The sequence below is a fragment of the Gopherus flavomarginatus genome, chromosome 14 (assembly GCF_025201925.1).
Source record: "Gopherus flavomarginatus isolate rGopFla2 chromosome 14, rGopFla2.mat.asm, whole genome shotgun sequence".
Taxonomy (NCBI): Eukaryota; Metazoa; Chordata; order Testudines; family Testudinidae; genus Gopherus; species Gopherus flavomarginatus.
This window is the reverse complement of record NC_066630.1, coordinates 6,536,515-6,639,236: the sequence shown is the minus strand read 5'-3', so window position 1 is coordinate 6,639,236 and position 102,722 is coordinate 6,536,515. Positions and strand designations below refer to the sequence as shown.

General features: G+C 47.7%; 3 protein-coding genes across 10 annotated transcripts; all 3 read right to left on the bottom strand.

Moving 5' to 3' along the window:
- Positions 1-2,833: 2,833 nt before the first annotated feature.
- On the bottom strand, positions 2,834-3,223 carry LOC127034418 (60S ribosomal protein L36a). Its single transcript, XM_050923244.1, has one exon. The coding sequence runs from the start codon at positions 3,214-3,216 to the stop codon at positions 2,896-2,898; it is 321 nt and encodes a 106-aa protein (XP_050779201.1). The 5' UTR covers positions 3,217-3,223; the 3' UTR covers positions 2,834-2,895.
- Positions 3,224-6,674: 3,451 nt separating this feature from the next.
- KIAA0513 (KIAA0513 ortholog) lies at positions 6,675-93,308 on the bottom strand. Of its 8 annotated transcripts, XM_050923231.1 has the most exons (14): positions 93,241-93,308; positions 63,411-63,486; positions 40,097-40,629; positions 32,372-32,471; positions 31,851-31,924; positions 31,180-31,250; positions 28,560-28,767; positions 27,281-27,321; positions 26,605-26,734; positions 25,989-26,066; positions 18,170-18,199; positions 14,045-14,125; positions 12,948-13,042; positions 6,675-12,130 (listed from the first exon to the last, which is right to left on the bottom strand). In XM_050923231.1, the coding sequence occupies exons 3-14, from the start codon at positions 40,447-40,449 to the stop codon at positions 12,081-12,083; spliced, it is 1,311 nt and encodes a 436-aa protein (XP_050779188.1). In that variant the 5' UTR covers positions 40,450-40,629; positions 63,411-63,486; positions 93,241-93,308; the 3' UTR covers positions 6,675-12,080. The 8 variants fall into 8 exon arrangements, with proteins under 8 accessions (XP_050779188.1, XP_050779189.1, XP_050779191.1 ...); XM_050923232.1 differs by lacking the exon at positions 63,411-63,486 and having other exon boundaries at positions 93,241-93,300; XM_050923234.1 differs by lacking the exons at positions 63,411-63,486; positions 93,241-93,308 and adding an exon at positions 93,183-93,204.
- On the bottom strand, positions 88,090-93,501 carry LOC127034475 (60S ribosomal protein L12-like). The gene is made up of 2 exons (XM_050923359.1): positions 93,183-93,501; positions 88,090-88,684 (listed from the first exon to the last, which is right to left on the bottom strand). Exons 1-2 carry the CDS (start codon positions 93,499-93,501, stop codon positions 88,170-88,172), a joined length of 834 nt encoding a protein of 277 aa, XP_050779316.1. The 3' UTR covers positions 88,090-88,169.
- Positions 93,502-102,722: the final 9,221 nt, after the last annotated feature.

Genomic DNA, 102,722 nt, shown 5'->3' with positions numbered 1-102,722 from the left:
CCCACAGGTGCCGGGGCTATGAACCACCAAGCCCACAGGTGCCGGGGCTATGAACTGCCAAGCCCTGGCACAAATTAAGCCCTCCCACCATCAAACTTTCCACTTCTTCTCTTGAATTTACCAGTGCTGCCCTGGAGCAGCTGAGGGCAGGCAGAGCATGCTGGGTACCACCTTGCAGACAACATCTCTTAGAGAGGGAAGAAGTCTCTCTGGCTTAAAGGCATGGGACTACAGAAATTGTTAGCTGGTTGATAATGGAAACTGCCTCTCGTTCTCAGCAGAGTGGAAAAAGTTATGGTGATGGGACTTGATCAGTGTGAAGTTATGGTGATTAATGGATAGAGAGAGTGACAGAGCAGAGCAGGGCTGATCTAACAGCCATAAATCTGACAAGGTTTTTAAAGACAAAGCCATCTAGAATCACTTTCATTATTAATACTCAGGACCCCCAGACACAGAAGCATTGGGAAGTTCCTAATAGCTGTACTAGAGATGCGGTATAACTCCCCACAGCCTGGAGACAGGGCATTCATTTTATCCCACAGGAGAGGAAAGCTGGGGCAAGCCACTGTTCCCTGCTCTCAGACTGTAAGTAATAGAGTTGGCGTGTGCTCTGTAATTAACCTCTGGTTTTTAGTGGCTGAACGTTAGAACCTGAGAACTTTATTAGCGCTCTTAAGCTAATTACAGTAAATCAGAATTAACCCTACATAAGAGAGAAGCAGCAGTGGGTGGAAGGGGCTGTAGTAAGGTATGGTGACCAGATAGCAAGTGTGAAAAATCAGGATGGGGGTGGGAGGTAATAGGCACCTATATAAGACCCAAAAAAATCAGGACTGCCCCTATAAAATCAGGACATCTGGTCACCCTACACTAAGGTTATGGGGGGGGATGGGAAGAGGGAGGGTATCCTCCCTCCCAGCACCCGCTTGGGATGCTTTCCTTCCTCTGCCTGCCGTTAATTGGCAGAGGCCATCACTCACCTGCAGCACGTTAACGAAGAGCGAGCATGCTGGCTCCATGCCTGCTTAGAAGATAGTCACAATGGTTTGTGCTCTTACCCTGTGAGCCCTGTCCATTCCATTGAGGATCTTCTCAGAGCAGCCCGGGGGCTGCTCGCAGTACGTAACCAGCTTATACCCCAAGGAGCCAGCCCCATCTTGGCTGGCATGAGGCACGGCAAACCTGAATGCCTGGGCAAGGACGTACAGCTGGAGACTGGGAATCAAAGCAAAACAGGCTGCTGTGTAAGGCTGCGTAAAATCCATGCGGCGAACGACCTGGCAGATCTCATGGGGTGTGATCTCCACTGGTAAATAGAGGCTTCCTAACACAGGACTCCTACTGATCTCTCCTTTAGAATCTTTGCTTTTTCTTTCACACAGCTGGTATCTCCAGGTCTCGCCATCCAAGGTAGCAAATAACTTGCTTAGAGAGGAACGCTGATTCTGTACCAATCTCCCCCACAAGGAAATTTGACATACAATACTAGAGACACTACAGGGCCATGTCCCTGGGATGCCTTACCCTGAGTGACTGCTGTGTGTACACTGTTCATAGCAAAACCAGTGTGGCAAAAACAGCCAGCATGATGCCTCCAATAAGGCCACCAGAGTCAGGCAAACAGGAGAGTAATGATATTTTTAGATGCAACTTTAATGTAAATGGAGCCTATACACACAAGGGAATGACGTCATACACCTCTGAAATGCAGCTGCTTCTCGAGTGGAAAGCGATAAAGCAGCAGCCTGCTGGTACACATCACATTAGGTAACAGGATGGGCTGGTGGCAATTTTGGCCAAGGACAGCGGGGGAATTCCTGTGTCTATGGAAAATCTTCACAGGTTCATTGCTATCCATGGACTAGGTAGGATTTGGGTTTGTAAGGTCTCCTCTGAAATACTCAGCATGTCCGCTTCAGCAGAACAAAGAGCCAGGTTGTCTCCCAATGAGATTTGGACCTGCAGCTTCAGGGCACCTAGGGGTGGCAAACCAGATGATTGAGCCACTCCCTGGTGGCCATGGATCACTCTGTAGTCAAGGCTTAAAAGTCACCAGCAGTTGTTCATTAACAGCTTCACTGAGAGGAGGAAAGAAATCAGGGAAGTGGGCACTTGACTTTTCATCCCCTGCTGAACGGTCTTTCCCCAGAACAGCTGGACAATCAGAGTTAGCCCATAGCAGCGATTCCCGCACAACCCAGCCATGCACCTTCCCCTGCCTGGAAAACCCCAGCTGGCCCATCTATCTTAGCCCAGTTACCTGGCTTACTGTCCTCATATTGCTTACTTCCCACTACCCCACCACACATTCCCAGCAAAGACAGGGCTGGTTAGGGAGCTCGGAGACTTCCCATCGTCTTACTCAAAACTGTGCAGCCTGGTGTCGCAGACTCGGAATAGCCCCAGCATGTACAGGTCTCCTTCCCTTGCCAAGGGGGGGTCTCACTGCTCTGCAGTAGCTCGGGTGGGGGCCAGTGGCAACTGCATGCCCCCCAGGGCCAGCATGGCCATCAGCTTGCAAAGCCCTAGGAGCGGCATGTTCAGCTTCTTGCTTTCAGCTGGTACTCAAGGGTGGTGTGCAGGGAAAAGTCATTTATGGGAAAGAAACCACAGTATTTCAATAGAGGGCAGAGCACAGTGAGAGACTGAACTCAACAGGCAGGCTCTTCCCTCTCCCCGCTAGGCTTTTGTACTGAACACATCCAATCTTCTCCAAAGGGCTGAAAGGTCACAGGTCGCATGGGCGAGGGAAGCAGGCCAAGTTCTCACCAAAAGGGGGTAGAGTTAGGAACTACCTGTAGAAAGTCTATAACTGGATTTTACAATACCATTCTCTTTTTTTTTTTCTTTTACAAACTTTAATGGATTCCATAACAATGAACAGGATGGAGTTTAGAACTGGATCACCTGGCCCTTTCTCTTCTTGTCTCCTCCCAGCTCAAAGTGCTCGCACCTCTTAATGGCAAGCATTCTCTTGGACCTGCAGTTGGGCTCCACACACTCAAGCCTCAGCACAATCTTCTTTGTGGTTTTGGCCTTCTTACGGAAGATAGGCTTTGTCTGACCACCATAACCACTCTGCTTCCGATCATATCTCCTCTTTCCCTGAGCATAGAGAGAGTCCTTGCCCTTCTTGTACTGGGTCACTTTGTGGGGCTGGTGCTTTCCACATTTTTTGCAGTAAGTCCTGCGGGTTTTGGGGACGTTCACCATCCTGCCCATTCTCAAGGGGGAAGACTCCTTACCCCAGCTGGTCAGAGCCACTGTACTGTGAACAACTGTGTTGTGCAAAGCCAGTTTCTAGTCATGTCCTGCCAATGATACAAATACAACTACCTGAGGGGATAGCATAGCTAGGTTGCAGTGCCGATGGGACCTACGCGTAATTACCTGGTCCTGGGACCAAGCTAAAGTCAGACAGATCAGGGGGCTATTGTACTGTGAGGGAACTGAGCCTCCTTGACAGTTCTACTGAGCACACTCGCCTGTTTTCCCCCTGGGAGAACTAGGGTGACCAGACAGCAAATGTGAAAAATTGAGACGGAGGGGGGGGTAATAGGAGCCTATATAAGAAAGAGACCCAAAAATTGGGACTGTCCCTATGAAATCAGGACATCTGGTCACCCTAGAACAAACATCCCCTCCTGTCTTTGTTGTACAAGAGTTCGCTCTAGTGCAAAAAGCATCTTCAATTTCTGATATCTCTTATTACTGTTGATTTGAATGAGCGGAACAGGAAAATGGACCCAGAACTTTGAAAGTTACCAAATATTTAGCTTCCCTTCTCAATTTGTGCCCCTCCCAGTATGTGCCATGGACAAAACAGAGCCAACACTAGTCTCACTTTAGAAAGTAGGGGCCCTCTATCAAATGTGTGGCTATGCACCCTCGCGCAAGTCAATTGCATGGAAAAGAAGCTGGTGTCAAGTGGAAACTCTGCTGGTGTTCAGCTGAAGTCCAACCGTCTGGCCCCCTGGTCAAAGGGAGAAGCAGACTTTTAGGCAGTCAATGTGTTTACACATGGCTTCAGCCCTTAGCAGCATGGCCCAGGGAAAGATCTAGGGCCACATTAATTGAAATCAGTGGAAAGACTCCCATCCACTTCAATGGGTTTTGAATCTTGCTTCCTGTGCCCGGGAAAGTGATACTAGGGCAGCTGCTGTCTGGACGAATCAGAGCATTTCCTATACGAAATACAATAGCCAACAAATATTGGACTGCGCCTCCTTAAATAAACACTGATGTGTATCCAGACAGGCTTCCAAACAACTTACCAGCTCCTGTAGGAAGCCGATTGCCCGGGACTGCCCCCAAAGCAGAACCAAGCTCTTGGTTACAGACACCCTGTGCTGTAGAAATGGGATCAATGTGTCCGTGGCACTGCCATGCCATGCCTCATGTGACTCGGGGGAGTGTGTTAGGCGCTGAAAGTCACATGAGCGTTGGAGTGGATTGGCTAACAGTGCAGGTATATTGGAAGATAGAGCCTGCCTCTCAGACTGATCCATTTTTTTTTACATTGGCCATACGCATTGTGGAAAACCAAGCTGCTCTCCACACTCATGCTGGATTACAGAGGTTTTAAGAAGATACACGGACTTTCTTATATAACATAGATGGGTTTCTGCTGTGAAGTGGTGAGTAAACAATCAGTGATCAGCAATAAAAGGCATTATCTGTCACACTGTGAGCTCACATCTGCATTTGCCCATTTTTGAACAGTAATTGGACCATGACCAAATTTCTCCATGTAGAAAAAGTCCTATAAAATGTTTAAGCAAAGGCTGCAAGTCGATCCATTTCCCCACTCCCCCAACTGTGAAATATGTCTAGTGCCCTAAGGATGGTCATAAAACTGTGGCAGCTGTTTGTTATTCTCCTTATAATTAGTCCATCTTCCTTAATGTGAGAGCACACAAATCAGTCCTAGAAATGCCACAGAACACTAGCGACTCCGATTTGAAAGCAGTCTGGTCTTTAGCAGCAAGGCACTCATGACATTGTGCATACAGTTTTGAGGCCCTCATACTGCTAAGACGTGGTCTTGTCTACGCGATGGGTACAACTACACAAGGTGAAGGCGTGGCTGCGGCAAGAACAAGGGTACCCACACTAGCTGCAATCTAGGTCCTAGAGAGGGTTAGCTGCTCCCATACAAGCCTGCCCGGGACCCTGGCTAAATACTCGAGTTGCTAGGCCATGCTGGGTCTGCACTGCTGCACCTGCACTGCTATTGTTACTCGTTGCGAGTTAATGTGGGTGTACTGCCTGCACAGCAACCAGACCTCCATATGCAGCGTGGACGTACCCTAGAAAGGGTTTGGCAGCGTGGCTAGTCCAGTAAAACCTCACTGTGGAGGCACAGCTTACACTAGCAAAAGTTATTTTGCTTTTATGGCTTATGACTAGTTCCCTGAACAAAACAATCTATAAGGAGGCAGGCTTGTTTAGTGGGTAGAGCACTGGACTGAAATGCAGGAGATCTGGGATCTATACCAATTTGTTTCACACTAGTCACTGAACAGCTGACAAAAAGGGAGGAGACCTGGCCACTACCCACCAGTCAGGCTAGATTTGAACCAGAGATCTAGAAGTGCAGCACTCCTGTTCTCATTGGAAACTGTTTTCCTCCCACCCTCTCCCCCAGGAAATATTTTATAGCCCCACCATTGAGAGAAGAGGACAAGTTGCATCAGGTGTCTGGGCCCATGTGCACACATGGTGGTAGCTGGGGACGGAGATGTCTTGCAAAGGAAATCTTACACTCGGTTTTGTTCTATTGTATATGCAAAGCATCATCTGGGAACTGATTTTACTGGCGAGGATAATTACCATTTTTACAGGCGGGGGGAAAGGTGGTTGTTGTATGGAAATAGGTTTGCAAGGCTAGTTTTGCAGATTAATCCCCACGTGGATACAGAGTTTTAAATAAGCTTCCTGGGTTAGATTTGCTAAACAGCAGGGGGAGTATGAAAGCCAAAGCCCATTATTCAAAGGAAATTCCTTTTATATCTTAACATTGAATAATTGCTTTTTAAAATACAGCAAAGTGAAATGCCCTGGGGCTTCTACAGAATCCCATCTCCACTATGGGATCTTCAGGCCATTCTCAAAAAGATTCAGTGTAGGGAAAAAATAAATCAGGCTTTGTTGGCTCCTCATCTCCAGGGCAAATGCTCATGCTTTAAAAAGGTGCAACAACGTTATCGTTTGTAAAAAGTAGGTTAGTACAGGGAGAAGTGTGAAGGGGGACTGAATGGAATGAGACATGGGGAAATACTGCAAATAATCAGATGGGGAAAGGGGGGGAGAATGGGAACATTGCTTCTTCATGCACTGATATTGCTACAAAAACCAAAACACTCCTCACGCTTAATATACAGTGATGTGCTAAATGTAAGGAAGTTGATTGGGAGTGGGGAGAAAGGAGGGGTTTAAAGACAATTTATTCCAATCCCTCACCACAGTCCAAAACAAGAATGCATTATTTAGCCCTCTCAGTCTTCAGGCTTAAAATATTCTCAAACAAAATCCTTAAACCAAGATCTCTTGGGAAATCAAGTCACATAATCCCAGTACAACACATCAGTTGTCTAACAATCACCCTCTGCACATGATATGGCAAAGTGTGTTAAATACAGTGTCAAAGTCAAACTCAGACCAAATATATATATATATATAATTATATTTATACAAAGAGTAAAATACAGCATTTGGAACCCCAATGGAAGCAAACATTCTGTAACGTGGGGCAACACATTTAAACATTTTCTTTGCATTTGCGTTAGGTTTTTTTAAATTTTTATATTTTTTAGAAAAAATACACGTGCAAATAACATGTTTTCACTGCTAAACTTTTCTAGTGGTGGAAGAAAACAGCAGAATTCAGGAAAGAAAAATGATGAGAGATTGAGATCAGACATATTGTATGCCACACTTTGACGATCATCGGCTACCAGCCAAGAGTGGAGAGTTCACTGCTGCAGCTGCCCCTACGTCCATCAACCCACCAAGCAGCAGAATAAAATTCTAAGTGCAGGCTACATTCCTAGAGCAGCGATTTCTCCCCAAACAATACAATTCTAGGCAAATACATCCCATACCAGCAATTCTTAGGAAAGCGACAACCACTGAATTTTAGTTAGGTGATGCAACATTCAAATTCATCCCCCCTTTGGGAATCAGGATGGAACAGAGTGTGTGCTCCCAGTTCTCCTTGGCCTGGCTTTCCCCCAAGTTCAGTACCACATTTGCACAATTACGGACAAGCACGTCCCACAGGAGTCCGCCTGGGGGTTAGGTACCAAAAGTAATGTGTACAATTGAGATTCTTGGCAATTCTGCACACTTTAGAGCGAAGGGCTCAACTCTCATGTATTTGCACAGATTGGAACCCTTCGCATTCCACCTTGCAATCATTCCTTGTGTGTCTCAAGAGATCTCAAAGGGGAAAAACAGGCCAATGTGTCAAACTCTCTCTCCCAGGCAGAGTGCTGTCTTGGGGTGCTGGTCATCTCGGCTGGGGGTTACTTTTCCTGACAGGCTAGTGAAGAGGGCCTTCATCACTTCTACTACATCTCCAAGGTGAAATCTAAAACCAGCCTCCACAGCTTGAAGAGCACAAACCTGAAACTGACTTTGCCAAAGCCCTTTCTCCATGCGGCACAGAGGGGATTTTAGAATGGGTCTCACCGTTGCCCCACCCCCTGACTCATCACTGTATTTACTCTGGCTCAGAAATGCAAGGCTCAGCCTATGCCAGAGACACTGACACACACCAAAGTCAATGCATTTCTACTTGGATCTGGAGGGTGGCGCTGGGGTGCCTGGGGAAGGAAAAGCTAGGTAGCAAAGCTCATTTCTGAAGCCTTAAGGCTGTCACAGTTTGTTTTTTTAAACAGGTGCTGCAGCTCCCAAGGCCGGTAATTACAGGGAGGGTTTGACTCAGCAGCTCCTTGCTACGGAGATGAATCTCGTGACATTAAAATCCTCATTGCACCAACATGACCTTGCATGGTGTTGAGGGACAGGAGGTTACCCCCGAAGACACAGCTTGGAAGAAGAAAAGGGGTAAAGTTCATAAACTAAAACAATTGATGGGAAAGGTCATCAGGGCTGGGGGCCCTGAGCCAGCCTAGTGCTTACATACCTATGTGTGTGCAACTTGAATCATGTGATGTCAGTAGGTCTAGTCACATGCTTAAAGTTTTGCATATGGCTTGAGTGCTTTGCTGGCCCTGGCTAGTGCAGTCAAGATCTCCCTCCAATCCAGCTGGCTGCTCCACAGACAGTGGTCTCCTAACTTAACTTCTGCAGGGAACCTAGCTTTTCTCCCAGCAGAGCACTCTGGGGATCTGAGCAGGGTGCGTGTGTGTCTCTGTGGCTGCTCCCAATCCAAGAGCAAACAAGGAGTTGACCTCTGCGTCCCTATGCTGGACAGGCCCAGGAGAGAAGATACAGCCCTATGAGTCAGGCTGGCCACCTGTCATGGATGGCCACTGGATCCCGGATGTCTGCCTCTTTTCCAAGTGGGGATAAGGACCCTGAAAGGCTGGCACAGCTCCCCTCATACTCCCTCCTTGGGTGTCTCAGGGGCAGGGGGGGGAAGAGGTTATTGGGAAGCATCTGCCATCTGTCAAGCTTTCTGGGATCCTGAGTGCCTCAGCTCTCCCACATTCCACAGGGGAAGGGAGTCTCGGGAGCCTCGCAAGAGAGCAGTGACCAGAGTATTCCCCAGAGGTGTACTTGGCACAAAGCAGCTCTGACATGAAAGGGCTGAGGCAGAGGATTGTGACAGTGAGCGACACTTGGCAACTGGGCTGTTTGCTAGATACCATGGGCAAAGAGAGGCAACTCTGGGAGGTGTGGGAAACACAGAGGGCTTTACTGCCTTGTGCTACTCAGCTGCTCCCACTTAATAATATTGAAAAAAAACAAAACCCTAAAGCACGTTCTCCTTAGACTGCTCTGGGATCTCTCCCATTTGCACTTAGTCGTGGCTTCTGCCTTTTAACCCAGGACCAAAGCACGGACTTTTCCTATTAACGCATGCTGAACAACAAGTCTTAGTAGTAACTGACGACAACATGGACACATTAAAACTTGCATGGATCAGAAGCAGCAGATCTACTGCATTTGCAATCTGCAGGAAAAGGATCATTCGCCCCAGAGCTCATGAACACCACAATATTTGGTTGCATACCCAACAGCAAATGCCGCAGCTTCCGACACTCCAAGGAGACTTTAGCACTTTTACAAACAACTATGTAGGATGTTTCTTCATTTCCTGAGCATCAGTCTACAGTTACTGGCTTGCTTCGGGGGCTGGGAAGAATCACACAGCACTTCAAAATCTCAACGTGACTGGGAATATTCACAGGAGGTTACTCACGATTTTAAATACCATTCTATAGATTTAGGAAGTTACACTGCAGGGCCAACAAGTCAAGAGGCTGCATTAAAACAAACCTGCAACACTATGAATCTTACAAGACGTAACCAAGAGCAGAGCAGCCCCGGACAAACATCCCTTGAAACGCAAGCTCACGTAAACACAGAGTTCAGCGATGGTAATACTTTTGGAGACAAAGCATTGAACACACAGCAAAATGGTCACCTGAACATCACAACACAAGAAGCATTTCATTTTCTGAAGTAGACAACTGCACGATTTCTATTGTAAATTAGAGTGTGCTAGGCTGTAAATCCTTGTTTGACAGCCGAGCATGTGAAGAGGCTCAAAGCTTGCCTGCCTTTTGCATGTCTCTGTGCGCCACAGCCTTTAACGTGGTCTTCCGACACACCTTATGTTCCCACGGGAGAAGCAATCCCATTTCCCTTGCATAAGGCTTTTCTAGAAGAAATTCCAGCACTGATCTCTAAGGTCCCTGAGTTTTGCTACAAAGTTCCCATTTTTATCTAGCCATCTGCTCCTACCAAAAAAAAAAAGTTTATATAGTAAAGCCTACGGCCTCTTTTAAAGTCACTGGTATTATACCTGGATAATTCTAATCACTCCATCCCTTTCTAAACACTTGACACCCAAGATTCACTGATGCACGCTGCATGCCACACTGGTAACAAGGGACCCAGAAAGAAATGAAAGTCTGTGTACTCTGCTCTACTGATTACAATATACCCAGGAGGTTGGAAACACTCAAGGCCAGGAATAAAATGAGTATTTACAAAAGGCCATTTCAAGATGGCTCATGAGGCTGATTGGTATAGGAGGGGTCAGGAAGGAGAACGGAGGATGATTAAATTTGTGGGAAAATAATAAGATTGATATTTCGTTTCCACTTGGAACAAGAACAGCACGATCTGTAGCCTGGCACGGAGAAAGCCAGAGGCTGAGTGACTCACTAGCACCCCGGAGGTGTGCAGGTTGCACCTGCACTGGAAGTACAAACAGACACGCATCAGTTTGGTCTGGTACATCTGAAAAACTGGTGACTGGAAGCGGTGGTTAACAGGAAAATTAATCTGGGTTTATTATGTACTGGGGCAAGTCACAAGGACACGCCATGCTCCAATCATTTTTGGGGTGCCTCCTGCCCTAGAGTTCCTCCCCCACCTGGGGGCCAGACTCTCATCCCATATAATTCCACATCCAAGCCTTGAACTCCACTCCATTGCTCCACGGAGCGAACTGAAATGGGGTGAAACTCTCGTGGAGTGGGCAGCTGCCTCTGCCGAGCATCTCACAGTGGGAAGGCGCCACCTGAGGATTTTCAGAGCAATTTAGAATCTGCAAGAGAAAATGCAGAAGGGAGAAGAAGGTCGTCCTGCTGCTGCTTTACCATCTCTACCAACAGAACCCAAGCAAAGCAACCCCTCTCCTCCTCTCTCCAGCTGACGGCTGTGGACCACTACAGATTCCCCCCAATAGGGCTGCCACCAGTCTATCGCGCGTACTAAGGAAGTTCCTTTATTTGCCCTCACACTGAGATGTACAAACTTCACCCGCTTTCCCTTGAAGCAAATACAGTCATGTTCTCAAAGGGTCACCGTGGAAGAATCTTCGTATTGAAGGAGGGGGCTGGTTAGCCAGTTACTACGTTTCTCTGACTGCAGTAGAAAGATCTGCATGAGTTTCTCTATGCCTGCCTATCACCCAGACCAAGAGCGACGTTTTCAGATAGATAACGAAATGCATTTTGACACAAAATCAGACTACCTGCAGCTCCACGAACAGTCTCCTACCCTTTCCCAGAGCGGTCCCATCTGTCCAGATTGTGTCACTAAAGAATTCTCTCCCTCTCTAGCCCCAATAATGGAAGTAATCATTTCCTTTCTGTGCAAACTGCAAGGGCACCATCCCACCTGACTGCAGAACAGCAGGTCAAACCAGATGATGGGACAGATCGCTCTGATCTCAAAGCTGGTTCTTATCACAGCAGCTGCTAATCTGTCAGAGCAAAACGCAGGGTGCAACTGTTGTGGATAAGCTTTCAATGCACGATGCACTACAAGGAGGGTACAGCTCTTGATCTCTGAGCTGGGGGGCTTAAAGTCCTGTTTTCACCTGGATTAGCTGCTGGGTACCAACCTTCTAAAGTAACAAGCACCTAGTGCTACCATTTAATTCCCACCCTTTACATCCAACCCCCCACCCTGCCTACAGTACCTCTTGATCTCATCAGCCGTTGGCTACTGAAGCAGTCACATCAGGAAACAAAGTTTTCAGCAGCATGGCCAGTGCAAGGCACCTCCTTGGTGCCTGGGATACAGCAATCCTGCCCCTCCCCCGAGCCACATAAACACACAGGGATCTTGAGCAGTTACTCCATTTTACAGACAAAAACACCTCTTGGAATATTCGACTCGGACAATGTGACGGGGCTCAGGGATGAAGGAGCATCTGAAAAGAGTTGGTTTTGTTTGAGCTCCTATTTCTACGGGCTGCACGGCGCAGCTCTAAGGTTTGCTGACAATCATGCAGGTTTATTGCGGTGGTTTTACGTAGCCCATCTTCAGTTGTGGGTGGTCTCGGAGGAGGAGAAGTCCTCCCACTCCGCACCCACACCCACTGCCGCGCCTCTCCGCCTCTCTCCAAACGCTGGACACAGGCTAGACGGCTATTCGGCAGCCATTTGCTCAATGTGATCACTAAGCAGCTTGTTTTGCTCTGCAATGCAAAGAGAAAATGAGATTGTGAGGCCACGGTTTATCATTCTGAAAAGATGAAAGGAGAAGGAGGGTGGTACCCTGTCCGAAGGGTTCTGGGGGCTTTTTAAATAAATCAAGGCAGTGACACAACTACCAAGGTACCAGCATTTTTGTTTTTTTATTTGGTTTAGAAACTACTGGATGGTGAGTTTCCCCAAGTGAGTCTTGAACTGTAAACAAACCAACGACACACACGGCTAGATTGGGAGCTGGGGTGAAGTGGCATCTCTCCACTGTAATCGCCCTGAGCTACATTAACTGACACCTGCTGGGGATCTAACCCCATTGAAAGCAATGGCACGGTGCCCATTTGCACCAGCTGTGGATCTGGCCCTAGTTACTCCAATGAAGCTGCAGCAGTTCACACCAGCAGGAAATCTGGGACCATTAACTTCACTGGCACTTTAGCAATTGACCCCATCTGGGGATCTGGCCCCATTGACTCCAGCAGCGCTGCACTCCGAATCTGACCCATCCTGTACGTTAAGAAACATGCCAAGCATTTCAGACAGTGGCAGTGAGAATACAGTGAAATATTCTGATCTTGCCATAGATTAGGAGGAGCCAGTGCTCTTTGCCCAGGATACCCACAGTATCTGACAGATATGCCCTCTCTTCCACCATTGCAATTGGATTCTCCTGGCATGCGCCTGCTGCTGGGAATGGAAGCCATCTTGGAAATCAATTACTTCCTCACCTCCTCCCCACCAGCCACATTCCCCTCCCTCTGGGAGACGGTGCTGGGTTCCAGTGCACAGCCCCCGCGCCTGCCCTACCTTCATCCAGGTTGCCGATCACGGCCTGCTTCTTCAGGAAGTCGTTGCAGAGCTTCTTGCTCAGGCCGAACGCCAACATGTTGTGAGTGAAGGTGCTGGGGAAGAGGAGACACACTTGGCACAGGCACTGCCGAGAGTCACCACGGAGCCCCCGGCCCCTCTCTCACCCAAAACCCAGGCTGGACTGCACCACTCCCTCCTCCCACTTCACTAACTAGCCAGTAGGGCCGGGCCTAACTGCAGAGCTGAGCTCTGGGACGCCCTAAAATGTGGCGGTGTTGGGATTGGGCGTCCCTTACAGTCCGGGGGTTGGAACAGGCGTCAGGGGTGTGAGTGTTGGGCGTACCCCGCCCGTCCTGTATTGCTACATGGGGCAGGAGTCCTGGTCTGGAACAGGTGAAGCCCCCTGCTCTAGAGTTCAGCGTACACCCCCTGACGGCTGCAAACAGCCTCTCACCTTCCCCACCAATCTGGGGGTGTCTGTTGAACTCTCCTCTTTTCCCCCACCTGCTGCAGCCATCAAGGTAACCCCATTTCAGCCCCCACCTGACAAGAGTGACAAGGGCAAAGGGGAGGGGTCTTCCAATCCCAGTCCGAGCCATGGCGAGAGGAACTAAGTGGATTTCTTCCTATCAAGGCGGGAGAATCCTTGAGTTTGCTCTTAGGAGGGGACAGGCATGAGGAAGAGGGGCTGGAAAACCCTGGACACTAGGATGCTGGTTCTGAGAATCTTTATACAGTTTTTAGAAACCACTAGTGTTTTCCAATACAGTCTCAATACAGGAGTGACAGCATTTCCATGACAGCATTTGGCTCCACCACCGAAGCTGTTTAATCAAGGAAGGAAACGCCAACAACCCAACAACCCCTTCGCTTTGGCCTCAGTCTGTTCATCCCTTCAGACAGACAATTCCTGTTCTTCTTTATCAGAGAGAGACCCGACCCAAAGCCCTAAATCTGAACGCTTGGGCCCCGCTCCAAGCTTCACAGCTCTGTCCTCATCTCTTTTTATTGAGATTTTGTCCATGATGACAACGGACAGGCTCCTTCTGGCCACCCAGAGGCAGGTGTTATCAGTCAATTAGCGTGTGCCTTACCCAAGCTGCCCAAAAGTGATGTTCTCGTTAAACCGTAGGCTGTCATCACGCTCCTCCTGGGTCATGTGACACCACTTCTCCCTGCAACCACAAAACAGATCTTGTAGCAGGAAGTCCCTGTGCAGCCTCCCCTCCCTACCCTCACATCCATCCAAACCCTGCTGGCTGCCGAGACCCAGCAGCAGGCTTGTAGGAACTGTGGAGCTGATGAAGAATATATCAAGGCAGCCTGGAGGAGATCACAGGTGCAGAACACCTGCCTCCGTGCCCTGCTCTCTCTCTTCTGGGCAAATGGCTGAGGCCTCCCTAGGCTGGAGCTGGCAGACATTGTAGGTATTTACTGCAGTTGTGAGGGAAATCTGCAGTGCCTTGCTTTATTGTTCACGAAAATGAGTTCCTACGCTGATGACAAAAGAGTGAGCTTGAGAGCAGGGACACATCAGCACGTGCCTTCCACACGCAGCTCTGAAATCTGTCTTTAATGCCACTGTTACTGGGGGTGGATGTTGGGGGTTCACTGCCTGGGAGCAGCAGTCCCTGAAAGCAGTAGCATGAAGGTAAAGTATTCACCCATGTCTCAGGCCCAGTCTACATACCAACGTGTGCTAGTTTAACTGAAGGGGATGGGGAGCTTAATGGATTTATTTAAATGGGTGTAACGTCTGTGTTTAGGCCCGGTCGGCTTCTAAAAATTAGATCCACCCAGCTACATCACTCGGGGCTGTGAAAAATTTCACACCCTGTGCATCAAAGCTAGTTTGCCTTAACCCCCACTGCTGATGCAGCTGGGTTGATGTAGCTACCACCTCTCGCGGACGGGAAAAACTCCTTCTGCGGACGTAGGAAGTGTCTACACCCTAGTGGCACAGCTCCAGTGCCAGGGCTGTGCTGCTGTGGCTTAGACCAGGCCTCAGTCAAGGTTCACCCCACCCCCCAAAAAATAAGATGCAGAGAGATCTGGACTCCTGGATAACAAGGGAAAAGGCGTCAGTTATGCCTCCTTTTCCATGGGCTTCAGTCACACGACTCAGGCAACTACCTTAATTACTATGCTGAGTTCCAGATTAGACTGCATGGCACGTCAGACTGGGCCATTGTGAGCCAGGTCCGACAGGCTTTGTGGGCTGACAATCATCAAATAGAAGGGAGCTGACGAATCAATGGAGTCTGATTCAAGGAAGTTTGAAATGGGACATAACAGTCCTCCCTGTGAGGATTACTGAGGGCTCAGTACGCAGTGCTAGCCATGTAGCCTGCATTCTCCAAGGAATATTTTGAGCTAGATATGGTCTCAACTTGCCTCCGGAGGTCTAGCAAGATCAATGAAGTTTATTGCCACGGCAACTTCACTTTTAAAATAGTAAACCTTGAAAACAGGATCTAGGTTTGTTGAATTCCCATTTGGGGGAACTGACAAAGCCTTGAAATAATCAATACTTTGCAGCATAAGAGCCATGGCAGATGATACCCAACAGCACCGGTGAATCAGCACCTTTTGGACTGTATTTTGAGCTCTTTACCCAACAAATCTGCATCCACTCCCTCCTCTCATTAGTGAGGAGCACTGAGATAAAACCGAGCGGATTGCCAGATGCAATCACCTAGAATACACACAGCATTTGTGTTCTTGCCGAGCATTTCGTTATCAGTGAACATTACATTGTTTCCAGGAGCTAGATGCAAGTACATCGAGACATGTTTGACCATGAAACTGAATCACCCTGTTGTATTTCGGTCATAGCCAGCACCTTTTTTGTATGCTCCCTCTCACGTATTGCGCATGAAAGGTTACTGTGTGCATTCAAAACTAAACAGGAGGAGATTGCGGGGCTCCCCATACAGATGTTTTACTAGGGAGCCTTTCACAAAGCCATTATCATGCCAGGACACAAGTCATTCTAAGTATGTTTATTACACTCATTTAATACATGCACATGGGGAAGACTGGAGGTCAGGGTTTCACACAGCCCTCTACTGAACAGAAATCCGGTGGGGGATTATGTACAAGGTTCAGAAGAGGATAAAGAAAAGGGAAGGAAAAAGAAACAGGAAGAAGAAATAACAGAGGAATGGCAAAAGGAGAATAAAAGGAACAGCACACAAACTTCCACTGCATGTTTAACTCGCCTGCACCCTACCTGGCGTTGGAGGTGCTGCTTCAACTGGAAATAGATGGTGGCACTAGGGTATCTTTTCAGCAAATTCCAGAGTGTAGCCCTAACTAGAACAAGTGTCAATTCCTGCTGGGACTGGTGACTAGCCATAGTTATCTCAGACTGCTCCCACGTAGGGCCTAATCCAGCAAGCCCTTCCTCATGTGTTCAGTTCTTGTTAGACAGCTTTGCAAGATTGGGCCTAGAAACTGCAAGGGATTTAGCTGCTTCAGTGGAGTTTGTGGGGCCAAATTCTGTGCCATACTAGAAAGTTTAGGCGTAGGTTTAAAAACACAAAGTCTGTCAGGATCAGGTTCACTATAGCAACCAATATATGCACTAAATCTGAAGGCTGCCAAGGCAGGGAAAAAAAAATCAGCAAGGTGCTTTGAATGCTGGAAGCAAAACTATACAGATCTCACTGTCCCAGTTATAGAGGAAGCGTATTTAGGTTTTTCTGCCCTCTTTGTATATTCTTGCTGAGAGAAAACAAGAGCAAAGTGACTAAGGGAGATTTATGATGCTTCTAGGTGTGTTATTCAGAAATCGTGTTTGCAAAGGAAAAAAAATATGTCTCTAAAATACTTGGATTTTTATATTGGCACAAAGGGCAACTGTAGAGATTGATTTGTTTCTTCACTTAATCCCTGTTAGAGGGCATGTGGATTAAAACTTTGACTATTACTTACAATGTACTACGGAAAGAATATTGCTGCAAAATGAGCTTCTAAAATTCTAGCTCCTCAGCAGGGCAATGCACCAGCAAGCTCAGGATATTGGACTACAGAGAACTCCAGCTTTGAGCAGGTGCACGTCCAATTCTGGTCAGCAGTGTGATTTGTGATGCATGAGGGTTGACATTCATCCCCCTCTGCATGCAGAGGAGATGTACAAGACCTTGCATAAATTAAATCCCATTTAGTCTAGGCCCCATGCATGGGTAAGTTTCACACCAGGCAACTAATCTGAGCAGTGCTCTGCTTACACAAATTGAGTCGATTTCCTTCCTCAACACACATTAGCTGCGCTTTCAAGAACTTATCTGTGAGCTCCAAACAGTCTTTTTTTCAGGGAGGCTTTTTTTTTGTTGTCACTTGAAATGATTTATTCCAGGATCAGACATCAAGATCTAAACAATTTTTTTAAATCAAAGAATCTTTCCCCAGCCCCGAATTCCAGTCTGTTCTCGACTCTGATCCCCAGTACATCACTTCCTGAACTTGTAAAGCTCAACATAACTCTCAATGCAACTTGCTAGCTTCCCCCCATGGGCACTTTTTTTTTTAAAAAAACATAAGCCACAATTTAAAGACAAATAAATAAATAAAAAGGCACGATTTCAAACCAGCAAAACATCTTCACAACCTCAAAGCAACAGCAGCGTTGGAAACGCACTAAGGCAGAGGATTGAATATACCTTGATTCAGCACCGCTCAGGCGTCAGGAACTGAACACGAGAAAAGCAATGCTCACCAGACCACACCATTTCACAGTAGCAAAGGAAAAAATAAAATAAGGAAGAGAGGATAGAATGACATTCCCCCCGTATGCCAGGAGACTCAGTTTGTGTCCAAAAACTGCCCATGAAACTGGAGCCTCCCCCAGCTGCCAGTGTGTGAAGTGGCAGAAGAGAACAGAAGTACAAACCATCAACTGCTCTATCCACCATGGAGCTAGTTCATTACCGAGAGACCTCAATGCAGCGGCCTGTGATTACGTTTTGTTTTAAAATCCAGCAGATCTCAGGATTACTGATATAATTGCTTCCAGTTTTCTTCTAGTCTCACTGATAGCACTGTCCCTATTTCCTACAGTGGAGCCAGATTTGAATTTGTGCCCATTTCTCATTTGAGCAGATGGCATTTCTGAGCCCAACCTGCATCCGAGACATTTTACCATGGTGGCAAAGTTTGGACCTGAAGTGAGTCAATGCAACTGTAAAAATGCAACAAAGTAATGCGGACAGACACACCTCTTTTCCTCTTCCTCTCCAGCGTTCCCTCTGGAGTGGCAGCAGAAACAGGGTCAACAAAGGTTACATGTTAAAGATCATGCAAGATATATGAATGGAGAAAAAGAGAAGAACAGATGAAAGAAGGAAAGTCATTATAGGCAGAGAGAAGAAAAAAGGATTTTTGTTATTTTTCTTTCCCCCTTGCAGGAAAATCGCCTTCCCAGTGATCTCAACTCTGCTCCTGTTCTTCCAAAGTAATTACCAAGTATGAAACCAAACATTTCTACTACACACCCCCAGCCACCCTGGGAAGGATTTTAGACAGCTGTTGCTTTATGGATTTTCCTCCCTCAGAGGGCTGCGAAGTGAGAGATACAAACCCAGCTCAGTGAGGAAAAACATTCACAAAAGCAGACTCTCTCCTGGAGACCTTTAAGAAAAGGAAGGACGGGGAAGGGGTCTCACTGCAGGGACCTAGTGTGCCTTTCTAGCCAGGTCAGAGGGGGTCAGTGACTGCTGGGCACGCTCAATGATCTCCCACCTCCAAGACGTCTCAGGAGCAGGTGAACAGTTCCATGGGAAGCTCCTATCTATAAAGCAGGGTTGGAGTCGAACACCGAAAGGAACCAGTCTCTGGACAGAAGATGAGTTTCTCTTCCCCTTTAATCTCCGAGGGCCAAATGCCAAGGCCCTTAACTCAGACAAACTCCCATTCAGCGTCTGCCGCGCGGTACGTCTACACTTGGAGCTGGAGGCGTGATTCCCAGCTCGAGGAGACATGCTCATGCTACCTGGATGAGGGAAGCTGCAGGAGCACGAGTTGTGGGATGAGCTAGCCGGCTTGAGTATGTACCCAGGGTCTCTGACGGGCACGCACTTGCGGTGGTTAACCCGTCCCACTGCTCACACTGCCATGCCTACCTTCTATTTTTAGCATGGTAGCTTGGTGAGAGCTAGCCTGTGTTTATCTCCTCAAGGTGAGAATTGCAACCCCAGCCCTCAGTCAGGGCTTCAGTGTAGACCAAACCCTAGCGAGTAACCAGGAGACCAGAACCCACTCTAAACCAATGCTGAGAAAATGAACCACATCAGGATAGCGGCTTTTCTTTGCCGAGCCAAACCCTAACCGAGGCACTGAAACTGTTACTACCAAGGAATGCAATGGACTAGTTTAACCCCCTTTTCATGCTATGCACCGGAGACCATACAAGGAGCTACACAATGTGGTGAGAGACTTGGTCTGAGCACTGGACTGGGAGCCAGGGGCTTGCAGGTTCTAACCCCCGTCCCCGACACACTCACTTCCCTCCACCTCAGTCTCCCCATCTGTACCACAGGGATGAGAATGCTTGCCTGCCTCCCAGGGAGCTGCAAAGATGAATGTTTGTAAAATGCTTTGAGAATGAAGAGACCAAGGTGTTATAAAATGAACCTTGTGGTGCCTACAGAAATGCAGCTATGATCTTTAAAGCACAGAGATCTTTAGAAATAGACCCCCACACAACAGGCCAGGCCAGAAGGGCTGTAAATCAGGAAGGGGTTTTACATCTGCATGTGACTTTTGCATGAAGCCCCTCTGTAGCTCTGGGGAAAAAGGATAGAAGGCCAGCTTTGATTGCTCAGATTCAATACTCCAGCACCATTATATGAAAGGAAGCTGCAGCATCAGTGTCACAATCCCCTTTGCAATCCATTGCACATGAGAGATGCTGGAGGCATTCAATCCCGTAGGAGAAACTCTTAAACAGGTACATGCTCCTGCATTAATGATCACGGCTGGAAGACACTGCAGGTTCCTAGAACTGGTATTCAGATGGTATCAATCACTGGTTGCTATGATAAGAAGCTGCTGGTGAATCTCTTCTTGTGCCGTTTGCAGGTATTTTCATCTCATTCCTCTCTATGAAGCAGTGAGCGCCATGTCTGCATGCCACCTTACCTTGCACCCACATGGAGCAGGCAGAGCTGGAACCAAGCCTGTTGCTTTGTCCCCTGATTTCTAACTTTAAAGGACTTGCAGTGGTTTTATTTTATTTGCAGAGACTGTGCCATTCCTGTCTGAAGGGCTGCGATCAGCAGATCTGGCTGTCTCAGAGCTCTGCCAGGACCAAGGTGTCTCAGCAGTTTGCATGCTAAATCTTGGAAACTGTGTCCATGTGCAATGTGATCCTGGCAACCACTTGTTTTTGCAATGCGTTTATCAGCCAACTGCACGTCTGCAGCATGTTCACGGTCAATTACAGAAGTGCCTGGATAGAGAATGGGATCCAATTTAGGAACACACAATATTCTTTTCCAAGACAAGAAACTCATGTGCAATGCTCAGACTGCTGCATGTCTGCAGAGTTCACTTGTTGGGGGCGGGGGGGGGGGGTGTTTGGCTATAAAATGGATTCTTTTCTTTTCGAAAAGAAGAAAACCCAGCTTGTTGGCTTTTATATTTTAACTATATTCACTGATTCATAGATTTTAAGGCCAGATAGGACCACCCGATCTGTTCATATTGCAGACTATTCAATTTCACCCAGTTATACTGATGTTCAGCCAAACAACTTGCATTTGGCTAAAGTTTACCCTCTGGAAAGGTATCCACTTTCACTGGAAGACACCCAGAGATGCAGTAATCGTCACTTCCCTTGGTAGTTTTTTCCCCTGATAAATCGCCCTCACCGTTAAAAATTTGTGCCTAATTTCCATTTTGAATTAGTCAGGCTGCAGCATCCAGCCATTAGGCTTTTCTCTACTGGATTAAAGAGCCCTTTGGCACCCAGGAAGGCATTTATACACTGTAATCAAGTCATCTCTCAATCTTCTTTGTGATCAGCTAGACAGACTGATCTTCAAGTCTCTTACTGCAAGGCATTTTCTTCAGACGTTGATTCTTTTTGATACTAGTTTCTGCACCGTCTCCAATGTTTTCAACGTCCATTTAAAATGCAATCATAATTGTGTGCAGCACTGCAGTATCGGTCTCCTCAGTGCCAGATACAGAGAGAATAATCACATCCTCACAGCTACTCTCTACTCCCGTTTATACACCCATGGATCGCAGCAGCCCTTTTTGCCAGAGCACTTGGAACTCACGTTCAGTTGCTTAGCCACTCTGACCCAGAAATCCCCTTCTGAGTCACTGCTTTCCGGGATACGTTTTCCCATTCCGCAGGTCTGGCTTGTATCCCTTGTTCCTAGACTTTGCATTTGGCTGTATTAACACACATTTTGTTTGAATCGGCCCAGTTTACTGACTGATCCAGATCTCTCTATGTAACTGCCCTCTCCTCATCCGTATTTATCACTCTGCCAATCTTTCTGTCATCTGCAAATTTTGCCAACAGTGATTTGATATTTACTGCTAGATCACTGATAAAAATATTGAACAGTGTCAAGCCTAGTACCGCTGCCTGAGGAACCCCACTAGAAACACACCTCTATAATTCCTCACTGACAACTGATTTATGAGATCTGTCAGGCAGTTCTTAATCTATTTAATATGTGCTCCATTGATATTGCATAGTGCTAATTTATGAATCAGAATATCACGTAGTACTACATCAAATGCCTTACAAAAGCCAAAATGTATTATTATCTATGCAGTTATCTTTATCAGCCAAACTTGTAATCTCATCAAAGAATGAAATCAGGTGTGTTTGACAAGATCTATTTCCCATGAAATCATGCTGACTGGCATTAATTCTATTCCTGTCTTTTAATTCAATTCCATATCAACTTTTACATTATTTTGTCCGGGACTGATACCAGGTTTATTGGCCTGACCTGGATCTTCATGCTTGCCCTTTTTGAATACTGACACAACATTAGCATTCTCTCCATCTTTTGCAATTTCCCTGATATTACAGTGTTTATTAAAAATCTAACATCATCAACAGGCCAGAAATCTCCTCAGCCAACTCTTTTAGGACTCTTGGGTGAAGTTATCTGGACATGCCCATTGAAATATGTTTATGCCTAGTAGATGACGTTTAGCATCCTCCTCAGTCACTAATGGAGCAGAAATAACTTTATCCTGCTGTCTGATTCGGGGATTTTCTTTTGATTACTGTCATCTGCCCAGGACTTATCTTGAAGTTTTCAGCGACAAAACTACTGCTCATAACTATAACCATGGGGTATGTTTCCAGCACACCAAAGCTACTTATGTCAGACATCACATTCACCAGGGGAATCTCAGCCCTCAGGAGATGTGTGTAACACTAGAAGGTTCCTTACAGCAAAGTTTTGGTAGCAGAGTTCAGCAGAGCATTTGCAGAGCAGTGAGAATGAAGAGCTAGGTCTCCCAAATGGTGACTAAGTTAATTCCAATAGGGGGATGATCTCTCTACTGGGGGCTACTTAACAAGGACTGCTGAGAAGCGACCGCTTTTGAAAAAAACTATGGGGACAAATTAGGACGACCAAGCACAGCAGAGAAGAGTTTCCAAGGAGATTTAGACTCAAGATTAAATCCATTACCTCTGGATTCCTGTCTACAAACAGGAACGAGTGTCAAATGCATCTCTGGTGTAAGCAGGTGTGATGCATTCTCATCAAGTACCACACTTGCACACTTCAGGGCTCAATTTTGGCTTGAGTACTTGAAAAAGGGCCTTCACATTACCACGTATGTCTTGAACAGTCTTTAACCGATACCACAGACCAGGCTAAGTCATTCTTGCCTTACCCCGAGTTGGCACTTTACCCTGCTTTCATATACTCCGGAGGAGTCTCTGAATGACGCCCTAGCCCGTGCTAGAGAGCACCCATCCCTGCATAGCTGCTGAAACCCTGCAGACTCTTTGCCAGAGCTGCGTGCATGGGGAGGGAGATGGAAGTGTTAACAGACGCTACAAAGCTGTAGCAGGAATTGGCCCCGTTTGAGGTTTAATGATGCCACAAAAGGCCTTGGTGCAATACATACCAAGAGTGCAACTTACATCCCTCCCCATAACAGCCAAACCAGAAGGGAGGCCAGGGCAGACACGTGTGTGTGTGCGCATGTGCACGCGTCTGTCTGTCTGTCTCTCTCTCTCTGTACCAGTGACAGCACACATGGAAACACCCCACAGTACTCAGGCACTGACTGACTGGGAGCAGAGTTTATGGACCACCTCCCAGTTGCCTTCTGACTAAGGCCAGTCACTAAAATACTGCGTCCACTTTTTAACATTTGACTTCTACAGCAGACTGAGCCCTTCACCCCTCAGGAAGGGGAAACACTTCGCAAACTACACGCGTGCACCAGAGCAACGCACGCAGCTGTGGGGTGGGCACAGCATGCTGCATAATAGGGCAAGGAGATGTGCCAGTAGGGGCCATTCGGGTTAAGACAGTATGACAAACTACTCCTCTCCCATGAATTAGCGTCCTGCCTGTGGGGCGTGGACACAGGGGGTTAATGTTTCACCTCCAGTGAGCATAGCACTCACTGGACACATGCCATGGAAGGATGAGGAGCTGAAACAAGATTTGAAACTGAAGTTCCAGGGGGAATCTTGGAATTTCCAGCCTGAGGCTTAGATTCCCGAGAGCCTCCTCCCGCCCCCAACCAGCACGAACCTGACTCTACCATGGCCAATCACCTGCTGGGGACCAGGTTTGAACGAAGGGATATTGATACAGAAGGGTTCAAACCAGTGCAGAATGTTACTCTGAGTCTAGAGGGCTTCCCCTTGGCCTTCCTTGGAGCTGCTAAAACAAACCACAGAGACACTTTCTGTGGATTTAGGACTGTCCTTTAATTAAAGCTAAAAGGTGAGCCTCTGAACCTGGTATTTTTACAGTGTCCCAAAGCGAGTTGCAGGATGCTACTCGTTTTAAATCTGCTCTCCCAGCTATGACTTAGATTTTCATTCAACAAGCTGTGCCCAGGCTCACATTGTGCAGCTGGCCTTTCCTACCTTCCCAAAGGTGCCAAATGAGGTGTTGCAGCTTTTCAGAACCTCGGCAATATTTGCAGTATCCTGGCTACAGCTCAGAGAACGTATTTATTACAAATACGCTTTGTTTTTGCAGACAAGGAAAATCAGCCATCCGGTTAGCTCAGAAAGGCATTCTCATCACAGAGTAGCTGCCAAAGGCACATGACCTTGCGAGACATTTGCTCCTGCTAATTTCATGCTTCATAAATGCAAGTTGTATTGATGTTCAGTAGGATCTTTCATTGGTTTGCGTTTAAAAAATACGGAAAACGTGCCAGTCTTTACGGTGCATCAGGGCACTTCATATCTGGTAAGCAGCTGAGTCCTAGATTGCAACACTTGGCATTTTTCAACCACAGATCTCAAAGCACTCCACAAAGGTAAGGAAGCATTGTCCCCGTTTCACAGGTATGGAAACTGTGGCAAAGAGAGCTGATTTGCCCAAGGTCACACACACTGGGTCAGTGGAACAGCAGGAACAGAAGACAGGTCTCCTGACTCCCAATCCAGTGCCTTATGCACATCACCATGCTATCCTTCTTAAAGGGACACTGTCAAGTTAAAAAATTATTTTAAATAAGTGACCCACCCTCTGTTATAAGCAACATTTCAGAATACTAAGTCAGAGAGAATTTTAAAAAACAAATTGATTCCTCACCACTTCTGAAGCTTATTTCAACATTTAATTCAGTAACTTGAAAGGTCATTTCACTTCTCTTTTGAGTCAATTTAATTTCTACTTCTCCTCTGCCTGTACCATGCTGCTGCTGCCCTTTCACAACACTACAGAGGATTTTGCAATCCTAGCAATGAAACCTCCCATATAAATTTTATCATTTCCCTGAAAGGTCTCTAGTAACACAGCTCTCGTAAGACTTGCATTTAAAAAAAATAAAATAAAAATAAAAACAGACAAAAAACGCCTACTGGATTTTGGACTCAAGCTCTGCAACTGTGTCCCTTTAAAAGCAGCTAAAAACAAGAAAACCTTTGAGATCCCAAATCCTCAACAGAATAAATGTCTAGACTTAAATTACATGAGTATCTATATTCAAAAAGAACACTGGAAAATGTATTCTTTCCTTAGCTGCCTAAACACAAGCTCAAGGTTCTACTTCCATAGCAACCTTTTAATCAAACACACAAAACAGAGCATTTCCCTATAATCTGCTTTTGTTTCGGAAGATCAGGTCCATAGTGGAAGAGCGAAAGCAGAACCTGGGGTCCAGGTCTTGGCAGGACTGATCATCATCTATTTGCTATGCAAAAGCAGCTATTTTTGAGAGATGATTTCAATGGATTTCTCCTGTCCCAAAGGCACATGGACTCTATAACATCCATGGGAACTGCACAGCTGAACTCCTCTAAGCCTATGGTAACCAAGCCCCTCAGTGTTATCTGATCACAACTTTCTGTGATCGAATAGAAGCTGGCTTAGATGCTCTCCTATGAAACTGCATCCTCTGAGAAGTGCTGATCCTCACCTGCATGGCCGGGGCTGCACAGCAATGACCAGCCCTTGCAGAAAGAGACTCAGCACTTTCCAACAGCTACTATGCAATATAGGCAGCCTCACTATGCGCTGTACCCAGTGCAGAGAAAAGGCCTTCAGAAAGAACGCCTGGAGGAGGGGGCAGGCTCCTTTCACCATACTCTTCCCCCATAATGCTCCACCCAGGATTCCAAGCACCTCCATGCAGTTAGTTCCAGCATTAGCCATGGCAATTGCCTTCACAGTGCAGCAGGATTTAAACAGCTGTCAGCTGGGTGGGCTTCTCAGCAAACAGCTGCAGCAGGGAGGGCCTAACCTGTCATCACTGTTGGTGGGGCTGGGGAGTTTGAGAGTGAAGCATGGCCGTTTTCCCCCTGCCTTCCAGCCCTCCCTTGCCAAGGGCAGCCAGAATTTAATGTTCACGCCCTACCTGGTGGTGGGAGATCTCTTCCTCCTCTCGCAATGGACAGCATCGAAAAAGGCTGCATTCCAAAACCTCAGGGTGTGCCTGCAAAACAGGGAGAAAGCTTTGGAGACGGCGCATTGCACGGGAGAGCACGGCCACCACTCCAGCAGCACCTCCGAGCGACTGCGGGCACTTGTGCACATATACGGGGTCCTGCCAAAGTGCCTCCCCACAGATCCAGCCTTTGGCTTCTATGCACGCAGCATGCAGCAAAGAGAAGTCAGCTTTACTGAGCTGTTAACTCCTGGTTTGGGGGCTTTTGATCAGCGGCTGCATTGACAGATCTCACCATTTGGAGGGAGGTGGGGGGTGGGCAGGGGGAAGGCAGAGTCAACTCTGCATATGCAAAGAGAAGAGTACTTGGATTAGGCACATGGCTGAGTTGTGGGGAACGGCAGCATGTCACTCGGCCTGCATGGCAGCACCGGCTCTGGGCACTGTTCTCTGAGTAGCACAGGGCCTGGGTTCCCCCTCATACTGCCGGTGCTGTGCAAGTGGATACTCATGCCAGCTGACTCAGAGGTACCAGGCACAGCTGGTCCCCGGGGGCTGCAGCTCAAGGTGGATAACCAGACTTTACCAGATAGGCTGCTGCTTCAGGTGCATATATAAATAGATCTTCTCTCCCTTCTTCTCCTCTTCCTCCTCGGGGCTGTACAAGGAAACTGTCGGGAGGCAGAGTTGCACATCAAGGCTGTGAGGAGGCTGATCTGTACGAACACAAACTTAGCACTACTCAGCTACTTACCCCACCACCCAAGCAGTCACCCTGAGGTATCGAGGAAAAAAAATCAACTCAAACCATCCCTAACAGGGGCAGAGAAAAGCAGCCCTGCTTTGTTCTTCTTCCTCATGGCTGCTGCTTGAGCTCAAGGAGCTGGTCCATTAGCTCAGAGGCAGTAGCCAACACAAACCTCTATACGGGGAAGGGGAACGACAACAACACAAAGCACCACATTGCGTGTGTGCAGGTTACATTCAGCACCCAAGGGATGCTGCTATGGAATGAGAGATGCTACTGCTCTGAACAATGGATTGGAAAAACGTCCTCTGGTTTCACTGCAGCTTCCGTAAGTGCCCCTGCAAACCGCACTAAGAAGTTATCAGTCATCCTCAAGGCAATTTCACTCTGCCGGTTACTATACATGACGCTGGCTATGCCGGGGAATTTCACACCGAGTCTGCCCCCTGAGCCCCATTCTCAGGTCCTGGGGATCCCTTTGCTAAAGCCATTGATTTTCAGCCGCACTGCTTACCTGTCTTCTGCAGCTTCTCCTTCGGTTTGTCTTCCCCTTCCCTACAGCAAAGAAACCATGCCAGTCAGCTCCTCCCTCTCAGAAACCAATGCCTTACAGCAGCCAGCTCCCCCTCCTATCAGCCCACGTGACTAACCCATTCAGCCTGCTGGCATCCACCTCCCCCATCACAGCCACTGGGGCGAGACACAAGAGGCTGACTGAGGTGCTAGCCATGGCCAAAGTACATTGGAGCCCTTCGAAGAGTTTCACCCAATAACTTCATGCCCATGCAGGCTATTTCCCCAGAATGACTCCCAGTGCTTTGCAGCCACTCCTCTCAGAAGTAGGTAAGCATATTATCCCCATTCTGCAGATGGGGAAACGAGGCATGGGGAGGCTGGCTGATTTCCTATCGTCACCCAGGGAGTCAGTGGCAGAGCCAGGAATGCAGTCCAGCTCTCCTGACTTCTGGACCCATGACTAACCATTAGAGAACACTCCAGCTCTGGTATCCCCACCACTGCAGAGTTGGGGCAATCAGTTGGAAAGCCCCTGGAAGGTTGTTGCCCTTCTCTCTGCATTGGCCCTCTCAATTTCTCACCGAGGGAGCTACATCTAAATGGAGAGGGTGTCTCGGGGACACCTGCATGCCCATTTGTGATCGCACGGGTCACCTTCCCTCAGGCTCCCATTGGTGGTCAAACACCACCTCCCTGGGATTTAATGCATTTGTAATTTAACGAGCTTTACAGGCTGAAAATGAGGTGCAGCAGCCAGCAGCACATGGCCTGCCAAATCTCTTCCACACACCAGCACATTCTCTCTGGGCTGTTGATGGTCCACAGAGCAGTTTGGGAACCACGGCTCTACGCCCAAAGAAATCCATCTCTGGAGACTACCTGTCTCAGCACAGATAAGGACAGACATGTAGGCCTCGCTAGGAAGCCCACATAACGCTAAGAGCTGCAACTGGAGAGCCTGAATTAGAAGCTCTCACAGATCTAGGGGCCTTGTGCTGCATGGAATCATACCTATCCATGGGTCTATCTCACGCTCTAGTGACTGCAGAGCTGGACAAACGTGCTGTAGGGGAGATAAAGCCCTGACAGGAGGTCCCCCTTTAGCCACCTGAGTAGAGGCATCTGCTTTCAGAGCAGGAGGGGGGTCGCCTGTTCTATCCCAGACAACACACGCATGTGTCTGGTTGACAGCCATGACGTCTGCACGGCCCGTTTGTCCAGCCCACAGCACACGTCCCCTACACAGGGCGTCAGAGAACTGCTGGAGCAATACTCACTCGCTCTTCTTGCCCGTCGGTCCCTTAAGCTTGGTTTCCAGCCCCCCGAAGAAGCCCTTCACATTCTCAGTCTTCGCTGACGTGTTCTTCAAGAGTCGCTCGGCAATGTCTTTCTTCTCAGCCAGCCAGCTGTTCGCTGACTTCAGGTACGAGTCGATGCTCCCCATGGGCTTCTCCTTAGCCTCTGAGGGCAGCGCCTGGTTTTTACCTACAAGAGAAACAGGCGGTTCCTAGAAATGGCTCTTTTAAGTGATCCCAGGATAACTAAATCGAGGCGTCTCCCTACTGCAAAGGCGGCTGCACGGCTTTAGCTACAAGCGCCTCAAGTCCTTACTCCTAGAAAGGTTACAAAGACACCCGGTTTTAGCTACATGGAGACTAAACCAACACCACAAGGCTTCACAAGGCAAATCCCCTCTGTCAGCATCTCCGCCTCGCCGGGGTGCAACCTTCGCTTTAAAGCCAACAGCGTGTGCATGATGGCGAGCGTCTCCTGAACCAAGAGGTGGTGCAAGACAGACTGCTGAGGGGTTTGGCATCCTCATAGCTAGAGAGCAGAGAGATTCTCCTGGCTGCTGCACGAACATTCAGAAGGGGAACAGCCACTCGATTTGCAGCGGAGGCTGTGGGGGTGCTGGGACGTCACTGGTCTGAGATCTAGAGCAGTGGTTCTCAACCATTCTAGACGACTGTGCCCCTTTCAGGAGTCTGATTTGTCTTGCATAACTCAAGTTCCACCTCACTTAAAAACTTGGGCTTCAGCCCTGAGTGGTGGGGCTTGGGCTTTGTGTCCTGGGCCCCAGCGAGTGTAACATTGGCCCTGGCGACCCCATTAAAACCAACTCACCCACAGATTGAGAACTGCTGACATAGTACATAGAGCAGTATAAACAAGTCATTGAATGAAATTTCAGTTTGTGTTGACTTCACTAGTGCTTTTTAGGTAGTCTGCTATAAAACTAGGCAAATATCTAGATGGGTTGATGTGCCCCCTGGAAGACCTCTGCGTACCCCTGGTTGAGAACCACTGTTCTAGAGGAACACTCTTTCCAGCAACCCACTGGATATTTTATGAATGCCATTTCCCCTCTCCTCTGCATTCACCACTCAGAGGTAAGTCCCTCACTCTCCAGCCCCCACACTGCTCAGGGTCTCCCATTAGGCTCCCCATCTATTTCCTTTAGTCTTTTGGGACTAACTAATCCACCACTTCACTGTGCTATGAGGCTGCATCAGCCCAGCTCCACACTCTAACTCTCCAAGACAGTTTAATAGTATTCTCTAGCTGACAGTGGGACAGGAATGGCAATTCAGAGAAACTCAGCAATTAAAAAAAGCTGGCCCCAGTCATGAAAAAAAAGCTGTCACTGGACATTGATTTCTTATTTGAAAAGCTCCAAGCTCAGCAGAATCAGAGGAGCCTGGGTTCCTAACGGGGAATCTTTAAGCCTCACGAGTCCGTTTTAACCTGAGCTCACAAACTCTGAAATGAAGTAAACTCAATCACGCAGCACTGCCATGACTTCATCACGCTGTGCTGAGCTGATAACACTGGCCTTAGAATAGGTGCGTTCCCTGGCAGAGAACACAGGACCCTCTAATAATAAAGGAGAGATGTTTCGAACAGCCGGATTCCCCTTCTGCTGCAGCTGGAGAAAGCATGTGCCGCATCCCTGAGTTTCAATATTTATCTACCATGGCTCCCATCGTCTCAATAGCCAAGCACTACTGTAATAGCCAGATGACATCTCTTCTGTTGAATGGACAAGGACACACCAGAGCTTGTCCCCCTTGGGCATTTGTGGTAAGACATTGAGCACCAAGGGGTTCAAAGCAGCTGTGAGCTGCCGGACAACGACATCTGGAGCACACATGATACACTGAAAAACACGCTCCCCACTCTCTGCATATACATAACTCACAGTAGCATTAATGACAATCATGCCATAACAACGCCGGGCTCCCGAACATAGCTCAGCTCATGCCTGATCTTAGTTCCAATGACTGCGATACCGATTCCACCTCTGTGCTGGGCATTTGGTGCAGGAGCAGAACCCTCAGCCAGAGGAACACAGACAAGGAGAGAGAGAAGCGAGGAAGCTCCTGTTTTTTAAAATGGACACAATTTTCTGTTGAAAATGGCTCCTAAGGCTGAAGATTTCCCTGTTTAAAAGTGCGTTGGATTTAGAACAAGATTTTCAGAAGTGACTAGTGATTGTGGGTGCCTCAGTTTCTGGGCATCCAGAGACCCAGCAGGGAGCCTGATTTTAAGGAGGTCCTGAGCCCTTTCCCACTCAGAAAAATCAAGCCGCTGAAGTATCTCAAGTTCGCGCCCCACAAATCACTAGTTAGTTCTGAAAACTTTGACCTTTAGTTTTTTAAACTTTGGTTAGAAAATTGGGCCCTCCGCAGATACCATTCTCAGTGACTGCCTCCCAATCTCAAATCAAGCGGATGTTTCCATGTGGGATTAGGGATGTCATCCTATAGCCAGCAGTGCCCCTCCGAGTGAACACACATCTGTTCTAACAACCCACCCTCACACTTATTCTAAGTCGTTTCAATGCCCCTACTCTTTCAGCCAACACGAGAAAGGCACTTGTGCGCACAAGCCGCTTACCGATGTGATAGTAAGTGAAACACATGGTCATTAGATTTTTGGCAGGACCAAAGTCATCCATCTGGTGACACCTGAAATGGGTCAGGGAGAGAGAGAGACGCAAGGAATTAGCAGCCATACCTACAGCAGCATAGCAGAACTGGCAGATACCCAAAAGTACCAGATGTTTTGGTACCAGGCCACTTCCTCCATAGTGTCAGCTTAACCAGACTCATCCTCTGGTTACTGTAAATCCCATTTGGGAAATGTCAGACTTCCCGCATCCCAACTGCTCAGAGCCCCACCCCACCCCAGCATTACTGTCTCTAAACCCACCTATCTACCCAGGACCCGCTCCACTGCTTTACACAAAACCAGACACTCCGCTTCCAAGCAGCCATGGGCATTCACACTGGAGATGCTGCTAATTGACACGTGGCCCTCAAAGCAATTTCGGTGCAATGCAGCTGGCTCAAAAGGTGCTTCCAGAGTCATTGCTCTGCGGTTCAACTGGGAACAGGCAGCTGTTCAGTTAGCACCGGTTGCTGACTTTCTACTTAGCTGAGGCTGGGCTCCTGGAATTAGGTGGCATGGAAGCAAAGCATCCCTCTGATGGCTCGGTGAGTAGATTACAAGAGGGCTCAGTTGTGAAAAAGGAAATCAATCCTGCTTTGATATCTGCCATTACTTACTCAAACAGCACCACCGCGAAGGACTGCACCAGCCGATAGAAAGTCTGCTCCGAGACGCACTTGGAGTTACAGCGCTGCAAAGACAAACGAAGCCAACACACGTCAGCGTTAGCACCGCTTCCTCTCCATTGCTACTGACAGTGCAAGCTCCGAAGACCTGATGTGAGTGCTCCCAGAGAATTTGAAAATGGGGCTGGGACACTGGATGCTGGTTTGACTGTGTGGAATTTGACTTGGGAGCTGGGAGGAGTTTTGATGAGTTATTTTGATTTTTTTTAAATGAAACTGACGGCTTCTCTCTAACATTCTGCTGCCCAGTGACTGATACCGTCGCATTTTTAATACAATTCAATACATGCATCCCTTTGCCCCCAGCTCTCCCCACTGAGACGAGGGATGGTCTCCAAACACATCACTCTGCTGTTCTAACAGACGTCCAGGAGACCCACTCTCCTGCCAGCCACCCTCAACTGCTTTGACACAGAGTAGTTAGCATCAGGCAGCTGTTATCCCCTGCTCACCTGAGCACTGACGTATCTTGCAAACCACTCCCTGCCTTTTCCGTTCTCTCCGCTGCACAGCTCCCCAAACTTGGCCTTCTCTTCTTGGTCCAGGTCCTCCCTGGAACGGACAAGAAATCAAACACTTTAAATTCCCTTCCAGCACTGAGCTGCTCAGAAAATCCCTGCAGCCTGTGAAACAAGTGGAGGTATTCAGAGAGCCAGGAGCAGACCCTGGGGGGAAAGAATCCACAAGTTCTATCGAGGACACAATCAATCAGGGACGCAGCCGTATCAGCAGGGCTACATGTACAGGACACGTCTGTATTGTCACGCACAGACCTGCTGCTCAGGCTGCTTCTTGGCCTTTCCATTCTGCTCCTGGTCTTCACTAAAAGATGCAGCACGTCTTGGGGGGAGCAGTTTTTTTGTTCAGTGCATCACAAACCCCAAGGTATGTCTACATAGCAACATGAGCCCAAGCCTACATCTAATCCCCCTTGAGTCTATGCTGCAATTGTGCTAACTCAGGGCTCCAACACAGAGTCCCAGGACCCTGCAGGGCTGGAGGGTCTGAGGTCAAGTTAAGCTGGGACCCAGGATCCGAGCTCTATTGCTTTGCAGTGTAGATGCAGCCCTAGTTGACTTGGGGGCTACGGAGTCAGCTGGAAGTATCCCATAATTCCATGGGACAGACTGCTTAGTCCTCTCTATCCCAACAATCTGCAATGCACTCTACTGAAAACGGAAGCCATCCCCGCTTTGCGAAGGGCAGCAGCTCAGGTCGGCATTGACTCGTATTCTTCTGATCACCAATCTGCAAGCATGCCAGAGAGCCGCCTGGGTTTGCAATGGAGAGCGAATCGATCAAGCCTTCTGCAAAGAGAGCTGCTTCCTGGAAACATGCAGCATGGACAGTAAAGTTTTCCCACAGTGCACCACATTCGGGGGCAAGGGGTGGCTAGGGACTCAAACATGGTTATTTTGACTCAGGTCTGCGCACGTCAGTGTGGACATCAGAGCCCTAGGTTCGAGCATGAGTTAGAAAAAAATCTTAATGTAGGGTTAAAATACGTTGACATTCAAGCCCAGGGATCCCTAACACAGGTCAGCGGACTTGAGTCCCACTAACCATGGCCTTACATTGCACTGTAGACATACTCGGAGTCACACATTCATCTTACAGTAACCCTAAGAGGTCCCAATTATTGACTTTTGCTAAACACTGTACAAATACATGGTAAAGACAGTCCCTGCTCCAAAGAGATTACATTGGCAATACGGATTAATGACAAGACATGATCGGGGGATGAATATTTCTCGCCACCGCAGGGAAGGGAGGGATTGTGAGAGTATTACACTTATTGGTCTACCTGCTGAAAGACACCATGACTATTAATATAGCATCACAGGCGGTACGTGGCATTTTACAGGAGTAGCAAGACAAGCTTATGATCCAATAGTCTTGGACAACTCCTAAACCATGTCAAATGGGCATATCACCTTCCTTAGCCAGGGAAGGGCTGAGAGAGGTACCAGAATTTCTTTACACACCGTAAGCAGAGCATAAAGTGCTCTGTGGTGGAAGTAAGAGGCGAGACACCAACACAGCAGCTGAAGCACAGGGGAAGAAGCTGTTGATGAAAATCAGGCAGGGGCCAACCAACACCAGCCACGCACGACAGATTCTCTGTTTGGAGCCGAGATGGCTGCCTGGAAGTGGGGAGTGGGCAAAGCCGCACTGCTTAGTGGGAGTGTGATGCATTTTAATTGGGGCCTTTTTGGCGCACGGTTTTAATTTAGTTTTTAAAAACCCCAAAGCAAACCAAGTCATGGTGACTGAAGAGCTGAGGTTTCTGCTCTGGGCTGGGATGATGCAGCGTTGCAGTCCTCGGGCAATAGCACTTGTAAACGAGATAGAAACATTACACATCTCAGGGGCTTCTCCAGTGCCAAGAAAGTGTGTTTCTTAGTGAAAAGAACTGCCAGCACGGAGGCAGCCAAGCGGGTTTTCTCCTCTGTCGAGTGCTCAGACTTGCCAGGAATTTTTTGAAAGTGAAACGAGAGCACTACTCAAGAGCTATTCACTCAGGGCTTGTCTACATCAGAAAGTTGCAGCGCTGGTGAGGGGGTTACAGCGCTGCAACTTAGGAGGTGTACACATCTGCAGGGCACCACCAGCGCTGCAACTCCCTGTTTGCAGCGCTGGCCGTACTCCCGTTTTGTCTCGGGTGTAGAGGATCCAGCGCTGGTGATCCAGCGCTGGTAATCAAGTATAGACACTTACCAGCGCTTTTCTTGACCTCCGTGGAATAAGCAGGTATCCCAGCATACCTGAGGAAGCCTCTGGTAATCAAGCTGGTCTCCTTCCCCGGCTTGCTCTCGCGTTCCCCGAACCCCGAGCAAGCAGGTCTCCTTCCCTGCGGTTTGCAGGGTGGTTCCGGGAACGCGAGAGCAAACCGGGGAAGGAGACCAGCTTCGCCGCGGTTTGCTCTCGCGTTCCGCGAACCACCCTGCAAACCGCAGGGAAGGAGACCTGCTTGCTCGGCGGTTCGGGGAACGCGAGAGCAAACCGGGGAAGGAGACCAGCTTCGCCGCGGTTTGCTCTCGCGTTCCCCGAACAAGCAGGTCTCCTTCCCTGCGGTTTGCAGGGTGGTTCGCGGAACGCGAGAGCAAACCCCGGCGAAGCTGGTCTCCTTTACCGGTTTGCTCTCGCGTTCCCCGAACCCGAGCAAGCAGGTCTCCTTCCCTGCGGTTTGCAGGGTGGTTCGCGGAACGCGAGAGCAAACCGCGGCGAAGCTGGTCTCCTTTCCCGGTTTGCTCTCGCGTTCCCCGAACCCGAGCAAGCAGGTCTCCTTCCCTGCGGTTTGCAGGGTGGTTCGCGGAACGCGAGAGCAAACCGCGGCGAAGCTGGTCTCCTTTCCCGGTTTGCTCTCGCGTTCCCCGAAACCCCTTGAAGCCGCCCAACAGCGCTGCAGTGTGGCCACATCTAACACCACTTGCAGCGCTGGTTGCTGTAAGTGTGGCCACTCTGCAGCGCTGGCCCTATACAGCTGTACTAATACAGCTGTAACAACCAGCGCTGCAAAATTTTAGATGTAGACATGGCCTCAGCAACTCAACGAGTGCAAAACCTCATTGGAAATAGAAAGAGAGTTCTCCCTGCATGGCAGGGCCAAGGAACATCTGCTCTCCTGGCTGCGCTCTTCACACACACAGTGCCTGGCACTGCAGGAGTCGACTGGTTTGTAAGATGAAAGTGGGACAGAAACTCAAGGTAGCGTGGATGTGAGAGTGCAAGGTGTGAACTGACCCCCAAGCTAGCCGGACACAGACCGACCGCACATTTAGAGTTCCTCCCCTCAGGAAGGGCAATGTGCCCAACCATCATTGCCAAGTGCTACCTACCTAGAGAGTTTTAGCAGGACTGCAGTAGGGCCCCCTTGGCTTCTGCCTCTGCTAGGTTCACAAAGTCACTCAGAGACCCTGGGTTTAGTAACCGCTGGTGCACTTTATTCTCAGGCTTGTTCCCACCACCGTACAAGTAACCCTTCACCAGCTGCAGGCAGGCGGGAGGGAGGGGAGAGCTACCTCCCAGCTTCCATTCCCTGCCCTTTCCTCTTTCCTCCTGCTCTCCCCTGGCTTCCTTCCCTTCAGACTTTTATGCAGCTCCAGGCTAATTAGGTAGCAGATGTCTCTGCCTCCCCAGTTAGGGCCAGGTTATCTCCAGCCCACTTTAATTTGTTCGCCTAACGAGGAGCGGGTGTGACCAAGGGCTGAATCTGCAACCCTTTGCCCAACACCTGGTCACAAGGACTCAAACCTTCCCTAGTTCCCATCACTCTTAAATTTTGTCTACACTACAGAAGTGAGCTGGGTGTGCCAGACACAGGCTCAAGCTTTGGCTAAACAGGCAAGGAGGTCAATGTCCCTCGTCGCTAGACGGCTCCTAGGGCACAGTTACGGCACTGCTTGCTGCAATGGGCTTGAGTCCCTCAACATCAGCAAGACAATTACATTCAGCCTGGCCCGAATTAGAGTTTATATTCCCCAGACATATGCACTCCCAGGAGCTCCTGGGTATAGGGGAAATAGAACAAAGATTTCATGACAGCAATACTAAAAATTCTGGTCAGTTTCCATTTGAGAGAGAGAGAGAGAGAGAGAGACAGAGACAGACAGACACACACACAGTTCTCAGCTTGGATCTAGGATGTCTCTGCAAGGAGAGTGAGGTCATGTCTTTTATTTGACCAATTTCTGTTGGTGAAAGACACAAGCTTCCGAGCTCCACAGAGCTCTTCTTCAGGTCTGGGAAAGGTAATCCTGGCATCACAGTTAATACAAGGTGGAACAGATTGGTTAGGATAAGCAGTTCACACATTGTCAGAGACCATTCAAAGTGCAGTGGCTCTGTAGTCAAAGGACTGAAAAAAAGGGGGTATGGTGGGAGGGGGGTAAGTGGATTACAGATTGTTGTAATAAGCCATAAAACCAATGTCTTTTTAGGACCATGATTTTTAGTGTCCAGCAAAGCAGGTTTCCTTTGAGGACAAGGATTGAGAGGTCAGACATGGAGTGATCGCTTTCTGGAAAGTGCTCACCCACAGGTGATAGAGTGTTTTTGTCTTATTTTCTGTTGTTGTGAGAGGTCATGCAAGTGTGTAATGATTGTTGTTGGGGCATTTAGACCACTGGATGAGGTCCCCTACACGTGACAGGCATGCGCAGGACCCAGGGATCTCGAAAGGTGTTTTGTGGGCGGGCACGCGCTCCGTGTCTGACCTCACTGTCCTCGTCCCCAAAGGAAACCTGCACAACATCTTCAAAGGACGAGCCTGGGAGCTTAAGTAACTTTGCTAGAACCTAAAATTGGAAAACAGGCAGAAAGTTTTCCCTTTTTGGATAGTTCAGCTCTGGAATGGGCTTACAAGGGAGGTTGCAGAATCCGTCATTGGAGGTTTTTAAGAACAGGTGGACAAACCCGTCAGTGATGGTCGAGGTCCTGCCTCAGGGTAGGGGGCTGGATGAGGCCTCTCAAAATCCCTTCCAGCCCCACGTTTCTATTATGAGAGTCTGGCTGGCATCTCCTGCACCCGAGGGCCTGACAAAAGCTCTAATCCCCACTAACTCAGATCACTCCGGGACATTTGGCTGTTGAAGTGCTCCAACCACTGCTTCTAATGCTGACCAGTATTGTCCTCCTGCCATCTTGAGTCTGTCTGTTGCATCCATCTGCTGTCTCTTGTCATAAGCTACGTCTACACTAGCCCTTGTCAGTACAATGTATGTCGAGTGTGAAAAAACACCCCCCGACCGACAGAAGCACGTGGACAGGGCTATGTTGGGGGGTGGTTTAATGATGCCAACGGGAGAGCTCTTCCCTGTTGGCAAAGAGCAGCTACACGGGAGACCTTACGGGGCACAGGCACATCGGGACAGCTGTGCCGCTGTAAGGTCTCTAGCGTAGACAGTGCCTTTTTGTCCTGTGTTTGTACAGCACCTAACATAATGGGGCCTGGTCCAGGATTGGGGCTGCTAGACACTACAGTAATGCAAACAAATAATAAAACTGTTCCCTAGAACCACTTCATCACCTTCACCTTGTGGCAGCATCAGGTAGAAGGGACAGGCCTCTGTGACCCCCTACAGTCTGGACCCCCACGTTCCCTGTCCCATCTACCTTTCAGATTTATCTGCACTGAACATGGCCGCCCCAACCCAGACGGACTCAGGAAGCAGGCCAGTTTCTCCTGCACAATTGACACGATGATGGAGGCTCCATCTGCCACCCCTCTGACCCCTCCTGGCAGCTCCAATCCCCGATCCAAGGAGCACTTGGTCCCACAGCCCCCTAGCTGTGCTCTGAATCCTTCCAGCTCTACTGCAACTTGTCGCTCTCCCTATGGTGACCAGACAGCAAGTGTGAAAAATTGGGATGGGGGTGGAGGTGTAGTAGGAGCCTATATAAGAAAAAGACCCAAAAATCGGGACCGTCTCTATAAAATCGGGACATCTGGTCACCTTGGCTCTCCCTTCCAGCCTGCATCCAGCTCCGTGGTTCAGCAAAGCAGCTTTGGCAGTCTCATGTTACCGCGTACCCCCCATCCAGCACAATCCCCAGGTACAGTAACTCCCAGTTGGGCTGCTTTATGGCTATGCTGACAGGCGGCCCTGTTCCCTTTCCTTGCTTCGTGCTGCTCTTTTGCTCTCAAGACGAAGGAAGGAGCCACCGATTTCCAGTGCAGAAATTCCCCAGCAACAACTGAAATCACTCCGAGCAAAACTATCAGCTCTGCCTATTGCTTCCCACCAGACGATCTGCTCAATCACACTGGATGCACTGAATTGGAATATTTCACAGACTGAAACAAGTAAGCCTTGCTGTCGGGATCAAAGGGCCCGAGGTATCCATCGCTGACAAACAGCAAACAGACCCCCGTGTGCATTGGATCCCCTGACATTAAGATTAGTGAGGAGGTCTGCATCAAAGCCTGGGCAACGCAGAGATGTGTCGCAGGACGAGAATGGAGCGGGGGACACAGTCCCTCCGCCTCCAGACACAGCTCCATTGTGACTAGATGCAGAAAGCTCTCCCTGCTCCTCTCTGCCAACCTCCCTCACTCCTGGATCCTACACCAGGCTAAGCAGAGTAATCGAATCTGGCAGCCGGGCCTGAGCAGGCAATCAGAAGGGGACATGCTGTTCCAGGCATCACAGTCTGAGGAAGAGCCGCACGCCAGGGGACATGCTTGATGCCTCAGCAGCTCCAGTGTATGGCAAGACACGATGTCAAAGGCCATTTCCCTGCAGCTACCCAAATCCAGGTACTTAGCAAGGCTCCAATGGCCAAGAGCTTTCCTCTGATAGACGGCTCTGTGCTACAGTGGCAGGTATAGGGGCGGCCTAGACAGCGGTTATACCAGACAGGTCAATTCCTCCCCTCCTTTCCTGGGTACATGCAACACAGCCACATGCAAATAAGGCTGTAGCAGGATCACATGCACAGGCAGTACCCAAATTCAGACATGCTCCTAGAGCGGATGCCCCATACCACTCCCCCGCTGTCATCCCCCAACTCAATCATTATCTCACTTCATGACCCATTCTCTGCTTGGCATGGGAGGAATGGAGCACTGGGAAGCATGCATGAGGGCATGCACCCCTAGGCTACCCAGCACAGAAAAAGGCCAGCCGCCAAGCCCCTGAGCAGCCCAGCACATGAAGGCAAGGAGGGGAAACAATAAGTCTGGTTAATTTCAGTCCTGTTGGAAGGAGGAGGGGAACTTGCAGAACCTGGTCTCCCTCTGTGTGACTACCACCCTTTCCATGGGAGGATCTCCAGGCACTTTACAAGCATTAGTGAATTTAGCCTTAACCTCTCATCCCCACTCACGAGATAAGGAAATATCCCATTTTACAGAATGACAAAACTCAGGTACAGAGAAGAAAAGGGACTTGCCCAAGGTCACAGAGCCAGTCAGTTGCAGAAGCAAGAGTTTATCCTGACCTCTTGAATCCCAGTCTCTAGTTCCTCTAACACTGTGTGGAGGGGGAAATCTACATTTGCCAAATGCAGAAGGGGGGAAAAATTTAAGCTTAGAAAAAGGGCAAACAGAGAAAAGTCATGCCAGTGGAAGTTACTCAGCAGCGTGCTCTGGAGGAGGGGGCAGCTTCACTATTCCCCACTCCTTCCCAGCATGCACCTCTGCACAGAGCAACCCCCACTGTGCCTGGCTCACTCACCCCCCACTGAAGATCTTCTCCACATACTGCCTCATGAACTCCCGGCGCTCCACCATCACCTCGTCCTTGGCTGACTCTGTGCTCTGGTTGGACGAGAAGGACTCACTGGATGAGGAGCGGCGGTAGTTGTTCCAGCTGTGATGGCTGGGCGAATCCCCCATGTCGTTCTCACTGTCGGCCGACTCCGTGGTGTCACTCTCCTCTCCTACAGACGCCGGGTCCCCCAGGTCTGCCAGTAACCCATTGCCGCTGGAGGGTTGAGGGAGTGAGGGAGGGGATTCAGCGGGGACGGAGGCAGGGGGCTCGGAATCAAAGTCAATGAGGTTCCCCACCGGCACGTCAGTGGCCTCCATGGCTCGTAGAGCGAGCGTGCAGGGGCAGGTACCAGGGCAGGAGGCCGCTTTGGTGTGACTTGATTTCCCCCGTCAGTGAGATTTCAAGGCCATCTGCAGCTCAGTGTGTCAAAGATGCTCCTAGGATAAGTCGGCTAGAGCTGGCAAGTCCCCCCGAGGCTCCAGACTATCGGACAGCATCTGAAAGGCAAGACACAATCACCACTGAAAGGACAGCCCAGGGAACTGGCAACATGGAGCCATTCAGTGGGGTCATGACAGCCCCAACCAGAGCAGCAGCAGGCCCAGAATCTTCCATCCCTCTTTATCCTCCCAGTGACTGACCCTTATTCAGCCAATCCCCACTCCTTCGCCACCAACAGTGGTTGCTAGCAGGACAGGGAGACAGTGACTAGCCGGTGCTGGCTTTGCAGCATTTATTAATGCCATCTAAACAAACCAACCAACCCACCCATCGGGTAGCTGCAGCTTTTCCCCTAATTCACCCATTTCGCCTGTTAATTTAATTAGCTCAAGCTCTGCTGGCTTGTTGCTGTACACGGCACTGAATCATAGAATATTAGGGTTGGAAGAGACCTCAGGAGGTATCTAGTCCAACCCCCTGCTCAAAGCAGGACCAACACCAACTAAATCATCCCAGCCAGGGCTTTGTCAAGCCAGACCTTAAAAACCTCTTCGGACGGAGATTCCACCACCTCCCTAGGTAACCCATTCCAGTGCTTCACCACCCTCTAAGTGAAAAAGTTTTTCCTAATATCCAACCTAAACCTCCCCCACTGCAACTTGAGACCATTGCTCTTTGCTCTGTCATCTGCCACCACTGAGAACAGCCTAGCTCCATCCTCTCTGGAACCCCCCTTCAGGTAGTTGAAGGCTGCTATCAAACCCCCCTCACTCTTCTCTTCTGCAGACTAAATAACCCCAGTTCCCTCAGCCTCTCCTCGTAAGTCATGTGCCCCAGCCCCCTGATCATTTTCGTTGCTGTCTGCTGCACTCTCTCCAATTTGTCCACATCTTTTCTGTAGTGGAGGGACCAAAACTGGCTGCAATATTCCAGGTGTGGTCTCACCAGAGTCTCCATCCCTAGACTATTTACTGGGTCGTGACAGGCCATAAACATTTACAAAGAGGTCCTGAGCACAAAAGGGTTGAGAACCACTGCAATAAAACATATTACCCCTCCCACCTTGTGTCTCTAATATTCTGGGACCGACAAAGGATAGCTCAGTGGTTTGAACATTGGCCTGCTAAACCCAGGGTTGTGAGTTCAGTCTTTGAAAGGGCCATTTAGGGAACTGGGGTAAGAATCTGTGTGGGGATTGGACCTGCTCCGAGCAGGGGGTTGGACTAGATGACCTCCTGAGGTCCCTTCCAACCGTGATAACCTAGGATAATAACTACACTGCATAATAGCAAAGTAGGCAGATTTTACTCTCAATTAGCTTTCTCAGAACTGTATTTGGGGCAGGGTGGGGTCTGATTCTGGGAGGTGCTCAGAACCAATGGTTCCCATTGACTCGTCTGAGAGCCAGGATAGCTCAGCACCATACAAGACCAGACCCTTTTTTTGAAACAAGTCAGTAACTTTGATTTGCAGTGCAGCTGAGCGAAACGGTGCATGGCACAAGTGCCAGAAGGGAGCCAGGGAAGGACACACTGACCTCTGTGCCGGTACACGGGGATCAGGAAGGAATAATGAGTAACTCATGTCCCAGGGGGCAGCACAGATACACAGTGCTGGGAAAAGGAAAACAAGTCCTTGACTGGGACACAGGCTTTTACTGGTGAATTCAGGTCAACAACAGAATCTGTGCTTGTTTCAGACACACAGGAACAGGGTCTGAATGATCAACTTCACATACAAATTTAGCAACGTAAAGTTAATTTTTAGCATTGACTGATATACGCCGGGTTGCCTTTGATCTTCATGGTGTTTTGCAGACATTTAACCAGTCCTCAGCTCTGCAGCAGGTATTCTAATCCCTGTCTTCCAGCCAGTAAAACCAAAGTACAGAGAGGTGGTGTGACATGCCCGAGGCTGGACAGTGAGTCACTGTCAGAGCTGAATTCAGTAGGTGCCCATTCCCAGTCCTGCGTGTGGCCTGCACACCTGTCCGTCTGCCATCGATTTCTGTCACAGGACCCGGGGGGACAGACAGGCTTCTAATTACCATCCTTGCTGACATACTCGCCTGTCCTCTCTTCTTAATTCTTAGACCCTTAATTCTTAGGCTTTGGGGAGACAGTTCAGGCAGTTCCACTCTCTACCAGCAGGTGTCACTGCGGGGGGAAGGGAGAAGGAATAATCCTAAACTAAACTACACAAGCTTTACCAGTGAACCAAATCGAGACTGAGGTCTTGTCTACACAGCAATGTGGCACTGGTTCAACTTAAATCAGTTTTTAAACCAATTTAGTTAAACTGGTGCAGTCTGGTATGGGCATTCCTGTTTTGGTTTAAGAGTGGCTTATTTCAGTTTAGCTTCACCTGTTTCGAATTGATTTACGCTGAACTGGAAAAAAATCACTTTCAAACCCAAATGAGAGTGCATCTACACAGGGGTTTGAACCCGTTTAACCGAATCAGTGTAAATTCACACTTTAGGTTAAACTGGTGCAACCTTCTTATGTAGACAAGGCCTGAACCTCCTGGAGCATTTGTTTTGGGATATGGGTGCGTGGCACCTCTCTACATTTCTCCCTGAAACTCCTTGTCAATCCAACTCTTGCGGGTGTCTTTCCACTGACTGCAACAGGCATTGGAGCAGACCCTTAAGGAGCAGTAAGGAGTAACGGCCCCTTAGAAAGATGACAGGGTGAGGCAAGAATCCCTCCTGATGGCAGAAGTGACGCAGAAGCCTCAGCCCTTCCCCAGAGAGGTGAGGAGAAAGGGCTACATTATGCTTTCCTAGAGATGGATGAATCACACAGCCAATCTGCCATCACCCCTCGATTGCAGAGATGCAAGGAATCCCCCCTGCAAAATGAGGGAGATGAAGCTTTACTAGGGACTGAGATCTGAAAAGCTCTACATCTCCCCTCTTCAAAAGCGTTGGTCTCAGGCTCTCGCTCCCCTCCTAAACAGGGCATGCAATGCACATACGCTCTCTAAAACCCCATCACAGACAGCGGATGCTGAATGAACTAAGCAGAGCTTGTTCCCAGCAACGCACCGAACGAAGGATTGCCCTGCAGAAAGACCCGCCACATCAGAGACGAAGCAGCAGCTTCATTCCCAAGGAGCTAGTTTGACCCAAATGGAGCAACAGACAGCAGCAAATGCATTCTGACAAGCAAACCAAGTACGAACAGAAAAGCTGCAGCAGCGAGAGAGACAGGCCCCACAACCCAGATCAACAGGAGCAAGTACGCACCCATCCCATGCGACATACAGCATGTGCAAAGCCACGTGCAGAGCTAGAAAGGGCAATCACAGAAATCCCTGCATTCAGGCCCTGAGTCCACCCCCACCTCCCCAATGCCTGCAAACCCTGAGATAGTAAAACCATTTATTTTTCAAAATATTGTTAATAATCCTGTGTATTATGGGTAGCATCTAAGGACCAACCAAGAATGGGTCCTCATTGTGCTAGGTGCTGTACAGACACAAAATACGAGACAATCCCAATCCCTGCTCCAAACAGTTTACAACTGAAATAGACAAGACAGAAGCAGCTAGGGGACTGGGGTATAACACACAAGCAGAGTGAACGTGATGGCAAATGGCATGTTGTGGTCACAATTGTTCTCCTTGGGGTAGGAATTAGTGAACCCAGGAGCACAAATCATGCTCTTTCACCTTTTTAACCCTTGCTTTACCACACTTGTTAAGATAAGTTCCTGTCTGCATCCTAAAAGACTTGCCCATACCGGTATTGCCCTGGCCTCTTCCTTTGTCATTCAGAGTTAAACGCATTCTGAACTATATGCATTTCCTCACCTTTTGGGGGCGAAGCCAGACTTTCAGGCACCTGCTCCCCTACTTGGTGGCAATCTACAACACTGTGCTTTTCCCCACCTGTGTGTACCAGTATTACTTGCTGCATCAATATCTAATTTAGATTAGTAAACCTAGAGTTGGACTGGGCTGGTTGAACAAGCCGATACTTTACCCAGGGAGATGAGTTTTATATGCCAGAATTTCAGCTTTCATCATAATTATAATATATATCACATTGAGAGATTTTTCCAATAGTAACTAGAGGATTTAGCCACACAACCCCTGTTAAAATAAATGGTTGTCTGAAAATCTCAACCTAAGTCTCCAGCACGGATCGGTAACGCGATGCTCTTGGATAGGTCACTGGCAATGAGGATCAAACCTTGGATCTCAGGATCTAAACACCAGTTCCACTACTGCCAGAGCTAAAGAACCAGGCTCCTCAGTTCAACGGCTGGAGCAGATGTGAACAGCTGGTCCCGCACTGGCCCAGGTATGTCTGCACAGCAGCTGGGAGTGTGCTGCCCAGCCCAGCCAGACATGTCCTAGCTCTGCTTGCTCTGAAAATCATGGTGTGGCCATGGCAACGTGGGCAGCAATCCCACCCAACCCTCTGGATACGTCCTCGGGCGGCTAGCCCAAACCACTGCGGACACGCTGCTATTTTTTAAGCATGCTTGCTCAAGCAGAGCTAGCGTGTCTGTCTTCCCGTGCTGTGAAGCACCCTCTCAAGTCAGGCGTAGAGGGACCCTAAGGAGATGAAGGGAGCATGCTGCACTATGGTAGCCTAGGTTACACGTGGCTGGCAATAAAACATGCAAGAATGAATTGATACAGCAATGTCTGCCGGAGCCTGCAGCAAGCCTGAAATAAGGGGACGGGGGAGGTATCAGCTCAGAAACCTGATTTCAAATAAACACGCACAGTCTCTTAAGGACCATTGCTCCAGCCAGCGGGACCACACTGGTGTCATCTCCCCAGGTATCATGTACTGAAGGCCCCAGCTCTAGCTCAAACCTGTGAGAAACCTAATAGTCGCCACGTAAATGCCAACATGTAACTACGGGAGAGACAAGGTGGGTGAGTAACATCTTTTACTGGACCAACATCAGCTGCTGAAAGATCCCAGACCTGAAGAAGAGTTCTGTGGAGCTTGAATGCTTTCATGGAATTGACTAATATCCTGGGACCAACACAGCAAACAACATGTAACTATTTCACTGCTTAAAGCATGGAAGAAAAGAAAAGGAGGATCATATTATGGGGACATGTGATGTCTATTGCAAGCAGCATCTCATGAATGGGTGGAGCTTGGAGGAGTATACCTGCACCATTCCCCTCCCACATCGGGCCCCATGGGCAGGGATCTACCCTTTTAACTGTCTCTAAAGGTGGGTCTAGCCCATCTAAATAAAACAAATTACAATAAGCAGCTTTAGCATCTGTGATTAGTTTCCAGCCATTGCATACGGCCAGGTCTGCCCACTTGGTCACCCAGAGTTACACAGGAAAAACGGCACCATTAAATGTTGTTGCCTCCCGACCGGCAGAGCAATTTTTTACTGAACTGCTGTGATTTGTTTTAGCTGATTGCTGGCAGGAGTGTGGAATGCGGACTCCTGCCTATTGGCTGGGCTTGGGTCCTTCTCTGATCTGCCTTCTGCTGCAGAGGAAAGGGAAAACGGTTTGCTGGTGTCCCATCCCCAGAGTGTGTCAGTCTCCAGGTCCAGGGAGCGATGACCTTTAGCTGAATCCCTTTTGCTGCTGATTGGCCCCTGGCCCATCCCATTCCTTCACCGGGAAGAACAGGGACTTGCTCCGGGGGGTGGGGGAAAGATTCTCACACCTCTTTGTGAGTAACATCAAGCTGATCATTGTGATCAATTCCTGGCTCAAAGATGGCTGCCTCTTCCTCTCTGTCATTAACCCAATGCAGCAGGCCACCGCCTCGGCCACTCGTCTCATCCCCCGCAGAGAAAGCTTCCAGACGTAGGGCTCTCCTGCGGGGTGCAGGACGTCGCCACCAGCGAGAGCAGTACCAAGGGCAGATGGCACCATCTCCTGCCCTCCATTCTTAATAGGCTCTCGTCAGCGAACCCCCCAACTAACTCCAATCACCTCCAGCGCGGACAGACATTCCTGTCCACATTGGTTAGGTTCCTCCAAAAGACTCCCCACACAGAAGGGGATTCCTCTCTGCCCCTCCACCATGTTGCATTCTCTCCTCCTGCCTGCCCCATTCTACAAACCCAAACACTTCCCTGATCCAATCCCCAACCCTGCCCTCAACATACCTGGCACGTCTACACTGCAAAGCGGGGGCGTTCTTAACTCGAGATAACATAGAAGCAGTGCAGACACAGCGGGTTAGCAGCTCGAGCTCAACCCAATAGACTAGCCTGGGGCTGAATTTGAGTTGCTAATCTGAGTTAAAAACCGAGTTGCCACGTCTTCACTGTTATTTTAATCCATGCCAGCTAAGCCTAGTGAAGAAACGCACCTCCTTCACAGTGTGGACATAGCCTTGGAGTCCTCCATCCCTTTTGGTTTAAGTTTTCAATTTGACACCCCGCCCCTGCAGGGAACCATCTGCATACACACTGCAGCTATTCAATCAGGAGCAACGAATAACCACTGGAGAGGAGAGAATTTCTGTTTCTTGGGAGCACAGACCCATCCAAGAAGCTCCAGCCGAAAGCACAAGCGACGAGGTATGGGGGAGAGACAGGCTACCTGCTCATTACGAACAGCATTCTGTACACAGAGAGCCTTTAGTCCCACCCACGCAGCTTCGCCAGCTGCTCAGCAGCTACACCCAGTAATCTGCTAATTGTATGGCCAGCTGCAATCACCAATAATAAGCACCTTCAGAGTGCGGCTGTTTCAGGGGGCTTCAGACAGCAGCTGCAGGAGACACCAAGATGGTCCCCCCTCCACCCCATCCCTCTGCTTTAACAGCCTGCCCCAAACCCAGGACAGCTCCCCACCTGCTTCGCTGAAGGCAGTAACAGCAGACTCTCATCTGAGCGAGAACAGCGCTGCTTCACCAGGCGGATTTGAAAGTGAAATGAATTATATTAAAGAAATAGAATGAATTAAAGAATGCTGTATGTGCCTTTCAGTAGAAATGAAAAGAATGCTGCAATCCAGGTGTTAGGAAAGCAGACATTAAGGTAGAACAATTGATCCACTTAAGGGTGCCAGGTGAAGTATTAGCCTTAGCTCGATAAGAGTTAGTAAGGAAGTAGGATATGCATGCTGTGCCAGAGGTAAATTTTACAATTCTGCTCTCTTTGTTTAGTTCGCGCCCTTTTATCTGTATAAGTAAGACTGTTTGGGTCTTGCATGGGGGCTCACATTATCTGGGTGTTATTAGCAGAGTGGTCTGACAAACTGTGAGTCCTGAGTCTAACTTCGACACGGATCACCATCCGACACACACAAAGTCTCTCCACCAGCCTCAGAGATGCCGAGAGTGAGCTGCGGACTCAGACCTGGCCTTTCTGCATAGCAGTGCAGAGCCTGAGTTCTAGTGGTGCCACTAGCTCTTTGTTTACCACAGGCTATTCCACACAATCCCACACTGTATTTTAACAGCTTCGGACCATGTAACACATTAACTAGAGACAGGCCAGGATACAAACTCTCAACAGCTAGTTCTGTGACTTATGCCCGTCTCTCCCCATGGAGATGTGCCATATTTTTACATGCTCAGGACATATTATCAAAACTAGCTGTTTTTCATTGCCCCCCCCCCTCAAGTCACATGCAAACGTTCCCACCGAAAAAGACACAGGAGGCAGCCCAGTGTAACACAAAGGACAATCTAAAGGCTGCGATTTGCTTTGCTTTATTGGATTTCTGTTCCCCAGAATGGCATGCTAGGAATTAAACTGACACGGCAAACCTGCCACAAATAAAGCCAGGCTTCTTTCCCTCCAACATGCACAGCATCTCATACCACAAGCAAGAGTCACCTTCAGTTGAGAGACATCCCACAACCCACAAAAGGTTGTTTTACTTTGGAGAACCACCTTCCTATACTGGGAGAACCAAATTTACCCTAGTCACAGGTTAACTCCGCTCACAGGTCACATATTCCACAGGCTTTCTAGACCTCGTCTGCCAATTTTCAAAGACACCGAGCCAAAAGTTTCAGAAGCAATACTGACTTTGGATACCCAGCTTGAGACCCCTGATAGGGGCCTGACATTCAGTGAGCAGGAGCACAGTCAAAATTCCTAGATACCCACCAAAAGCAGAGTTCAAGGGTCAGTTCCCCCCCTCCCTCCTTCAAGAGCTAATGACTGAAAAGACCTGCAATCAAATGCAGAACCCAGGTAGAAGTTCTGCAGTAGGATGTTAGCAGCATCAACTGCTCTGGCGAAAGACTGAATTCTTAAAACAAGACTTGGAAACAGTTCTGCAAGTGTGTGCCCCCAGAGTAACCATATTCAGCCACTGAGCCAGGATACTTGGCTCTTTTTACAATAATGCTTTTTATTTCAATCTTTAATGAAATAAAATCTCTTGAGAGCAACAGGATCTCTCCCCCAGTAAAAACAGATGGGCATCTGGCCACTCCATGAAAGCCAGTAACGCACTAATTCAATTTAATATGTAGGAAACCTCCATGAAAAGGATCAACAAAAATGCATTGCAGAACGCAGAGCCAAATATGGAACCAAGTTTTATACAGTATACCTGCAAGACTGAGGCCATGTCTACATCTAAAGTTTTGCAGCGCTGGTTGTTACAGCTGTATTAGTACAGCTGTATAGGGCCAGCGCTGCAGAGTGGCCACACTTACAGCAACCAGCGCTGCAAGTGGTGTTAGATGTGGCCACACTGCAGCGCTGTTGGGCGGCTTCAAGGGGGGTTCCGGGAACGCGAGAGCAAACCGGGAAAGGAGACCCGCTTCGCCGCGGTTTGCTCTCTCGTTCCCGGAGCCACCCAGCAAACCGCAGGGAAGGAGACCTGCTTGCTCTGGGCTCTGGGAACGAGAGAGCAAACCGGGAAAGGAGACCCGCTTCGCCGCGGTTTGCTCTCGCGTTCCCGGAGCCACCCAGCAAACCGCAGGGAAGGAGACCTGCTTGCTCGGGGCTCCGGGAACGAGAGAGCAAACCGGGAAAGGAGACCCGCTTGATTACCAGAGGCTTCCTCCTTCCACGGAGGTCAAGAAAAGCGCTGGTAAGTGTCTACATTGGATTACCAGCGCTGGATCACCAGCGCTGGATCCTCTACACCCGAGACAAAACGGGAGTACGGCCAGCGCTGCAAACAGGGAGTTGCAGCGCTGGTGGTGCCCTGCAGATGTGTACACCTTCAAAGTTGCAGCGCTGTAACTCCCTCACCAGCGCTGCAACTTTCTGATGTAGACAAGCCCTGAGACTCGGCCTCTTAGAAGGGCAGCTGCTTAATAAGGATAAGGTTAGAAAAGGAAGATCACGGGTATTTATTTAGGTTTTGTCAAAGTTAGACTCAGGACTCACAGTTTGTCAGACCACTCTGTTTTATTAGCACAGGGCTCTGCTAATAACATCCAGATAATGTGAGCACCATGCAATACACAAACTATTTTATTTATACAGATAAAAAAGCGGGAATTAGACAAAGGGACAAAGAAAGCAAAACAGTAAAATTGACCTGGGGTACAGCATGCATATCCTACTTCCTTACTAACTCTTATCGATCTAAGGTTAATACTTTACTTCACCAATTGCCCTTAAACGGTGCAACTGTTCTATGTTAATGTCTGTATTCCTGACACCTGGATTGCAGCATTCCAACCATTTTTCTTAAAGGTACAGACAGCATTTCTTTAATCCTTTCTACTTTCACAATATAATTCATTCTACTTTCACAGTTTTTAAAACACATCCTACCCACTCTGTTTTGCTCCCATTTAGCTGCACTTCCTGGAACATGACAGTTACACATTAAGAGCACTTTTCAATCTCACCACAATTATTCACAGACAGCCTGATCAATAGGGTCTCCTGTACCAGCCTGCACTCGGAGTCCTGTCAACCCTGTACGAGGCAGATCAGAAGGGCAAGCAAAGATTCCTAGCATTGAGCAAGTACAGTTTAGGGACAAAAGATAAATCAAGGTTTCAGAAGCTGAGCATTAAGAAATAAAGAGCAAAGATCCCTCATTTTGACACTGTTCCGCTTTAAACTACTGAAAAGGTTCATACTACATGGCTGGAAATGCACAGCCAGCAGCCTAGCATGGTCCGTGTGCCATTCATCACACACACACACACACACACACACACACACACACACACACACACACAAAGCAGGAATCTCCTCTCAAACATCTCCCTGTAACCAACAACTAGAAAGAACACTTTCCTCAGAACTGGCTAATACAAATCTCACCATATTAGACATCATCATCTACTTCTCAGCAGGATAAAGATCCTAGGACAGTACCCAGGGCAGTGCCAGGCTTCTGCCTGGGAGAAGTCAGGCCTGTAAAGAATCTGCTGGATAATCTAGCACAACACAGTACATTTAATTCAAGTTTTCCTGCAAAGCACTGTAACAGGCTAACAAACGTTTGTCTAGAACAAGGGTGGACAAAATACAGTCCGCAGGCCGGATCCTGCCCGTTTAACATTTCTGGCTGGCCCGCCAGGCTCTTTGGGTGCCCCCTCACGATCTCCAGGTCACTAAATGTCCTGCAGCGCAATGGGGCGTTCAGGCAGGCTGCCTGCCTACTGTGGCTCCATGCCACTCCCAGAAGTTGTCAGCTGCTGCTGGCATGTCTCGGCGTGCACCTGGGGGGGGAGGGTTCCCCACACTCTGCCATCGCCCATCTCCATCCTCACAGCTGTGAGGGTGGTGCCTGCGGGCACCAGCAGCGCACAGAGACCCACCGCCCTTCTTCCCTCCAAGGGGTACACAGATGTGCCAGCAGCAACCGACCGCAGCCACTTTCAGTAGCGATGTGGGGCCACGGCGCGCAGGCAGCCTGCCTGAGCCCTGCTGCACCACTGGCAGGGAGCAGCATGTGGTAAGTGCCTCCTGGACAGATCCTGCACCTCGCACCCTCTCCTGTACCCCAATCTCCTGCCCCAGGTAAGAAACCCCCTCCTGCACTCAGACCTCACACCCCGTCCTGCACCCCTGCCCCAGCCCGGAGCCCCCTCCTGCACCAAACTCCTTCCCAGATCCCACACTCCCTCCATTAATATAATAGAAATGTGTGGCCAGTGACGACTTACCAAAATTCGTGGAGTGGCCTCCCTGCAAAAATTATTGCCCACCCCTGGTCTAGAACATACTTCTACACACCTATGGTCAGATGGCGTTGATGCTATCTCTATTGAATAAGCTATGTTGGAATCTGCTGATTCACTCAGGCAGGTGGCTTGTTCCCCTGTCTGGACATAGAAGTGTGTGGGCTGAGCACTCAAGCCAGGAAAGAAGGTTTGAGATGAACATTGTTAAAACTGTGCATTAAGAAAAACAAACTTTTGGAAGACGGGGTGAATTTCTATTCTAATCGGCTTGCAGTCTCTGCGAGCAGGCTCAGAAAGGGACCTCAGAAAGCCAATAAAGATTTTTAATCGGTCGCTGGGTATCTAACTACACTGTTCTTTAATAAAATGTCATTAAGCAACAAAAGGAGTTTTTCTACATTTCTAGCTGCTCTGAGTTTGAATCTAGATCATGTTTTGAAAAAACAGACCATCCCAAACACTTGGGAAAGGTCCCTTCCTAGCACTGCTCAGCACTTTTGTTGTAGGATCCTGAAGGACTTTACAAACATGAATTAAAGCTTAGCACCCACATAAAGCGGAAAAGCACACCAGCTCCACAAATGAAAACAGAGGGAAAGAGAAGTGAAGGAACTTGCTTCTATGAAGCACAGAAAGTCAGTGGCAGAGTCAGGAATCAAAGTCAAGAATCTCGTCTTCCATTTCCCTGATCCTAACTTTAGGGTATATTTCCCTCCCTCCCTCCTCAATAATTCCATGGGCAAATTTAGATCAAATCAGACATGTTCCACAACTTCCAAAATACAGCTGGGAACAGCAAAGCCTGTGGATACAGAGGCACACGGTTCTTTTCAACTGGATTATGATTCCCATTCTGAGTTCAGTAGTGAACTGAAATAGAAAGGGACTTCCCAATTGATTCATTTACAGGATTATGAACTAGATTCCGGTTGTTTATCACATCTGTTAGGTTCTGCAATTTCAGGGCCGCTTTGTAAACAAAAAAATGACATCGTTCAACTAGCCGAACAAGGTCAGCGGTACACAGAGCTGGCTGCGAACCTGCTTGGGTAGTAAGTGAAGATCCAGGAGTACATCTGCCTCCTCAGAGATGGAGAAAAGTTGGAATACATATGCTAACCAGTTTCTTCCCACTGAAAACTCAAGAGTGAAATAGCAGCAGAGAAATAGCTGGCTGGAGCCAACTGTAAATTCAGCTGCCTTGGGCCTGTGGGTTTCACCACATAAGAGGATTTTTCTAACCCCAGCTGACACTCAAACAGAGTCTGCTTTATTATTAGAGTACCCTGAAGGGGAAAGGAAATGGGAATCTTTTCCAAGTGCTTTCAAGTTCAGGCTGATGACTTTGCAAATGCAGCAGTGCATGGTGGGCCTGACCTAACCACTGTTCTGAGTGGGCTAATGGAAGTTACATCTTAACCCCTTACTAGATAACTCCCTGGTACTCCTGCCCTGGCACAATGCTCCAAGGGAACGCCAGACTGCTCAAAAACATTCCAAGGGGAACAATGTATTTTTAAGCACACTGATGCCAGCTGCAAGTAGGCAATTCCCTACCTTACATCAATTAGGCTCAGTCTGACCAGCTGGTGGCCTTTTAAACCAAGTGGGATAAGTTACCTCAACCTTTATGTGCCCAGCTAACCACAGATGTAGTCTGCCTGTCTCGGAGGGTCATCTCACACAGCACCACATCCAGGGTGCCAGTGAAAAGCAAGACACTGGAGCTGTCCAGTGTGCTGTTTCTCCGCTGCCTCCCCAATGAGCCCCAGTTCAGGTTCCAGTCCACATGTGAATCAGTGACTAGCAACCAGGCCCTCGTATTCTCTAGAGCTGAACACACCTGAGGAGCGAGATCACACCTGCCTCCTCCAACAGGGCTAACGGAGCACACTAGCTGCAAGGCCAGCGGAAAGTGTAGGGCCTTCTGCAGATTCTACTTTTCCCAGCATAGCTACTGGACAGGCAGATGCAGTGCCATCTTCCCCACAGGATAGTGGGCCTCCCCCATCCCCTGGAAGGACCATCGCTAAGGTAAGCGGGTAGTTCAGTCTCCACCACCAGTGACCCCTCTGCCAAGACTGCAAAAGTGGTGCTAATTCCAGTGTACTATTAAATTCCCCCCTACCACCGATTTTAAAGACAAAAACAGCTGAGACAAAGAACAGCACATGAACCCTGGGATGTGAACCAAATTTCATCCCAATATCTGATACCAGGGATCCGTCTCCATCTAAAAGGGCATCAAGGCTGTTTAATTCAGGTGGTACCATTCCCCTCCCTAACGAGAACTAACTTTAAAACCTCTACTGCTCTGAATCACCATGCATTTAAAACTTCTGGCTGCCTCCCATCTGCAGGCAGAAAACAAAATGGCCAGAGGAGAATCTGCTCCCTTTAGAAGCTAGTAAAATCTAGAGGGGATATTGCAATAAAACCACCTGAGAAGAAAAGTTTTGAGTTACCCTGACAGCAGGCTTTGGGAGCAGAGAGCGCTTGAAAAGAATCCAAGTGAAGACAGACCAGGAAGGGACTCTGATTTCATAGATTTGTAGAGTTTAAAACTAGAAAGCACCATTAAATCATCTAGTCTGACCTCCTCTATATCACAGGCCATAGAATTTCACCCAGTACCCCTGTAAAACTTGTGTTTTATTCAAACGTATCATCCAGAATTGGATACAGGTGGGAGCTTTTATATCTGTTTTAACAAGGCCTATGCTACTAATCAATTGCTTTGCCAGCATAAGAACGTTAAGATCAGAGTTTACCGAATAAACCTTGGTCACTGAGAGCACAGAAAGCCAGAAGAATGCCTGACAGCTCTTTAGCGATGATCAAATTTCCGAAAGGCCAATGCTAGATCTGACTGCATCCATTTATCTAAAGATAAGCTGCTGGAGAGGAAATTGCATCTAAGAATGAAAAAAAGCTGCCGCCATCTGTGGATTTCCTAATCAAGCATGACATGAAATATACCCCAGCTCTCTCAGCAGCAGCTCGTAATAAGACTTTTGCTGATCCAACACGGCGGCTCAGGGGGGTGCAGTACAGTGTCATGCGTGGCAGTGATGGAATAAATATCAGTGTTGCAATAACCCTGTATTTCCTGAGATGAAAGTATCACCAGCTCTCAAACGCACAATGTTTGTCAAGTGCCTGATGCTGGAGTTGGTACCAAGAGATACAGAGAGTTTATTTGTACAGCACCTACCACAATGGGGTCTTGCTCCACAACTGGGGGTCCTGCTATACAAACAGCAACAGGCTCTGCCCCCGGCGATGTAGAGTCTAACAGACACCGAGAAGGAAAGATGCACTGGGTGACCCAGAAGAAGGGGTTAAGGCAGAACAGGGGTCGGCAACCTTTCAGAAGTGGTGTGCCAAGTCTTCATTTATTCACTCTAATCTAAGGTTTCGCATGCCGGTAATACATTTTAACATTTTCAGAAGGCCTCTTTCTATAAGTCTATAATATATAACTAAACTATTGTTGTATGTAAAGTAAATAAGGTTTTTAAAATGTTTAAGAAGCTTCATTTAAAATTAAATTAAAATGCAGAGCCCCCCGGACCAGTGGCCAGGACCCGGGTAGTGAGAGTGCCACTTAAAATCAGCTCGTGGGCTGCCTTCGGCACCCGTGCCATAGGTTGCCTACCCCTGAGACAGAACATTACATTTGACTGACAAAGGGTTAGGGCAGTGGGGGTCACATTAGAAAGGGCAGTCGGTCTAGGAGGATTTGACAGAGGACAGGGTGGAGGCAGGCACGCTGGAGTTGGAATGACTTCCCGTGGCTAGTGGTTCAATGAAGGGATGCACAGAGGAGGCAGCAGGGGAAGGAAACAAAGGAGGCCTTGAGGCTGGTATCACTGGGGGGTAGGGGGGTAATGCGATGGGAAAGAAGATCTGAGATGCACCCCAGGCAGAGCTGTGCACATCCTTGAAGGCAGCAAGTCACAGCACTATGGAGTGGCAGGCAAAGGGAGTAAGCCAGTGGATGGGTTCAAAGAGCATAGCACTTGAAATCACAGCAACAGGCCAGGAGGTCATTTTGTAAGTTTCATTTTGGATGGGCTGGAGGATGACAGTGACTTGGGATTTCCAGGCTCCCAATCCTGTGCTCAGCACACACTTTTCCAACGTAGACATGGCTTTTCCTGACATGGCCTTTGCAGTCAGACACTGCCACTCCCGCAGCTAACCCAGAAGGAATTACCCACCCCGAAACCTTACAGATTGTAATTGAGCAGGAGGAGAATTCTGGGCCTGGACATGCAATTGAACAGCCACAGTCCAGTACCCCAAATGAAGACATAGGCCTTGGCTACACTGGTGCTTTACAGAGCTGCAACTTTCTCGCTTAGGGGTGTGAAAAAACACACCCCTGAGCGCAGCAAGTTACAGCGCTGCAAAGCGCCAGTGTAAACAGTGCCCCAGCGCTGGGAGCGCCACTCCCAGCGCTGCAAGCTAATCCCACAAGGAGGTGGAGTACCTGCAGTGCTGGGAGAGCTCTCTCCCAGCGCTGGCACTGTGACCACAATTGCATTTCAAAGCGCTGCCGTGAGAGCACTCCTGTGGCAGCGCTGTATGGCTGCAAGTGTAGTCATACCTTGAGTCATTCAGGAAGTACAGAACCAACTTTAACGTTATAACTAAAGAGAAATGGGAACTTAAAGACAAGCTCATTCACTAGCCCAGCAGGAAGACAAAGAAACCAAGATTTAAAACCATCAGAGCCACCCCGGGGGGGGCGGGAGGGGGGAAGTGGGGCAATTTGCCCCAGGCCCCGCAGGGCCCCCCATGAGAGTTTTTTGGGGCCCTGGAGCAGGGTCTTTCACTCACTCCAGGGGCCCCAGAAAACTCTTGTGGGGCCCAGGCCCTTGGAGCTTCTTCCACTCCAGGCCTTTGGCAGCAATTCAGCAGCGGGGAGGTCCTTCCGTTCCAGGACCCGCCAACGAAATGCCGGGTCTTCGGCGGCAGGGGGTCCTTCTGCCCCAGGACCCATCACTGAAGTGCCCCGAAGACCCACGGGTCCTTCCGCCCTGGGACCTGCCACCGAAGTGCCTCGAGGACCCGCAGCGGGGGTCCTTCTGCCCTGTGACCCGCCGCCAAAGTGCCGGGTCTTTGGAGGCAATTCGGCGGCGGGGGGGCCCCCAGGCCTCCTGAATCCTCTGGGCAGCCCTGAAAACTACTGGCTGGAAAACCATCAGAGGAGCAGGATTAGAGGGGAAGTGATGCAGATGCCAAAGTAATGCTAGCAATCTGGTGATTAAGTTACTTTTAATTATCCTTTTCCCCCCAATGGAAGACAGTGCAGCTTATAAAAACTCATTTACAAAAACAGCACAATCCATTTTGAAAAAGTGAAAGCACAAGGCTTCTCGGCCAATAAATCAATTCTAAAAGGGAACACAAGGCTCAGTCTCCTTACATTAAAAAAAAGGAGTTTAACAGGCGTGTTCAACATAGTTACAGCTTGACTGGGTTACAGCAGCTTGGTCTGATCTGCGTAGGACAGGACACACAACCTTAAAGGATGTGCTTTAGCCAGCTAGAGACAACTGGACTTAGCATCCATGGCTGAACTGTTTAGACTGCACAGAGAGGAAACCGAGTCACCCTGCCAAGGTCTGTGATCTGTGGGACATCAGGTAACAACAGAGAAAGCCAAAGGAAATCCTGCATAACAAGTGTCGGCAGCAGAGAAGTGGGTCTCTTGGGAAAACCAACACCCGCTGCAAGGTTCTGAGAGTAAGGAAATAAAACAATTACTGACATGACCTTCACACTCAGGAAGAGACTTCATACTTGGCTTGCTCACGGAAGGTCAGCACCAGGCCTATGCACCACGTATCACTGACAGCTACAGTCTTAAATGGTGAACAGGCCTCATGCTGGCCCTTTGTGCAAGGCAAATTTAAAAACAAATGAAATTGAGGAGGTTTTTCCCCTGCAACCCTCAGGTAAATGGATTAAGCCTCTCTAGAACTGTGTCAGAGGCTTTTGACCTAGCAGCACACACAGCCAACCCAGGTATCTGAAAGCAGAAGATAACATTGGGTGTAAGACCCTCCTCTCAGCCAGTGGGCCCACAGAGAGCAGTCTGCACCTCTCAGCAACTTGCAATTCTTAGCTTTCTTAGCAATTCATCTCTGGATGTTTCTCCCCACTATGCATTTCTTCAGGTCCCTGTTGGATACTGAGGCCTTGGCTACACTGGCGCTTACAGCACTGCAACTTTCTCGCTCAGGGGTGTGAAAAAACACCCCCCCCGAGCGCTGCAAGATACAGCGCTGTAAAGCGCCAGTGTAAACAGTGCCCCAGCGCTGGGAGCATGGCTCCCAGCGCTGCAAGTTAATCCTCATGAGGAGGTGGAGTACGTGCAGCGCTGGGAGAGCTCTCTCCCAACGCTGGCGCTGCGACTACACTCACACTTCAAAGCGCTGCCGCGGTTTGAAGTTTCAAGTGTAGCCATACCCTGAGTCAGAGCAAACAGCAGATCCTTGTTAATATGCACCAGTGACAGCGCAAGTCTCTTTGTGAAGCCCTGAATTTTGGAAAGCCCACTACTGTATGCAATGGGGTCTAAGCTGGAGAGAGTCAGGACTCCTGGATTCCGTTCCCAACTCTGCCAACAACTTGTTCTGCAACTTTGGGACAAACCCCTTAATCTCTGGGCTGCATTTCAGCTGTCTGTAAAATGGGGATAAAGCCCCAAATATTCAAGAGAAATTATGGTCCATGCACAGCCTTGACCCTTGTGCCCAAGTCAAGGCTGGTGTGCACTAACCCTAATTCTCTCTGCTTCACAGATTGCTTTTGAAGATGCAAGACATCACCTATGTATCTCGCAGGAGAGTTAGTATAGCTCAGCACAGCATTTTGCGATCCTCACAAAGACGCTGCAGGAGCTTGGAGTATATTATTCTGAAGAGCTGTAGCACTACAATGGAAATACAAAGAGCAGAGCAGGGCACTGGATGCTTCATTGCCCTGGAACATGAAACACACACTGCGCTACAGGTAGGTGCGACGCAGGGAGCCTGTGAAAGATTAGTGGGCAGATTAACGCAGCCCCGCTGCAGAATTTTCAAGCCCCACCACAGCGAGGCCTCAACATCAGACAAGACAGAAAACTGCTCCCATCTCATCACAATCAGCGTCTGTGATTTAAGCAGCTGCTTTTGCTCCCCATCTGTGTTTGTTTAAAAGGCCACTCGACCCCGCCCACCAGTGTCACTTCTTATCACTGGAATTATAAACTTGAGTCATCCCTTCTGTGCCGGTGCAATTTGCATAATTATGACACTGGAACCCATACTCACATCTGCGAGCTCCATGGAGACCAAGTTCTAGCCCTGAAGTCAAGGGCAATTAAAAGCTGTAATTAAAATGAAGCAACCTTTCACTGCTTTCTTTGCAGTACAAAACAGGCACAATAGCAGCTTGCCCCCATGCTCTCCGCAACCACTGACACAGCCAGCTGGCAGTCTCCTGGTGAGCAAATATTCCTCCAGGTATCTGCAGCACCCTCACTTTGCCTCTACGAGAAGAGAAACATTAGCTTCTCCAGTTTACAGTGGATAACAAGCCGATACTCAAAATGCAGGGATACCAATATTTTCAGCATCGGGCGCATGCAAAAACGTGCATGCCCTCATGACGGCAATTCCTGCAACTGAGCAAACAATTGTGATAGATGTGCAAACAAAAAAACAGTGCACCATCAGGCCGAGCCTATTCAGCCCATGGCAGGATTTTGAATCATTTTGTTGCCAGTTTTCAGCACTGCCCGGAGAGGTGTGTCTATGCACAGGCAGGGGCAGCATGGTCTAGTGCAGTGTTTCTCAATGCCCCGGCACCAGTCCCTGAGATCCCCCTGACACAGATTAGGAAGGCGGTAAGTCGGTCCCTGGTATTAAAAAACATGGTCTAAGTAGCCTAAAAGCATGGGACTCGCAGCCAGGTCATCCTGGGTTCTACCACCAGCTCTGCCATTGATGCTTCACCGCCCCGTGACTCAGTTTCCAAATTGTAAAATGGTGACATTTACTTGCTTCATGGGAGGGTGGGGATGAGAATGCAATATACTTGTTAAATATTATCCTGCAACTCAGGCACTGTGGCAAGTAGAGAGACCACCATAGAAGGGACAGAAAAACCCACCCAGTTGAACAAAATCCCCTCTACGCTGTGCCACTGATTTTCCGTACTCTTGTTGCCCATTACAAAGATAGGCTTGGGCCAGCTTTCTCCCTTGCAACACACCTTGCCCTCCTACTGGACCCGGCAGCGACGTCCGAATCCTAGAATCAGAGCAAGTCCCTGTGGAAGGGATCACGATGTCACAGGACCCGCTGTCAGATCAGGTGAGAGAGAACACGAACAGTTTAAGACCTGATTCTGTGCCTAAAACTTAGGTTGATCTAGCTAAGTCGCTTGGGGGTGTGAAAAATTTCACTCTGAGCACCACAGTTAGATCGACCTAACCCCTGGCATAGAAGTGGCTGGGTCAATGGACTCCTTCAGTCGACCCAGTTACAGCTTCTTGGAAAATGGGATTACCTACAATGATGGAAAAATCCTTCCTGTCATTGTAGGAAGTGTCCGCCCTGTAGCAGCAGAGCTGCAGCACAGATGCACCCATAGATAAAGAGCCGAACAAATGGAGGGCTTACGCCTGGTGGCATTTCTCTGCCTGTAACGTGACAACTTTTGAATGGAATTCTGCACCCAATCCGTTCCAAAATTCCAGGGAACGTTCTAGGCGTCCATGGGGAAAAATTGATAAAAATCAGAAAACTGGCAAGGGGGAAAATGAGGGACACATGGAGCTCCTGGCATCCGGTTAGCAGACTCAGTAGTTTCAACCAGGTCTGTAATCGTTGGGATCAAAGAACCGGTTGATGGCACCATTCCAGCCTGGCACACCTCCCATCTCAGCTCTGCCCAGGGCACAGTTTAACATGTTGACACTCTGGATGACTTACCTGCCAGATAGAGAAAAGAAAGAAGGATGGTGGGGAAAGGGAGGCACAGAGCCCTGATACAGTGGGGAAATGAGGGACAAAGGTCTGAGGGAGGGGGATGCAGAATCCTTGCCATGGTAGGGAAGAAGGGAACAGGAGGCCCGGGGCGGTGAGTAGGTGGGATAAGGAGACACACAGAGCTCTTGGCATGGAGGTTCAGTGGGAGACAATGGTATTGGGGGAGAAGGACATGGGGGACACAGAACTTGCTCCATGGTGGGAAAGAGCAGGATGGGGGTACCCAGAGATCCTGCTATATGGGGAGGGGGCCCATTTGGCCCCTCACAAGAGGAAGAAGGTAGGAGGTTGCTGGGAGTCCCTGACAGAGGGGGATAGGAGGGTGGTGCCCAGGGAGCTTCAGGGGACGGTGAGGAAGGGAGGGATGCAAGGAGCCCCAGGTGTGTGCAAGGGGCCCAGCCAACAGAAGCAACAAAGCTTGCGACCCTCTAGTAACAACGTCGTCTAACTTTGTGGGTAAAAGCCAGTCTATGCGCGATGCTGACATGCAGGCAAAGCCAGGAGAGAGGGACATCAAAGCTTCACAATCCATTTAAACCCTGGTCTATATTTAAAAATCAGATTAGACCCAGCTCCCTCGCTCCCTGAGCACCGTAGTTAGGTCCATTACCCCCTGGTTTAGACACGGCTAGGTCAACGGAAGCACCATTCTGTCAACATAGCTACTGCCTCTCAGAGAGATGGATTAACTACATTAATGGAAAAACCCTTTCCACTGACACAGCAGCATCCACGTTGCGGCAGCCAGAAATGTGCCACTGTAGTGTAGACATGGCCTAAAAGGTTCCCTGTGCAGCTTCCCCAAATGGGTAGATCATCTCCAGGAGACCCAACCCTTCCTTTCACTGTTGCTCTCATTAGCACCATCTGTGAATAAATCCGACACACATTAAACTGAATTCCTTTCTCCACAAACTAAGTTCTACTCATTTGCCTTTTAAGGGTGACCCAGTCCACTTCTTTTCTTTTAAAGAAATGGCTAATTCAGCCTTGACTAGTAAAGCTAATTGCATTTTGTAATGAAGAGAGCTATCCTGAAATTCTGGAAGTCTCGTGCTTTTCTTGTGCATCCCAACCACATAATTTCCATTATGTCAACACCAGATATCAGATGCCAGCTTCTTATTTTATTATATTTAAAAAAACAAATTAAACATCTCTTAAAGGGACAGGCTCTTCAAGAGCACCATTTAGACCACCTTTTCCACTGCATTGAAATTTTCCCCTTTAATTCCATCCAGCAGGACATATTTTTCAGCATCCAGAGGAGATATGAGACTAAGCCAGATATTTGAGTCCCCTCACTTTTTTTTTTTTTTTGGGGGGGAGGGGCAGGAGCCCAGATTGACCTTGCTAAGCCATTTGATGACCCAGCTATTTTCATAGCTGCAACCCCTTAAATGAAAATATTTTTAACAAGCTTTTCATGCACTAGAGCTCTCAGAAGTAAGCTCAGGCATTGACTAATTTGAACTGCTGCCTCCAGCCTTTTATTGAGTTACTGGGATATTACTCCAAGAAGCTGATCAGCAAAGCTGGAAGCCTGTCACTGAAGCACAATACTGCCAACGCCTCAGAATAAGATTTCAGATCATGGCTTTCCCACGCCAGCACGCAGTCTATCCGTCCGTGTACAAAGGTACCTCTCAGCCAGGGAGAGGACAGAGAGAGAAGCTCTAATGGATTGCTCCACACTGAACCAATGGGCTCTGAAGGGAATGCAATCCAGCCATCTGCAGCCCTCTGCATTAGTGCAATGAGAAGGTTTTAAAGGGACAAGAATGTTTTGCAAGGGTGATCCCCAGTGGAAAGAGAACAGAGAAAAATCTCACATACACACACACCCCCTGAACCAAATAATTCAGACCACTCTGCAAAAGCGGCGCTTCTCAGGCAAAAACAGGGATCTCTCCAGTTCCAGGCTGTCCCCCATGCGCCAGGCTCTAAGGCAAAGGCTGCCCCTGCTTTGGCACTCAGTCATTTCCCCTCCTTTTCACCTCACCTAGATTCTACCTGTGGTGAATAAGTCTCAAAGCGCCTTTGTTCCCTGTGCTGTTCTGCTTGTTCAGTGGCAGGTTATCAGTGCTCAGAAAGGCTCTTATCTGACTTCACAGGAGCAAGGGGAGTGGGAAACAAGCAGTGGAACACCATGGATAATCTTGAAGAAGCCACAATTCCTCTCTCAGGAGCTCGTGTGCACCTAATCCACACACACACCCTAAACGCACACCTCTCTCCCCGTGCCTGCCCAGCACTCATTGCATGTCAGCTCAAAGAGGAAGGAAGGTGTGTGTGTTGTGTAATTTTGACAGGGTTCACATCAGTGGGTTTTTGTTCCCAAGCACAGCACACTCCAGACAACAATGCAACTAAACTCCCCATCAGCAAACCTCAAAGAGAACAAAAACAAAGCAAGGGCATTGCCTCGCTGCAAAAATAACCAAGCTACACTGGTCAGAATTGGCAGCAGTTTACCTCTTCCACTCAGGAGTCTGAGAACTGAAGCAATACACTTCTAGGGCATCGTCTCGCATGCTGGGCTTAGATGCTGTACTGACGGCCAGCGTGCCAACCCATAAACCAGACAGATAGTTCCACTATGAATAAAGCATTTCATGCATCTTTAAGTTTAGTAAAGTTAAAATAAATAACTCCAGCTCTCCAGTGATCTCGTTCGAAAGCAAAGCAATTACTGTAACTACCGCGAGTCATAAATTACCTGCTTTGCCACTTGCCTGGTGATCTGTGCCAGGAAAACGAAGACGAGAGAGGGAGAAACGTCCAACTCTAGGCAGCTGTTGAGAGGGGAGGAGAGAGCAAGCGAACAGCAAGGGGTAGATGCTCAGCGCAGTGCGCAAAGCAATTCAGCACGCAACATCCAGCAGCCACCAGAGCTGCATGTGTGAATCCTCGTGCATCTGTCTCCAAATAAGCCACACGCATGCACACCCACACACACCCCACTGATCACGATAGGCTCGTCAGTTTCCTCACCCCCTGAGCTCCAATTAGCAACTGGCACACAACATATTCACTGACTCAGCTAATAATTTCTCTCTTTCACTGAAAGGTCAAACGCCGAGGGATTTTTTTTTATAATGCCATTTTCTGAGCAGATAGCAAGGAGCACGTCCCAGAGCTACCAAAAGGCTTTGACATTTTAATTCCACAGAGCATCAGTGCAGTAAATGGTGGAACGTCAAGGGGTCTGAAAGCATTCTCCCCCCACGACCCAGCAAGGGGCTATGTGAATTGTGCATCACTAACAAGCCGGGAACCCACCCCCACCATCCTCCGCAAAGCACTAAAAGTTAGAGGGTAGCGGATGGAGAGTTTTATTGTTCACTCTAGGGCACTTGCACCTCCCTATGGGGGGTGGAGGTGGAAATGTGGATTCAAAAGAGCAAGTGAGGGGGTGGGAGCCTTGAAACAGGCAGAAATGGTTCATCCAAAGTTTGGAATGTACACAGTCTTTTCTTTGAAAAATCAACACTCTTCCCAGCCTGCTCTAGAAACAATCGGTGCAGAGAAGCTCCACAGCAGAGGTATGCACGACCACTCTGCCCTTCCCACCCCACTCAGTGGGAAAAGGGTTCTAGAAAGGAGAAGGCTGAGAATCTCTGCGGGGCAAACCCTGCATCTGACAGAAGCGATACTGCAGCATTGAGGAGGCGGTTGTGCTGCATTTATGAAGGAGCAGGATATTAGGGAGGCTTCACTGATGAAGCACCAGTTTGCTCCAATACAATAGCTAGCCCCTTTACTTCCACTTTTTATTCTAGCATCTTCCTTCTCCCTCTTGGTATTCTTTGCTCTCTGTTCCCACAGAACAGTACAGCAGCTACTCAGAGTTTAGTGGTCACTAGCAAGCAATAAACATGGTTACTGAACTGACTTCTCAGCAAAAGCCCCACTCTACCACCTGCTCCTGTTACAAGAGAGAACCTCTTTTCTCGCCACAGGATTAGGACCTTGTGCTAATTAGAGCTGCAGCCACTAGAGGGCGACACAAACACTGTCCAATCAAGGGCAGCGAATCATGCAGCATTAACGAGATCCGCCCTCGCACTTCGAGAGCCGTCTTGAGCCCTGTCCTCATTGGGAATAAAATCATGCTAGCTGTGACTGTGTGTAAAGTGGTATCATTCTTCTCCCAGAGCAGACAGACACTGAAAACAGCACGTGCTCCTCCACTCCAGCACTGCCAGGTGAGTCCCAACATGGGAGCAGCTGGGACATTTGCAACTCTTCCTTCTAGGGTAAAATTCTTGAAGTCTCCCAAGAGGTCGGGAGAGAAGGTGGCACAACTCCCAACTCCCATCTCACAGGCACTGGACAGGACACTATGCTGAATGCCAGAACTAAAGGCCATCTGACTGTCCACCCAAACAAGGGATCCGGTGGGAGAATTACTCATGAGCTGTAAATACATTTGATCAAAATCACCAGGGAAGACACGCCTAGGCCCTGTTGGTCACGTCAGATTTCCTTAAAAAGAAAAATTTCCTACAGATCCTCAGCAACCAGCTGAGCTTTAAAGCACATTGCTCCCTTAGCAACCTGCTCAGCACGGCTGCTCTCAGTTATCTCAGAGCAGTGGTTCTCAAACTTTCGTACTGGTGACCCCTTTCACATAGCAAGTTTCTGAGTGCGACCCCCGCCCTTATACATTAAAAACACTTTAATATATAACAGCATTATAAATGTTGCAGCAAAGTGGGGTTTGGGGTGGAGACTGACAGCTCATGACCCCCCATGTAATAACCTTGTGACTCCCTGAGGGAATCTCGACCCCCAGTTTGAGAACCCCTGTCCCAGAGCTTAGCCTACAGGAGGGATCTTACACACACACACTGATGTATGTAAGCCACTTGTTAGGGCGCCTTACACTACCCCCCTCTCTGTATCTGACTCATGGAGGAGCCCCAGGGCTCTTCCACTCAAGCAGAAGACACTCCTGCTTTCAGCTGTGGTGGCTCCCGGTGACAAACAAGATGGCATCAGTCATGGAAGCACCTGAGAAGGCCACAGTCCTGTTTGATACACCTTCTGCCAAAGCCTCATCCCTGTTGCAGAGGGCATTCAGCACTCCAATTAGCATCACTCTCATGATGGACGGCCTCTGCCACTCAACTCCACATCACAGCAAACGCAATCCTCTATAAGGTTTTCCAGTAACCCTGTGCATCCAACTCCAGAGACACGGAACCTCTGTTCTGAGAGCTCAGATACACCTCTAATTCATGCTTTTAAAAGGCACCTCGCTGCTGCGCATGGTGCTTGAAGTTACTGATCCAGAGACGCGTATTTTTCCATCTTAAGTTGCATTTTTAAAAAGAAATATCATGCACGTGAACGTGGCCAGTAGTTTTGAGCAGAAAACCAAATGTGTCAGTAATTTACTTTCCACTGATTAAAATCATCAACATATCCATTGCAAAGAGCATTTTAAAAAATTATCCAGACCCAAAGTTTTTATATAACAAGGCTATGCAACCATACCTGAGCTTAGTTACATCCCTTTGCAACCTCTTCCTACATCCCACTTTTGTCTGTTATCACTTGTTTTCAGGTCTTAAACTTTCATTGCAAGATCTCTGATGCACAAATAGCAGATCCCTGTTTAAGCTCAGTTCTGCTGCTGTAAATCCACAGCAACTTCAATCGAGTGACTTCAGATCTGCACCAGAGTCACACAGATCAGAGTCTGGCCCCATGTTTTATTTGTTCTGTGAACTGCTATTCACGTTCATGGTACTGTATCAGTGCACACATCAATCTGTGTTTTCTCTCTATGACACTGCAGAGCCAGTAGACAGGAGCAGAAGGAATAATGGTATTTATTTCGACTAAGGTTATTTCAATCATTTCCCCCCTGTCCTCCCCCCAACTTTGACATTTCATCCCTAAAATCATTAGTTTCTTCCAAAAAGGAAATAAAGAGCCAACAGCCCAGTCAACCTAATGTCCCATGCACACCTGCAGGAACAGGTAAGGAACCTGAGCTGTCCATCTCTACTGTGTATCAAGCTTTGTTATTAGGACAGAGATAGAAGAGATTCCATGGTGAGTTAATGAAATATATTTGCAGCCAGAAGTTCCCCTTCGAATTCTCTCTCAGCGTTAAGCCTTATCTTGAAAACAACTGCATGGAAAACAAAACAGATTTACCCGCCATTCGCTAACCCATGGTGTATTTGAATCCAGAAGATTACTCAACACTTGACAGCCCCTGCAGCTTTAAACTCACTGGGGCATGTGGGAAATTATTTCTAGTTATGTTTTCTTCCCCCACCTCCTCCTCAAACTCTGAAGCAGGCTCGGGAAGGGGGCAGGCAGCAAAAGAGAAAAATCCCAAACCAGGCCAGATCGCAGAAACTAAGATGTGATTCTGTTAGACAGCACAGCTAACATTTCAATCCTACTGCACTGCTGGACGTGCCAGAAGGAACTAGACAATGGAAGGAACACTAATTTCATAATAGAAGTCCTTGGAAGGAACAACATGGGCCTATGATATCTTCAGATAAAAACAAGATGTATTTTTTATTCCAGGCTTGTTACAATTTGTACACCCTTCCCACTAAAAAATGTCGCAGGAAGAGTGCCCCTCAGGCCCTCTGCAGCATCTTGCAGAGATGTGTCATCTTCATTGTCTTATTTCCATAGGTTGACCAGCTACTTTTCTGCTATTAAATAGGCTGCACCATGCAAAGAAAATTCAAGGTTCACAGTGCCTGTCAGTCCACAGTTACTGAACAAACTATACACACAGGAATTCCTTGCAGCCACTTGTGTGGTAGAACATTACAGCAGTTTCACAGCGCACAGGAACACTACAGGAGTGTTTCAGGTTGGAAATGAAGGGTACTTTGGTTTAAACTATAGGGATAATGTAGATTGGCAGTAGTTACCCACACTGGAATCTGGTCAAGGGCCGGTTCTTGCCAAAAAGGACCCTGGGGACTTCAGCTTCCACAAGCGTATAGGACTTTGGCTTTGAGGACTCCTCCAAAACAGCAGCAGCAGCCCAGGCCATCAGAGCTCTGTGAGAAAAGTAACACCTAGAGAATGAACCAGCTCCACTTCCCGAGTCTCCCATCCAAATACCAGCCCAGTCTGATCAGGTTTTGTGCAGGAGATCTGATGAGGTCACCAGCGGCAAGGTGCAATTCTGCAGTGAAAATCCTTTTCAATTAGGTGCAAGACAATCCATGAAGACGTTACAGCCAGGCCCAATGAGCAGAGAAAGACCAGCCTTTCCTAAACTCAAGCAATTATGGCACTGCCCTAATGAGTCCTGGTGGGATTAGAGCAGCATTTGAGCCAACTCCATGGAATGGGGCACAAGTGGATGACCATAGAAGGCCCTTCCAACTCAAACATCTAGGAGCTGAAGAGTCCTCCAAATGGAATGAGCTAAGTGATGGAGCTGATCACTCTAGGTGACTCATTCAAATACAGCCTGTGCTAGTAACTACATATCATTTGCCGTTCGATGGCCGGCCAGAGGACTTTGTGCAATGTGTTAGTGATCTAAATTCATCTCCCAATGGGCAAATCTCACATCTCACCACCACCAGCGGGCACCTTCACTCACAACTCAAAGAGACCAATCATGTGCACGGGCCTGGAGACCTCATCATTGTTAGAGCAGAGCTGTTTATCCCATGCACAAGGTTGAGGCACGTCACAGTACACTGCATGAAGAAGCTTACTCTGGTGCTATCGGCTGCGTGCACATTTTTGGCGGCTCACGGAAGGCTCCAGTTTCCAGGGCCAACAATACAGTGGATAATTTAGTTTGTTTTTCTGTGTGTTCGCAATTAATACATAAGGAGCAGAAGACAGGAAAATCCCCCTCTGCTACAACTATGCTTTTGACAGCAGAACAATAGAGTCCTTAGCACTCAAACAGATTTCTGCGTAAATTTAGACCAAAGTAGACTTGCTCCGAGTTCTGAAACCAGTTGTTTGCAGGTGTGGTTTGTTTTTAGCAGAGTCCTTAACCCTTCAGTGGAAAGGGCCCTGGGCAGCTCCAAATCTGCACAGGGCTGAACACACCAATGGCATCCAAACATCATGCTGAGAACCTGCACAGGCTGGCTGCTGCATCACTGCAGGACCCTTGGCTCTGAACTTGGGATCATTAACTGACTGCTCAATATGTAATTTTGAAAAGTGACAGCATCAAGTTAAGCACCCTAAAGTCCAGGAGACTTTTTTTTAAGAAGTAAAAGAGAAAGGAATGTGTTAATCTTTCTACGCATTCCACTTCATGGGGAGTTTTAAAGGAAAAAATATTTTATAGAGTAAAACCAGCTGGAGACAAGCCCTGACTCTACATTGGAAAGCAATCATCAGATCCATTTGTCATTAATGTGCCCATCCCTGTGGTATTCCAGATGCCAATTTAGCATCTCCCAAGCTATATGCAACTATACATAAACACCCATTGCAACAGTGTGTTACGATGTGATTACATTGCCAGTCAGGAGGGCAGGGGCAGCTCCAGGCCCCAGCACTCTAAGCGCGTGCTTGGGGCGGCAAGCCGAGGGGGGCGCTCTGCTGGCTGCCTTCGGCAGCTTGCCTGCGGAGGGTCCGCTGGTCCCACGGCTGCGGGAGGTCCACCGAAGCTGCAGGACCAGCAGACCTGCGCCGAATGCAGCCTGCCTGCTGTGCTTGGGATGGCGGAATGCCTAGAGCCGCCCCTGCAGGAGGGGCACTCTTAAAAAAAATATATACAACCAAGATATGCCATTGCTTCACCACATCCCTTCAGAGAACTCTCCTAATCCAAAGTATGTCCGTGGAATTAAGCTGGCATCTCCCTCACCAAATGTCCCTGTTTACAGACTCACTGTGAGGCCTTAGGAAAGTCCCTTAGCTTAGATTCCTTCTATCGCTGTTTTGACATCCTTTATGTGGGGTAACAGTACTTCCCTGTACCACAGGGATTTGTGGAGGCATTAAAATCACTAAAGGCCTCAGATTCCTGGAAGAAGGTGTTACAGAAATGTTGCCACGCACGACAATCAATTGCATTCTCTAGCCAGCCTACTACAGTGTATTGCACAGCGGGTTCATGGGGTTTGAAATGGGAATGATGTGATACGTGGACAGCAAGAGTAATACAAAAGGTGTTTTGGTACCTGCCGTTTCTGGAAAGACTCTCTATCTGGGTGGCAGGGAAGTATGAACACTGCAAGCAGCAAACTGCTGATAGTACTCTACTAGCATTTGCGAACACAGTCATATTGTAAGCACGGCTCTTGGGGAAATGGCTAGCATCTTTCTGCCACTACCATGCTCCTCACCCACATTATGCCCGTATGCATGGCACATGGAGTTTATTTTTGAATTAGGATACGCAGAACGAAACAATAGATTAGATCCCACCTAGTGCATCGTTCTGTCAGTGCAACATTCTTCTCTACTGTATGTTTTGACCAGAGTCTGGAATAATTTTAAGATGTGCCAAGCAATGGAGCTTCCATAACTTCTCATGAGAGGTTAGCCCACAAACTAATAGATCTCGCCACCAAGGAAGCTTTTCTTGATAGTCTGTAAGTAAGTTGTTCTTCCTTTTATCATGGCAAATTCCTCTCGCCCTGGGATTCACAAACCTTTCAAGATTTTCTTTCTACCACCCTGGGACCTCTGCTCCCAGATTGCTGTCACTTGTGCACACAACTACCAGATTGATGTGTAACTGCACACAATAGTTGGGTACAGAATATGCATTGAGTGCACCTTAACTGTTTGATAATCAGGCTCGTGGATCAGTGTTGGAACTAGGGGTGCTGCCACATCCCCAAGCCTGGGGTGGTTTCTACCATATACAGGGCTTACAGTTTGGTTCAATGCCTCTCAGCACCCTCACTATACAAGTTATTCCAGCATTCCTGGGCTCATGCTAGATAGTCAACTATGCAAAACCACCTCCAGCCTTTGCAAACAAAAGTTACACACACACAAGGAATGACACATAGAAGGCTAGAGAGTGCACATATTTATTCGAGTGCTTGTATTCTTGTAATATTAATTGCTTTACAAAGGAGAACTTTCCCCATTCCCAAAGGTTTTTCTCTATTATGAACAGCTGTTGTATAGCATGCATGAAAAGATCACCAAGTGACTCATCCGCCTTAATCAAGTTAGGATGAAAGCGTTACATTTACCATCAGCCTCCACACAATCTGCAGAGTGCAAAAGTTATATTAAACAAGTGAAAAAAAGGCTAATCTCATTCATAACACATTTTGGTAAACACACGCAAACTTGCTTAGATGTCATCTAACACAATAATGTACTCATGGATTTTAATCAGCTGCCAAACTTAAGACACTCATCACATGTTGCATTTACATTGTAAATCAGATCACACCAATTCCTTTATCTAGGTCGCATTTTTGCATATCAACATTACTTTCCTCTCTATTTGCAACATGCAGAATCTGTAGACTGCCTTTATCCAAGTCAACAGCAGCCATTCCCACAGCACAATGACCAGGCTAACTGAGCTGGAAAGATGCATCTCAGGGTATGTCTACATCTACAATTTTGCAGCGCTGGTTGTTACAGCTGTATTAGTACAGCTGTATAGGGCCAGCGCTGCAGAGTGGCCACACTTACAGCAACCAGCGCTGCAAGTGGTGTTAGATGTGGCCACGCTGCAGCGCCGTTGCACATCGCGGGGAAGGGGACCTGCTTGGAGGAGGGGTCGGGGAACGCCAGAGCAAACCGCGGGGAAGGAGACCTGCTTGGAGGGGAGGTCGGGGAACGCCAGAGCACACCGCAGGGATACCTGCTTATTCCACGGAGGTCAACAAAAACGTTGGTGAGTGTCTACACCTGATGACCAGCACTGGTGATCCAGCGCTGGATCCTCTACACCCGAGGCACGACCGGGTGTACGGCCAGCGCTGCAAACAGGGAGTTGCAGCGCTGGTAATGCCCTGCAGGTGTGTACACATCCTAAGTTGCAGCGCTGTAACCCCCTCACCAGCGCTGCAACTTTGTAGTGTAGACAAGGCCTCAGTGCTAAGAATTAAGTGCACCTTGGAAGTCTGTGGCAATCATTAAAGACAGAAGAAACATGAAAGCTGCTCTTCTTTCTCTTCCTTGCACTAACACATCGGTTACCTCTCCCAGAAGCTGTTCCATTTGCTCATGGAATCAGATGCTTCAACTTGAATGAAAGACATAACAGCGAGGTGGGAAGGGGGAAGAGAACGTAACCAGTGAGAAAGCTTGGGACAGGATCGTGACGCTGGCAGACCAGGCGCTAGCTTACGCCAAGGCCCTATGGCCTCACTGGACACTGACAAATGTTCAGGCAGAAAGCAGTCTGGCTCCCCGTGAGTCAGCATTGTTAAAATAAATGTTAGGTCTATAAGAATGTGTTTAATGTTTAGACTTTATGAAATGCTTGTAAACTGCTGCATGCATTACCTCACTTACAATATCTGTATCCTATAAGAGTTTTCAGTGGTTGCTTTGAAACGATAAAAGTTTGCTATGAAACTGGAACCGCCCCCACATCCCTCTACCCCCTAGTCAGGAGAGAAGCATTACCAAGTGTGAAATACTAGTTCACGACAAGAAATGTCATCTTCCGCCCAACAAAACAAGGCCTATACACATCAGACATGCCACTGTGGAACATCAGTGGGCAGAAGACTCGGATTGCTTTCCCCACATCATGAAGAGGGGACATGTACAAAAGCTTGTCCCATCACAGCCTGAACTCAAAAGGAAGGGAATAAAAATTCCCAGCAAGGAGACATCATCATCACTGTGCTGCTTGGAATTTGGAGAGGGCAAAATTTTAAGCATAAACAAGGGATCCCCAAGCTGCTTGGCTTGGGTTAGCTCTAAAGGGCATACAGAGCTTGCGTATCATAGCAGCTATTACGTTTTTGGAACCGAAGCCTGTAGCTAATTTGTGCGGATATGTTTACCTGCTTTAACCTTGTAAAAAACTCACTTCTTTTTCCTACTTAATAAATCTTTAGTTAGTTTATTACAAGATTGGCTACAAGCATTGTCTTTGGTGAGCGATCTAAGGTACAACTGTCCTGGGAAAAGTGACTGGTCCTTTGGGACTGGGAGGAGTGACCTGAATCTTGCTGTGATTTTTGGTGCAAGGGACAATCTATCACCAAGGCAAGCTTGCCTGAGTGGCAAGATAGACCAGAGTGCCCAAGCGGACTCTCTGTGACTCCACGTTAAGGCTTGAGGAGTTCACACTTGATACTTGCAGCGCCACCACAATACAGAACAAATAATAAAAGCAGGGCAGTTGGGTGTTTCTATTCTAGAAGAGCATGGAGGTGTAATTAATTCTCTTTTGCTGTGGAAACAAATGATGCCACAATCAAAACTATGGCTTCAGGAGGCAAAAGCAGCAAGAGGGGCACAGGTATGTAGCAACAAACCCGGTTTCCATGTGTGGGGTCTCAGTGATATCACAACAGCAGAGAAATGCAGGAACTAGGCAACATTAGCAGGGTTGTTTCTCAGCAAAGCTTTCTTTAAAGCAATCTAAGAAGTATCAGTAGCTCCTTAGCAATAAGGACCTTCCCTCTGACAGCTTTAGCCATGGATATGCAGTGTAGCCATGTCAGCAAGGTCATATCTTTTATTGGGCCAGCTACTGTTGGTGAGAGAGACCAGCTTTCGAGACACACAGCACAGAGCTCTCTCTCTCTCTCTCTCACCAATAGAAGCTGGTCCAATAAAAGAGAATACTTCACCCACCTTGTGTTTCTGCTAGGCAGCAAACGTGCAATGAGATTTAGTTACTGGGCATCAACCGAAAATTCAGGGAAAGAAATTAAGCCAACTTTGGTCCATATAAAACTTTGACAGCTGAGACGGCCCTGCCTGTCAAAGAGATACCTAGGAAAAGCAAGCAGCTAACTGCGTCATTAAATGCATGGAGTAGCATGTGCTAAAGCATATGCGTTGCCCTGGCAAGTGACAACTTGTCCTTATCTTAGTGCTGCTGTCACACAGATAGGTCTCACTCTATTGGTTATGGAGATATTAAATGAGGTGTCTAGATGCTGTATCTGAGCCTTGCAACTGTCAAAAAAGGCCTCATTTCAGCATAACTCTCCAGAGGGGTAGGTGAGTCTGAGGTTTAAGTACGGCTTGTAAAGATCTTCTGTGTTCCTCGAACGAAGGGTGCTATGTAAAGTATTATTAATCACCCTTTATCATTTAATATTATAAAGTCAGGAAAACATGGCCACAGCAAGGGAAAATACCCTCAGATTGTGTAACCCAATAGCTCTCAACCAGAGGTACGCAGAGGTCTTCCAGGGGGCACATCAACACAATAGGCTACCTAAAAAAGCACTACAAAGTCAGTACAAACTAAAATTTCATACAGACGATGATTTGTTCATACTGCTCTATATACTATACACTGAACTGTAAGTACGATATTTAGATTCCAATTGTTTTATTTTATAATTATATGGAAAAGTGAGAAAAAGTCAGCCATTTTTCGTTACTAATATGCTGTGGCACTTTTATATCTGATTTTGTAAGCAAGTCGTTAAGTGAGGTGAAACTTGGAGGTACGCAAGACAAATCAGACTCCTGAAAGGGGCAGAGTCATCTGGAAAGATTGAGAGCCACTGGTTTAGCCCACTATTTCTCAACCAGAGGGACGCAACACCCGGGGGTGAAGGGTCACATAAAAATTGGGGGGTGGGGGAGGTTTGCAAGGATTTTCATCACACGCTAAAGCAAAGAGGCTCACTCCCTAAACACCCTGACCTTTCAAGGTCAAGTATTCTCGGTCAACCTCTCCAAACACACATGCAAATAAATTATACAGGCATATCACTGTTAGTATTGATAACAGTTTTTACTCTTATAGAAAAAGTAACTTTTTACTTACATACAGGGTTGCCACCTGAACAGGCTGAGAAACAGTGGTCTACCCTATGGCACTGATGCTATTCCTCCAAATACAGTAGTGCTGGGGGCTAAACTCTCTGAAACCAGGCACATTAAAATGGAGAGAGACGGGCTAAGCAGTATATACCAGTGGTGTCAAGGACCTGATTTTCAGAAGTGCTGAGTATATAGTTTCAATGGGGATTGTGGGGGCTATGAAAAATATCAGGCCTTGTATCATTACCTAAATGCTATATGACAGAAGCAGGTGGTAGGAGCAGAATCTGTAAGTGTGTCAGCATGCTGGGCTCTTTGGGGCAGAGAACTTCATCTATAAAGCTAACACACACAAAATTAAGCTCTTCTGCATGAGTTACAGTACATGGCATATAAATATGTAGACAAGGAAATTTAATTTACAGTTGCCTTAAGCAATCTCTGTGCACAGACTGCAGGGGAAAAATCTCTTTTCCTTCCATAGATATGAAGACATTTCTGAAAATTATTAAGCAAATTATTTTTGCTCATTTCATTCTATTTTTATTCAGTCAGGGTTTTTTTTGTGTTGGGCTTTTTTGGCCAAAACACAAAGCAAAACAAGGAAGTCAAACTTAATACCAAAAAGCTACACGCTACATATTAGGCACAGGCAATGGATCAATAATTTAATTAATTAATTAATTATTAAAACGCATTCTTAAAATGCTTTACAAAAGTGGCTTGGAATTACCTCTATTTTATAAAGGTGGAAAGTGAAGCAGAGTTGACATGACTTTCCCAAGGTCACACGATGAGTCAGTGGTAAAGCTTGGACTGGGACCCAGGTCTCATATCTCAGACCACAAGACCATTCTGCCTCTGTAGCGTATTACACCCTGGACTCAACTCCAGCTTAGGTCACAACAACGACACATACAAAAGCAAAAGTGTGATAGTTGGCACTAACCCCAGTCTCTGCTCAGCCAAACTACAGAAGCACCATACAATTTGAGGCAAGTAGGGTGCATGCTCAGAAGCAGTCCAGGTCATAGAGAGGGAATGCAAGTTAAGACTGAAGGTCATGGGAAGAGTTAGCTCAGTACCCAAAGTAGAAGGGGATGCTGAGGGACGGGACTGAAGAGCACCAGTAGGCTAGGAAGACTGGAAGGAGCAGGTAAGTGCTGCAGGTCAAAACCAAAGAAACTGCCACACTGCATGAGACCAACAATCCATCTAGGCCAGTGGTTCTCAACCAGGGGTCCAAGGCCCCCTGGAGGGCCGCAAGCTGGTTTGAGGGGGTCCGCCAAGCATGGCTGGCATTAGATTCACAAGACCCAGGGCAGAAAGCTGAAGCCCCACCATGCAGGCAGCCCGGGACCCTGAGCTCCAACACCTGATGATGAAGCCTGAGCAACTTAGCTTTGCGGTGCGCCCGGCCCCAGGCAACTGCCCTGTTTCCTACCCCTTAATGCCAACCGTAGAATTTATATGGAGAAAAACAATTGTTGTGGCACAGGTGGGCTGTGGAGTTTTTAATAGTATGTTGGGGGGGCCTCAGAAAGAAAAAGGTTGAGAACCCCTGATCTAGGCCATGCACCTCTGCCTTCAGACAGCCCCAGATGTATCTCCATAACGGCCAGCAGCTAAGTATACACAATACCCATCCAACTCAGAATCACTGCAATTATTCCTTCATTTTTCTGGGCACCACGGTCATTCACAAAGATAAAGGGTGGGAACCTCGGAAGGATTTTACAAAACCTAGCATTGTTAAAATGATTCCCTTCAGTTCCTAAAAGAGCAGAGTTTGCGGTTTCCATTTGAACCTTTTCCTGCAGACTCTGAAACCCAGACCCTGTGGCACTGCGCACAGGACAATCAGAAAGTGAAACTGACGAGTAAATAGATGGGGCTGTTTATTTTTGAACTGCCCAGTCTGAAGTAAAGGGTTAGGGATTTGTAAGAGTCTTTCCATACTGATAAGCTAAACCTTGACTAGCAAAGGCACGGCAATGCTTTGCATCTGTGCTTTTAAAATTGCCTCCCATAAAAACTTGAATCACTGGATACAAGTCTGATGGTGTTTTCAGAATATTGCATTGCACATTTTTATAAACTGAAATTTTCAGGAGGTGCTAGGCCAAGAGCTCAACCTTTTGAAAATCAGGCCATTTACTTACTGCCCCAAATATGGGCCTCAGAGCCCAATTTTTAAAGTACTGGCCTAGCAGAAAGCCAGCATCTAATATTTATCCCACTAAAGTCTAGTTTTGAATGTTAGCAAGCTGGGTAATGGGGCTTCTGTTTCAGGATTCTTCCTAAACATTCTCTGGCTTGTTTTATATGACAGAAAAGAAGGCAGGAAAGCTGGAAGCAAGTAGCTTTACTGTCTATCAGCTGCCTAGCCTGAGGGATGGGAATCCTCAAGGAACATTTTATCACACTAACAATGAAGCAAAGGCAATTTCATGTTTAATAACAATGGGACTGAACAGTCTCTGCTCACAGGATTCAAGGCAAAAAAACCCTTTTAATCTGGGGTAAGTAATTAACCGCTAAGCAAAGCCCAGAAGACAGGGTCTGGTGCTACAAAACACTCAGCACCGCTCCTCCAGAAATCAGTGGGAGAGTGCTCAGCACTTCACAGGGCTGAGCTTTTACTGAGGATATGCTTTTAAAAGACCCACCCTGGAGCTATGGGCAATGATACAAACTTTAGCACTGGCCCAGTCAGCTGAGGCAAGTCAAAGACCAGAATCTACAGTTTCACCCTGGTCCACCAAAAATACACCTGTCATCTTGGATTAAATAAAAAGCAGCTTTAAGGACACATCTAACCCCATAATTTTGAGTCCTGCGAACCTGAGTCAGCTGACTCCCAGATATGCCATGGCTCTTTTACTGTAGTGAAGATGTACCCTAAGAGTCTAATGCAGTGGGATCTGAATTCAAATCCCTTATTGCCCTAGGACCGGCAGGGGGCTGGGAATGCTGTAGAGGTAGCAGCTGGAAAGGGAAAGAGAAAATGGATCATTTCTGCAACCCCTTCCTCTTGGGTGAATGGCTGGCTCTGGAAGCAGTTATGTTCACCTCTCTTGAGCCAAGACTGTCCAAAGCCAGGGTCCCTGTGGGCACAGGACAGAGGCGGGGTAAAAACAGAGGAGGGGGTGGCCACCAGCCCACTGGGAACTAGGTAAACCTTCAAACAGCCATAGGATGATGTTCCTCTCAGGTTAGCACACGGTATAATTCCCCAGCATACAGTATAATGCTCTCATCAGTTACGTATCTACTTTCCAATTATACTGGACAGCAATAGTGACCATTTCTCTGGTTTTATAAAGCTGCATCACATGGAGGATAACAGCCAAAGAAAAGATTTTTACAATATATTCCTTAAATCAGTAAGTATCACTAGAACCATACGTTAGAATTAAGAGCTAGGCAAACAGCAGTACAATATATGCATAAACCTAGCAGGTGAAGCTTCCTAACAGTGAAGTTTATCCGACTACTGAACAGTGTCCTAAGGGAAATGATGGAAACTTACAATTGGGCTGGACAAAGGATTAGAAAAGGTCCTATGGGGAACCACACCGCCTTGGCCAGGGGATGGACTAGATAGGACCTGATAGAGACTGAGAAGATCAATCTTCCAAGAAAATCAGGATAAGTTTGCACCATTTATATATACCATTTATATATGGGTGGAATTCCTGTCCATGCAGGTTAAACCAGGCAATAGCTGACGAAGGATCATTATAGAACTATGCTTGTTCCTTGCCCATTACAGGGGGAAGGGCCTCCTAGATTGGAAAGCATTTGTAATATTTAAGAAGAGCATTCCCCGGTCAAATCTCAGCAGGTTGAGATGCAAAGAAGAGCTGCAGGCCAGGACAGACCAGGAATAAATGCCACACAGTAAGCAGCAGCTGCAGAACACACCATATCATGGCCATGGGCAAAGAACAGAAGAGACAGGCTTTATCAGAACAAAGAGAACCCCAGAAGGGCGATTTCTCCTTGGGAGACGTGCCAGGGGTAATTTTACGGCAGCGCAATTCAGATGACAATCAGATTGTGCGCCGTACTGTCGAATTCACACTTGGCCACAGTGATATGAGCATCTGTGATCTTTAGGCTCAACGGCAGCAGCAGCACGCTGTACCTAGGAACAGAAAACTGACCCAGAAATAGCTCGACACTTGATTCAAAACGGAGCAGCCACCCTGCTATTAACACAGGCTGGCAAATGCACATCCCAGTCCTTTCCTCATTACATTGGGTTCAGTCATCTTCAAGGCACTCTGGCTTGAGCTGTCTAAACATGACAGACTCTCAGCACCCCCACAAGCACCATCTCCCTCCACCTGTGTCTTATGGAAGGACTCAGAGACCCATTACAGTGCATTCTATGCAGTCCCCACCCAAAGCACTCACTCAGTTCCTAAGAAACCATCAACCTCAAGGGTGAGATTGAAGACAGAGCTAGCCTAACGAGCGCAGAATTCTCTTTCATGGGGGATTGGAACAATCATGAATCTCGCCACACAAGCAAAAGGCAAAAACTCCCTTTCTAGCCTTCCTACCACAAGACAAAATCCCACAATGGAGGGACTGAAGGGAGAGAAGACACAGAGATCCTCATTAAAATAGCTTTTGTAAGCCCACAATGATGAGCATGGTACAAATGCCCTCGATTTAAAAAAAAAAAAAAAAAAGGTGGAGAGAATCAGTTCACAGTGACAAGACAGGAGAAGTTACCTTCTTTTATACAAAAAGAACGTGGAGTACTTGTGGCACCTTAGAGACTAACATTTATTTACAGTAATTTTGTTTGTCTGAAGTTAATACCCGCTGTATTAATTCTGTTGTGATGAAGCCAAATAGTTCCATCTTTTAACAGCTCTTCGCCACAAAAATTCACATACCTTTTGTCAGCCAGGCATGCAGGATCACACAGACAAATGCCTCATTTCTAAAGCCTTACAACACAATGCAAGGAATGTTTGGCTTTGGTGGAGTTACCACTTGTGCTCCAGGAGGAAATAGGTCACTTCCTGCCATGCAAGTGAAAACAGTTCTCTTTCTCCTCCCTTCAAGTGTTCCCTCCCTACACGTATGTTTTTGGCTTGAAAGCTGTCTGGGTCAGAGTACATGTCTACAGGTTCACACAGCACCTAGCCCAGAGTCCTCCATCCCAACTGGGGTCAGAGGATACTACTGCAACATAAATGCTACAGAATGATTTAATAATACACTGGTCAAACACATGTCTCTGAAACTAATAACCTCCATACAATGGGAAACATCTAACATTCGCCAGGGTTTATAGGCTGTTACTTTTACGATGAGCTATGAAGAGGCAACTCACTCAACAAAGAGAAAGGAGCAAATGCCAGAGGAGAGGGATGCCCATTAACAGATACTGCTCAGCTCATTAACAGAAGAGAACAGCTGACCAACTCCACAGAATTTAGCATCTGCCTGAGCTGCTGCACAGAACACAGCAAGATTCCAGTGACACATTAGGGAAAGAAGGGTTGCTCTCTCTCTACACGCACAGGGTTACATCTTTGCTAATTCTGTTCACTTTTTCTCACCACCCTGACACCTTCTGTAAGTGTGAAGTTCACATGAATCCCAATCAGCCAGCTTTGCTCCTGCCTTTGCTGCCTGGAGTCTATGTTAGAAAGAAGGGGAACTTGCCAGTGCTTTAATCATACTGAGGACAGGCACTGGATCAATGACTGTCAAGGTCGCGATGAACTCCTCACTACACATGTACATGCAAACTGTTGCAGGCTTTCCTGCATCTCCAACTGGAAAGAGACAGTCTCTGATGAGGGGACCGAGGCACCATGATCCACAGTCTCATGACCTCCAGGTAAGAGTACTGCAAACCTCTTTCAGTGTGCAGCCATCACACAGCATCTACCTGCCCTCACTGGTACACCACTGACTCTCTGCTTGCTTCAGAAATGAATTCAATGGCCTGGCCTTAGAATCCTTGTTAATGAGACCATAAGCTCTTTAGGGCAGAGAATTTTTGTTCTGTGTTTGTACAGCTCCTAGCACAGAGGGTGCCTGGTCCATAGCAGGCTCCTAAGCTTTAGTGCCATACAAACACACTACAACTGGTTCTACTCTGCTAAGTCCTTAGAATGGGACCTGGCTACTCAGAGGCTCTCTCACCCTCCCCAACAACCGTACACCACTGGGACAATCCTGTGGAGAGCAGAGATCCAGGTTTAGACCACCAGATACCAGGAGCACTGCCTCTGCAAGTGGACCCCTCCAGCGGACCTGACTCGACTGTGTTCAGCTGTGTGTAGTCTAACCACAGGAATGATGTTAGTCAAAAGAACATTGTACATGCACATCCCTGAAGCTTCGGGGAACAGACAAAAGCACATCCTTTATGGGCTATATGGAGCCCAATAATGTGTGTTTGGCTAAAGCACATCTTCCAGGAAGACATCCAGATCTTGGTCTGAAGACATCAAGAGATGGAAAATCCACCACCTCCCTTGCTAGTTTGTTCCCATGGTGTATCACCTTCACTGCTAAAAAACTGGGCCTAATTTCTAATTTGAATGTGTCTGGCGTCATGCCACTGATTCTTGTTCTGCCCTTCTCCACTAGATTAAACATCCCTTTAGTACCTGGTATCTTCTTTCAGTGAAGGTACTTTTATACTGTAATCAAAGCTTCACTGGAACCTTTACAGTCCCTCTTCCCCCATATGCATTGTTCCAGGATAAGGTCTGATCCTGGCAAGCTGCTTTGTACGTGGGCAGAAACTTGTGGAGTGGCCTGCGGGATTGGAACCTATTGAAATATCCTCAGCAAGAGATTTCCACTGCAGTTTTCATTGCAGGTAACCCAACTCCCTTAAGCATGAAACACCGCTTCGTACAACTTTCTCTGAACCTTTAGCCTCTTTCGGTAGTTCACAAGGGTTACTTGTCCCATCTACTGAACTGCCCATCTCAGAGGACGGCCAGCAGCTTGCGTCCAGCGCATTGTCTCATCTGCCATTCATCTGCGTGCTTTTAAAAATCTACACACCAATGTCCCCTCCACACAAACAGTTTACAAGGATCACTCTTGCTTCCCAGCTAACCTTGAATAACAGAGCACCATGAATAATTCAAAATACAACTGTCAACATAACCGATGAACAAAGTGAACGTATGATGCGTTGTCTGCTTTTTTCATTGCTTGTTCAGTGACACATTGCAAATTGCAGTTAACTTGCAATGAAAGTCCCAGCTATTACAGACAAGTCACTCCTGTTGTATGAGTAGCCCCCCTGCAGAACTGCAGCTGGAGCCAGTGGCTAGGCTACCAGCTTAGGACTCGGAAGACCTGGGTTCAAGTCCCTGTCTGCCCACGACCCCTGTGTGATGGCAGAATGGGTACAGGTTTTATAAGCTCTTTGGGGACAGGGACTAACAATATTTGTGAGCGGCCTATCCAGAACATTGCTAGCACTAAACAAACACTAACAGAATCAGCCAATTTGCGATGCTCCAGGATAGCTCAGAATTCAACTAGCTTGACTATGCTGTGGTAAACCTGCATCTTGAGGCAGAGCATCAAGGAATAATATAGCAGACACAAGGCCTATCAGCTAATCCCCGCACAGCCTCCAGCCCAGGGCTTTCAAAAGAAATTATCCAATGAAACAATGGGAACTTTAGTTCTCTGACAGTTAGTGATCTTTAATGCTGTCAACATAAGACAAGCTGCGGATTCATGATCAGGAGCCAGGGACCCATGTGGTCTTGGTCCGGAAAGGTTTCGTTCTAACAAATGGAGGTTTTTTTCCCCTGCAGCACAAACAGCAAGAAACGTCCAAAGGTTCAAAGGCACAGAACAGAAGGAAACATGATAACCACCGTTAGACGGTGAAGTGTTGGATAAGGGTCGCTCGGCAGAGCTTGCTACTGCATCTTAGGCTACGTCTACACTACAGCATAAAATCGAAATAACTAAATTATTATATTATATTATAAAATCGATTTTATGCGTCCACACTAGGGCACATTAATTCGGTGGTGTGTGTCTATGGTCCGAGGTTAGCATCGATTTCTGGAGCGTTGCACTGTGGGTAGCTACTGTAAAATGATGAGGCCAATAACTTCGATTTCCGTCCACACTAACCCTAAAACAATATAGTAATATCGATTTTAGCGTTACTCCTCTCGTTGGGGAGGAGTACAGAAATCGATTTTAAGAGCCCTTAAAATCGATTTAAAGTGTGTTGTAGTGTGGACGGGTACAGCGTTAAATCGATTTAACGCTGTTTAAATCGATTTAACTGCGTAGTGTGGACCAGGCCTTACTTACATACTCACCTCCTCTGTTCTTAAATTTGCCCTGCAGTACTAGATGGATTTGTCCTAGTTATTTTTCAGTCCTGCTATGAGCACTGATCTCATTCAAAGGGTGACAGGCTGCAGCAATGCATTCCAACCATTGGATAGTCTAGTTACTAGGCTAGGATCTGATCCAGTGACAACTCACACTAAGGGGAAAAAATTAATGGGGCTGCTACTCCAAACGCCTACACTTTTTTTTTTTTAATCCAAGCATCACAGCTCTCATGTATAATGTATTTTTTAAATACATTTCATAACAGTTTGATCTAAATCTGTTTCCCTACAATAAGGAGGTGGGAATTAACCTGATGAAAACCTCTCTCTTTGTCAGCAATGCCTCAGAGCACGCAAAACTAACCCAAAGAATATAATTTGATGCTGTTTCTATACTGAACAAAAAACTCCAAGATCTTCACAGTAATAGCAACGCTGCAAATTACAGGCCAAGGTAACAGACAGTTAAACTGGGTTACATGCTTACAGTCATAGACTGCATGTATTTGAATAGCAAAACATCTTAACACGCACATCCTTCAACATCCGAGGCTTTTATGTGTCTTATATTGAGGGATCTGGTAACCTTTCAACTATCCATCACAAGTTCAAATACAAGCTAGGTTAGTACCAGTTAAAAAGTCCTTACCATCTGCTGGCTATCTGCTGGCCTGGGATATAAATTGGTGGGATTCAAGGCAGATGCCAGTATTGCAATCAACACCATTCATGGCATAGAAAGTGAATTATTCAAGGTCAGGTTGATGGAGCAGGATGAGGGAGGTTTGCACTGTTCATGCTGCACCTGTTCTGTGCAGGAGGAAAGGAATTCAGATTCCAGAGCTGCCAAACAGGCTAGCAATAATGTCACTTGGTTTTACAGTATTTGCTTTGGGGAAAAGAAAACAAATGCTGGTAAACAATTTAATCTGCCTGTCCCTTGGCATCTGTAGAGATGTCAGCCCAGCAGAACTACTCTGACAGTTTTCTCTGTTGATTTCAGATAAGAAAAAAGAAACCATGTCATGCAAGATTTTGCACAGCGTGAAACTTGAGTGGCCAAACCACTATACTGCTACAAGAACAAACCAGTTTTTCTTCAGCAAATATCTCACTTCTCTTCAACAAGATCTGGTGCTGGCATTCCTATAACTTCCTTCTTTTGGGAGAGATACGCAATAGGCATTGTTTGCCTTTTGCTGATACACTGCACCCTGCATGATTTAAAGCTTCCCTTTCCCTGCACGACAACTGGCTTTCAAAAACAGGACTAGAGATCTTGCTTTAAAGCTTCGTATGCCCAATTAAACAACATTTCCAAATTAGCAAGGCCAGATTCATCCCTAGGGTAAGGTCCATTGGCTGCAAGGAGTTTGGTCCAGACAGTGGACCAAATGCATCTCTACCAGCATGCCAAGCGCATCATCAAATAAGTTTGTTACAAATTAAAAAGATGAGGGGCATATTGCCCAGTGGCTAGGGCACAAGGCTGGGATTCTACAGACCTGTGTTATATTTCCAGCTGCCAGCCACCTACCGCAAGGCAATGGACAAGCCACTTCACCACTTTCTGCTTCCCCTATGCCCTGCCAGGCTTTGCCTGTCCCACCTATTTAGAGTGTAAGCTCTTCGGGACAGCAAGTCTCTATTACAGGGGTGGCCAAAACGCTGCTCGGGAGCTGCCTGAGACTTTTTTGCAGTTGAAGTGCAGCTCGTGGAGGCTCCTCGCTCCATTCTCCACCTACCAGACTGCTTCTATACTGCAGCGGGGTGGCAAGGCTAGCGGCTTCTGCCAGAGATGACTGGTGCCTGCTGAGAGTGTGTGTGTGTGGGGGGGGGGCAACAGTTCGAGTCGTGTCCCCTCTTATCCTCAGTGGCCCCTCCCTGCAACTCCCAGATGTTAGCTCCACATGGAGAGGCAAACAGCTGGGAGCTGAAGGGAGGGATAGTGACTCTCCCTGCAGCTTCCAGCTGTTTGCGTGGGAAGAACAGGCCCGTAGCCCCCAGCTTGCCAGCTCCAGCAGCTGCCATGCAGGGAAGCGGCCCTGCGGCACCATGTGATGGAGTGGGGCCAGCAAATCCTGGAAAAGCTGGAGGAGGGGTACCTGACCCCCCCACACACACACACATACACGCCACTGGCGTCTGCAGAGCAGGGAGGGCAGTCCTGGGGCTTCAGCCCCAGCAAGTGCACCCTACACAGCTGAAGCACCGAGTCTCAGCAGGCACACCCCGGCTCTAAAACTTCTGAAGATCACCGTATGCGGCTCGGAGGGTCTATAAGTTTGGTCACCTTGCTCTATTGTGTCATTAGACCTCATCTAGCACTAGGGTGCCCCAATCACTGTTGGGGCCAACCAGTGAGCAAGCAGGAGAGAACTGCAAAACTGCTAGGTTCAGCATGAAGCAAAGGACGTTTCCGTAGAGGGAAATGAGAGAAAGGACGCAGCAATGTGTATAAACAACTGCAACAAAAGCCAAAAGGAATTGCTTTTCTTCATATGAGTAGCTCCAAATCTATTACCCTTCTCTTTAAAAAACAAACCAACCTTATCTGCGCTCCTGCTTTACTCATTTTAGCAATCTATTATTAATACGTTTGTCTATAATGAACCATGCTGCGGCACTCAGATTTAATATTTGAAAACCACTTGGCCCAGCAGTAAGGGGAGCACTCTCTCCAAAGAGCATTTCCTTTCAGATTTGTCAAACTCTCATAAACAAACTCAGCAGGAAGAACTGTTTTATCATCACGATTTCACATGGGCAACAGTTTTCTAAATGATTTGGGAAAGTGACTTTTTGGTGTTGAGAACACTTCAGAACAAGGTGTTTCTATGTTCCCATCACTTGGAAAAGGTGAAATTCACCCACACAACAAAGCGTTCAAAAGAGACCGCCCGGGACTAGAATGACAAGAGAGCTGCATGGCAGGATTGGGATGCATTAGCAGAGCTGTGGGGTCCCATACTGCAAGGTGCTAAGCACCCTTTGATCCTATATAGATTCAGTAGGAGTTGAGAGTGCCCATCATCTGAGAGGAGGCACCCAGCTTCCATGAAGATTAGCCATTGTGGGAATCAAAGACAAGAAGTGCAGAGATGCTGCAAGTGGGAACTGAGGTGCATCTGCAGAGAGATGAAGACTTGCATAGCTCCTGCCCATCTTACACTTGTCCGAAGCCAACATAACAGGGACCTCATTTCCATAAGCACCCATCATGCGAGATGTTTTATAAAATAACCTCGATACACTTCTAACAGTATCAGTCAGTCTGGCTAAATTATTCTGACCATAAACAGTTGTGAAATGAAGTCATAGGACGTTAAAATAAACAGCAATATCCTGACATCAGAAACATTAATGAAGCGTTTCATTTTTTCAGATAACGACTGTTACTTTAATTATACAGCATAGTTGTAACCTGTATGTATATGTATCTAAAATCCATATGACAGGTCTATTTCAGAGACATTCCCCCTGGCCCTGTGAAAGCCAAGTCACAATGGAACTGTCTTGTGACACCACTGCAGGGCAAGGCACTTTCATGTCAGCATTCCAGAGCTTAGGAACATTCAACTAATCAAGCAATTTGCCCATCTGAGCCTCCCTTAGCCACTTCCAAGTAAAGGCTTAACCAAGGTGAAAGAAGTATTTGTTATTGTCTCTGTACATCACACCTCCTAGGGCTTGATCCTGCAAGCTGATCTCCGGGGGAAACCCTTACACCTGCACTGAGTCCCAGTGGAGTCAGCAGAACTCACTACAGGCATTTGGGGATATCTGAGATTGCAGCATTAAGGCTTAAGATATTACATTCTCTAGAGCAGAAGCCCAGTTTCTCTCTGCAGACAACACCTAGCAGAATGGGTCCCCGATTCTAATGTGTGCTCCTGAGGGAACCGTAAAATAAAAGAACCATCATGCATCAGTCCCTAACAGCTGTGGAGCCCAAATCCACCCCCTTAGCACAAACTTCCGGCCCCTCCAGAACACTTCCACAAAACTCAACGCTCAACAACAGGCAAACTTTCCAACCAACACTCCCTCCCTGTTTCCAGTCCACACTCACAGAAGCTGCAGAACCACTCATCAGTTCAACAGCAGCATCATTGTCAAGTATCACACTATTTTAAACAAATACAAGTTACAAGACTTTAACATGACTGCTTCTCCTGAAGTCATTTCTCCAAAATTCAGGGCTAGTCAACACTTCAGTTTTGCCACTCTAGCCAACCAGAAAGCCCCTCTTAGTGTAGATGTAGCCTATACCTGGAAAACACCACCATAAATAGTGCTCTTCCTGGTATAGCTTATACCAATTCCCCAAGAAAACTGGAACTATGTCTGGAATCTGGCATACTGTATCAGCAAAGCATACCTAGTGTGGATTTTTTTGCTGGTATCACTTATTCCAGATTACTTACACACACACACACACACACACACACACACACACACACACACACACACACCTCTCCAAGTGAAAAACACCATACCAGCAAAAGTGCAGTTTTGCCATTATATTTGCATCTACACTAGGACTTCTGCCAATATAAAAGTGTCACACACAAAAAAAACTCAGCCCCAGATTACAGCTAAATATTAAGGCTGTAGATTAATCGCCGTTAACTCACACAATTAATCACGATTAATCGTACTGTTAAACAGCAGAATACCAACTGAAATTAAATATTTTTGGATTTTTTTTGGCATTTTCAAATATATTGTATTCTGTGTTGTAACAGAAATCAAAGTGTACACGCTCACTTTATTATTTTTATTACAGATATTTGCACTGTAAAAATAAAGAAATAGTATTTTTCAATTCACCTCATACGAGTATTGTAGTGCAATTTCTTTACCCTGAAAGTGTAACTTACAAATGAAGATTTATTTTGTTACATAATTGCACTCAAAACAAGGTAAAACTTTAGAGCCTACAAGTCCACTCAGTCCCACTTTTGTCCAGCCAATTGCTAAAACAAACAAGTTTGTTTACATTTACAGGAGATACTGCTGACTGCTTCTTATTTACAATGTCACCTGAAAGTGAGAACAACTGTTCACATGGCACTTTTGTAGTCAGCGTTTTGTTTTTTTTGTGTTTTTTCCCCCCCTTGCAGGTTTTATTGAGGTTTCGTAATTGTTACAAAAAATCTTAATTAACTTTTGTGTTAATGAGTGAGTTCTTGGCTTCTATATTAGCTAGCTGGGCACTCTATTGTGCCACTGTTGATGTCATCGATGACATCATGAGGCTGTCTGCCATCAATATTGCAGCCAACAGACTGAGCAGTTCCTAGAATCTCCTTAATGGTTCCAAAGAGCTTCCGTGCCAAGGACCTGTGCCTCATCTGGCATGCAATGTTTACTATCTCATCAAAGCTGACACTGCCACTGTATTTAGTGTTCTTCTGCTTCTTCTTGTCACGAGGAGGCTCCTTGAGGGCTTTGATGAGCAGGGCAGAGGCAGAAGGGACAACCTCAATCTGAGCTTGCCTGTTCTGGACAGTGAGTTTCACGGTGATCCTCAGCCCCTTCCAGTCACCTATTGCCTTGGCAATGTCATCACCAACCTTTTTGGGAGACAAACCCAAATGGCCAATTTTAGGTGCCAGAGCAGAAGTGGCACCGACCTCCCCACCAGTGCATCTCAGGAACACGACTTGGAGACAAACTTCCAGATTCCCACAAACAGGTCGCACGTTCTGTAGAGCTTGTTAAGTAATATTCCACAGGGAAAAGTCAGCAACTCTCAGTGAGAGGGAGCATTGCAAGTTATTTACATGCCAGATATGCTAAACATTCATATGTCCCTTCATGCTTCGGCCACCATTCCAGAGGACATGCTTCCATGCTGATGATGCTTGTTAAAAAGATAATGCATTAATTAAATTTGTGACTGAACTCCCTGGGGGAGAACTGTATGTCTCCTGTTCTGTTTTACCCACATTCTGCTATATGTTTCATGTTATAGCAGCCTCAGATGATGACCCAGCATGTTTGTTTTAAGAACACTTTCACAGCAGATTTGACAAAACACAAAGAAGGTACCAATGTGAGATTTCTAAGGACAGATACAGCATTCGACCCAAGGTTTAAGAATCTGAAATGCCTTCCAAAATCTGAGAGGGACAAGGTGTGGAGTATGCTTCCAAAAGTGTTAAAAGAGCAGCACTCCGATGCAGGAACTACAGAACCCGAACCACCAAAAAAGAAAATCAACCTTCTCTTGGTGGCATCTGACACAGATGATGAATATGAACATGCACCGGTCGACTCTGCTTTGGATCGTTATCGAGCAGAACCCATCACCAGCATGGACGCATGTATTCTGGAATGGTGGTTGAAGCATGAAGGGACACATGAATCTTTAGCACATCTGGCACAAATCTTGAAACACCAGCTACAACAATGCCATGAGAATATCTGTTCTCACTTTCAGGTGACACTGTAAACATGAAGAGGGCAACATTATCTCCTGCAAACTGTAACTAAGTTTGTTTGTCTGAGCAACTGGCTGAAGTAGGACTAAGTGGACTTATAGGTTCTAAAGTTTTACATTGTTTTATTTTTGAATGCAGTTTTTTTTGTACATAATTCTACATTTGTAAGTTCAACTTTCATTATAAAGAGATTGCACTACAGTACTCGTATTAGGTGAATTGAAATATTTTTTTTTACAGTGCAAATATTTGTAATCAAAAACATATAAAGCGAGCACTGTGCACTTTGTATTCTGTATTGTAATTGAAATAAACATATTTGAAAATGTAGAAAACATCCAAAAATATTTAAATAGATTCATAGATTCATAGACTCTAGGACTGGAAGGGACCTCGAGAGGTCATCGAGTCCAGTCCCCTGCCCTCATGGCAGGACCAAATACTGTCTAGACCATCCCTAATAGACATTTATCTAACCTACTCTTAAATATCTCCAGAGATGGAGATTCCACAACTTCCCTAGGCAATCTATTCCTGTGTTTAACTACCCTGACAGTTAGGAACTTTTTGTCCAACCTAAATCTCCCTTGCTGCAGCTTAAGCCCATTGCTTCTTGTTCTATCATTGGAGGCTAAGGTGAACAAGTTTTCTCCCTCCTCCTGATGACACCCTTTTAGATACCTGAAAATTGCTATCATGTCCCCTCTCAGTCTTCTCTTTTCCAAACTAAACAAACCCAATTCCTTCAGCCTTCCTTCATAGGTCATGTTCTCAAGACCTTTAATCATTCTTGTTGCTCTTCTCTGGACCCTCTCCAATTTCTCCACATCTTTCTTGAAATGCGGTGCCCAGAACTGGACACAATACTCCAGCTGAGGCCTGACCAGCGCAGAGTAAAGTGGAAGAATGACTTCTCGTGTCTTGTTTACAACACACCTGTTAATGCATCCCAGAATCACGTTTGCTTTTTTTGCAACAGTATCACACTGTTGACTCATATTAAGGTTGTGGTCCACTATGACCCCTAGATCTCTTTCTGCCATACTCCTTCCTAGACAGTCTCTTCCCATTCTGTATGTGTGAAACTGATTGTTCCTTCCTAAGTGGAGCACTTTGCATTTATCTTTATTGAACTTCATCCTGTTTACCTCAGACCATTTCTCCAATTTGTCCAGATCATTTTGAATTTTGACCCTGTTCGCCAAATCAGTTGCAATCCCTCCCAGTTTGGTAACGTCCGCAAACTTAATAAGCGTACTTTCTATGCCAACATCTAAATCGTTGATGAAGATATTGAACAGAACCGGTCCCAAAACAGACCCCTGCATAACCCCACTTGTTATACCTTTCCAGCGGGATTGGGAGCCATTAACAACTACTCTCTGAGTACGGTTATCCAGCCAGTTATGCATCCACCTTATAGTAGCCCCATCTAAATTGTACTTTCCTAGCTTATCTATAAGAATATCATGCGAGACCGTATCAAATGCCTTACTAAAGTCTAGGTAGATCACATCCACCGCTTCTCCCTTATCCACAAGGCTTGTTATCCTATCAAAGAACGCTATCAGATTAGTTTGACACGATTTGTTCTTTACAAATCCATGCTGGCTATTCCCTATCACCTTACCACTTTCCAAGTGTTTGCAGATGATTTCTTTAATTACCTGCTCCATTATCTTCCCTGGCACAGAAGTTAAACTAACTGGTCTGTAGTTTCCTGGGTTGTTTTTATTTCCCTTTTTATAGATGGTCACTATATTTGCCCCCTTCCAGTCTTCTGGAATCTCCCCCGTCTCCCATGATTTCCCAAAGATAATAGCTAGAGGCTCAGATACCTCTTCTATTAACTAATTAACCATTAATTAATTAATGGTATTCTATTATTATTTAATCATGCAATTATTTTTTTTAATTGCTTGACAGCCCTACTAAATACCTAAAAACTACAAGTTGTAGTGTCTGGGATCCTCCCTTTAACGTCTCCTATAGAAAGTTGCCAGAGCATGGAACTAACAGAGAGAAGATCCGATCATCTGGACAGTCAGAGGCACGCTGTAAGAATTAAGAGTAATTAGGAACAAAAGGTCTTTGTGAAAACAATGCCACAGTTGTGTGGTGCCAAAAAGCTCGTTAAAAAAAATTGGCTGTAAGAAAGCTTCTTAGCTAAAAATAAACTGAATGTCACTGTGCTAAACCTGGAAAATCAAATATCAATCTGCCTCCAGTCTGTGTCTACTACATGAGGATCCAGTGGCACAGTATCAAATCAAGCACTGATTCATCAAGTGGTACTGTATCAAATCAAGCACTGGTTCATATGAGGAAACCACATGCAGGTCCCCTGTAGAAGAGGGCACACAGGTAAAGGTATGTCTACACTGCAACTGGGATTGAGCCTCTCAGGGTGGGGAGACAGAACCCAACTGAGGCTCAAGTGAACATGCTAAAAATAGCAATGTGGACATGGCAGCATGGGCTCTCAAGTCCACCCGACTGCTGGGATCTGAGCTCAGCTGAGCTAGTCAGGGGCTCCACCAGGCCACACTATTTTAAACATACTGGCTCAAGCCCCACTAGTGAAAGTCTGTTCACGCCCAGCTGCTGTGCAAAGGTCCCCTAAGGTTACACCCAGTTTGCATTCAAACCCTGTTCAGATTCAGCACTCAAACCCACCATTAAATTGCTGTAGCGCTGGTAGTCACTGGGGAAACCCGCTTCCTGTGACTTGCTACCCAGAAAGAAACCTCTCTGTAACTGAAGTGTCTAGCTATGACCAGCACCAGTTCCCACTGGGATCTGTAATATTCTATGCCATGTTAGAGCCCCCACCACTCTGCTCCAGGGAAAAATCATCTCCATGACAGCTAAGAGGGTGGAGAAGTGTAAAGAAACACACAGATCCGCAAGGTCCAGTTTGCCTAGACAGCTACTGGGATTGTCACCTGCACCCAGTACCCCAGCTCCCCCCTCCCGCCCCAGTCGCAAGGGACTGCAGACTACACAGGCTGCTGGTTCCAACTGCAAGATGGCCCTGCCCTAACCCATCCTTCCTCCCTGCAAGCCACTCCAGGGCAGGGACAAGGGGGCCACACACCCACCTCCCGCAGAACATGCCTCCCTACAGCTCCTGTCTGCCCCACGCTCCGAGCCCACGGGGACGAGAGGCTGCACAAGCGCTCAACCACCCCGCACTCATTCTGCTCAGACCCACGGGGTCCGCAGCCCATCACCACCTTCTCGCAGGACGCAGTCACTGGAGAGACCACTGCACAGCCACCAGCACCGTGCAAAGAGCTCCCACCCCAGGGGCCCAGCACACGCACCCACACCTGTGTCCAAGGCACCTGCCCGGGGCACCCCTGAAAATCCTCCGGCCCCCCGCCCCTGCACAGCATCCCTTGCCTACAGTGCCCCCAGGCTCCCTCCCCATACAGCGATCCCTTGTACCTGCCCCCGTGCACAGCGCCCCAGGCTCCCCCGCGCCATGCACAGCATCCCCCACCTACAGCGCCCCCGGGCTCCCCTCCGCATAGTGCTCCCCATACCTTCCCCCGTGCACAGCGCCCCAGGCTCCCCCACGCCGTGCACAGCATCCCCCCCAGAGCGCCCCCCATAACTCCCCCTGTGCACAGCACCCCCAGGCTCCCCCCCATACTCAGATCCCCCTACACACAGCACCCCCCCCACAGTGCCCCCCTTACCTCCCCCATGGACAACACCCGGGCTCCCCCGCACACACCCCACTCACAGCACCGCCCGAAGCACCTCCCCCGCCGTGCACAGCGCCCCCGGGCTCCCCCCACACCCACAGCGCCCCGCTCACCCGTGCAGCTGCCTGGGCCCGGCCTCCGCGCCCGGCTCGCAGCTCCAGCACCGCGCAGACTCCGAGCCGGGGCCGCAGCCAGCGAACCTGCCGCCACGTGAGAGGGGCGGGGCGGAGGGAGGGGACGGAGCCGCGCTTGGCTTGGGGGCGGGGCTCCGCCGGGGGGCGGGGCTCCGGCTTCCCTCGCCTGCCCCCTGCCGAGCTCGACCGGCGCCCGGCAGCAGCTGCTCGCTGAGGGCCCCGCCCCGGGGGTTCCCCCATGTCAGCCCTGCCCCACCCCAGGGCTCCCCCCGCCCTCATCTCAGCCCCACAGGTTCCCCTGACCCCCATCTCACCCCTACCCTGCCCCACCCCAGGGCTCCCCCGCCCTCATCTCAGCCCCACAGGTTCCCCTGACCCCCATCTCACCCCTACCCTGCCCCACCCCAGGGCTCCCCCCTTCCTCATCTCAGCCCCACAGGTTCCCCTGCCCCCCATCTCACCCCTACCCTGCCCCACCCCAGGGCTCCCCCGCCCTCATCTCAGCCCCACAGGTTCCACTGCCCCCCATCTCACCCCTACCCTGCCCTGCCCTGCCCCACCCCAGGATCTCCTCTCATGCTTATCTCAGCCCCATGGCGCCCCACAGGCTGCCCGTGTGCCCATCTCAGCTAAGGTCTCCAAACAGCAAGTGTGAAATATCAGGATGGAGTAGGGGGTAATAGGAGTCTATATAGGAAAAAGCCCTGACTATCAGAACTGTCCCTATAAAATTGGGACATCTGGTCATCCTAATCTCAGCCTTGCCACACCCCAAGTCTCCCCATATGCCCCTATGTCAGGCCTGCAGTACCCCAGGGATTCCCCCCCATCCCCATCTGAACCCTGCAGAGCCCCAGGGGCTCCCCTACTGCCCTGCCCTGCAGCACTATGGGAGTTCCTTGCTTCCTCCCTCTCTCTCTGTCTGCCCTCACATCAGACCCACACTGATTACAAATGCTGCACCACCACACTCTGCTGCAGCTTTATCCACACCCCCTCCCCATCTCACTGGTTTGGGCCTGTGCTGCAATATTACAGGCCTTACCCTGCTCAGTTATGGAGTTTAGCTTCACTGGTTTGTTGAAAATCTAAATTCTGCATGCCAGCACTACCTCTTTTCTGTAATTCAGTACACCTGGGTGTAGCTTTTAAAGCAAAATAAGCAAAGACCATTTGCACTGGAGAACTAGGAACAGGTTGTTCTGAACTTTATTTAATTTATTAAGGATTCCACTCCCTGATTCTGTTCAGAAAAGTGTGTCTTGCGTTTCCAAACACAGCCAGGCTTTTCTAGTTAGTCGCTGTGCTTGGAGAGAGCATTCTGAGAGTTCAGCCTGATAACTTGTTCATTAGTGGATCTCAGATGCAGTCCCTAGAATTTCTTCTTCTCACTGTACTAAACTTTTTTCTAAATGTGCACTCTTGTAATTAAGGGATTGTTGGCTGATTAAAAAACCTAGAACTAAAGTTTCTTACCCATCAATAATACCTGAGATTGTTAGATTTTTATTGAAATAATTTTTGTGTAGATTGCAAACTTGCTTTTTTTTGTTTTTGTAAAGCAGAATGCATGCCAATGGGGCTCTATATAAATAAATATCTAATTTACCATTGATACTGGGGGTGGGGCAGTACTCTTTGTACTGCATTCATCTTGGACACTAAAAATAGATGTCAGTTTCAGCTCTTCTTTTTAGTTGGTTTCACCGTCTGGGTTTCATGCACTAATAGGTCAGTGTAATGCTTGGGTTGAAAGCACACCTGGGAATGTTTAAATCCAAACCACCAAAAAATACTTAAAAGGAAACATTTTTGGTAATTAGATTTTGCAAGAGCTCTTATGTCAGGTATGTTTTAGAGTTACATTAACTTCCAATGTCCATTTAAGTATTGAAAATAGCATGATATGTTAGTTCAATTTTACTCCTGTGAAAGCTATTCTGGTTTAGTCAGCTTGCTCTCTCTCTATGCAGCTGGATACATATGATTATATCATTTCTCCTTGGAACTGGTAAGCGTTCAGGCCAAGTCTGCAGTAGATATGTACAGCAGTGCTCAACCTGCCCCATTTTCTGCATCCTCTACATTGGCAGCTTGTAGAGAGAGAGCTAAAGGCAGATTTCTCACACCTCCTGTTTTGATTTACGAATGTGGGTTTTGCCACTTATAAGCCAACAGAAATGGCGATGAAGCAATTCAGCATAAAGCCTAGGCACGTTCATCACACATTGTTCTCTGTATTGTAGGAGTGCAATAATATATTGCGTATGCAGGAAGGATTAGATTAAGTCTGTGTCTATAATACTATAATTCCATCCTGCTGCTCAGAGTCTGACACTCATTTTCTGGCCATGAAATGGAAAGCTGTAAAATGGGATTGCCCAAGAGTTGGTGATGACTACTCCACCCATGGCATTAAAAATAAAAATCATCCACCCCAGTAACTGGCCTGCGTACCAACCCAAAGGCTAACCCAGGTGTGACACTTCTTGAAATACCCAGAAGTGTGAGTCACCTTATCATCACCTGCCTTCAACACGAGGGAGGCCAGCCTGCGCCAGCTGAGTGTTAGTTCCCTAATTCAACCAGCCCATCCACCTCTCCAGACCCTGGCCTCTCGCTATGCCATCCCTGCCTTGCAGGTTGACAACAGATGCGCCCCAGCTCCCAAGTTCCTCAAAAAAGAACCCCCCTGTGGCATCCAACTCCCAATCACTGGATACTCACTGAAATCCCACATCCTCTTGTTCCCAAAGGAGCAAGGAGCAGTGTCCCGCCGTTTACCAGTTTTACCTTAGCCCTGTAATCAGACACAGCGCCTGAGTTCAATGATAGTAAAACAAAACTAAAAATTTATTTAAGAAAAAGCAGAGATTCAAATCAGAACAAATGTGAGGGACGAAAACAAATGGTTGCATTCCAAACAAAGTAATTACATGCAAATTAGGGTCTATACTTAATAATAGTTACCCTTCTGAGCTAATAAAGTAGAGTCTCACCCCCAAAATTCAGTCTTTTGACACACTTGGTAACCCCAAGGAGCCAGGACACCAGTCTTCCATGAAGCAACCACCTCATCAAGGTACCTCCTCAGTGAATAGATGCAGAGTGTCTTTCTCCATGCTGTGATATACTGAATCAGTCTCGTATCTTTATTCACAGACCGGGCGCTCCCCTCGATGTCCTGTCTCTCCATTTCACTTCCAAATGGTTTCAACATTTATAGTTTGTCTTTGCTGGTTTTCCATTGACTGTTCTGGATGGGTGCAAAGGTGGACAACTGAGCAAGACATTACATCATTGGCTAGCCAGGGAGGGGCGGGCACAGAGACATACAACGGGTCAGCATCGAGACATACAATTCCCTGATGACTCCAAGCCATAAGGGCATAATTTTCAATGTAGTTACATTATTTCTTAAATATTACCCATACACACCTCACAATGATTATGAGTACAGATAAGTTACAAGCTTTCAGTAGTGACCCTTCATGGATGAATACCACAAAAGCAGTGTATTAGGTGTAGTGAGTTGTCAGGTCTGAGACAGGCATTGTTTGTAAACAACCTCAAGCTCTTTGCCAGTTGACACCAATGGATTCTACAAATATATACAGTATAACTTCAATTTTACACATAGACAGGTAAGTGAACGGTTTTTCCAGAGGGGGAGGAGAAATCACCTAACAAAAGTGATGTACATGAAGAACAAGTCGACATCTCTTCACATTCCAATGCTTGCACTGCGTTGGAAATCACTTTGCAGTGGGTTGAAGGAAGGACAAGAAGAAAATCATGCAGCGCAACATATGCACCACAACTACTGTCATTCTGAGATATTCAATGGTATGAACGCCTCACTCTGCAATTAGTTCATAAAGTGGGGTTCTTATGGTAGCAAGAAACACTCCCTGCCCAGAGGGGTTTATAGTCTAACTAGAGGAGACAATGGGTGAGGGAAAACTGAGGTACGAGATTAAGCACTTTTCTTGCTCATGATTTTACAGCAGGTCATTGAGAGAACAGGAATAGGATCCACATCTCCAGAGCCCCAAGCCAGCTAGCCATTGACTGCACTGCCTTTCTAAATTGTAAGTCAACCACCTTCCCTGAGTTTCTCTGTGTCTGTCTTTTACACCATAAGCTCTTCAGGGCAGGTGCTCTCTTTCATTTATTCTGTGCAGGACCAGCTCCTAACAATTAATGCATTGCACAAATCTTTTCCATCTACGTGGCACATACACATTGCAGCATTTTCCAGTGTGGGGGAAAAAAACAGCACTATGGATTTAATGTTTACATTCATCTGCCACGTGATGTGTGATAGGAAACAGGACCAACTTGGCACTTCTGTCCACAACTAAAATAAATATGATCCAAGATACGATGCCTGTGGGGAATGAATGTGTTATCTAGGCTCGAGCCTTTGGAACTAGACTCTTAGGAGACTAGTCACTTCTGTTCTTGCCCCCAAAGGAAACGGGGACCTTCAGAAATCTAGAGAAATAATGACAAAGATCTCTCCCTCCATAACCACAGGAAATTAAATCTCAGTGTCATTCGTTCAAGTGGTTTCCTGAGCCCTTAAATCAAACCTCTCAAACATGCTGGCATTCTAGGGCTTCACTTGTCCTCAGTCCCCCCTAATTTGTTTTAAATTTGCACCAGCAGGAAGGGAGCTGAATAGCACAGCTCTAGAGAACAGAAATTTGCTCCTACATCAAGGATTAAATGAGCCTAAGAGAGACAGAGAAGATGAAGACATTGCAAAGTAGCCCTAATACCTTAGGAACTGGGGTTGGGTAAATCACCTGAGGCAGGTAAACAGGTTGATGCAAGAGAAAGGTTCGTGCATAACTAGGGTATTAAGGGGAAAGGATCAGAGTGAAAGGTCATGTGGAGTTACTATGAAAGGGTGTGTTTGCACGCAGTGGGGAGATGTGCAAACTTACCCAATCGTGAGAGGTCACGACCGTCTCCAGTCCCTGGGCTATGGGTGGTGGTGCAGGGAAGTGATGCAGAACAGATGAGGAGGTGGGCGGCGGGGGGGGGAGGGGCTGAAGGAAAGGCCAAGCAAGCCACAAAGAAAAAATTATATGGAGAGGAGGAAAAGGAAAAAGAGGGGAAGGCCAGAGGAAGAGAAAGATCAGGAGGAGATGAATTCAGAAAGAAAATCTAAACCAGATTGCCCTGCCTAGCTTGAGAGAAATAGGGAAGAACATTGGACCACAGGCTTAGCGTGATCTTGGTTACCTCCTGGGAGCAGCCCAGAGACTACAGTGACCGTGGCAGGCACTGTTATAAGACCCTAGGACTCCTGTCCATCATCTTGCATTAAGGTCTCTGCAGCAGGATTTCCTCCTCTCAGAAGATGGCAACATTCATTAAAGGATTTCCTCAAACTGTGTCAGTCATGGGGGAACCATCCATGCCAATGTAAATACAATAGATCCAGGTTAACAGGAGCTCTCTTCACGGAGAAGACTAGGGCTTCCCACGGGGTGGGGGGAAAGGGGCAGTTTGCCCCACACAGCCCCCATTTGAGAAGGCCCCCAAGCCTGAGTGGTGTTGCAACCCCACCAGCCAGGTCACAATTTCCAGAGCAGGGAGCTGGGCCCAGCCCCACGGGACAGAAGCTATCGCTGAGGGATGAGTGTGGGGTGGGCTTGCTCTCCAAACCCCACCCACCCCCAGGGCCTCCCCTCAGTGGCTTTCACACTTGGTTGCATGCTATTTGTGAGCATTCCTAAACTCGTCTCCACAGTAATACTTTGGGGGTGGTGGTGGTGGGGAGGATCAGTTCCAGATTTTGCCCCAAGCCTGCCAAAACCTCTGTGCAATCTTGGAGAAAACACACATGCAGAGCATCTAAAAATGGTAAAACTGCAACACTAATAGCAGCTGATGTCTTTGTAGCTTGATTCATAATCAGTCAGGAGGCAGTTGGTTGGGGAGAAGGTGCAGCTTGAGCACCCAGCTCAGGTGGAGTCTGCTTAAGCTCCTAGAAATATCTAGTTTACACGCCGCATGCTCAGACACTTATTGCGATCTAGTGTTTTGTAACACATTAGCTAATGAACTAATAAGCAACACGCTCAATTCTTAGGCATTGGCAGAGTCCTTATTGCATTGTCTCATAAGCCTCATCACAACTCGTGACACAGTGCAGTGCCTCACACTATTATTTGTATCACAGTAGCACCCAGGAACCACAGCCAAGGATGGGTGCCTTGCCATGCGTAGTGCTGTACAGAGACACAACGACCACGGGGTCCTTCCCCAAATTGCTCACAATCCACAACAGGCAGGAGGCAACAAGCACTGATAGAACAAGCGGACAAAACAGTCAGGGAAGGATTGGGACAAAAACCGATCAGAGCGTAGCGGAGAAGCAGAAGTAGCAGCTCCCCACTTGCCTAGCCAAAGCTAACTTTAAGCTTGAGGAGAAAGCCCATCAGCTCGATTTAGCACATGATTCAGAAGCTACCGTTTGTTAGAACCAGGCTCCAAATAGTCTCAGAACAGTTAATCTTCAAAAATAGTTTCTTTGCAAGATCAGTGTTGATTGGCATGAAGCATAAGATGCAATAAATGTCAGCCAAATAGCTCCCTAGGTGTGTCAATACAAGTTGCCAGATTCAAGGCATCACGCAGGCGCATCCGACGGGGACCGTAATGTGGGCTATCTTGTAGGTGGAAAGCTCTAGGTCCCAGTGGCACGGCTTCCTGCACAAGACCAGCATGCTATGCTCCCAGAAGCATAAATTTGTGCTGAGAGTCTCAGTCTTGGAGCGCCTGTTGATGCAGCCAGAGCACAGGCAGTCTGGAAAAGCCAGTTTTTGAAGATGTGTGTCTTCGTCAGGGTTGATTCTGGAATGACGTTCAGCAAGGCAGGTCTGAAGTCAAGGCTTTGAGACAGACTGGAGTAGCCTGGGGAACAGCACGGCTGCCACATGGGTCAACCTGGGCTCAGAAGCCAACTCAAGATCCCTGCCTGCCCTGCCCTACAAAGAACCTGAAGATTATTGCAGCGAGAAGGGAGTTGGCTGTCCTGATCTCAGGGAGCCCCCTGCTGGTTTATCTGTTATTGCAAACAGCTGCCTCTGGAAGGGTTCCCAGGCCAAATTCTTATTCTGTTACACCAGATTAAATTTGAACTAACTGCATTAACATCAGTGAAGTCACTGTGGATTTACACCAGTGTAACCAAAAGGCAGTTAGTTCTCACACCCTAGCAGCGCCATTGGCAGGCCAGTGAACAAGGGCTTTTTATATTATAAATTACATTTATGTTTTTCAACTGGCTTTTTAATGCCAGGGTCAATAGGTGGCCTGAGGGCCAAATCCAGCCCACGCAGATGGTTTTGAATGGACCTCAAAATCTTATTTACTTATCATTTTTGTTTTTTTATAATTATTTTCTCTGAAGTCTGGACCTTGACCAATAAATTTGGGCCTTGACAAAAAAATAATGGACTATCCCTGCCTAAAAGAGAGTCAATTATTGGGTTGAAATGCTGTGAGATCTGATTTTCTTATTGTACTTTAGTCCCTGCATGGTGGAAATACCATCAGAAGATCATATTTCATATTTTTTCCCTGAGACAAAACAAAAAGTCCATGAAAACCAAATACAATAGAATCCAGTGGTGCTGAAACTAGGGATGCTGCTGCACACCTGGCTTGAAGTACTAATAACAAACAACAAATACGTGGTTTCCATCATCAGCACCCCCACTATAAAAATTGTTCTAGCACCCCTGGTAGAACCCAAGAGCAGTGGAAGCACCCTAAAAGTGGGGGGGTACACAGGCACTCGAACCATGGCCATATCCCCTGCACTGCACCACCCCCAAGGCCCCACCCTCACACTGCCCCTTCTCCCTGAGCTCCCGCCCCACTCACGTGCCACCTCTTCCCCCCACCCAAGACTTCGCCCCAGATCACTCCTCTCTGCCCGTCCCCCTTGTCGCTTGCCCTTACTGCCGATAAAAAGCGGGCAGCCATAGGAGGCCATAGCCCCTTCTCCCCACCCCCATTCTGGCACCTCTGGTAGAACCTCATTTATCTGAACAAGCAGCATATGGGGCCAGAAGGGAACGATCTCTCTTGTGGCTACTAGATGGCCCATTCTCCAGATTATCGGAATTTTTGATTATCCAATCTGGCCTGGGGTCCCAGTTAGACCAGATAAAGGGGGTTCTGCTGTACACAGATAGAAGCAGATTTATAGGGGTTTTCTGACAGTGAGAACACCCAGCCCTAAGGCCTGATTCTGTTATAGAAAGGGACTCTTAGTCATACTCAGAAAAGGGACACTCCCAAAGAAGGCAATACTGCCGGTCAGGATTGAGGCGCAAAAGTACATCTGTCCAGGGGAGCCCAGAAGTGCACTATCAGGGCGTGCTGTCAGTCAGGATTACGGTGTATTGACAAAGCTGTAGGGGAGGGCCTGCGGTAGCAGGGGGACGGTCCTGCAGGTTAGAACGGCAGTGCATCAGCAAAGCTGTATGGAAGGGCCCCGGAGTGGATTAGCAGGGGTTGCTGTAGGTCAGGAAGGAGAGATCTGCAGAGCTGTGTGGGGAGTCCTGGGCTGGAATGGCAGGGTTCTGAGAGTTGGGAGTGAGCCGTGTAGGGAGCACTTCTACCACACCTGTTTGCACTGTATTTGATTACAGACAGCGCTAGCCATGCCTTATTTTCACAACCACCATGTTTACACACAATTGCCTTTTCCTTCCTCAAGGAATTAGACCCTTTTCAAGGCACAGCTGAACCTGGGAACTGCGACCTGTTTCCACCTGTATCTCCAAGGAGAAGTTGAGCGCAAGTTGCATTCTACCAAAGAGGATGACGACACAACCAAGGCAGTTCTCCTTCTGAGGCCCCTTCTTCTTCTGCCTCCACTCTGCCAGCCTCTCCACCTCTTCCACTAGGTCCACGCAGAGTTTGCTTCCAGGGAACGTTCTGTCTCAGGACCTAGGTCAAGAGCCTTGCTTGGGTCTCTGTGGCTCTGGGTTGAAAGCATCCCTCAGGCTACACGTGGCTTTTCTTCCCCTGAGGTAGCCCATCGCTAACGCAGAGGAAAGGCGCTATCAACCCTTGGGGCAGAAAAAAACACGAAGTTCACTGACCTCAATTCCTGGTCTTGAAAGCTCTTCACGAGCCCCTGTGGAAGTCATTGAAACCCATGAGGGGAACAGCTCAGTGTGCACCATCCCGAGAGGCAGCGAATCCTCAGGCTTTACTGCCATTATGAGGGTTTTTTTTTTAAATGCTCTCCCCATTTTCTAACCTGCTCTAGTGGATTCTGGTGCTTTCACAACCCAGATCTGCTGTGCTTACATCCAGAACCAACCCACTGCAAAGCCTAGGGGCTTTTTGCACTATGTGAACAAAACCTCCCCATGGCCCTTAAAACTGGTTGGAGAGGATGAGTTGTGTCTCAGAACAGGAGCAAA

Excerpts from the sequence above, each read along its gene's own strand:
- LOC127034418 (XM_050923244.1), bottom strand. The coding sequence starts at position 3,216 with ATGGTGAACGTCCCCAAAACCCGCAGGACTTACTGCAAAAAATGTGGA.
- KIAA0513 (XM_050923231.1), bottom strand. The coding sequence starts at position 40,449 with ATGGAGGCCACTGACGTGCCGGTGGGGAACCTCATTGACTTTGATTCC. Across the intron at positions 18,200-25,988 it reads AAGAGATCTCCCACCACCAG|AGGGAACGCTGGAGAGGAAG; the intron begins GTAGGGCGTGAA and ends CTGCCACTCCAG. Across the intron at positions 14,126-18,169 it reads GGAGAGGAAGAGGAAAAGAG|GGAGAAGTGGTGTCACATGA; the intron begins GTGTGTCTGTCC and ends TTGTGGTTGCAG.
- LOC127034475 (XM_050923359.1), bottom strand. The coding sequence starts at position 93,501 with ATGGGGGAACCCCCGGGGCGGGGCCCTCAGCGAGCAGCTGCTGCCGGG. Across the intron at positions 88,685-93,182 it reads CGCTGTGCACGGCGGGGGAG|CTCTACAGAACGTGCGACCT; the intron begins GTGCTTCGGGCG and ends TTACTTAACAAG.